The sequence below is a fragment of the Eulemur rufifrons genome, chromosome 7 (assembly GCF_041146395.1).
Source record: "Eulemur rufifrons isolate Redbay chromosome 7, OSU_ERuf_1, whole genome shotgun sequence".
Lineage (NCBI taxonomy): Eukaryota > Metazoa > Chordata > Mammalia > Primates > Lemuridae > Eulemur > Eulemur rufifrons.
In genome coordinates this window covers 247,056,213-247,200,391 of record NC_090989.1, presented here as the reverse complement: position 1 = coordinate 247,200,391, position 144,179 = coordinate 247,056,213, and positions in this window count along the sequence as shown.

Genomic DNA, 144,179 nt, shown 5'->3' with positions numbered 1-144,179 from the left:
ATGTTAACCTTCAAGGTGATGGTATTAGGAGGTGGGGCCTTTTGGGAGATGATTAGGTCATGAGAGTAGATCTCTCATGAATGGTATTAGTGACCTTATAAAACTGGCCCAGGAGAGCTGCCTTGTCACTTGCACTATGTGAGGACACAGAAAGTGTTGTCTATAAGGAAGCAGGCTCTCACCATACACTGCATGTGCCTGTGCCTTGATCTTGAATTTCCCAGCTTCCAAAACTGAGAAATAAATTTCTGTTGTTTAAATTTACCCAGTGGGTGGTATTTTGTTATAGAAGCCAGAATAGAATGAGACACAAGAGTTCTCATCTACAAGGGTCTAAAACAGATAAATGGCAAATCTTAATTATCTCCCCTCCTGTGAAAGTACAATGCCCTTGTGGAGAAATAGATAGGGGAAAAAATTTCTTCATAGCTCCAGATCTACCTCTAGGTAATATTTAAATATTTGATTGAAAGGTCCAAATTTCAAGACTACCTATGACACACAGTCTATCCCTACAATATTCCATGGTCACAAGACCATTGTATATAAATATATAAACTCTATATAGATGTTTCTGATGGCTTGCACTATCCACTGTAGGTATTCTCATCCCTTCTTATAAAAGAGAATTCTAGAAATTGTTATTTCATTATTTTTTAATTTAGGTATTTTATTATTTCTTTCAGCAGCATTTTGTAATTTTTAAGCATGTAGAGTCTGTACATATTTTGTTATATTTCTACCTAATTATTTTATTCTCTCCAGAGCAATTGTAAATAGTACTATGTTTTAAATTTGTATTCATATGTTTATTGTGTTTTTTTACCTTAGTTTATTTCACTTTATTTATTATTTTTTATTTCAGAATGGTACAGGGGTACAAACATTTTGGTTACATGAATTGCTTTTGTACACTTTGAGTCAAAGTTATAAGTGTGTCTGTCACCCAGACAGTGTGCATTGTACCTGTTAGGTGTGAATTTACCCATCCCATCCTCCCCTCTCCAACCTGCTTGAGTTCCGGTGAGATTTACTTCCATTTGTTTATCCATTCTTACAATACTTCACTTAGAAGAATGGTCTCCAGTTCCATCCAGGTTGTTTTAAAAAGTATTACTTCAATATTTATTTCTATGGCTGAGTAGTACTCCATGGTATACATATACCACATTTTATTAATCCATTCATATATTGATGGGCACTTGGGGTTGATTCCACATCTTTGGAATTATGGATTGCAGATGTGCTGCAAAAAACATTCAAGTGCAAATGCCTTTTTTGATAAAATGACTTTTTTTCCTTTGGGGTAAATACCCAATAGGGGGATTGCTAGATCAAATGGTAGGTCTACTTTTAGTTCTTTGAGTTATCTATATACTACTTTCCACAGAGATTGTACTATTTTGCAATCCCACCAACAGTGTATAAGTTTCTTTATCTCTGCAACCATGCCAACATACGTTATTTGGGGACTTTTTTGATAAAAGCCATTCGCACAGGAGTTAGGTGATATCTCATTGTGGTTTTGATGTGCATTTCCCTGATTATTAGAGATGTTGAGCATTTTTTCATATTTTTATTGTTCATTAGTCTATCTTTTTTTGAAAAGCTTCTTTTCATATCTTTGCCCACCTTTTAATGGGGTTGTTTGGTGTTTTCTTGCAGATTTTCTTGAGTTCTATGTAGATTCTGGTTATTAGCCCTTTATGGGATACATAGCATGTAAATATTTTTTCCCATTCTGTACATTGTCTATTCTCTCTATTGATTGTTTTGTTGGCTGTGCAGAAGCCTTTTAATTTAAGTCTCATTTATTTATTTTTGTTGTTGCTGTGATTGCCTTTGGGGTTTTCTTCATAAATTCTTCACCTAGGCTGATTCCTATAAGAGTTTTTACAATATTTTCTTTTAGAATTCTTATGGTTTAATGCCTTAGGTTTAAGTATGTTACCCATAATGAATTAATTTTTGTAAGTGGTGAGAGGTGTGGATCCTTTTTCAGTCTTCTACATGTGGCTATCCAATTTTCTCAGAACCATTGATTAAATAGGGATTCTTTTCCCCAGTGTATATTTTTGCCTGCTTTGTCAAAGATCAGATGACAATATAGGATGGTTTTATGTCTGAGTTATCTGTTCTGATCCATTAGTCTATGGCTCTCATCTTGTACCAGTACCATGCTGTTGTGTTTACTATAGCCTTGTAGTACAGCTTGAAGTCCAGTAAAGTGATATCTCCAGATTTGTTATTTTTGCTTAAGATTGTTTTGGCTATTCAGGGTCATTTCTGGTTCCAGACAAAGCATAGAATTATTTTCTCTAGATCTGTGAAATATGACGTTGCTATTTTGATGGGGATTGCATTGAATCTGTAAATCACTTTGGGTAGTATAGACATTTTAACAATGTTGGCTCTGCCGATACATGAGCATTATGTGTTTTTCCATCTGTTTACATCTTCTGCAATTTCCTTCCTCAGTGTTTCATAGTTCTCCCTGTAGAGGTCTTTCATTTCCTTAGTTAAATATAATCCTAGGTATTTTATCTTCTTTGTTGCTATTGTGAAAAGTATTGAGAGTTTGATTTGATTCTCAGCTTGACTGTCGTTGACATATAGGAATGCTACTCATTTGTGTACATCGATTTTGTAACCTGAGACTTTTCTGAATTTATTTATCAATTTCAGGAATCTCTTGACAGAATCTTTGTGGTTTTCTAGATATGAGATCATATCATCAGCAAAGAATGATAGTTTCACCTCTTCTATACCCATTTGTATACTGTTGATTTCCTTCTCTTGCCTGATTGCTCTGGCTAGAACATCCAGCACTATGTTGAATAGAAGTGGTGACACTGGGCAACCTTGTTTGGTTCCAATTCTAAGCATGAATGTTTTCAATTTTTCCCCATTTGGTATGATGTTGGCTATGGTTTTGTCACATATGGCTTTTACAATTTTGAGGTATTTTCCATCTATGCCTATTTTGTTGATTTCTTATCATAAAAGGGTGCTAAATTTTGTAAAATTATTTTTCTGCATCTATTGATAGGATCATATAGTCTTTGTTTTTGCTTCTATTTATATGGTGAATCACATTTATAGATTTTCATATGTTGAACCATCTTTGCATCGCTGGGATGAAGCCTACTTGGCCATGGTGGATTATTTTTTTTGATGTGCAGCAGAATTAGGTTTGCTAGGATTTTACTGAGAATTCATATTCATATGCATAAAGGATATTGATCTATAATTTCTTTTTTTGTTGTGTCCTTTCCTGGCTTTGTTATCAAGATGATATTGGCTTCATAGAATGAGTTGGGAAAGAGTCCTTCCTTCTTGACATTATAACATAATTTCTGCATTATAGGTACCAGTTCTCTTTGTAGGTCTGGTAAAGTTCGGCTGTGAAACCATATGGTTGGTCTAGGACTTTTTTGTGTTGGAAGTTTTTTATTGTCGCTTCAATTTTATTACTTGTATTGATCTGTTCAGGAGTTCTATTTATTCCTGAATGAGCCTAGGAAGGTTATGTGTTTCCAAGAATTTGGGCACTTTTTCCATGTTTTCAAGTTTATCTCATAGACATTTTTGTAGTATTTAGAGATGATATTAGTTATTTCTGTGGTATCAGTTATATCTCCTTTTTCATTTATGATTGAGCTTAATAGGGGGTCTTTTCTGTTTCTTGTTAATATAGTGACAGGCCAGTCAATTTTGTTTATCTTTTCAAAGAAATAGCTTTTTGTTTCATTACTCTTCTGTATAATTCTTTTGTTATTGATATCATTTAGCTATACTCTATCCTTAGTTGTTTTTTTTCTTCTCCTGAGTTTGGGATTGGTTTGCTCTTCCTTTTCTAATGTCTTGAGATGATCCGTTATATTCTTGATTTGTGATCTTTCTGTCTTTTGGATATAGGCATTTAAGGGTATGAATTTTCCTCTTTTGCTGAATCCTACAGATTTTAATAACTTGTGAGCCCTTTGTCATTTAGTTCAAACAATTTTTTTGATTTTCATCTTAATTTCCTCCTTAACTCACTAATCATTCAGCAGTAGGTTGTTTAATTTCCATGACTTTGTGTAGAGTTGAGTGTTTCTGTTGGAATTGATTTCTAATTTTATTCCAGTGTAGTCTGAGAAGATATATGGTATAATTTCTATTTTTGTAAATTTGTTGAGACATATTTTGTGGCCTAGGATGTGATCAATCTTAGAGAGCGTTCCATGAGCTGATGAGAAGAGTGTAAAGTCAGTTGTTTTGGGGTAGAATGTTCTATAAATGTCTGTTAGGCCCATTTGTTCTCAAGTTCTATTTAAGTCAATCATTTCTTTGTTTATTTTCTGCTTGGAGGATATGTCCTGTCTGTCAGTGGGGTATTGACATCCCTGGCTATTACAAATGCTGCTGTTTATCATTTTGTTTAGATCAACTAGGGTTTGCTTTATGAATCTAAGTGCACCAGTGTTAGGTGCATGAATATTTAAGATTGTTATGTCTTCCTGTTAAACTATTCCCTTCACCATTATATAATGACTATCTTTGTCTTTCTTTATTTTTATTGAGTTGAAGTCTATGTTATCTGATATTAGAATGCCTATACCAGCTTACTTTTCATTTCCATTTGCACAGAATATTGTTTTCCATTCCTTCATATTGAGTCTGAATGAGTCCTTGTGGGTTAGATGTGTATGATGTAGACAGCAGCTATTTGGCTTGTATTTTGTTTTTATCCATTCAGCTAGCCTATGTCTCTTCAGTAGGGAGTTCAAGCCATTCACATTTATTGAAAGAATTGGTAAGTGGGGTGGATTTCTGTTCATCCTGTTGAATAGAACTTTATTGCTTTGTTTTACCTCTTGAGCCATTGTGGTATCTGGGCTCTGACCTTTAGCTTTTGGGTGATTTACACTGGTGGGTGTCTATTGTGCTTATATGTGTATAATGCATTTCTGAGTACTTCCTGCAGGGCATGTCTGACCTTGAAAAATTCCCTCGGTGTATGTTTGTCTGAGAATGTCATCATTTCTCCCTAGTATAAGAAACTTAATTTTGCAGGATAAAAAATTCTAGGTTGGCCATTATTCTATTTGAGAAAACTGAGAAAGAGGCCCCAATCCCTTCTGACTTGTAAAGTCTCAGTTCAGTTAGTCTGATATGTTTTCCTTTGTAAGTTACTTGATATTTTCACCTTTTGTCTTGTAGGAGTGCCTCTTTCATGTTTACTTTGACCAGTCTGATGACTATGTGTTGTGGTGATTGCCTCTTTACAATGAATCTCCCAGGAGTTCATTGAGCTTCTTATACCTAGATATCTAGATTTCTAGCAAGGCCAGGGAAATTTTCCTCAATTATTCCCTCAGATATATTTTCTAACCCTTGTGTATTTTCTTCTTTGCTCCCAGGGATGCCTATGATTCCTATGTTAGGCCTCGTTACCTAATCCCATATTTCTTGTTGGCTTTGTTCACTCCTATTATTTCTCTGTTCTTTCTCTTTGACTGACTTGTTTAACTAAAAGGTGTTGTCTTCAAGCTCTGAGATTCTTTCTTCTGCCTGTTCTGGCCTATTCTTAAGGCTTTGCACTGTGTTTTATATTTCCTTGAAAGAATTGTTCATTTCTAGAAGTTCTGTTTGATTTTTCTTTAATAATTTCATTTCTTTAGTTAATTTTTTTTCATTCCTTTCCTGTATTGTTTTTCTGTTTTCCTTGTGTTGGATTTCTGTTTACTATTGTATTTCACTGAGCTTCCTTACAATCCATATTCGAAATTCATCTGTCATTTCAATCTTTTCATTTTTGGTTGGTATCTATTGATAAGGAGTTACTGTTTTCTTTTGGAGGTGTCCTTTTCCTCTGATTTTTGTTTTAAGAGTTCTTTTGCTGATTTTTTTCTCGTCTGGCCTCTCAGGTGAGAGCTGGTAGTGCCTGGGCTGGTTTATGGCTCTGTCTCCAGGTCCCCAAGGGTTATTCCCTTGACCATGCCAGGGAGAGGAATGCTGGTCCTGAGTTGCCTATGCTGTATTCTAGGAAGTTTGATGAACCTCTTGGGTTACCTCTGACCTGTTGTCTTCACCTCTTCCCAGCAGCGTATAGTGAGTTAGGTCCCCCAAGTTATTCTTCAAGATGGTGGAGAGGTTCTTGTAAGTATGCATCAGTTGCTCCCTGTTTGCTTGAGTTGGAAGCCATTATGCTTAGCTATGGAGTTGTTCTCCCTATAATTGATTGATGTTTGAGTGAAAGAGCCAGCTGCCAAGATAGTCTTTTGTGCCTGTGTTAATCTTTGGTCCCTCAGGTGGGACATGTCAATGCCCCAAGCTTTAGGAGGGACCCTGTAGCTCCCAGGGGGGTTGCTTGATCTCAACTCCCCGTGAGGAGGGGAGAAGAGCAAGAGAGATTGTGGCTAGATTATGAGAGCCTTAAAGGCTTTGAAAAGCTTCTGTGGGGCTCAGAGGTTGCTTATCCAGCCGCTAGGGGGAGCCGCTGGTATGAAGTTCAGGGCAATCTCTCCAAGCCAGGAAGGCTGTTTCCAAGGGCAGTGCCTAATCTCTTGAGTGCTAAGGCCCTGGACTAGGCCTGCCCTTGTGCACTAGGGCAGTTTCTCTGCAGAGTGGGGCGAGTGCCCTCCCCATTCACTCCCTGGAACTCCACGGCATCGGATGAGTCCAGGTGAGTGCCCCCACCGCCCCTGACTGGCTCTCAAACTACCCCTCAGTCCGTGTTTCTGACCCACATGGACTAACGTGCGTCTCCGCGGGATGCTGGTAGATAGGGGGATCCCCAGTTGTGCACAACTCTTTCACCACAAGACCCCAAGGGGAGAAAAGGTAGGCCTCTGTAACCACAAAAGCCTCAGACAGGGGCATGATTCCACCAGGGAGAAGTGGTAGCTCGTGAGTTTCATGCCTCAAGCAGCACTCCCTATTGTAATTAGTGAGGGGAGGGGCCACTGCTCCAGTTCAGCTGGGGCACCCGAGGCATTTGGTTGTCATGGGAACCAGGGGCTAGGCTAATTCACTCTGAGTGCCGCACCCTTGTCCAATATGGCGGTTCTCCAGTGCGGGTGGAGGATGGATGTGCTCGTAGATCCCCATTCTTCAGCACCCCTCTACACTCTCCTGTTGGATATGTCTGTGAGGGCTTCCTTGCCACCTGGTCTGGGACCGAGAGCTCTTCCCTGCGTCTCCCTGCACCGCCTTTGTGTCAGAGGGCACTGGGTCTGGCCCTCCTAAGACGCCAGAGTGCAAGCCTGCAAAACACAGGTGGGCAGGAAGCTTGCAAATTGTGGCGGCCCCACTCTCAGTGGCTGGCTCAGCCGGGTATGCGCACCTGCTGTAAAGAAGCAGCCGTTCATGAGCTTCTCAATTCAGAGTACTCTTGCGGTTGCGATGGTGGGTAGGGGCTGTAGCTACCGGCCGGCCTGAACTCAAATTACTTTCTGTGATTTCGTGATTAGAGGAGGTGCAGCGGAGGAAATGTCTAGGTGTAAGAAAGCTGACATTCCAGTCTCTTGTGGCACTCTCTAATTGGGTGTCCCTTTTGAACACCTAAACTGCTAGGGTTTGCTGGTTCACCCCTCTATTCCTATTACTCGCCATGCCTGGGCTCCTGGAGGGTGGAAGCACCTCCAATATGTTTTGTATCCCGCTGTTTACTGAAGGTACCTAGGTGGGGGAGAGGAAACCCCCCCTTACCCTTTTACTGGGCTCCAAGCCTCTCTAGGTTTGGGCCATACCACTTTCTTCTCCTATCTATCGTCTTTCTCAGCTTAGCAGTTTTTCTCAGTGGGATCCCCAGATGTCTCTGTCATCTATCCCTGTGATCCCCACCTGAGCTGCAGCTGCTCTCTGCTCTCCTCAGTCCAATATTCTACCTCCTGGCCTGGACAATCCTATAAATGATGTCTCTAGTTGGCCATCTTGGCTGACACCCCTTACAAATTTTTACATCTAAAAAATACTTCAACTATCATTAATTTTAACTGTTTTTTTTTCCTTTAAATATGAAATCCAGGCCCACGAAGGTTAAATAAGCAAACTGTCCTAAATCATGGAGTTCACAAGTGACAGAGTAGGGACCACAATCACATTGTTTACCTCCTTACCATAGGGCATCCCAGACTGGTTGGGAAGGAGACTAGGAAGCTGTTTTATTTGGGTTGCAAACTATTTCTGGTATGATTCCATACCAATCTGTTGCCTAAAATTGTTGTTTATCTCTTAAACCTTTCTCACACCCTCTTACTTCCTGGACTATATCATGAACTTAGTGAGAGTAGAGCTCATGGCTGCCATGTCTCTGTATTTTTACCATATTTATAAGGTTCTTATTTAACATTGTTCAGTTTATTTTTATTCTAAACCTTGTCAATAATGCAAACCTCTGCCCTTCTCCAGCTGAATAAATTCCACTGACATTCTTTATAGAAGATCCAGAAAAAAAAAATACTGAAGGTAACCAGAAAACAAACAAAGATGACTGGGCTTTGTTTTTGTTTTTGTATATGTGTATATTTTAGGATGTGTGTGAGGAGGAGGTAGTCAAAAGGAATTGTTTAAAAGATATCATTTAGGCCGGGCGCGGTGGCTCACGCCTGTAATCCTAGCACTCTGGGAGGCCGAGGCGGGTGGATCGCTCGAGGTCAGGAGTTCGAGACCAGCCTGAGCAAGAGCGAGACCCCGTCTCTACTAAAAATAGAAAGAAATTATATGGACAACTAAAATATATATATACAAAAAATTAGCCGGGCATGGTGGTGCATGCCTGTAGTCCCAGCTACTCGGGAGGCTGAGGCAGTAGGATCGCTTAAGCCCAGGAGTTTGAGGTTGCTGTGAGCTAGACTGACGCCACGGCACTCACTCTAGCCCGGGCAACAGAGCGAGACTCTGTCTCAAAAAAAAAAAATAAAAAAATAAAAAAATAAAAGATATCATTTAGCTGGGATTACTTGAGTTTAATGACTTGCAGTCTAAACCATTAGGAGGACTGAAGAGAACAGAGAATTTCTATTGAAAATATTAATGTGTTTGGGCAGATAGCAGAGAGGGTCCAGAGGCTAAACATCAGAATGAATGACCTAGTGTTTTAAATACAGAAGAAGGGTTAGAAATAAGAAAACTAATTTCCTTTTTATTATAGATTTTAGATCTAATTTCCTTTGTCCTTCTTGTGTATTTGAAAAAAGGATGTAGTTCTTATTTCCATGTCAGAGCTGTTGAATATTTTCACACTGGAAGTGTTGAGTTTAGATTTGAGCACCACAAATTTAGAAGACTATAAATAACCCATTTTGCCCTGCAGAACATACAGGATGTACTTCAAAGCACAGATTATACAATAATTATTAATTAAAGTGAAATTCCAATATTCACTTGACTCTTTCAAAGATCATCAAAGGTGATCAAATTTATAACTCACATCAAATCTTTTCACAAATCCCTTTTCTCACCTATCAAATATTTTGCACTGTACAATGTTTTAAATCTTTATCAAAACATTAAGCTTCAGGTCTTGTCATTTTTATTATGTATATCTCTCTCTCGTTTCTTTCAGCATTTTATTATGTAGTTCAACCTAGTCTCTCTGCATAAAATCTTTTTTCTTACCTACCTATTTCTCTGATCTTGACACATTTTCCAGGTTTTCCTCTGAGAGATAAGAACTGATAAGGCAGATTGTAGAAATGCTAATATACACAAATGTCATTAAATCTTGCCTCAGTCATAATATTCTGTAGATAAAAATGAGGGTGATGATGGACTCAAAATTGCAAGCAGAGGCAGCATGCATAATAGGTGGAGCAATGGATTCACTTCTAGTTAAACATGGTGTGAGCTTTTGTCTCCACTCTCTCCCCAAACTCAAATAAAATGAGAATAAAGGATATAGGAGGCATAACCCCTCATGGAAAAAGTAATCAAAACAGGGGATAAAACCAGACTAAAAATGACAAACACAATTTAAAAGATGGAAAATGGATCAACAAAGGTAGTCATTGTAGCAGAGCGTAGGGTTGAAACTGAAGCATGCAGAAAAATAAAAAGAAATAAGGTGTTTAAACTTCTGATCCGAAGAAAAGCCCAGAAATTGGAGATAATTGAGGGTGGATATTAAGGAAATGATTGAAAACATGAACATGGATGTTGAAAGTTTGTAAATGAAGCAGTTGGACTCCCAGATTCTTTTTCCCACACCCGGAAGCCAGATAACTTCCCTATGCCCTATCTTGTCAAAGACTTGAGATATACTTTCAGAATACTGCAATTAAACTGGTGAAGCACTCGTCTTGGAAATACTAGGCTCAGCTGAGGACAGAGGCAAGGCACTCTAGTGCAAACAGAGTATTTAATTAAAGTCTACAAAAATAAATAATTAGACAAAAGTATACTTATTGAAACATGAGATCCTTAATACACCTCCCTAACTTGGCTCTTAGAACTCTGGAAGCCAAATTTAAATACTCGAGGCAGGAAAGCAGAGGATTTCTCTCTAGAGACTCTGAACAACCTCAAAGAAAAGAATTACAGATATAGACACTTTGGTTTCTCCCAGTAAGAAGACAGGTCGGTGCTTTATTATGGGCTATCCTGAATCTCACCAACTGACATGTTCTGCTAATACATCCAGAGATTCCAATCAGCCCTTCAGGTCTTGCTCTTAACTATAAACAGAAGGGAACTGTAGACCATGACAGGACACCAATACAAACAGAAAAGAGAAAACAATGCAGGGAGTAATAGAAAACACCAGTACAACTATAATGCTCCCAAAGTGATGAGATATTATATCCCCAAAAGTAGAACAGGTTGTTCTTAAAAAAAAAAAAAAAAAAAAAAAAGGAGCAATCAGAGAAAATATAAAACCTCTTAGAAACAAAAGATATGATAGCTAAAGAAGAAGAAAATCACTAAAGGTACATATTGGGGAGTTTTTCTTAAGGGAATGTCCAACAAATAGGAAAAAAAAAAATGGTAAAATGATTCAAAATAGGGAAAAGAGTTCAGCAAACCAGAATTAATTCAGAATACCCCCTGTCTGTCTTGTAATAATTTTTGACATAAAGAAGGGGTCGGAGGTACACAATTACTGAATAATAACTGCAAATTAATTTTCAAAATTAGACATAAATTTTCAGCTTTAAAGAACCCGGTGATGTTCTCAAAAGTAAATGGGAGAATAAAATCATCATAAAAGTTCAGAATGAAAGAGATAAGACAGTATCCTACATGCTTCCAGAAAGAAGACAGAAAGAAAGAAAAAAAGAGTCATCCACAAAGGAATAAGAACCAGAATAGATTATGACCTCAATACCAGCCCTGAAAACTAGAATTCAGTGGAGCAATGGCTCTCAAATTTCCACATGCTCCACCAAGAAAGAGGAAAAAATGGCAACCAGAAAATAGGTCACCAATATAGGAAGAAGGGAAAAAATTCCCAGATTTCCTGTAAAAGAAGTTCTGAAATATTAGCTCATGAATCCTCCTCTAGAGAACAACCAGTGCAACAGACCAGCCGTTTTAAAATTGTAGATAGAAGGGCTTCAGGAGGGGCATCTTAAACCAAAATACATTACAACAAGAAAAATCTGAAAGAATTATTGTTGTGTTTGCACATATTAAGAGAATATTTTCAGTTCTGCAGGAGAATTTGGGTATGAATTAGTGATAGATTCACAAAAATCATGCAAGCTATGAAACAGGGCAGTTATTAACTCTAGGAAAGATAAGAACAGAAATAAATTTATAAAACATCACATCATTCAGCTATAAATATTAACAGAGTCATAATGTACACGCTGACTTTTGATTTAACCAAAATTGTATTAATAGTACAACTATATAGAGAAAATAAATGTGTATGTGTTGGAGGGACAGTTTTAGGTAGCTATATCTTCATATTTCATGTGGGAAATCAATGAGGAAGGGAGAAAAAGGAGGAGCAGGTGGAGGAAAAAGAGGAAGAGGAAGAAAAATAGCATTTTACTTATGTCATTTAAAAAGAGGTTATTAGCAAAATGAACAACTACAAGAGGTAAGAATAAGCTTGTTGAGAGGAATGAGGTTATTATTATTACTATATATTTCCTATTAGTGTACTATTACTATACTATTATAGCATTACCTGGCTTTTTCAACTATGAATCTGTATTACTGTGATAAAAATAAAAGCCAAATTTGAACATATTTAATATAAAATTGATAATTTACTCTAGCTTTAAATCTTGGCTTTACCATTTACTTTGGGAAAATCACTTCTTTATTGTTGTTTCTGCTGGTTTGTTTGCTTATCTATTGGGCTTTGTTGTGCTTTTCCTCATAAAGGAGCTAATGCAGGTGCATGATCCTACCTTAATATCTGACAGGAAGCAGGGAGTCCTCAAACATTCATTTTCATTTCCCTCTTGAAGGAGCTAAGAAAGTTGTTAGCTGTATTCAAATATTTGAAGGAGTCTTATGTGAAAGAGAGGTGCAATTTGGCCTGTGGTTCCACGTGATAAAAACAAGAAGCTGAAAGGCTCAAGAAAATATATCTAGCTCAATATAAAAAGGAACGTTATTGTAAAACATGGCTATCCCAGAGCACAGGTAACTGGTGAGTTCTTCATAGTTGAAGATCTATGAAGATCATATAACAGGGGTGAAATAGAGTATAGAGGTAACGTGCACACTGGGTAGGTCAACCAAGTAGTGTTCTACGTCCTTCCTTCCTATAGACTGATGATGTTATACCCTGCTTATACTCCGGAAATGCAAAGACCACCAGGGAAGCAAGCTGTAGTTATCAATATGGTAGCTGCAGAGATTACAAGCAAAAGCAATAGGCTTTAACTGCTTTAAGCACTAAGAAAAATGTACAAAGCAGAATTAGAGCAATCTGAGCCAAAGTCTGCCCCAGATTTAACATTGTGAAAAAATTTCAAAGGTCTAATAGGTAGTAAGGGCAAAGTTCTAACATCTCCTTTGAAAGCAGAGCACTTCTCCTGCAAAAGGACTGACTCAGGGCTTGCTCTTACTGTGAATGCCATCCTTTCCTAGTCACTCAGAGGCAGACCCTGACTTGTATGTATCCTCTGCCCAGTTACACCCTCCCTCCCTTTACCTCTAAGGCCTCCAAGACTAGTCTCAAACTGGATCCATTTTCCATAGGAAGAAAAGGAAGGGAGAAAGAAAAAAAAAAGACTCAAAGGTGGGTATTTTCTTTGTATCTCCTAGCTCTTGTTCTTTTTCTTTACCTGTAAAAAGAAAGGGTAAACCCCAAAACAGGTGGAAAAAACCCTACCACACACCACTCTTCACTCCCTATGGCCCTCTCTTCCTCCTGTCACCTGTTTTGCTTTTTCCCCAGGTCCCTTAAACTTTCTATCTTCTCCTAACTTGCTACCCCTGCAATCCAACCTTCAGCAGGCCTGCCAGAGCCCCTTTCCAGGATAGGAGAGTGGTTCCAAGATCTTATATTAGAGAATGTTGTGGCTTTGCTTTCTGGTGTTCTGCAGTACAGCCTGTTTGAAGGTAGGGATGCCTCTGCAGCCCAAATGCAGCTCTTAGCTCTTAGCTGTATTTCTGTTGGCCACCCAGTATCTAGGCAATTAATTCCAGACTTGAATATGACACACAAATTTTTCACAATGTGACCCAGGTGACATTTCCAACCTCCTGTCCTGATCTTTTCCTATCAAGTTCCCTTTGTTCCAACCACACTAAACTCTTTATATACCCTCTACTGAGAATGCCCTTCCCCCTTATCTCCTCTCTGGCACACACTGATTAAGCCAACTCAAATACCTCCGCCTCCTCTCTCTCCTCCTCCTCTGTGAAACCTTCTTACACTCCCCTATTCAAACTTAGGCAGGAATCCCTTTGTGTTCCCAGGACTTTTTGCTCGTACTACTATCATAGCACTTAACATGTTGTATTCTAATTTATGTCTTTGGGAGTTTATCTTCCCTACTTGATTTCTCAAATGAAAGCATCCTATTCTTTTTGGTATTCACAGTACCTAGCAGAGTGTGTGGTTTATAGCAGGAACCCAATAAATGTTATTTGCAAGAATAGGATAAATAAGTGAATGAATGAAAATATACACTATAATGTGTGCCTTTTTAAACAACTGATCTAAAGGATTAGTCATCAAACAAAGAAAGCTTCAGTAGTCATCTTGCACATCTGGACCATTGTAATGCAAAATATTTACTTAGGAGGCAAAGAGTCTCTTTTCCTGTTGAAATATAAAAGAATTTTTGTTTCAAGCAAAATTACACTGAAAAAATATAACTGTCTACAGTATAAGAGACTAATTTTATATCTTTGAGGACGTTCTCTTGTCTTTTTATATTACAAGAGTGAACAAGATTTAAACCAAGCAGTCAGTGTGATGATGTTTCCAGACAGCTAATAAAGAGGAAGATTAGAGAGCTGTATAAAATGGCAGGTGCCTCGGCAGATTCCACATCTTTGACATTAAACACAGAACAAAGGGATGCTGTTTTCCAAAGACCACCAAAAGTGCTTGATGTCAGTTTCAGCAGCATGGTGCCATTTTGACTGTGGTGTTCATCTTACCTTGTATCAGTTAGAAAACAACATAGAGAAAAAATAAATAGCAGCAGATTGTACTCAGAACAGAGACAACATCTAAAACAAAACCAAACTCTCATAAAAAAAGAAGAAGAAGATTTCTAGTCAATCACTTGCAATACATCCTTTGCACTCATAAAACAGACTATTATGTCTAATCACATAAATTATCTCAAAGAACCATCTGCAGAAGATTCTGCATTCTACAACTCACTTTATATCACAGTCTCTTGGGGAGCTTAGAATTATGACTATTTTAAGATATGAAAGACGTGAACCAGGGTGATATTTCTCCTGGTAACTGATATGACTACCAAGAGTCACAGCCATCTTTATCCAAAGAGCAAATACAGAAAATATTTCACATTTTTGTACCTAATGAACATAATTACAACTAATATTTCCTCTTATGAGCTTTTTTTACCAAAGGCAACTTCAAAAATATCTCCTATTTGGAGACAAGGCAACATTGAGAACATAGTGTGAATGTGGGCTAGAAGAAAAACACAAAGCAAAGAGACAGGCTTAAGTTATATAATATAGAAGGGTCTGTGTTTGGAAAGGGAGAAAGGTGAGAGCACCTATTATACTATGAGCTGAGCACCTACTGTTCCTATGTGCATCATGCTATGTGCATTGAAAATAACATATTGTTGTATATATTTGCTGAATGGGAGTAATACAAAGCTAACAAAAATACAAGTGTGTATCTCATAAAACATTATTGTAGATAAAACCAATCTTTCATCTAAGGAACACAGGTTAAGGCATTAATATCCGTAGAAGAGTTTATAAGTTTGTACTAAAGAAACCCAAACAGCACATCATATATTGTTGGACTGACTTTCAGATCTTATACTTGGGAGATAAAAGATAAATCTAGAAGTCCAAATTCTTTATGGGAGAAGAAACTGAGTTTACCAAAGTATGCAAAAACTCCCTTGTCATCAATATGTATAAAACAATGCTTCATATATTTCAGTTACATATTAATTATCATATAATAAAATATTTAAATGTGCTCATCTGGTTAAATTTACACAAAATAATTGTCAACCTCAAAGACAGCTAATCAACATAGAACAGAAGTCACAAAAATTGATTATGAAGACAATAGTAGGCATTGTTAAATATACAGTTTGTAATGAAGGATTTTTTTTTTCAAGTGAGTATGTGTGTACAATCTTGTCTAACTAGCTAATGCTAGTAACTCCACGGGAATGAATGATTAATGTGTGAACTTCTCAAAGACAGATAATAATAAAGTCCTTCTGTTTCACCCTTTATAACTGATGGTATTGCCTGAATTTCTTCATATGCTCAAAGAAGACTAAACTTCTGTTAGTGTGGCTTTTACCTGCTTACTATCACTGCCCAAAGATAAGTTAAAAATATGTTGTGGATTGGCTCAAATAGAATCACACACTAGGAGAGGGCTTGTCCTCTGCCTCTTCCTGGTAAACGATTGCTTATCTTCAGGTCTGATTTTCTCACGTGCTGCTCTTTTTTTTTCCTCTTTTCTCACCCTTGCTTTAGTTCTCCTTCCCAATAGGAATAATTCATATATGTCACAGTTACTTCACTTATTGTCGATCTAAAAGCCAGCAGAGCATAGGCTGTGGAGATGAGCTACTGGGATTGAATCCTAGTTTTTCCACTTACTGTGTATGTCTTTGGATGAGTTGCTTAAACTCTATAAACTTGAGTCTCCTCATCCATAAAATGGGGGATGCATCCTGAGGGTTTCATGAATATTAAAGAGGATAGTCTTTTTATCATGCTTGGCCTGCAGCAGATATTCAGTTGGTGTTATTATAATAATTATATGATTATGCTGGGATAGTGGAAGAAATGCGAATGTGGTTTCCAAACTCTACACTTTGACCATATGTAGAAGCAGTATGCTTGGGTTCTTACACAGAAAATGAAAATACAACAGATATCTCTTCTTTTGTTCAGTTGCTGGGAGAATTAGAACCAAATTAATCTTGTCAGAATAAAACACTTTTCAAAACAATGTTTTATTTTTGTCTTAACTGCTAGAAGAATATGAGTCAAAATCAAAGTCAAATGACTTTTCATTCGGGCTACGTTCTTCTTTGCTTTTGGTTATCTGTTAATTTTTGCTCTTGATTTACCTATTATTGTATAATTTTCTTTTATATTTTACTCCTTTGGAAACAAAACAATGAAATCCTTACCTCAGTCTCAAGAAGTCCTCTCAGTCAATCTTCCTCTCTTTCTTTCTCTCTCTTTCTCTCTCACACACATAATTTATAGCATCCTAAGGAAATGATAAATCTAGTTTTGTCTGTCCTGGTTCCTTGGGCTCCTTTTTAAAACTGCGTATTTCCATGCCCAGTCCTAGAGATTCTGATTCTGTAAATCAGAGTGCAACCAAGAATCTGTATTTTTAAGCAAATACTATTCACCTAGGAAACTCAGATTCAGACAGTACTCTACCACCCTTAGAGAAGCAACGGTCTGTGTGGTGCAGTAGGGAAGAGATGGAAATGAGTCTGGCTTTTAAAGCACAACCAATTGCTATCTTTGTGACCTTAGGGAATCACTCAACCTGAGATTCAGTCTCCTCATCTTTAAAAGACGGAGAAATCTGTAAATCTGTTCTACCTAACTTATAATGTTGCCATAAAAAGCAAATGAAATAACATGTGTATAACAGGAAGAAAAACTATTAAATAATTACATGGCCATCTAGTTTACACAATCCAGGAAAAAAGCAATATGAATTTTTAGAGGCAGATAGTTTTTTGCTTTAAAAATCAAGACCCTATAGCTGTCAATTCTGTCCAGATAGAATAGGTGTGTTAAATCTCAGGTCATGGCTTATTAGGGGATTGTGAAATCAGTTTGTGGTGGCCATAGAATTTTAAAATAGAGTAGAATAGAATGGAATGAGATAGGGTAGAATAGAATAGGATAAGACAGAACAGGATAGGATAGGATAGAAAATATCAGAGCACATTGCCCATGAGAAGAAGTTTAATAAGATGTCTAATAAAGTAGTGCCCCTTTATCTTTGAGGATATGTTCTAAGACTCCCAGTGAATGCCTGAAATCACAGATAGTACCAAACCCTATGTATACTATGTTTTCTTTTTCCTATGATAAAGTTTAATTTATAAATTAGGCACAATAAGATACTAACAACAATTAATAAAATATAATAATTATAACAACATGCCATCATCACTACTCTTGCACTTTGGGGCCACTATTAAGTAAAATAGGGGTTACTGAAACATAAGCACTGCAATATCTTGACAATTCTTCTATCTGATAATCGAAATGGTTACTATTAGTAAGTTAGTAAGGGGTGGGTGGCACAGACAATGTGGATCAGCTGGACAAAGGGATGATTCACTCAATCTAAAATTTATGAATTGCTTATTTCTGGAATTTTCCATTTAATACTTTTTGGACCACAGTTGAAACAGTGGAAAGTGAAACCATGGATAAAGGAGGACTACTGTATTTAAATCTAGGTGTTTTGTTCTGTCCTGCATTCTCTCCCAGCTTACTCCTATGTATTCTGACTTGAGATGACACGTAGCAGTAAAAAGGAGAGGCACTGTCCAGTGTGGAGGGCAATGCAGGGCAGCAAGCAGACAGCAGCCATGGGTGAGCCTGGGTGAGGGAAGCAGGAATATGGGAAAAGGGATGTGATTAAAAGAATAATAAAAGGAAAGACAATCAAACTTTATTATAGGTATATATAGGTATATATGTACAGGAAAAAACAGTATATATATATATATATGTATATAGTGTTCGGTACTATTTGTGGGTTCAGGCATCTTTCTTAAAACAAGGAGAATATATGCATGTTTAGTGCCTTCAAAGATCTTATGCAGGACACGAGACTTCTCAGATCATATAGAAAGGAGTTTTGGAGCAACTTCTTTGGAAATTTTAGAAAAGAAAGCTGAAAAAGATGGGGCACTCAGTTTGTAGGTGCAAGCACGGTAAGCTATAAGGCACACTGCAAAGGGAAAATAGTACTTTGCAGGTATAAAGTTAAATGTTATTCATTCCTTGGTTTATCAGCTGTTCTTCTATTCTCCAACTACCTCTGCTGAAACCAAAGTCTAGAGCTAAAGGATAGAGAGCCCTTTCTGTGGCTTCCAAATTAAGGGAATAGTGTTCTAACATCTGCAAATGAACTTTGAAATTCATTTTTCCCATTTTAATGAAAACATTGCCTTCTTAGTAAAATAATACATTGTGTGTGTTTAGTGATTACATTAACAACTACGATTTTGTGAGCTAATATCATGTGCTAAGTAGTTTACAATCATAATCTCTTATCTCCTAGAACCCTAAGGGAAAAGTTTTAGTACACATGCTTTATAGATGATCTTACTGAAGCTCAAAGGGATTAAGTAATTAACCTCAATTCACATAAGTAGTAAGGGATAGAAGCAGAACTCAAACCCATGTCTCTCTAGTCATAATAAAAGGGAAGACAATCAAACTTTATTATAGGTATGTATGTACAGGAAAAAACAGTATATATAGTGTTCAGTACTATCTCAGCTCCTAGGGTGAACCAGTACTTGTGGACTAATTTTGGAAGGTCATTACCGTATGTAATATTATTTCTAAGAGGGAAGCATGCCTGCAAAGTCAGGCAATTAGGCCGAACAAAAGTGTTGTGCATTACCCAATCAGCCTCTGTCGAAGATGCTGTGTCTCAACTATATATATTGTGTATGCATTGTGCCTTTTTCCTCTGTGGATTCTAAAAGGATTTGGTAGAAAAAGCAGCTGCTTATTCTTTTCCCTTTTAAATGTTAATTTTGTGGCATGCTCCATAAATCTATTTGCATTCTGTCACCCAAATGATACTGATTGAGATGAAAAGAACATCATGCTAAAATGTATTTCTGATTGTACAGGGAATATAGTTAGAAAATTAATTCTTTCTTTCTTTCTTTCTTTCTTTCTTTTTTTTTTTTTGTAATTTCAGGGCCAGAATTGGGGCAGGTGTGTGCATGTGGAGAAGAGTGTTACTTGGGGACCAATGTTTTCTTTTTGTTTGTTTTGCATTTGGCAATTACGTAGGTTGGTGTTAATTAGACTCAAAAATTATGCTATGTAGAAGGAGAGAGTATAGTAAGTATCCTCTGCATATCTATTCCCGGAATCTATTTGCTGTCTGCATCCTGTAAGGGCTGAGATGAAAGAACAAGGCAGCTGTGACTAGTTCTCAAAGTGACAGGAACCCAAAGGATTCTTTCTCAGTTCTCTCCCTCATTGTATGGCAGAGAGCATTTTGTTTGCCCCTATCCAAAACTGTGAGAGATGCAGGACATGTTCTCTTTGCAGTTGGTTCTTTGGTAAGTAGAAGAAGTTTGGGTTAGGTAAAGGAAACAGGCAACAAAACTGCTGATTTTCAAGGGCATCTAGCACATGAAAATTTGCATTCTGTGATTCTCCTCACTCTCCCTCCTGTCTCAAAACAATCTAGAATTAGCAGCCTTGACAACAGCTAATGAGAATGAACAGACTCACACAGATTCCCCTTTGGCTGCGATTGGATTCAACCTTTACTACACAGGCAAATCAGCCCAAATAACCTCTTTTTTGAATGAATAAAAAGATTTCCTATCCTCCAGTAGTTGTATACTAAGAAGGGAGTCAGGTAAAGAAGCTGAGCTGTAATCATGACAGTAAGACTTATAGCGTGTTTACTGTGTGATATGGGTACCACTGCCACCACCACCTTTGTTATAATCATCCCCATTTTATAAATGAGGAAACTGAAGCACAGAGAAGTTACATTTTCCGCCTGTGGCCTGTGTGCCTGGTCTAGAGGTCATGGGCCCATCTCTCTTCTTCATCAGAGTAAAAACTACGCGACGTGCATCTTTCCAATTCTGAGCTGCATTGCTAAAGTGCTGTTATGCTGAGACCCGCGGAAGAGGGCTTGGTTACATACAGTTCATCACATTTGGAACACAGTATCTGGTAAAGTATTCTTCTATTCTTTCCATTTGTGACTGATCAGTTAAAAAATAATGATTTAGGGCCTGCTGTGAACTGAGCACTATAATATATGACAGGAGATATTGCTTAGTGAATTAGGCTGACTGCAGCCAGCCTGCCTGAATTAGAACCCACCTACTAGCTATGTGACCCTGGAGAAGTAACAACTTCATGTGCTTTAATTTTCTCATCTAAAATTGGGAATAATAATAATAGCGTCTTCAAAGAGTTACTATGGCGATTAAATGAGTTAGTTAATGCAGATCAATTAAAATAGTACCTGATGCATAGTTAGAGCTTGGTAAGTTTTATTGTTATAGTTATTACTAATCTGTTTTTCAAGCTAAAAATTGTAAAATGGTTTTGATGTAGTTATAGTAGTCTGTATAGAGAGAAAGATGAATTATTTGGGACTATCTTTTTTATGAAATTAGTTCAGATTCTAAAAGATTAATAAACTACCTATAACTTTTTAAAACCTTAATTAACTTATCTGTTTATATCTCAAGAGAACATACACACTTAAAATTCCTTGATTTATTTAGTTGATTTAATCAATTTATTTAACGGAGATAGCTCATATGTATTGATGCCCTACTAGGTGCTGGGAACAGTGAATAAAAAACTCATGAATAAAATTTATAGAATCCATGCTTCATGAGAAGTTCCCTATTCATTTCTACTTTATGTCTTTTAAAAAACATTGACATAAAATTTAAATTAGCACTGCACCTGTCTGTAAGTGATGCTGTAGAATAAAAGAAAAATGATGTCATTATTGGTTGAAATATTATTTACTACATTTCTGTAGTTCATTTTCTCAGAGTAAAAAATTTAATTATTGAAGTGAAAATGTTGATGTATGATTATCTGTACTCAAATTCTTGCTTATATTATACGGTTATAATTGTTGATACTCAAAAAGATGCCTCACACAACAAATTTAGGATTCTATTTTGGGGTGAATATTTGTCATATAGAAAAACCAACATGTCTATTATAAGTGTTACAGTGATTCTAATGCTGAATATTTGCTATACTCTAAATTAATCACAACATATACTATATAATAAAACTATGTCCCTGAAAAGGCCAAGAAGTATCAGTCCCTCAAGTAAAATATTGATTTTTGTTGGCTTTACTTCTGTATCTGAAATACTTGTAGAGGTTTAACTAATATTAATAAAAAGGTAAATTTTCCAACTCTTCCCATTTTACAGATGGTTAATTTAAAATCTGTAGGATAAGTATACTTAACTTACTTTGTAAGCTTGAAGGAGCCATAAATTAGAAAGATTGATACACTTTTTTTCTGTAATTTCAGAATATTACAGGGGTGCAAATGTTTAGGTTACATACATTGTCTTTGTCCTAGTGAGAGCTACAAGCGTGCCCAATCCCAAGACAGTGCACACCACACCCATTAGATGTGAAGAGGTCAAACTATTGCTTTTTGCTGACAATATGATCTTATCTCTAGAAAACCCCAAAGCTTCTGCCATGAGACTACTGGAATTGATAAACAAATTCAGCAAAGTCTCAGGTTACAAAATCAATGTACACAAATCAGTAGCATTCATATATGCCAACAACAAACTGATAACCAAACCAAAGACTCAATACCCATCATGATAGCAACAAAAAAATAAAATACCTAGGAATATATTTAACTAGGGAGGTGAAAGACCTCTACAGGGAGAACTATGAAACACTGAGGAAGGATATGCTTTTGTTTTAACTACTACCTTTCCCAGCTGCTCACCAAGGTCTCCGCTTGTGGGATAGATTACAGCAAATGATATATGCTGTTTTGGAATGCATTAGTGCCACATTCATGTAGGGAAATTGATTACATGGGACCTGAGATATGTATATTTAAATAATTAATATGCATTTTTAACTTTAAGTTAGTGTATACCACTTTTAAATTTTTTGGAGCAGCTTTTACTCTTGCTCCCATATTTTGTTCTAAAAAATTATGTCATCACTCAGTGGAAGAAGAAGTAAACTTGTCTAGTATTTCTCCAGGGGTTAGAAATAAGATCCAGTAGTAAGAGCTACTAGGAGGAAGATTTCTGCTCAACAGAAGGATTAGCTTTCTGATAATTAAAACTGTCTAAGAGTGGAGAAGTGACCACCTGTCATGGAGATTATTCAGACTGGGTAATTATTATTTAGGAATATGGTAGAGGGGATAACTCCAGTGGTAGGAAATTTGACTAAATGATTTGTGTATTTCCTTACAACTCTAGGATTTTGCTTTTGATTGTGGAACTTCTTGTCTAGCCTAAAATTGTTTTCTATGAAGAAACAGCTGCATAGTGTAGTGGCTAAAAGCACCAATTTTATGATAAAACAGATAGACTTGGGGTATGGACCTTGATACCACTGACCAGCTGAGTGACCAAAAGGCACTCATTCAAATTTTTCCTAGACAGGTTCTATAGCTGCAAGAAAGAACAATATCTAATAAGGGAATGGTGAGGATTGAGTTAATACATGTCAAAGTATCTCATTTGTACTAGATGTTTATAATGTGGACTTGGTCTGGATCTACAGAACTATTAGGTCATGTCTTTCAAAGGATATAGGGAGAAATGATTGAGAAGTGTACTCTGTTTGGAACTAGGAAAACAACCCTACTGAATGATATTCAATAGTTTCTTTAAACCTTTAAATCTAATGCCACTGGACCACTTTGTTTCATGCTTAGTCTATAATATCCAGAAGCAAATCTTTGTGACAGATATATGACAATTAAGACACTTTAGCAACTGGAAGGATGAAGGGTTCACAATTGATTTCTTTCTTTCGGAGATAATTCCATAATCTATTGCTAGATCAATTGCTAGAAGTGATTAAACACCTAACTAAACGCTACAAACATCATTGTAATATCCTGGGAATCTGGAAATCACATAATCTCTCAGTTCAGGTTTATTACTCTTTGCCAGACCAAATTTGCCTGACCAGTTTTAAGATTTTCTTACACATTTGTGTAGTTATGATGGTACTAGTGTTTGCAGCAATAAAGTGATAGATGTTTCTTCTTCATACACACATACGCATACCTTAATGCAAATCATGTTTCCCAAAGAGTACAGTGTGAGTATTACGTGCAGAAACTACACAAAAACAATCTCTCTTAGCCTAGGGTTTCAGTCCTTCACTGTGAACCCTCCTGGAGCCCGCTGATCAGCATGCAGAACCAAGTTACAGAGAAGTACACAGAAATCTCTAGGGCTCTCTGTCCATCTGTGGGGGGCGGACAAAGGAACCAGATATAATTTTGCAGACCCATCCTCACTTGTTTTCCTCAAGAAACCTTTTGTTTTTACCTCAGAAGTGGAAATAGATGTGTTTTAGCTGGCGTGTAACACATTTAGGCAGAGAATACAAAATGTTCAGCAATTTACTTTAGGGGTCAAATGTTATTTTGGGGAAGAAGACTTTTCCAAAAAGGCACACACACACACACACACACAGCCCTCCATGCAGGGGGCGGGGGGAGAGACACAGACAGAAACAGACAGAAAGAGAGAAAGAGACATTTGGGATCTGAGATTTGTAATAAATACTGGAGCAATGAGGGAGAAAAACAGATGGTTAAACAGATAAGTAGAATTATAGATGTCTATCCATCAGACTGATGTGTTTAAAAGATGAATGTCCTCTATACTAAAATTAGAGTGAATTTCTCTTTCTATTAGAGGTAGCTTCAGAATTTGGGGAGTAGGTTTGTTAGTGCCATTAATAAATCAGCACATTTCTTTTAAAATGTGTTAATGCATGGTAAGAGCTGCTGCATTCACAAGGCTCCAGTTTTCAGTACAAATTCTGCAGTGCAAAACAAGAAGCTGTTCAAATCTCAGCATTTCATTTTTACATGATATCAGATTTTATTTGGCTGCTTTTAGCTGCTGACAAAAACACCTCCTATCGGATTTATTGCTAATTAGGAGATGATAGGTGTGAAGTTATATTAAAAGAGTTTTTGATGTAAATTTGTATATAGTGGGACAAATTTTTAAAAAACAACTTTAAAAAACTTTTCGAAATGCATAACTTTTTTTTCTATTGGTCAAACAAGGGGATAAAATTTGTATGTGATTATTTTGTTGCGCTTGGGGGTTGGGAATATTTAAAGTGACCAAAAATGGCTTTCAAAATATTGTTTTAAAAACTTACTTCACCCTATTTGTCTTGAGCATGAATTTTGAAATTTCACCTTAAATGTTACTGTTCGAAGATTTCTACATTTGTGATTTGAAAGAATTAAGAAGTGAAATTACATTTAGAGTTATGAAGTTTTAGAACATCTAAAGCCATTACATGCTATCATTTTGGTATGTAATTTTAGAGCCATAGGTGGTATTTTGTGAAATGTTTATGAGCCTATGTCATATTTGCTTTATATCTCTGAAGCAATATGTTAAAGTGATTTGCATATTTATCATAAAATAAAGCAAAATTAATAATAATGAATATCAACAGGGACATCCTTGTCTTTCCCAAATCTATTGGTATGAGCACCATATCTCCTAAAAGAAAAAGCCTAAATTTTTGAAAAACCCAGTATGTCTTAATGATTTTAGTCAAATTCATATTATGGGAATGACATTGACATTTTCCTTTTCATGAAAAGATTTCTTTTTCAGATTACAAATTCTGCTTATATTCATTATATCTTGAATCTTGTGACTTGTTTACCTAGAAACCTTGTGGAATACTTGTAGAGAATAACTTATTCCAATATGTTGAGGATAAGTGCCATGCTTTATATCCAAATCCTTTAAATGGATATTTTCATAAATGGTAATATTTAACTACCTCAAGAGAGGCAGTAACAATAGGGTGGAAACAGCCTTGAGCTGGGCAGGATACTTGACATTTCTCAGGAACACTCGGCAGTCAGGGCTACCGCCATAATATATCATGGCAGCAATCACAATTAAAGTATCATAATTTATTTGACAAGGAAAAAGATTCATAAAAAATAACTTATTTAAACAAATGAAATTATCAGTAAATACTTTGGATAACTAAAGGCATCTTCTACAGACTTCTGATTTATCAGAAACTAAAAGTGTTACTTTTTTGTAGATGTAAACTATAATCTCAATATTTTTTCCCAAGGGCAAATGGATCTTTAAGGATATACTATGTGAATTCATAGTTATATTTAAAAGAATAAAAAATGAAAATCCCCACAGATATATATTATAAAATATATAAAATTTCAATTTAATTCAGGAAAAAATATTAAACTTAATACAGACTTTATTAGATATTTATTAGGCAAAAATTCATAGTTCCTTACAATTTAGGAGACAATGAATAGATAGGCACATAACTATAAGGTCTCAGAAAGTCATTTGAGTAGAAGGAAGAGCTTGATCCTGTCACTATGGGTCTGAAAATTAAGACCCAGAAAGGTAGGAGAACTGGTCCAGACCATCCATCCAACCATCCATTTATCCATTCATCCATCCATACATCCAATATTTAATTAAGCTATTCATTGAAGACAAGGTCTCTCCTATCATTGAATTTATAGTCAAATGCACAGTTTTCCTGGTTACGTGTTAGAATAAGCTAAATTATTAGGTTTTGAAAATCTTGATCTTCAGACTTCACCTTGGAATTAATTAATTAAGAATCTCTAGGGTGCCACCCAGGCATCAGTATTATTTTGTTAAAGGTGCACAGTAATTCCAATGGGCATCCGAGGTTGAGAAACACTCAAGTGGGAAGACAAACACTGAGCAGTAATTACAAATGCCTTGACTGCTGAGTGTTCCTGCTGAGTGTTATGACTTTATGTCATAAACTATAAGTAAAATGTAAGTTTAAGTTGTCATTATCTCACTATACTTCTTCATTACATGGCCCATCACTCTGACTACCTTGAATGGTATTCTGGACACCAATACTTATCCGTTTGACCTGGTGCTTTCCTACTTCCTAAATCCTCAGTGTGAAACACTGATGAAAAGTGATTGTCATATGGTTTATAAAATTACCATATGGGAAATCTGTGTTCTGATTACAGCAGATCCTTAAATCCATTTTGCAATCCCTTAGAAATCACCACCCACACAGCAGCAGGTTTTTGCTGCCATTGAAATGTCTCATGCTGAAGTCACTCACTTGAAACAAATGGAAGGATTTGATACCAGGGGCAGCAAGACCAGTTGTAGTTGGTTTTGTTATTGTTGTTTTGTTTTGTTTAATGAGAAGAAAATGCTCACTCACTGAGGGTTTTCTTTCTGATTGCTCCTTTTTCTAAAGGAGAAAAAAGAATATGTTTTAACCACATGGACTCATTTTCAAGCAATATTAAATTATATTTAAACTACATTTGTAAATCCTTTACTCACACAACCTCCTCTACGGTATGTTTTAATTAGTTAATGGTTCCCCACCCACTCCCACCCCCATACCTTACAGTACTTAACTGAGGTTGTTTTGTGATAGAAAAACCTCTTAGATAACATAGAATTGATAAGAGTAAGACAAGCAGAGAGAGGAAGAGATTTCACCAAAGCCCTAAAGCTAAAAAGCAGCCAAAGGAGACCTGACAACAGGTTTTAGATCCCCAGTACCCACAATGACGGGGGGTGGGGGGGGGGTGGTGTCTCTGCAGGGTTGTACATCTCTGGTTGGAGGTGGTCATAGGAGATGGGTACAACACACAGGGATGTGGTTTGCATGTTTGCTGGACTATTTACTACCTCTTTATAGCACAGACAGATGAGCTATGTAGAGAGCCAGAGTTTTGTGGTAGATTTTGCTTTGCACTTCTTTGAAATTGAAAGAAGGAAGACTAGTCGTTTCTATAGTCAGCATTTTTCAGAGAGGAGGGAGTTAACATGTAGTCCCTCAAAAGAACCAGAGCTTTTCTTGGCTATTAGTTTTAAGAAATATTTTTTCTTCCTTTTTTTGGTATTTGGAATTATGTTGTAGAAAAGGCTTGAAACTTCGTCCTAACTCTTGAGGATTCATCCTAACTCTACCCTGTAGGGAGAAGACAAGGTGGTAAATGTGTGATTGGTCAGAGAGAATCTGAAACTGGTTAAAAACTTAAGCATTCCAATGTGGGTACACGTTGTGGGTTTTATCATTTCCCATAAAGGGATGCTAAAGTTGACCTGTTTCTGGGAACTTTATGATAGAGTGGAAACAGGTAAAGATCTGGAGTCAGGGGGCCAGTCTGGGATACTCATCTACTGTGTGAGAATTAGGTGAAGCAACACACACTGTATGGTTCTCATGATGATTAAATATGGTTAAATTGAAAAGGGTTTTGTAAAGTGCAAAGTTCTAAACACCTAATAGTAATAATTATTATCCTTTTAGTTGTTGAATATTCTTTTGAGAAAATGGCAGGTACTATATAACTCATGTCTTTTCTGATTATATTTAATGCCATCTTTTTTTTTTTTTTTTTGCTTTATTTTTCTCCACTTGTTTCATTAGCTGCTTCCATGGAGAACTGAGTCCTCATCACTATAAAGTGTGTCTTTTCTTGGCTAACGTTCTGTCTGCACTGTTTTAGAAGTCATCATCACAAAGTTGTATTTCATGAAACAATATTATTGCAACGATAAAAATTTGATTTAAATAAGTCTGAATAGTGACATATAGCAGTAACACACTACTGAAATGAATGGTAATATGGTAGGTAGAAATAAATCTCTTTCTGTTGTTGTTTATTAGATTGCCAAAGTACCTTTCCTAGTTTTTAAATATTCTCTGTTGTGAGCATATTTTAAAAAAATTGATAAATTGTTATGATTTTTAGATTTTTGGTAGATATGATATTGATTATAAAATGGCCCAGCCATATCTGTTGAATTGGTTGAAGATTTATTTCAGCTGAAAATTTGTTTTCCACTTATGTGAACTTTCTTTGTTCATTGCACAATGTAGATAACAGTACAAAAAGAAAAATTAGTCCTTGCTCTCCTTAGTTTGTTTCATGATATATTTTTCTTTAGGGACTCATTAGGTTGTTTCATTGCTATGCAAGATATTTGCCCTTTAAAGAGCATGGGGAAAAGCTGCATTGTGCTCTTGAACTTATTGCTAGATTTTCTTTAAAAAATGATAATGACATGAAGGAATGATTCTGTTACTAAAAGACCCTGTGATTCCTTCATCCATTACTGTGCTAAGTGACCTAATAACAAAATTTCATATTAAACTGTTCACTAATTTACATATTTTCTGTAACAAGCATTCAAAACCCAAGACACTTCTTCAAACTCTGAAGATAAGTTGCTATTCCATGGAGTATGTTTTTTTTTCCCCTTGAAAAAGTGAATTTCTTTGCACTACTAAGAAATTAGCCAAATTATTTTCAGTTACATTCACTATTTGAATTTTGAATAAACCAACAAAGCAGAAACTTTCACTAGGTCACTCTAATTCAGAAAGTTTATCAAGAATATGATAAAAAGATGTCCCTTGTTGATATATTCCTCTTCCTTCTCAATAGAATTCAAAAATAACCATTGTTCTATTTCTTTTAGTGTGATGTATGTTGGAATATTACCCCATTCAGAAAGTATGTGATGTGTCCTCATATATTATGCATTTCATGCAACATACATATGTTCTGCTGAGCTATTTTCCATTTTAAGAGTATAAAACCAGCTACCACTATTGAGAACTTATTATATGCCAGACATTGTACTTGCAAGCCTTACACATCTTATATCATTTAATCCTCATACTCTTAGAAATTTTCTATCTTATATATACAACCGAGACTCAGATAAATTATATAGTTTCCCTGTGGTCACAGAATGAGTGTCAGAATACAATCTTAGGTCTCCCTGAGAACAGAATTTGTCCTCTTTGCTACCGTTCTATTCTGCCTGATGGCAAATCAATAGTGTGTCTATAGTATTTTCCTATTTTACTGAGGTGCAGAGTTGCATACCAGGTCTTTCTTGAAGCAGAATACAACTAGGAAGGAGGCTGACCGAGGGCAGGGGGGCAGGCTTTGGAAGGCCATTAGAGGCAAGGTAAAGCCTGTAGGCACCTATGGCTAAACATGCTGCAGACTCAGAGGAGAGAACTTAAGTATAGTGGGTCCAATCAACAGAGTTGTCCAGTATCTTTCACTACCATGAATAGAGCTTCGTAACTTTGACTCCTTTGGGGATGAGGTTTGTATAACCATTGCCTAGAAACAATAAATAATATTTACTACCATTTTTCAGGTGTTTGCAGATTTTATTATAATTATAATACATAATATTATAATTAAAATATAAATTTATTTGAAAGCATTATTGAATTCAGAGTTTGTATTTAAATATTTTCTTAATTGATAGCTCCTAACATTGCTATTTAATGGGCCTAATTGAAACTACCTTCAGAAAATATGTTGACATTAAAAAATGTCCTCATTCAAAAATGTTCAGAGCCACCATACTACGGGGTTTATGTAGCCCTGAACACTGACTGAGAGCTTACCATTTTGACAATGATTCAAATAAACTCTTTAAATGTACAATGTTATTTAACCTCACAACAATCTATGTGGTATGTTCTATTATTATTCCATTTTTTATATGTAGAAACTAAACCTCAATTTCTAATTTCTAAATACTACCTACCATAAATAGTTTTGTTGAAATTAAAATGGATAACTAATTTAAAATAGCAATCTTAGTCTAAGGCAGTAAATGTTGTTAGTAATAGTAGTAGTTGTTAATATTAGTTCCATTGAAGACACACCCATTAATTTTATTCACAGAATTATCAATAGCATAATTTATCTATTCCAAAAAGGGGTTAAGAAAGTTAGCAAAAGGTCAAATAGGGATATTTTGTTATGTCTGAAAAGTAAACAGAATCTGATTTTAAGGTAAAATAAGAGACTTTAAGGGAGTTTCACGCTTAAAGAGCATGCTCCAGGCCATGCTGCAAGAGGATGATATTTGAGAGACACCTGCTTACTCCCATCTGGCATCATTATTTTTTGTTTTGTTTTGTTAGTTTGTTTATGTGTTAGTGGATGGAGGGTTTGTGTCAAAATTAAAGTCATGGGAAGTAATGGTATGTAATTAAAATGTAGTACATGGAAAAATGTTTCTGCATTAGATTAGTCATCAATTAAAACATAATGAATCACTATTAATTCAATTAATGTGTTTTTACTCTTTCATGGAAGGTAGATGTTATAGTCACTAGTTAATAAGGACGTTCAAGCATTTAAGAGTTATTATGAATAAAGGCTGAACAGAAAATAACATGGTTGTTGAACTTCAGTATTTTTTAAATGATCCTTTAATAACTACATTCAGCCACTAATAGCTACATACAAAACTGTAGTCTCTACTTGGTCTTTCAATGCTTTTCTTCCAATGTAGTTTAAATACTTGTGTTCCATCCACAAAAAGTTTAAAAGAAAAAATAATTCATTCTGAATGTAGAGTAAATGTACCTTTTATTTTGTAACCTCTCAGGCCTTTGCATTATTTGTCCCACAGAACCCAAGAAAAGGCTTTTATTGTTGGTGAAGGTTGATGTTCAATAAGCCTTTGAAGGAGATAGCGAGAAAGGATGAATCAAACCTCTGCCATACTAATTCAGTAGAGTTACAAAATGATTTGTTTTATTGTATTTTGTTTTTAACTTCAAATTTTTTTATTTTAATTTGGAGGACCATTTTTCCCACTAAATCCTAGCATTTACTTTTAAATATTTATTTCTTCCCATTTTATGAAAATAATACATGATCATTGTAGAAAATTTATAAAATACAGAAAAGCACAAAGAGAGAAATAATACTTTTCTCATAATTCTATTATGACTCTGTAAAATACAACCATGCTTTCAAGAATTTCTCTATATCCATATTCTACATATAGCACTTATACTTTTTATATCCTATTTGTATAACATGAAATTGCATTATATTAGTTTATGTAATAATTTATCATTCAAATATTTAAAAACTGTGCCAAATTTGAAATAAACTGAATCAAATTTTAGTACATCAAAACTGTTGGCTATATAAAGAATTACTGATAGAATCATTCTGTGATATGCATGGTCAGCTCAAAATTGACTTTATGATTTTTTTTTAAATATTCAATGTAATTGATTATTTCTAGTAATAATGAAAATATTTTAAATTTGCTATTGCTATGCAAAATGAGATTTTCTAGACACAATTTGCACTGATAATGATTGTTTAAACAATTTATCACCACCATGCTTCTGAACCCAGATGCACAAAATACACCCAAAGATATTGAGATGCTGGAGCTCTTATATATTGCTGATAGGAATGTAAAATGATACAGCCACTCTGGGAATTAGTCTGGCTATTTAAAAAAAATTTAAACATACAATGTCCCATCCTGCAATTGTACTCCTGGGCAATTTATTTCACAGAAAAGAAAACTACGTTAACACCAAAACCTGTACATGAATGTTTGTGGCAGTTTTATTTGTAATAGCCCAAAACTGAAAAGAACCCAAATGTCCTTTAAGGGATGAATAGTTAAATAAACTGTTATACATCTATGCCAATATTACTCAACCAATAAAAAAGAACAGACTATTGATACATGCAACAATTTGGATGGATTTTAAAGGCATTATGCTGAGTAAAAAATGCCAATATCAAAAAGTTGCATACTGTATGATTCTTGAAATGACACAGTTGTAGAGATGGCAATCAAGTAAGTGGTTGCTAAGGTAAGGGGAAAGGGAGGAAAGGTGTGTCTAGTAAGGGGCAACGTGAGGAAGTTCCATATGGTGCTGGAACGGCTCTGTGTATTGATTGTGGTGGTTATAAGAATGTACTTGTGAAAAAAATTCTCACAGAATTAAACCCAAAGACTTTTTAAAAAATGGGTGCTTGAAAAAATATCAAAAGCAATTTTTTCCCTGGATCATGGCAGAGTTTATTGTTTTGTTATGTTTTTGCTACTTTTTAATATTTTTTTTGCTTGTTGACTGTTAGCATGTATTGTTTCTATAATCTAAAAATAAAATAAAAAAAAAAAAATCCTCAGGGAGCAAGATGGCAGAGTAGAAACCTCCAGCGATCATCCCTCCATACCAACACCTAATTCAACAGCTGTCTGCACAAGCAATCACCTTCAGAAGAACCAAAAATCAGGTGAGCAATCATACTACATGGTTTTAACATACCACATGGTTTTCCTCAACGAAAAACACACTGAAGAGGGCAGAAAAGACAGTCTTGCATGGCCTACGCCACCCCTCCCCCATCCACTGGCAGTGCTGCGCCAGCTCAGTGAGTGGAGAGAGAATCTGTGAGCCCGGGAGAGGGAGAGTGAAGTGATTGTGGGACTTTGCATTGAAACTCAGGACCACTCTGGTGTGGGGGAACACAGTACAGGGTAGAATTCTGCTGATGTCCATGGAGGGAGCATTTTGACCAGCATGGTCAGAGTAAAATCCTCTGCCCAGAAGCCCAAGTCCCGTCTGGCCCACTGCTGGCTGACAAAGAGCAGCCTGGGGTTTGGACTAAATTCACAAGGCAGTCAGTCAGGCCTTGTACAAAGCCTGCAGTCCTTAGGCAATTCCTGTGGCAGTGCTGGCTCAGAGCCAGTGGACTTGGGGTGCACATGACCTAGTGAAATACCAGCAGCTGTGGCCAAGCCAGTGCCTGTGTCATCCTTCCCTCAACCACAGGCAATGTGGCTCAGGGAGAGTTTTCTTCCACTTGAGGAAAGGAAAGGGAAGAGTTCAGAGGACTTTGTTTTGCAACTTGGGTACCAGCTCAGCTACCGTAAAATAAAGTACCAAGCAGACTCCTGAGTCTATCAGAGAAATTCAAAAAGAGATTGAAATAATAATAATAAAAAAAAAATCATACAGAAACTCTGGAGCTTAAGAATCCAATTGACAAATTGAGAAATGCACGAGTCTCTCAACGACAGAATTGACCAAGCAGAAGAAAGAATTAGTGAGCTTGAAGACAGGCTATGCGAAAATACACAGAATAGAAAAAAGAATAAGTAAGAATGAAGCATGCCTACAAGATCTAGAAAATAGCCTCAAAATGCAAATCTAAGAGTTAATGGCCTTAAAGAGAAGGTAGAGAGAGAGAGATTGGGGTAGAAAATTTATTCAAAGAAATAATAACAGGGAACTTTCCAAATCTAGAGAAAGGTATCAATATTCAGGTACAAGAAAGTCATAGAACACCAAGCAGATTTAACCCAAGCAAGACTACCTCAAAGCATTTAATAATCAAGCTCCCACAGGTCACAGATAAAGAAAATGTCCTAAGGGAAGCAAGAAAAAAGAAAAAAAAGATTACATGTAAAGGAGCTCCAACATGTCTGGCAGCAGACTTCTCAGTGGAAACCTTACAGGCCAGGAGACAGTGGCATGGCATATTCAAAGTGCTGAAAGAAAAAATCCTTAAAAAAAAACCCTTAACCCTAATATATAATATTATATCCTGCAAAAATATCCTTCAAACAGGAAGGAGAAATAAAGAAAAGCTGAGGGATTTCATCAACATCAGACCTGTCCTGTAAGAAATGCTAAAAGGAGTTCTTCAATATGAAAGAAAAGTACATTAATGAACAATAAGCAATCATCTGAAGGTATGTAACTCACTAGAAAAGACACAAATACAGAATACTCTATTGCTGTAATTGTGATGTATAAACCACTTATATCTTGAGTAGGTACCCTAAAAGACAAACCTATCAAAAATAATAACTGTAACAACTGTTTGTTGTTTTCATATAGATATGAACTGTATGAAAAGTGGGGGGATGGAGTTAAAGGGTAGAATTTCTGGTAGGTTTCTCTTTGCTTGTCTATTTGTTTGTTTATAAGCAGATTTGTCATATGTTTAAAATAATTGATTATAAAATGTTTCCTGCAAGCCTCATGGTAACATTAAATCAAAAAACCTACAACGGATACACACACAAAAAAAGTAAGAAATTAAAACACTCTACCACAGAAAGTCACTTTTAACAAAGGAAGACAGGAAGGAAGGAAGGAAGAGAGAACCACAAAACAACCAGAAATGAAATGACAACATGGCTGGAATGTCCTTACCTATCAATCATAACATTGAATGTGAGTGGACAAAAAAAAAAAACCTCAAATATTTCTAAGGAAAAAAATAAGAACATGTTTCTCAAACTGGGGTGAGATTCCTCCTAAGGAAACCTCACAGCCATATATACAAATCCACAGGATAAGCACATCTTCCTAGAACATCAGTTTTACTTGAGCATTTGGGGTGGTAGGTACAGGGAGGAAGAATGGATATTTTGTGTAATAGAATGTGAAATGCATGTATATTTTTTGATACATACATGATGATTACATCTTGCCCGAAGTGAGTGCCCTGGGGCTACAACCTGCAGATTTCGGGGGGGGGGGGGGACTTTGTGTACTCCCCTCTATGTTCATTCTGACAATGTGTATGAAGCACATTAGGGCAGATATGCACAGAACTTAATGCCTTACATGCTAGATGTTGTTGTTTCTACCTGCCATTTGACATGTATTGGGAACGCGACACCAGCTCTGCCTCCTAGGCCTCAGCATTGATCCTCTTCCTCAGAAGAGATGGAGAGTATAAATCAGAATTAACAGCTAGCTAGAGGATGAGAAGAAGGATCAAGGGAATCTTAATTGTAGTGGCTATGAAGCTCATTCCATCAACATGGATAGGCAAGAAATAGCACATCTCTTTCTTATCTCTAAAGTAACTTAACTTCCATTCCTGGCCTCTGTCTCACTGGCTTGGCAGGGAATTCTGACTCAGTCATTCCTGGGCTTCCTTCCACCAACCTTCGATCATTCCTGCTCTGTCTTTGTGCCTAAATTCTGAGGTTTTAAATAGTGCCAAGGCCTCAGAGAGGTCCTGGTTTCATAGCCATCTGGATACAATCACAATATGCCCTGTCCTAATGCCAGAGATCCTTGCAGGTCCGTGGCTGTGTTGCGCCAATGCCTGCTTTGGGCATAGGAAGAGCCAGACCAGCTCCTCCAGGAGTATCACTCACTCCATTCCCTTTAAGGTTTGCTCGCTTTCACACTCCGGTAAGCACAGGACTCCCCAGACAGTTCTCATTCAACCACCACACCCCACACCCTACCAGACGCCCATTCTCTAAGGAAAATGCTTGCTTAAAATGTATTATATATCAAGCATTGTTCTAGGTGCCTTATCACTATTAACTTATTTTTCTTCACAAAAACCCTATGTGGTAGATATCGTTATTACCCTTTTTACTAGATGAGAAAGCAGGCACAGAGTTCAAGTATATAATTTTAGATACATAAACTCATACTATTTTATAGTGCTATACATTGTGGCTATTTTTCCAGTCGCTCTCATTAACTATTCCTCAATTTAAAAATATACATTTTAATTGACTAAATAATGTTTCTTTGATAGTTGTGCCATAATTTAATTCTGTAGTTTTCCATTAGAAGAAATAGAAATATAAGTTATAAAATAGTTTGTTCACTCATATTACCTTTTTGTTTATGTATCTTATTTTCCTAATAAGATTGAAAGCTCTCATGCAATCCTCTTTTCTATACTCCATTCAATTTCTTACAGTATTTTACATACATATATGTCCGCAACACCCATCCACTGGGGCAGCTACGCTGTGTTCAGACAAGCCTTCAGGCCAGAAGCAGCTTTGGCTTTTGCAAGGAAGCAAACCCTGCAGCACAAGAGCAAAGCCTATAATCTTATCTTCAAATCTGAAATATAAATCAGCATTAGATAAATTTTTGATAATGTTGCTAATGTTACTGCACCCCAGTATTACAGTTCCCTTTCTTTTATGGAACAGTGAGCTGACAAAATTATATAATAAGGTCATTTGTAAGCAATATTTTCATTTCTTTTGCTCTTTTCAAACAAATATAATGCTAGGTTTAATGCACTGAGAGGATGTCTGCTCATGTACACTTTTTAAATCATTTGGAGCAATGATGATACCCTGTTAGGATGGCTTACACAGTATTTGTGTGAGTTTTAAAGAATCGTGTATGCATAAATCAAAGGATATGGCAAGGCCCTGACATGATTACATTTTGAAAGTTCATTAACAATATCCTTAGAGTACATCACAGCCTTAATATGCACACTTGAGAATTGACTGGTTTTCAATTTAGTTTAATTTCCTGAATAGTAATATACATTTTCATTTGATGTATTTTGAAAACTCCGAGTGGCTTAGCATTGGACTAGAAGAAGAAAAAAAGCATATCTTCTATCAGCTCCATCAATTTACAATTATGGCTTGATTTTGCTATGCAATTGTTCTAAATAGCTTTGTATTTTACATTTGGATGTACCTTACCTTCCCGCCTAGATTAACCTTACACAAATCTGTCCTTTAAAAGTCTCTGGTATGTCTTTATAGAACTACAAATTGACTAGATTATGCTTAAGCTGAAAGTATCTTTCTTTTAAAGAATCTTTACAGCAGCTGTACTTATTTTCCACTGAAACAAGGGTTCTTCCTGTTTAATCAGTCGCGTTCCAAATTAGAAGTATTTGCCTTCAATTGTTAAAATACAAAGACATGGGCAAGATATTTGCCTAACTTAATCGTTCTTCTTTTTATATGACTCATGACTTGTTAGAAAGCTTATATTGTAATGTTTCCTGTGGATGTGTCTCCACTTCCCACTGACTGATTTTTGAAGAGACCAGCTGGATTCTTACTGCACAAATTAAAGATAAATATCTCTGAATCATAACACTTTCATTTTCCTGTTAAAACAGCTAGCTTTAAACTCTCAGGGGTGAGGACATCACCTGATCCCCATTTTCTCTTTCTTATTACATTTAATCATCAGATCACAGAATTAGAAAACAACTCAAGAGATAATTAAGTCAGCTCCCACCTCCAGGCCAATATGTGCCTTAAGTGTTCACTTTCTGTGGACTTTTCCTGGACCAGAGTTTTACGGGTTTTCCTTAGGAACCTATTTAAGAATTTAAATATTCCTCCAGGCATGAGTCAATTTCTTATGACTAAGCAAGGCTCGTGTTTCAATCAAACTCCATTCATTTACTTTTGTTTTACTTTTGTTTTATTCTCTTTTAATAGGAAAAACCAGATTTTTTACAAGAACCACATCACATCTCTATCTTGAGGATGGCTGTTAATAAACCTTTTCCCATCCCCTTTCCTTGCAGTACTTAATTTTTATCCCATTTCAATAGGTCCAACTTCAAGAATAGATAGTACCACAGTAGTATGATTTCAGAAGTGCCCTCGTAAGAAATTTTCACCAAAGAATATGTGTGCCTTCTATCAAGACATTGTCCTTTTCATATATGAGTGAATTGTTTATTCTTGTTTTCACTTCCAGAGAAATCTAACAAGTGATTTTCAGGCCAAATAAGGTTTGATGAAGAAGCTCAGTGTAGTGCCTTGGAATAAAAATTACAGCCCCAGGCCTGCTACCTGTTTGTCTAGGTAACTTTGTGAATAAGCTATTTAAGGTCTAACTCTCTGATTCCTGATTTATAAAATAAGATGCTCCGATTCATTACTTTCTAAAGGAGATGATTTGTATGGGAAGTGCTTGGAAAATTATAAAGCCCCAATTCAAATGTTAGGGCTTTTTATTGAAGGAGAGGAAGGTGGCTGACCTCTGTAAAGAAGGACTTACCTCTGTCCTAGCACTGTTTTAGGAAAATGTAAAGAAAAACCTCTGTTATCTTTAATTTTAACCATATCCAGGAGGTTTTAACATGTGTACTTCCAAAACAATGTTGTAGTCAAAACATGACTGGAATGCATAGTAAGCTTCCTGTCAAATACTTGACTTCACATTCTCATATTACAAGCTCTAAAAAGGTATGCAATAATACAATCTTAATGGAACCTAACAGCTTCCATATTTTTCCCTCAACCTTTTCTGAAAACCGTAAATACTAACGCTGATAACCTGATAGAAAGCTAAAGAAAGAGAAGATTTTTTGTCAGCATTGTGGCTCCAAATCCTATATTTATTTCAAAGTCAAGTAAGAACTAGATTATTTAGTCAGTTATATTATGGAGGACTAATTTTTATGATTTATTTCATTAGTCTTTATACAGGTGTGTTAAAATTTCAATATTTAAATTGTGTTTATATAATTCTGTGTCTTGAAATTTTTTTGTTTGTTTGTTTTTATTTTGAGACAGAGTCTCACTGTGTTCCCCAGGCTACAGTGCTGTGGCGTTAGCCTAGCTCACAGCAACCTCAAACTCCTGGGCTCAAGCGATCCTCCTGCCTCAGCCTCCCGAGTAGCTGGGACTACAGGCATGCACCACCATGCCTGACTAATTTTTTCTATACGTATTTTTAGCTGTCCATATAATTTCTGTCTATTTTTAGTAGAGACGGGATCTTGTTCTTGGTCTTGCTCAGGCTGGTCTCGAACACCTGAGCTCAAACAATCCACCCGCCTCGGCCTCTCAGAGTGCTAGGATTACAGGCATGAGCCACCGCGCCCAGCCAGAAATTTTAAGAAATTTATTAGCAATAGTAAAACTCACATTATTGATACAACCACTAAGTGTTAGCACTATTTTTTTTATTTTGCTCCTTTCCCAATAAAAGCCCCTCCTGACCACTGTAATACCACTTGGAGTGACTTAATCAATCAACAATAATTATCTAATAGTTGCTTCACTGTTCAGGGTTCTGTGCTTTTATCTTATAATAGAGCTGAGAGTAAAATGTCTCCATAGATTCTTGAAAATTTAACAACATGTAACAGAGAGTCTTCCAGAATTTTTCAGCAATAACTATATGTAGCAGTCTGCAACACTTACCATCACTCTTTATTTCAGAGCCACTATTTATTAATTCATTCATTTTTTTGTTATTCTTTTAATAAAAACAATATTTAGTGAGCACCTGCCATGTATCAAGCACAGCCCTTAGGGACTAGGGATATGGAGGTGAAAAAATATAACTAATATAATGTATCAATATTGGCTCATCAGTGATAGAAAATGCACCACACTAATATATGATGTTAATAACAGGAAAAAATTGTGGAGGGGTGATGGGGTGGGTATGGGGGAACTTCCTGTACTTTCTGCTCAATTTTTCTGTAAACCTAAAACTGCTCTGTCTTAGCTTAGGGTGCCATAATGAAATACCGTAGACCATATGGCTTAAATAACACCAATTTATCTATCCCAATTTTAGAAGCTGAGGAGTCCAAGATCAAGGTGTCAGCAAGATAGATTCCATTCTTAGGTCTCTTCTTTTGAATTATAAGTGGTTACCATCTCAGTGTATGTTCATGTGACCTCGTCTTTGTATGAATGAGGAGAGAGCACTCTCTCTTGCTTATTCTTATAAAGTCACTAATTCTATCAGGAGGGTTCCACCTTCATGACCTTATTACCTTTTAAAACCCCTGTCTCCAAATTCTATTATATTAGGGGTTAGGGCTTCAACATATGAACATTAGGGGCACACAATTTGGTGCATAGCATGCTCAAAAATAATAAAGGCTATTAAAGATAAATACATGAAAATTTAAAAATGTTTAGTAGAAAAGCTAAATACATAAATAGATACTAATAGCAGGATCATGCTTTAATAGTGATATACACAAGGTAGAATAAAACCACAGAGGAGGGATATCTAATTCAGGGCGGGGTCAGAGTGGTCTACCTGAAAAAGGTCATGCCTGTATAAAATTTTGAAGGACAAGCTAGAATTAGCCAGATTAAGAATATAGGGGAGGTAGTGGTTACACTGATATATTGGGGAGGAAAGGGGAGAGTGGGAAGGAAACTATTCCAAGCAGAGAGAATAACAAGTACAATTGTTTAAAGACTTGGTGTGTATCCTGGGATATCCTGGCTTTAACCTAAGCTCTGACTCAAACAGGTCTGAACATCCTTGTTGTACCAGCAGTCAATTAGTATGAGCATTTTGGATTGACTGAGAACCAAAGCTTTTACGTAGGTGCCAGAAATAATGACTTGGCTGAAGAGACAGCTTGGTATGTGCCCCTACCTCAGCCCTGTGCCCTCAACTCTGAGCCCTCTGAAGAGACGACGTTCAGTAACAAGCAGAAAGTACTGCTTTGGAGAGGGTCTTTGTAAGATATAGAGAAAAAAAAAAAAAAAAAAAACCCTCTGCTTTGTGCCTTGGGAGAGAATTGTGACAAGAGAGGGAGAGGACCATCCTCCCTACTTTTGGACAGAGGCAGAAAGACCTGAGCACAATTAAAGCCACAGGGAAATCTGGGCTGCTTGGGCAATGGGAGGCTGAGTTTCAGATTTGGAAGCCTTTTTTCTGATTTAGTAAGTGAGTGAAGTAAAGGAATGTGGGAAAATACTCAAGAGCATGAGCGAGATACCAAAGAAATACTGGGATTGATCTTGTAAGGGATAAGGCCTAGCATTATACAGAGGGGATGAGAGCTTGAGATGTTTGAATCGAGCCTATTCATTTTATTCTACTAGTTTTCATTAACTAATACAAATCAAGCTATTTAGACCAACAAAATAAGGGATTTTTCTTTGTTAATCTGTTTTGTCAAATGGCATTAGTATTAATCCCAGGGGGACATCGCTCACTATTGTTGGTAGTGCAGCAACAAATCTTTCAGAGCTTTGACTGTGACTTACCTACCACTAGGTCACCAGATCCATGCATGATATTGAGATGATATTCTTGGCTTACTAAAATAGTTAATAGACAGAACCCTATAACTTAATTGAGTTCAGATGGATTACATATGATGTTTTTTATGTACATTGCATTACTCCCTTAATGAAGAAAATTAAAGTGAACTGGCATAACATGATTTTCCTAATGTGGTTAATGCCTTAAAGTTCTTAATGATTTGTTTTATGCCATTCCCAAGACTGAAATTAAGGTTAGTATTCTAAATTACTGCCATCACTCTACTTATTTTTTTTTAATTTCCAAAGATGGACCTCTGTTTTCTAATCTTTGTAAAAATGCCTCCTGCCTTCCATATTCTTAAAATAATAGCCCACCCCTGAGAGATAAGAACCACATTTTCCACAAGGATTCTGAAGGCATGATTGGTTGCAAAAGTGCTGCACATATTTCTTCTTCTATTTATTTAATTGTGATCTTTTTGCTTTACAACCAACTCTCATGCTAGTTATCAGAACACACTAGAATTTTCCATAAAGAATGATTGGCATAAAAAATATTACTGATTGCCTTTTACTTTCTTGTTATCTTACTGCTAATAGCCATATTCTACCTGTCAAAAGGCAACTAACAGCTTCCTTCTAACTTTCCTCATTATGCTTCTAGGAGAGTTGTCTTACTTCTGTTGCCTGTGCTATAGTCTTTTCTCAGTGGTTCCCCTGGATCCACTATATGACTTTTGTCTTTCTTTAAGATCCTCCACTGTGATTCTTCTTACTTCACATGTATTGTTGCTCTCCTGTTAGGAGATTTTACATGCCCATGTTCACAGAGTCAGGGTCTGGGACCCTGGCTGCTGAGAGTGTACATTTTTCATTCACATAGCTCTCTTTCTTTACTTGTTTTTAGTGAATCATGATATACTATACATTTAATGATAGTGTCTACTTATTGAATATCAATGTCTTATACCTTTCTATTGACAATGATGTGCATTGATATCATGGTTTTGCAAGAACAGGTGCTAGTATATTTTATCAGATGAAACTTAAATTAACCAATTGTTTTATTGCCCTACAAAGCCTGTGTATGTCTAATATCAGTTAGATATTACCACAAGGATGACAGACAAGTGTGCCTATTTCTGCTATTTTTGAAAAACAGACATAAAATTCTGAGAGAAAATTTCCCAATTTGCCTGTAAAGGGAATATGACCTGTAATAAACTCTGGGGCAAAGAATCCTCCACTTACCTCCTGAGGAATAACTGCTGTTGGACTAAGCTTGGAAGTAGATAAAAATCAGAGAAATTTTCCACCTTAACTAATAAAATGAACTTTAAAAAGCATTCCTCCTTCCTCGGGCCTGGAAGAACTTCATGCCAGTGGGTTCTGGGTTTTTTCTTTTTAAAAATTTCTTGGAGGATTTCTTCCTGCCTACTTCATCCTCATTTAGCTGCAGGTGGGAATGGTGGTAGCAGGCTTCTTTAGTCTATCTCGGCTGCTATAACAAAATACCTTAGACTGGGCAGCTTCTAAACAACAGGAATGTGTTGCTTACAGCTCTGAAGGCTGGGAATTCTAATATTAACAGCCCAGCAGATTCAATGTCTAGTGAAGGCCTTTTTCTCATAGATGGTATATCTTCACGTGGTGGAAGGGGAGAACAAGCTCCCTTGGGCTTCATAAGGTCATAAATCTCATTCATGAGAGGGGAGCCCTCATGACCTAATCACTTCCCAAAGACCCCACCTCTTAATACCAACACGTTAGAGATCAAATTTTAACATATGAATTTTGGAGGGACACACACTTTCAGACCATGACAAGGCTATTGGGTATGAAGAGTTGAATGAGAGCCTTAGCCTTCCCCTAGTGCTTTTCTCAGTGATAGCATCTGTGTGCCCAGAACTGAGCCATGCAATTAGCATACCAGAATTACCAACCATGTTACCTATTACGACAGTTCTCTCATGACTATGATCTCCAAGGTATATTGAACCTTTCTAGTATTTGTGGATCATGGAGGCTGTGATTTAGAACTAGAAAAATACTGTTGATGTATTTTATGCAAGAATAAATTTAAAAAATAGTCATTGAGTATGTTCTATGTGTTAGAGGATTGTGCTGTTTTAAGGGTAAAAACCAAAACCAGTGAATAATTCAGATATGGTCCCCAATCTCACAGAACATACAGTCTCATGGAGGAAGGAGGCAATAAACAAGTGAACAAAAAATAAACTGACTGCTAATTATGGGAAAAACTGCATAAAAACAAGTAGGATGCAATAAAATGAAAAGGCAAGTTTTTAACAGATGGGAATGTCAGAGAAAGTAAAAGGAAGTGAAAAATTGGGGTAGAATAGAAGAACGAGATTAAAGACTCTGAGGAAAGAGAAACATTGATATGCAGTAAAATGGAATGCTTTATCTAGAACATTATAAAAATAGTTCGCATATTTGTATTGTCAAAGAAAAATTGCACTGGACAGATTTAAACAGCAAAGGATGACTTCATTCGAGACTATTACAATAAGGAAGAGAGATTGAACTCAACTCCATTGAAACAAAAGGTGGGATAGTTTTGAAACCCTGGGGTGAGCTGGAGAAATAGTTCTAGAGGAAATTAGGCGGAGCTTGGTCAACGTGGTGAGGACATCTGTGTTTACTAATTGGCACTTAGTGAAGTACAGCTCCATTCCTTCCACAAAGATGAGGATATAGGAGCCCTGTCTTTCTTGTTGATTATATTTCAAAGGGATGGCTCCCAGGTCTTTGGGAAGAACTTTCCTGAGTTGTATAACAGGCAAGAGGCTGAGAGAAGATTTATGTCTTAAAGAGCCAGAGAAAGAATATATAACTGCAAGTTTTCTAATGTAGATGCTCTAAGAAAAAAAGAGGTTAGGGCCCTATAATCCAGGAGACACCTGTCTAAAGTTTAGTCAAACTGAGGAGAATGGTAAGGCTGTCTTAGTCAATGACAGAGAGAGAGAGAGAGAGGGAGAGAGAGAAACATTCATGACATTCAGTTTCCCACTTAATAGTCACACCTGATACTAATGACTATACCTGGCTTCTTCACTATTAAAAAGCCAGAGCTGAAATCAGAGTTAGATGCAGATTTTGCAGGGCTTGAAACATATAAACTTGAGACAGGAGTGTAACTATTGTTAATAATAAAATGAATAATCACTAGTGCAAAACTAGAAATTGGGCCTTGATAGGGGCCCACACAATCAAGGGCCTTTGAATCCTAAATATCCTTGCTTCACGGTTAATCTCCTTCTAACTCTAATTATTTGCCTCCTTGATAGAACATTTTGCTTTTAGACAAATATTTTTCTCAGTATAACACACCAATGCTTTTGTTTAATAAGTCCTGGCAACTTTCTGTATAATCTGCAAAACAAAGGAAGATCCTTAGAAAAGCATTTGTATTGTTGAATTTTCTGGGTTGCTTCATTAACCTACCTGTCTGCTCTCATCGCCTATTAGTATTTTAGGGGTAGCTTTTTAATTTGTTTTTACAATACCATGCATTATTTATATGAGCTTCTTTACAAGTTATGTGTCTGATGACTCCTTCTCACCCTCTTATTCTGATATATGGTGCTGTTAGCCTTCTGCTTTTTAAAGCAGATAATGGTGATTAATTGTGATTGGCTACTGTCTGGTGCCCATTATCCTGTCATTGTTCTCTGAAAGCATATTTGCTTTGATGCTATGATCTTGAGTTATTTACAGCTTATTTCAAGACTACTTTAGATCTTTTTGGCTTGCTTCTCATATTCTTTTATCAGAATGAATATAGTTATATCAAAAGACATGAAATTTGCCTATAGAATATGAAAGCTATAGATAACCCTGGATAACATTAGGCACATAGATTTAAAATTGTGAATTCCTTGAGGATGTTTCAGGAATTCCACAATTTTTTTCCACATATATAGCATGTAAAACTACATTTTAGAAAGTATAAATAGCCCACTCTTGGAAGAGTGGTAGACACCAAGTTTGAACACATTGTAGAATGTCAATATGTGAACACATGCTCCAGGTTAACTCCCTTCCAGGAATAGTTAGAATAAAGCTTTTCCTGCCATACTTGTAATCTTTGAGTATCCTGAGATTTCAAGGAGGTCAATTTTTAAAAGCTCACCATTTACCACTGCGTATATGTAAATAATATATACAACCAAACATATACAACTAAAATAAAATTTTAAAATATGTTTGACAGGACAACTTTGTTTTATTTCATAGTTAGTAAACATCATGTCTTTGAACATATGAAATGAGCAATTTATTGAAGTTGTATGTATATTATTATTTATTGAGGTTCTATATATATATATTTAAAGAGAAAAAAGATTCTGCTGCTTAAAAATTGGAAAAAAATTTTTCTGTCCAGTGATCTGCCCCAAGTCACACAGGTAATGTTAGGGAATCAGTATGTGATAGTGTTTAAGAGCCTGGCCTTGGATTCAGACAGATCTGACTTTGAATTATGCTGTACATAAATTTATGACATGCAAATTTCTTAACTTTTATTAAATTCAGTGTCTTTTATAAAATAAAGATAATAATGCATATTATATAGGGTTAATTTTAAAAGTATCTATCACATATAGTTGCATATATAGTGAGTGCCTAGTATGTCTAGGAACTATCGAGTATGCAAAGAGGCTTACTACTACTAACTACTACTAACATGGAATCTTATGTTTTAGTTGGGAGAAACAGACAATTTTTTTTTTAAGCAGAGTAAAAACAGTATGATATGATAGAAAGTCACTGGTTAATTCTGGCTTGGGTGATCAGGGAAGACCTTTCTGATAGGGGACATTTGAGCCGATGTCTGAATGATAAGATTCATCCATGAAATGTAATGGAGGATAAACATTCCAGGCAAATGAAACAGTTGGTACAGAGGCCCAAGACCAGGATTGCTGGTATGTCTAAAGAAGTGGAAAAAGCACAGTGGTCTCAAGTGTAGTGTGTGAAGAGAAAAATACTGTAAGACAAATTTAGAGAGCAGGCTTAGTAAATTGAGGTGAGTAATTTGGATTATTCTAAGTAGCATGGAATGCTATTGGAACTATGATAATGTTATTTACAAAATAAATCTCATTGGTGTATGTGAGAAAGACCATGCATCGGATTTAAATTCTTGGCTTTTTTTCCATCTAGCATGCATCCTAACAACAACTAGAATTCCTTTTGGGAAATTATGTCTTCATTGGTGGATGTAGTTTGGTGGGTGCTGACCTTTCCCCAACCCAGAACATGACCTAAGATATGCTGAGCATGTGCTTCCATTCTTACTGAATGGACAAGTCCTGTAGTCTCTACTTCCTGCACTTATTCATAGCTCCTCCCTGTTTTGAAATTTGCTTCTCCATTCTTCCCTTTGAGTTGAAAAGCTCCTAATGTATTTTCAGTACATTCTCTCGTGATAATTTCAATTGCTTACAACCAAAGAGCCTTAACTAGTAGAGCACATAAGTTCCTTGGCACATAGTAGACTCACCATAACTTATGGTAGAGGTGAGCTAGAGGTTAGGTTATTTAACTTTCATTCTTCATCAAACTAGTTTTTGTATATCTTTGAGATAGTTTTTGCCTGACTACAGGCAGTTTACCGCACCTATAGTGTGCTAAACTTTCTGGGTTGCATTATCTCTGTAACATATTATGACATGTTGGCCAAATGTTTCACTTCTCAAGCAGGTGTCTGGCTTCTTGATTCTTAAATTTCAGTGGGTAATTTGTTTGGGTATTTTCTCAAGACATTTAAAGACAAACACATGGAGTAGTTTGTGTTCAACTCTTTGTTGAGTGTTTCTTTAATCAAAGTGAGTGTTTTAGTTTGAGTAGGAGAAGAGTGTGAATGAATGCAAATACATGAGTTTGTTAATATTAAAAAATTTTAAAGTAACAAAAATTAAAGCAACTTATACCCATTCATCCTAAGAAATGTGATTAAATGAGCTATTATTTAATGCCATGGGTTGGCAGCTGCAAGACACAGTGCATTCAATTATTAGTGCTGTCAATCAGACCGTACTATAATTTTGTGCTATAAGAATCTGTTCGTTACTTGAAGTTAGCTAAAAGTGCTCCCTGGGTTTCAGTGTCCTGCCATGATGAAACAGGGCTTTTTAACATCAAGAAAGAAACAGAAGGGGAACAGATGTGCGAGGGAGTTGGCAAGTAAACAAATCCCTAGTCTCAGTCTGGATTGAGAGTCCTCTATTATTGCATCTTTGAGAAGAGATCCTTTGAAGGTAATGAAGCTGCCATTCATGGAGAGAGTGATGTGGCTGTCCTCATTAAACTGTGCAATATAGTATGGCCTCTGCCTTTTCCATTTCTGTGTCCGTGCCTAAAGTTACCTTCCCCAACCCATCCCCAGAACACATTGGTAAAGCTATAACCTAAAGGTATCTGGTCGTTTGACTAACTCATAAGTAAGTTTACTGCTGTATAACTTTATTCTTCCAGGGTCTAAGAGCAGTGCACACATCTGGAAAAGTAAATATAACTACTAAAATTGCCACCAATTATGTGTGCTAACTGCAGCACCATTCACAATTTGTGTGGTTGCACAGGTGTCTCATTAATGCTTAAAATATAGGGATTGACAGAAGCAATTATAGTTTCCCGTAGATTTGTAGGCACCCTTCAGTTCAGTGATAGAGAATTGAACTGGGGCTTGGAGACCTGAATTCTACTCCTGGCTCTCATACTAATGAGATATGTGACCCCAAGCAAATTTCTTAATCTTCCTGGCTTCTTCTTCTCCTTTAAAATGATATGGGAATAGGCTATGTGAGAATGAGGACTATATGTGTCCAATGCAAAACTGGAACAACTGACATGTGATGGAATTGTTCTTGGGTGCAAGGAAGTATTTTGCCCACTGAAGTACTGATACTGCTGCAATTCCATAGGAGCAGTGGGACAGGATGTTTGAAATCAGGAAAGTCTCAGAAAATTAGAGATATATGAGAGCTGTCCAGAAAGTATCCAGCCATTGTTAATATAATGAGAACATATTACATGCCTGGATACTTTTCAGACAGCCCTTGTATTCCCATCGTATCAATAAAATCTCCCTCTAGTCCTAAAATTCTAGTATCTTATAATTTGATGTGACTCAGTGAAGCACTAATATTTTTTTCTTTTCTTTTTATTTTAAATCAGGTTTATTGCAATATAATTTATATACAACAAATTCACTATTTTTAGAGTTCAGTTTTATGAATTTGAACAAATGCATACAGTATAATCACCACCACAAGAAAGATAGAAAACATTTCCATCACCCAATAAGTTGCCTCAAGCTACTTTGTAGTCAATCACTGCCTCTCATACTCAGTGCCTGGAGACCACTGATCTGTTTTCTGTCTCTATAGTTTTGTCTTTTCGAAATGTCATACAAAAGGAATCATGTAGTATGTAGCATTTTTATTTAGCATTGTAAATTTGATATTCATTCATGTTGTTTGTGTTAACAGTCTACTTCCTTATACTGCTGAGTAAAGATTGTGGTAGGAGGAATAATAATGCCCCCCATCCTTCAAGGATGTCCACCCCTAATCCCTGGAACCTATGAATATTTTACCTTACATAGCAAAAGCAACCTTGCAGATACAATTAAGATTATAAAACTTGACCTGGAGAGATTATCCTGGGTCATCTGAGTGGGCCCAATCTAACCATATAAATTCTTTTTTTTTTATTTCATCTTATTATTATGGGGGATACAGAATTGCAGGTTACACACGTTGCCCATGTACCGCCTTTCCCCCCAAGTCAGAGCTCCAGGCGTGTCTGTTCCCCAGGTTGTGCGCGTTGCACCCACCATGTAGGTATATATCCCTCCCCTCCCCACCCCCCCTTCCCGAGTCAGCACCTTCCAGCGTGACCATTCCCCAAACGGTGCGCAATGCACTCATTATGTAGGCATACCCCCATCCCCTTCCCCACCCCCCACCTCAGTCTGATATCCGATTGGTATCGTTCCCGGATGTGTATTTAGGTGATGATCAGGGAAACCAATTTTCTGGTGAGTACATGTGATGCTTGTTTTTCCATTCTTGGGATACTTCACTTAATATAATGGGCTCCAACTCTCTCCAGGAGAACCATAGAGATGTCGTATCTTCATTATTTCTTATAGCTGAGTAATATTCCATGGTATACATATACCACAGCTTACTAATCCAATCATGTATTGATGGGCATTTGGGTTGTTTCCACATCTTTACTATTGTGAATTGTGCTGCTATAAACATTCGGGTACATGTGTCTTTGTTACAGAATGACCTTTTTTCCGGGTAGCAAAGAGAAAGGTGAGATTTGAAGCATGAGAGGGACTAGACCTTTTATTGCTGGCTTTGAGAATGGAGGGCCACGAGTCAAGGAATGCAGGTGGCCATCCCTATTTCTTTTGAAATCTATACGTAAACCATAACTTTTCCATTACACATTGTGTTATGTTAAATTTGAGTTCATCTGTGACTCTTGACTCTTGCTTTAAATGTTTCTTCCCCTTCTGTCTGTTAGTTACCTTTCTAATCATTCCTAATAAATGAATTGGGTAAGTTGTCACTGACTATAAGAAGTTTTAAACTATTAGCTAAAGAAACAGGCTTTTGAGTCGGCCCTAGATTCTAAGGCTGCTTCTGCCACTCACTGAACATGTGAATGTAGCCAGTGGCTGAACTGCTTTAAGCTTCAATTTTTAACTTGTAAAAAGTGGGAAACAATAAGAATTATTGTTATGAGGATTAAATGTAATAATGTTTTGTCAAGTATTTGGTTGGTACAGTGCCCGGCGTAGAGAAATCACCCAAGAAATGATGGTTTTATTATCATTACAATTTTTAGTAACAAATATTTCCAATTGTAACTTTTTATGACCTCATATTTTCCAATACAGACATCTCTTTTGTAGGACACACCTACTTATTAAACACCCACATGGCCAATAATGCCAGGCAGAATTCCTGTCAATTGTCAATAGAGCAATTGGTGTCTGTCCTTTGGAGCTTGTTGTTTAAGCAGACAAGTTTGATTATAGTTGTGGAAAAGCATGAGATTTAGCTTCAGTCAAACAGGTATCATTCTGTTGCTGACAGGTACAAGTTCTGTAAATTTGGGCATCTCATTTAACCTCTTTGAACTTAATAAAAATAATTTCCAACTCCCAACGTTATTGTGAGACTTCCATTAAGACACACACATAATACATACTTTACAAATACTAATTTACTTTTCAAATGGAGACTAAAACAATATGATACATGTTCATGTATAAACCAATAATGCAAATTGGAATGTATATATAATTGATGTTCATGATCTGTACCTAATTTTTCAAGTGCTAATTTATAATATAGAGTTCTCTCTCAATTTATTTCTATTTTATAGAAATAATGAAATTAAAAGAATTCTTCCTTTGCATTTCTTAGGTGTTTATGAGGGGAGAAGTGCTTTGAGTCATTGTTGTTCCATTTGTGAAGCAAATTAGTCCCATAGTAGCCTGGTATTAACTCAAAGAGCCATGAAAGGACATAGGAATCCTGGTGGGATGAAGGGCCAGGTACCTGTTTCAACTCAGTTGTTTCTTGTATGGCTGCAGCATATGTGTATTACTTGCTGATGGTCTTTTGATGTGACTCACTGCACAGATGTCTGAGAGAATAACCATTCAAACTACCTCTTCATCTCTTCTTGTTTTGATTTGCTTAGTTCCAACAAAGGCAAGAACTACATTTGACTGGACTACGTTACTGACACTCTAAAAGTTGGCCCATACTCTGTGTGGCAGACAAAAGTGTGACTTAAATTAGCAGACTGGGAACCTTTGAAAGTTAGGAGCCTCTAACACAGCTAGCAGTGTGTACTGTGTATGAATTAAGACAATATTTCATCTCTACCATCACCCACTTTTATATGAACAGCAAAAAGGAGGAGGAGACAAATAGAATTAATGCTTGTTGAAAATATCTTTTAAAAAATTCTGTTTTTTGGAATCGTGAAATGGCAGTTAGAATTTTAATGTCACATTATTTAAGTTTCAATTATGTTCCATAGAACCCTTAGCTATTTTACATATTTTACTTCTAATGATGATCTGAAAGGTTTTACTAATAAAGTTACAAAACAACATGTTTAATCTAAGGTAGAAACATTTTTAGTCACTTTTACAGGATTTTTATTTGTCTTTTTAGGACATTATTGTTTGACACAAATTAGGAATAAATTCTCCTCATCAAAAATTTTTCTTCTAGCTTTCCAAACTGAGGTAAATAATATAAGATGAATTTAGAATTTTGATTCTAACAAGATAATTATGCCTCCCTTTTCTGAAAAATATCTATTGGAACTCATAGTGACAAAATGCAGCGCATAATGAGTGCACCTTTGTAACGCATGCTTCAAGAACAGTTGAACTGAACCTTCAGAGTTCAGAATTTCACTTTGGCTTGTGTAACTTTTTTTTTAATAATTGGAATACATAATTATAGTGAAAAAGAATATATTTCTTGGAACTTAAACTCTAAAACTCTAAAAAAGAGAGTTAACATCTTTAACATAAAATTATCATGAGGGATGTATGCTGTGATGTATGTGAAGTCGCATAATTAGCATAGTGTCTGGCACATAGTATGTGCTCAATTAATGCAAGGGAGTTTTGGCAATGAATGGAAGCAAAAGGGAGAGGGAACCTTCTGTATTCTCTGGATGGCTAGCAGATAAAAGTACTTAAGGGACCCCATGCTAATTCTTACTTGTCATTCAGGTGTCAGGTTAAATGTTTTTCTGGAAGACCTTCTTGGACTTCTCAATATAAAGTATGCACCTTTTCTAAATTCTTATATACTAAGTTTGTGTGTATTTGTTAATGTCTCCTTGACCTCTTCTGTTTGTCTCATTATTGTACTTAGCATAGAGAATAGTGCCTGGCATATAGTAGGCACTCTGTATATACTGGTTTTATAAATGTGATTTGTCCTTTAGTCCAAGTCCAAAGACCACTTACTCTCTTGTGACTTGCTTGCTTGACACCTTAATATACCCCAATTTTACATTATCTATTTCTTTTTTGCTTATCCTGTGCAATTATACTTGTATTATAGAAGTTTTCACGGTTTCTCAAATTAGACATGTATTTCTCTAGATTCCATTTTTTTGCCTCTCTTCTCTGTCTCCTGCAATGTTTTAAACTCTTAAAAGACAAAGCCAGTGTCTTCTTAATTTTAAATTCCCTCAAATTCTAACACATAGCTTATATATATTAAGTCTTCCATTTTTACATAAATCTATATTGCCTTATCTGTTCTGCTTCTCCACATGTATTTCATTGTATACTCTTAAAAAGTGACAAAAGTTTTGGTTATATTTTCAAAATATGTTTGTATATAGATATTTATTAATGTGCATTTAATAATCATTCTTTTATAACTAACTTATTGAGTGTTTATTATATGTCCAGTACTGTACTAAGTGCTTCATATATATTAATATTTGCTCACTTAAAATTTATGCCAATCCTATAAAGTGAGAAATACTATTATAGTATCATCTGTATTAACAGATGAGGAACTTAAGGCAAAGAATGGTTTAAAAATTTGTCCAAACAATCACACAGGTAAGTGATAAGTAGCACTTTGTACTTTAAACTCAGACAATCTGGCCCTGGAGCCTATGCCCTTAACGCATAAACTTCTCTGCATCTTCACAAATCATAGACTTTTATTATATCCTATAAAGAGAATTGTGTACTTTGAAAGTGACAGTAATAGTTTTTACTCTAGTAAATATACATAAAATAGACATTAGGAAATGACAAAATAAAAAAACATAAATAAAGTTCTGGTATTTTCTTGATGAACCACGATGGGTGCTCCTGTGTACCCTGGGGAGTGTCACACTCTACTTGGCTAACATTGATGAGATTATCTAAATCAGTAAGTTTAGAAACCAATGCTTTCTAAATCTCTCTCATTAAATTAAACATCTCATCTTCTTTTTATTAAAACCTAGGCAATATGAATATGATTTTTTAATTGATAAAAATAGTTTATATTGCATTGGGAAAAAAACAGCTTGTCAGTTACAGAGCTCCCATAAATAAAGATGAGGCACAAGGAACAAGTTTAGGATGTAAATGTCCTTTGAAAGTCACTCTACATCAGACAAGAATGTGTCGCTCTATTGATCTATCTCTGATTGTATTGCCACTGATTGCTTTAGAATTATTAGAATATAATAAAGTATTCTCTTAACATTGTCTCATATTTTAATTTTTGCCATTGTTTTCTACTGAATTTCATAAATTCATATTTTTAATATGAAATAACATAATGGAGTCAAAGAGCAATGGACTATAGAACTTAATTTTGTGATAATCGGAAAGAAAAGCCTAGCTCTGACGAAGTACTTTGGGGAAACCATTTTAACTTTTTGGGTGTCAGTTTCTTTATCTGTAAAATAAATTCAGTGCCTTGAACACAGAGGCACTCAATTATTTCTTGAAAAAAGAATGGAAGATGGGTGGTAGGGAGGAGTTAGAGTACATGGTTAAGTTTCTTTTCTGCTCTAAAACTTAATGGCTCTGATTTCTAAAACTTTGTATTGAATTTCAAGTTGAAAGATTTGGGGATTTAGTGACCAACTTTTTGTTTGCCCTAGCCATGGATCCAGCTGTATTTAAGCATAGTATTTCATGCCACAATCGTATTATAGGACTTAACAAGATCAAAAGTCAGTTCTCCCTGGCCACAATGTTTGAAATTCTCTAGGTGTTCAGCACCGAAGTCTGTCTATCAACATTTTAAGGTCCTCTTCAAACAGGAGCCATTCATATGTACATACAAAATACCTTCAAGCTGACCGGTTATGTGGATAGGACTTCTAGTTAATATTCATTGGCACGTCTTACATTCTCCCAGTTCCAATTTGCATTAGGGAAAGAATTTATTACTTGACACTGATTTCATTTAAAAATCTTGAATTTGAGAGGCAACTTTCTTCAAAATAGAATTTGATATAAAATCTGTTTGAGGTTGATTCTGAGAGCATGCAGTCTCTCTGCCAATGATCTAAGAATGGGCTATCTTAAAGACAGTGATGACAATGATTGAAAGATTTCAATTTCCTCTAATCTGTACACGTACAATTTAAGGAATTTGAATCATCCTAGAAGAAAAAATGGGCATACTCAAGTATTCCCAAAATTTAGTGAACCCTGTTGTGTTGAAATTTAGCAAAAGCTTCTCCACAAAATATTATATACTCTCCTTTTGACTGAATTATTCTTCCACAAAGTACCAAAACACTTTTTCTGGACCTTTTAAAACTTTCCCAAATTGTACCTAAGATTTTGAACGTGTAGACAAGAGCTAAGAGTCTCTCTTGTTAAATATTTCCCTGAATGTTTTGTGTGTGGAAAGCATCCTTTTGAAATGATTCAATTTCCTAATTTAGTAGTTATGCTTCCAGATATAATTATATATTAGCCAAGGATATGAATCCTCTCACTTATAATTATGTGGTGTCTTTAAGAAACTGGCTGTGCAATAGGAAATCAGTGATTAAACTTTTATTCAGCATAGTTTCTTCATCAGTCGTTGGAACAGGTGTCAGGATTATTCTCTGCTGGTATTTTGCTTGATACCTGGACTATTAATCAGTTTGTATGAAAGTTGGGATGATATATTGTCTCATCCTCAGATTCTTTGTATTTTGTGAATTTTCATGACATTTAACATAATAAATAACTCTCTTTGGGTCATTAAAAGCAAGAAGGTCAAGTTTTCCTTTTTTCCTGACACAGCAGAGCTCTGATTAAGTGTAAAAACACAGAGTGATTTCTTCTGTGAAATCTCCTATGGGATGAGAGTAATATAAATGATTATTTCAAATGGAAACAGCAACTGCAATAAGCCACTAGTGAGTTTATTCCCTATTGATATATGCTAATAAAACTATGAAAGTTTTCTCAGAATTATAGTAATTGTACTCTGTCTTACGTAAAGGCAGAAATACCTTCTTGATAGAAGGGAAAGGGACTTATCTGAACCCAACCTAATGATTTTTTAAATACTATAAATCCCATAAGCAGAATAAAACATAATACTACACGGTAATACTATATGCATATTCATGTTTATGACTGAAATCCTCTTATTCGGCTGTTCTGCAAGTTACAATTAATTTCAAAATTTAATTCACAATCATCCACTTTATTTTTTAAATGTTTATCATTTTGGGGGGATTTTTTTTTGCTCCTCAAAATTTCAATCGTTCAAGTTTCACTAATCATTTTCCCATTTTCTTAGACCACTTTCCCTCCATCACTCTTCTCCTTCTCTCCCTTTCATTTTATTTAAATTTTCACAATCTAAAAACCAAAACTTTAGGTAAATTTGTTATGTACTTATGTCAAAGTTTTATTTCAAAGTTCGTAAGAAAAAGGGCTAAACTGACCAGTTGAAATATTTTTTCTTGGAAAAGACAATTTCAAAGTAAAAAGATTGCCAGATAATCATTGCCATTTGGATACCAAAAAAAAAAAAGAAAAGAAAGAAATATCTATCTAAAGAACATAGACACCTGATTAATAACCAATGAGTGGCTAGCTAATTTCAGAAGAAGGCTTAGTATTGTTGAAGTTTATTAGAAATTGCTTGAGAATTTTATCAGCATTGTATATTTCTTCCTAGAAGAAGGATATTGATTTTCTATAATCAAGAAAGTTTTATCCCTGACCAGATTTGGGACAACTTTTCTTTATCAATTACTACAGATAGAAGAGGTTTATCTTCAAAGAGATTGTCAGATGAAACTTCATACTTACATCTCATCTAATTTTTTAAATCAGCTGTGTTGGGCTATAATTGACATACACTAAACTGTACACATTTAAAGTGTATTTTTTATGTTTTGATACATGCATACACACATGAAACCATCATTGCAATCAAAATAATGAACATATCTATAATCCTCAAAAGTTTTCTTTTGTGTGTTTTAAATTTTGCCTTCCTGCTTCATCTCCTCATCCTCAGGCAAACACTAAACTGCTTTCTGTAACCATAATTTTATTTTGAATTTTTATTTTCTAGCATTTTCTGACTTCTTTAATGCAACACAATTATTTGGTGATTCATTGATGTGTCATGTGTGACAATAATTCATTCATTTTTATTGAATGGTATTAAGTCCATTTCATGGATATAATACTGTTTGTTTATCCAGTCACATGATAATGGATATTTGAATAGTTTCCAGCTTTTGGAAAACACAAAAAGGGTTGCTAGGAACAGCTGTGTGCAACTTTTTATATGTACCTATGTTCCATTTCTTGTGAGTAAATATCTAGAAGTTAAAATGGCTGGATCATATAATTGGTGTTTGTTTAACTTTTTAAGAAACATCAAACTACTTTCCAAAATGGTTGTGCCATGTTGCATTTCTGCTAGCATTGTATAAGAGTTTAGTTTACTCCATACCCTTGCCAACACTTGATATGGTCAGCCTTTTAAATCTTACCTACTTTGGGCCGGGCGCGGTGGCTCACGCCTGTAATCCTAGCACTCTGGGAGGCCGAGGTGGGCGGATCGTTTGAGCTCAGGAGTTCGAGACCAGCCTGAGCAAGAGCGAGACCCCATCTCTACTAAAAATAGAAAGAAATTATATGGACAGCTAAAAATATATATAGAAAAAATTAGCCGGGCATGGTGGCGCATGCCTGTAGTCCCAGCTACTCGGGAGGCTGAGACAGGAGGATCGCTTGAGCTCAGGAGTTTGAGGTTGCTGTGAGCTAGGCTAACGCCACGGCACTCACTCTAGCCTGGGCAACAGAGTGAGACTCTGTCTCAAAAAAAAAAATAAATAAATAAATCTTACCTACTTTAATAGTTGTGTGGTGGTATGTCATGGTGGTATTTTTTTTTTTTTGCCTTGATTATATTTTATTCAGTAAGTATACAAAATATATGTCTTATTTAACAAATCTATGATTGACATAAAGCTTAGAAAGAACAAGTATGTTGAATGACAAAATTCATTTAAAATTATGTCAAAATAAAGCAACACTCTTGTTAAAATCTACCAGATATAATGCCAGAGAGAAATGAAAAGCCATATATTTATGATACAAATCAATTATGACACCCAAGAAAGTGACAGATGACCCACAGAATGGAAGAAAATATTTGCAACTCATATATTTGATAAAAGACTTGTATCTATATATAAAGAGGTCTTACAAAGAGTTCTCTTATAAGCAGATAAATAATCAATATTAAAAATGGGCAAAGTCTCTGAATAGACATTCCTCCAAAGAAAATATACAAATGGCCAAGAAGTATGTGAAGAAATACCATTACACAACTATTAGATTAGGTAAGATTTAAAAGGCTGATCATATCAAGCATTAGCAAGGGTATGGGAAAACATTTCTCTTTCTCTCACACCCATTTCTCTCCCTCTCCTCATCCCCCAATAGCTCTAACTCTTTGTCTCATTCAGAAATTATTGTGTACCTAGGTAGTACCAATCTCAGCGCCCACTTTAAAGATGAACGCTGCACAGAATCCTTCATATCAGAGGCCTATAGTCTACTGTGGGGCAGAGGGATTAGACCCCTTTATAAATAATTCAGTCAACATGGTAATTTAGTAGGATGAGGTACTACAGGAATCCTTACCTTTAACCAAAGATGTGACTCTAGAACTAAGACTGGTTTGCCAGATAAATGAGAGAAGGCAAGTCTTCTGCAAGACTTATTGCAGTCTCTGGAAAGAGAGCATATCAAGGGCAGATAAGCAAGAGACCGCATGTTATGTTTGGAACTGACTGGGGACTGGCAGATGGGAAGCCCATGAAAGTATACACATTTCCTAAGATAAAGGGCACTGTGTCATGGTCAAGGAATTCTTATTTTATCCTGTTGGCGCTGATGGTCATATTTATATTTCAGAAAGATTTCTCTGACTGAAGTGTGAAGTATTAGTTAATGGGGGCTGCACTGTAGGCTGGAAAATCATTTTGGAAGTTGTTTTATTAACAGTCCAAAAGACAAAGGAATAAATTCTCCAGACTTTTAAGAGTTAGAATGAACATGACCTGGTGCTGATTGGATATGAGGATGAGGAAGAATATAAGATAACTTCCATTGGTGTGTATTTTTTTATTTTCTTTCATTTTTGTCTTAACCTATTTTGTTGGTTTCTGTGTCTGTGTGGATGGTGATACTATTCACTGACCTAATAAAATGTAGAAAGAAGGAGAGAGGTTTTTTACGGGGAGTTATTTAGTTTAATTGTGATTTGCCTGAGGCTGAGTTGCCTGCCTGACAGCCAGGTAACACGAAGCATAGTTGGTCAGAGGTAAAGGTTTGAGGCCCAGAAGACATGGACAGTCTGGGTTACAGATTGGTTAGTTACAATCATTATATCTGAGTTTGAAAAGTCCTTACAGTGCATGAGATCCTACCACAAATAAAGTTGCTTCACACAGCACTGGAGATCTGAATTTATACCTAAGTAAAAGCTATACTTGACAAAGAGGTGCTTTGTCAATTTTGAAAAGTTCAGAAATGAAATGATTAATCTCTCCCTGTGAGATGAATGTTAAATACTACTGTATGGTAGCAGTCATCAACAGCTGATAACATGTGGATACAGATCTTTTGTGTAGGATGACAAATGCAGATAAGACTTAGAATTTCATAGAGAAGATAACCCTTTTTAATAATCAGTTATATAGAAATTACATTTTCCCTTTTATGTAGGAGCCATAATTAAGTAGATAGGTGCCCCCCAAATATATTTAAAAAGTCATAATGTATGTCATTTGTTTGAACTCAAAATGTAAAAGTGGTTTGTCATAGAGGAGGTTATTTTTTAAACAAAATATTTCAAACAAACATAAAAATGTAGAAAGTAGTAAAGCATATCCCATGTAGCCACCACCATTTAGGTTTGACCAATGTTGGCATTTTGTCATACTTGCTTCAGATCTTTTGTTTTTATTTTTGTTGTTAAAAACAAACCTTTACAGATAATGCTGAATCTTTCCTTGCAATCCTTTCTGATTTCCTTCAACTGCTTCCTGCCCCTCATGTGACCAATGAACTGAATTTCAAGTGTGTCTGTATTTTTACATTTTTATTAGACATGATTTGTTAACGTTATTGAGCATATAAGTGTGGATTCATTTCTGGATTTTCTAGTGTTTTAAATTGATGTATTTGTCTATCATTATGTCAGTGCCCTACTCTCATAATTACTTAGCTTTATAGGAATTTTTGAAGTCAACACTTCTAATTTTATCCTTCTTAGTTTATTTTTGTTCGTTTATTCTACATCCTTTGCATTTCCATTAAGTTGTAGAATCAGCTTCACAATTTAAATTTAAAAGAAAAGTAAATCTGCTGGGATTATGATTGTATTGAATTGAATTTACAAATCAACTTTAAAAGTCTTAATATCTTAAAAAATTGATCTTCCAATCCATAGACATGGTATGTCTCTCCATTTATTTAGGTTCTCTTTAATTTTTCTCAGCACTATTTTGTTGTTTTCAGTATAGATACGTTTTAATTGTATTAATTTTCTATTCATATTTAACAAATTGCTACAAATTTACTGGCTTAAAATAATAGTCACTTATTATTTTACCAGTTTCTTTAATTCAGAAGTCCAAGCAAAGTAGAGCTAAGTTCTCTGCTTGGTGTCTCATGAGGCTGAATTCAAGACATGTTTGAAATCTCTTCTGAATCTCAGAGTCCTTTTTCAAGTTTACATGGCTGTTGGCAGAATTTATTTTTTTACACTGTGGAAATCATGGAGACTGCCTTCAAAGTCAGCAAGAGATCGCCTCTCTTAAGTTTTACCTTCTTTTAAAGGCTCACCTGATTAGGTCAGGCTCACTCAGGATAATCTTCCTTTTACTTAACTCAATGTTAACTGATTAGTAATCATGAATGTGATATCCCCTCATATTCATAGGCCTCTTGCACACTGAAAAGGAGGGCACCATGTAGGGCATGTACATGAAGAGGAATATATCTTGGGATCTATGCTAGAATTTTGCCAACTACACACATCTTTTGATGAATTTTTAAAAAGTATTTTATGGTTTTATGGTGCTATAATAAATGTATTTTTAAAATTTTATTTTCTAATTCTTTGTTGCTAGTAAATGGAAACAAAATTCATTTTTTTGTATGTTGACATTGAATCCTATGACCTTGCTAGGTTTACTTATTATGTTCAGTAAAGTCCATAAGATTCTTTATTTTCTACATCTGAGATCATGCCATCTGAGAATAGTGTAGTTTTACTTCTTCCTTTCTGATCTGTATGTCTTTGATTTTTTTTTTTACTTGCATTACTGAATTGACTAGGACCTCCAATACGATATTGAATAGAAGCAGTAAGAGGCAACATACTTGACTTACCCTAATCTTAGAGGAAAATGCTCAACACTGTGCCCTTAAATATGATGTTAACTTTAAATGGATGCCCTTTATCTGATTGAGGAAGGCCTATTCTGTTCCTAGTTTGCTGAGAGTTTTTATCATAAAACAGTGTTAAATTCTGATAATGATTTTTCTGCATTGAGAAGACCTCATGGTGAATTATTTTCAAATATTAAACCAAAGTTTCTTTTCAGGGATAAACCCCATTTAACCATGCTGTATCTCTCTCTCTCTCTCTCTCTCCATGTACATATATATATATATATATATATGGTGAGATTTGATTTACTGATATTATGTCATTGATTTTACATCTACATTCATGAGAGATGTTGGTGTATATTTTTTTCTTAAAATATATTTGTTAGGTTTTGATACTAAGGCAGATTTATTTTGAACTCGTAAAATGTGTTGAGAAATGTTTCTTCCTCTTTGAGTTTTTAAAATAATTTGAGAAGGAATAGAGTTATATCTTCTTTAAATGATAACATTCACTATTGAAACTATCTGAGTTTGGAGTTTTCTTTGTAGGAAGGTTTCTTAATTATGAATTCAATTCCTTTATTAAACATAACCAATTTGCTTAGTGGTGGTATGGTTTTTTAAGGAATTTAAAAATGTGTTTTATAAGGAATCTGTCCAGTTCATATCAATTTATTGCCATAAAGTTATTCACAATATCCCCTTATTATCCTTTTAATGTCTTTAAGGTCTGTAGTTATATCCTTTCTTTTATTACAGATATTTGTAATTTTCATTTTCTGTTTTTATTATATGTTTTATTATACATTTATCAATTTTATTTTTATTTTTCAAAGAAACAACTTTTGGCTTTGTTAATTTTCTCTATTGTTTGTTCTCTCATTAATTCTTTCTCATATCTTTATTATTTTCTTACTTTTTATTTGGGCTTAATTTGCTCATCTTTTTTTAGTTTCTTAGGGTAGAAACCTTGATCTTTTATTTGAGAACTTCTAATACAAATTTTTAGAATTATAAATGTAATTTTAAACATTGACTTAACTGTATCCTATGAAATTTGATGTTTCATATTTTACTTATTATTCAAATAAAAATATTGCCCTATTTCTCAAGGAGTTATGGCTAATCCCCTTTAAAACTTCAGGGGTCCCTCCTCTGTGCCATCCTCTTCAGGCACCTTGCCTGGTACATTTCAGTTGCTTCAGGGTCCTGGTGCTCCTATATCTACCTCCTTGCATCAATGTGTCACTATCCTCCTTGGGTGCCACCTGCCTCCTCTGTATTAGATAAGTGCCACCAAGGCAAAAAGACAGGCAATTGTGGGATAATCCAGGGTTTACCTTATATGTTTCCTTTCTCTCAAATATCACTGGCCTGTATTACCCATTGAGTGCCTTGAAACTATTGCTTCATTTATTTTTTTTAGTTTCATGGTTATTTTTGGCACAGAGTAAGGCAAATACAAGTTAACTAATTTTTGACCATTTAGTCTACTTCTAATTTTTTATTGTCATAAATAATACCTAAATGTCCATCTTGCACATGAACACTCATCAGTCAGAACTTCCCTCAAAACCCAATTTATTGGAGTACCTCTCCAGTCCTGCATGTTGCATTACCATATTTTTTTATTTGCAATAGGACATATTACTTTCTGTAATTATCTTATATTTTTTACCATTTGCCTTCCTCTACTGGAAAGTAAACTCCGTGAAAGTATTATAAGACTCTTGTTTGTCTTGTTCTCTGTTGTAATAGAACAGAACCCCAGACTTAAGTAGTGTGTATAAACATTTGTGGAATGTGGTAAGAAATGAATAAATTTAAAGCGCTTTTTTAAATTTTAGAACCCAATAAAAGTTACTTAACAGATGTTTAAGCTCTATAAGGCCTAGAATAGTGTGTATGTATTGTTTACCATTTTATCCCAGAACCTGGCACAGTGCCTGGAATATAGTAATAACACAGTAAATATATTTTTAAATAAATAAATAAATGATTAACATGACAGCTTCCATTTTCATTTTTTAAAAAATCAGCTTTTTCAAAGTTCACACAATTTTCTGTCTATTGAATAAATCCTAGTGAGGTAAAAAATAAAAGAACGTATTAAAAGAAATTCTAGTAGTTGTTCTCAAAATGGCCAGGAAAAGTAGGATAGGAAAGCAGCGATCACGTTAACACACCAGCTTGAATACCATTTTGGTCTTTATGCCAATGACCACTTGTTTCAGAACTAGAAAAGTGTCAGCCAAATTCATATCATTTGAACTAGATTTCAAGTATTAGGGTGCTCCCACTTTAAAGGATTTATGTGTGTATCTATGTAGAAAGCAAATCTGTTTCAAGTTAACATCTCCCTATTGTAAAGTTGTTCTAGCTATCCATCATATCTGGAAGTCATCCCCAACATTCTTCCTAGAATGATGATACGTAATACAATGAAGACATTTGCTAAAATAACTGATAAAGACTTTCCATTTTATTGGTAACTTTAGCTACGTAAGTAAAGCATCGTAACTTCAGCTATGGTTTCCCTATTCAAATTTTGTTATTCATGTTTTTCTTTCCTTTTTCTTGTCCTCTTTGGCATATTCCATGTTACTTTGAATCAATCACCTAGATTGATCCTAGTATATTTTCTATTTGAATTGTTTTTCACTTTCTAATATAGCTAAACATAGATCTAAACTAAAACCCAGCAAGTTTACTTGTAGATATTTATCCAAGAGAAATGAAAAGATACATCCACAAAAAGACATAAAAAAATGTTCATAGTAACTCTATAATAGCCTCACAGTGGAAATAGGACAATTGCCCATCAATAAGAGAATGGATAAACAAAATATGGCATATTCCTACGATGGAAGACTAAGAATCAATTAAAAAATGAACTGTGGATAAATGCATCAACATGCATGCCTCTCAAAAGTAGTACATTGTGTGGGACAGAAAAGAACAAAAAGAGTACATACTATATAATTGCATTTATATAAGGTCAAAGAACAGGCAAAACTTATCTGTTAAAAGCAGAGTAGTACCCATGAGAGGTGGATATTGACAGGAAAGGGTATGAGGGAGCTTTCTGGGGTGGTAGAAATATTCTATATCCTAATGGGAGTGTTGGTTTCAGGGGTTTAGAGATTTCTTAAAACTCATCCAATTGTATACTTAAAGTCATGTGTTTCACTCTATGTAAATTGTACCACAATTAACTACACACACAAATATATGTATATAGTTATATACTTCTATGACAGAAAAAGTATATAACTATATATAATCATACATATAATAAAAAAGTTTGAATTATTTAAGAAAAACTTACTCAGGATTTTTGGTTGTAAGTATTAGAAAATGATGCAGGCTCTCTTAAGCAGAAAAAGAATTTAGCAGAAGGATATTTGCACCTTACAAAATAGGCATATGTACAGGAATGAGGAAGCTTGTGAAGCTAGGTCATATTGCAGGAAAATCTGTTGTAATCTAGAGAACTGTCATCTTCAGAATCCCCAATTTCATTTCAGAATTGGTGATTCATTAATTCTGGGCCATGGCTTAAGAACCCACATCATCATTATTATTATTATTTTTGAGACAGAGTCCACTCTGTTACCCCAGCTAGGGTACAGTGGCATCAGCCTAGCTCACTGCAACCTCCAACTCCTGGGCTCAAACAATCCTACTGCCTCAGCCTTCCGAGTAGCTGGGACTATATACATGCACCACTATGCCCGGCTAACTTTTTCTATATATTTTTAGTTGTCCGGTTAATTTCTTTCTAATTTTTAGTAGAGATGGCATCTCGCTCTTGCTCAGGCTGGTCTCGAACTCCTGAGCTCAAACAATCATCCCACCTTGGCCTCCCAGAGTGCTAGGATTGTAGGCGTGAGTCACTGTGCCTGGCCCAAGAATCCACATTATTAATGACACTGGTGATTTTGATAAACTAATCGAGAGAGTACCCTCCACCCCCTGCACTAGAAAGAATTCTTAGGGAGAAATATTTATTTACCATGGATTTTACCAAAAGGCAGGGGAATAGGACCAATACTGTATCTAGACAGCAGGAGGGGGTGACTCCTCAATAATCATAAAGCAAGATCTAAAACTGGTGACCAAGGACCAAAACCAGTCCACAAATGTATTCTGTCTGGCAAAATGGTGTTTCAAATATTATTTGTAATGTCCTTAGGCTAAGCTTGCTTTCTCCACTTCACCATTGGCTGATGGTTTGAATCTTTATTATGGTCAGACAAGCTGAATTCACATTTAAGTGATACACCTGACCCTGAGACATTTCAGTTTGTAATCTTTAAGAATTTAAAAGATCTCCCTCTAAATCACAGAAAACTCAGAGTATGTGAGGTATTTGGAAACTGCCTGGTGATGATTAAATTTTGTTTGTAAGTTGACCAGTCCAAGCCAAGGTAATCAAGATCAAATTATGAGCTATTTTTCTACTCAAAGCTGACATATTCTGAAAGAATCCATGCAGGTTGTATCCCTACTCTTCTTCCATGATATATCAGTTTACTTCTCTGTTCACACTACTAGGCAATGAGCAGCAGCACCTGGGCAGGAACTGAGTCTTTGTACTTGTCTTGTTCTCAGAGCCCAGCATTTTGTAAGGAATTTAATAGATGTTTAAATGTTTGTTGAAATGAAAAAGCTGAAAAAGGAGAGGAAAGAAGGGAGGATGGAAGGAAGAAAAAAAGACAATGGAGGAAAAAAAGGAGGAAAGAGGAAGTGAGGGAGGGTAGAAGGGAGAGAGCACTCGGGAAGAAAAGGAAAAAGGATGGAGGCAAATTTCGGTTGTGGAAAATTTGGGAATGTGACTAATTGAGGCCTCATTTTAACAAAATGCAAACAAGAATATGGCCTATTTTAATTGGCAAAGTTTCTAGATCATAATAAAATTCAGAATTAGACATCTTTGAGTAAAAATGGAAACATGGAGAATTGTTTGTGTTTGAGTATTAGGCACTGGATTCTCAGCGATTGATAGAATTACCCTAGATCTTGTTTTATGTCCCTCAAAGGGCTTCCTGCTGGGTTCTGAAATGAAAATAATAGCAAATGAATATTTTGGAAGATTATTTCAAGCCTGTGATTACTAATAATGTAGCTAAACATACAAAATAGGACTCAGCAAAACACCAGTGTGCTATTTATATTTTTATCACTTGTCAGTCATCAACTCAGTCTTCTTGTGTCTATGTGTTTTTTCATTGAAAAGAATGGCTTGAGAGAGAGATCATCTGTTACTTTCAAAAAAAAATAAACTCATTTAAAATTGTGTACTCAGAAATCCTGTTGTTTTGTTTGTTGGCTTTAGTTCTTCTTTCTAAAATAAAAACTACCAAACATGGTTCTTTAAAATCAAGTGAATTGGAAGTCTATAAAGTTGTTTGGACATCATGCTGAGTAAGCTGGGTTGGAGAGTGGTGTGTTGGAGAGACGGCAGCAGCATGGGTCTACATACTCATCCAGACCTTACTGAGAACGTCTTCTGATATGTCACTTTACTTCCCTGAGATGAAGCTTTTCATCTGTAAATTAAGAAAATCTTTTAAAATCGATCTCTAGGGATTTATTAATTGACAGTACAGCACTATCCATTGGAATCTCAGCTCTATTTTTCAAAAGCTCTATGTCCTTGAGCCAGTAACTTAAACTTTCTGATCCTTATTTATATAACCACAGAGTGGGCATTATTGTAATACTTCACATAGTTTTTGAGAAAATTAAATGAGAAATCCATAAAAAACAGATAACAACTGACACTTAGAAGTGTTGGTGGTGGTTGTTGCTGATCTCTGTTGGCTGAGAAAGAATCTGTGAACTTTTTATCCAAGTAAATGAAGAAAAAAATAATTTAGAAGCAAAAATTTTGTGAATAAAAAATAATGGTGCCCTCCTTTTCCAAAAATCACTGATTAAAAGGGACAAATTTGAAATTTCTAAGGCAAAAAGCCTCAACACTGATCATTGATAATTTAGCTACATTCTTAATGATCATATTTTTGATGTTTGAGGGGGAAAATGAATGACTTAGATAAAAAGCTGGCAAAATGCACCAAGACTAAGGAGTCATTTAACAACTGCATGGAGCTCACATAATGCTGAGTGCTCTTCTATCGGCTACCCAGAGGGCCCTGCAACATCCCTCCATGGGGAAGACGAAGCACATTTCTGAGATAACGTTCAAAGAGCAACATGTCAACAAGTACAAATCAATAGCCTATAAACTGAGTCCTTAAGTGCTGAGGGGATCCTTTGGAAAGCTTTCTTCAAAGCAATAAGATAAACTAAAAGGGTAGTAGTAGTGTGCATAAAGAAAGGCAAAGAATACCAAAATTCAATCACAGAGCACTTAATGCCTGAACAAAAAACAAGAATACAGGGTTTGTGCATGTTTGAATTTCTTGCACTTTTTTCAAATTTTATTTGGCTATCATTTTGTTTTAAATTTATGTATAACAGTATTTTTTCAATAGCTTCCGTGTACCATGTCCCTAACTGACACTTCTTTGAACATTGCCAAAAATTCATTTTAAAGCATCTAAATCAACTTTATTGATGTATAATTTACATACAATAACATATGTTCACTCAGAATTCATTTTTAAATAATAAAAGTTTCTCTAAAATAAGAATAGCATTTTAAAACATAGCTTGTGTTCATACTACTCATCCCATTAATAGCAGAGGCTCAAAAAATATCATAAAATGAGAAAATAGAAGATTAAAATCTTTGGAAACCATATTGATATTAGTAAAAGTCATTAATTTCTAAGAATATTTCTAATAATAATTAAAATATCAAAATATTCTTACCTTTGTTTTCATTCATAATTTATTTGAAGAGAAGTGAAAAAATCATTTTAAGCATTTTTTTTTCATAATGAAAGTTGGTGTTCAGGTATAGTTTCAAACCAATGTCATGGAATTGGTACTTTTATATGTCCTCTGAGAGAAAACAAATGGAATAATAATACAAAAATCATGTAAAACAACTTGTACAAGACAATAGCTCCTCTCCCCCAAACGTGGAAAAAAAGAAAAAAAACTCTGTTAACTTGGGTGTGATGTGGATCACACAGGAGTGTATTGTGATTCTTTATACACAGCAGTTGGATGGCAGTGACTCTGTGTTGAATGCCAGAAATGTTACTATCAAAATTTAGTTGTTGGGTTTTCTGATTCATTTTAACTCAACTAAATGAGCTTATGGAACAAGACTTAAGGGTGACACAAAACCATCATATACTGTAAAAACCTCACATGCATCAGCTGTGTAAACTGATTATTTGTATTGTAGATTTTCCCTTGACTTTTAGTGCTATACTCACTGACTTCATAAAATTCTCTGCTCTGGTCACATAGCAGATTGTTTATAAATCTAAATTATTTTGATTTGATGTAGTATTGCTACCTTTCTTGGTTACAAGTAAATGTTAACAAATCAGAATAGAATGGTTGGTAATCTTTTCATAGGGAGAATATGTGTCTTTTCATTTTGTAGCTGTAGCACCTAATCCCATGTCTGGCATGATGGAGAATTTGCGGAATGGATAATTGGATTAATGAATAAATAATCAATGGTCATTGGAAAACCATCACTACTGAAAAAGAAAACACACAAAAACTACCCCTTCTGAGAAGGGATTAATAGCATCATTTCTGTAAAATGAAATAAAGCCATTTTATAAAGCAAGTAGCTATTCTGACATTTTCACTTTTTTATTGTAAGTGGCAGAACCAAAGTATGAGAAGTGGCACTAGGTCACAGATGGGTGCTGCCACAGCAAGTAGCTTTCAAAAATTCCTCACTTCAAAGCCAGTTTTGGACCTTGGGAATTATGTCTATAAACACTTCCCTGTCATCTGGTCCACTAGTATATGGCTTTTCCCAATATCTTGCATGGCTGCCAAAAGACTGAAAAAGCATTACCACTCATGAAAACAGGTTTGTTTTATAAGATAATTGATTTGATAATTTTCAGAGTATCTTCAAAGAAGATAAGGTGTAGGAAAGTGTTTGACTCCAGTGAAAACAGTTTGCATCTAAAAGTTGACTAGAGTTTTAGGTTAATAAATACCAGATCTTGGATCATCAGATGAGAAAATTTTAGTCATGTGTACATGTCTGAGTGTGTGGGCATTTATGGGTACCTGATAGCATCAACATAACACTCCTGTTAAATTGCAGCATGGTCATTTAGGGTCCAGATGATACACATCTCTTTTTTTTTAAGGCTTATTTTGAAGTGCTACATTCTAGTCCAAGGTATATGTTCAACTTCAACCCTTTTCCATCTTACCATTCTTGCTGAAATGGCACAATAGGATATATCACTGCTGTGCCTTTTAACAAAGTCTTCACACCAACTTCTGGGAATACTTGAAGCTCTAATCACAGGTGCATGAGGATTTATCATTTTGTAGCTTGTTAAAAATCAGTTTTTGCACCTGTGTCCATGAAGCTACAGAACACAATCACTCACATGAGTCCCTCTGTGGACTTAGAATAACATCTCAGCCCTTTCTGTGCACTATTTAGAAAGTAATAATAATAAATTTCATTTTGTATATGCATTACTAAATATGGTTGTTGTAGCTGAGAAAAGAAACTAATAATAGTTATTAAAAGCTAACCTGGGAAGACCAATAAGCAATTCTGTTCATTAGTATCTTCCTAAATTTCTATTGAACAGAGTTATTTATGTGGCAGGCATCAGTGCGGTAAGAGTTGTTGATTATACATAGAGTTTTTCTGTGAGAATGGAAGTCAAATACACTAAATTTAAACACCATATTAACTCATGAACATAAGGAATTGAATCAGTAAATATGTGGTAGATTGCCCCAAATTACTTATCTAATTACTTTCTTGGGCTCTGGTCATCCCTTTGTGTATAGACCCTGGCTACTATGTATTCATGTTGGTTTCTGTCTTGTAGTCTGTATGTTGATATGAATAATGGTGGCTGCTGAATTTGCAACACCCCATTTATTTCCCTCAGAGGTGTTTCTCACACGTTATCCTACAGAGATGACCAAATATTTACACCAGGAATGTTGACGTTGACTTAAATGTCAGAACTAACAAAGGAAACTGTCCTTGATCCATACTGTCATGTAGATTTTGTTCTAGCAGCTAATGGGTTTTGCCTTGTTTTATCTAATTGCCAGTTACCCTGAGAATATTATGGGCAGAGTCAGAAAAGTACTCTGAGTACCCCTACCCCGAGTGGTTACCTACGTGAAGGCAGAGAAATAGTACACACTTTAATATGTGTGAATTTTAATATCAGTAATTATTTTTAATACTGCCAGGTTAAGTGAATCAATAATAACATGAAGAAGAGCATGCATTCTGCAAAAACACCTTCTGTAGCACACAAACTTCAGTCTTCCAGTTTTTATGTTTATGAGCATCTTGAGAGGCATTTATAGCCCCTCACACACTCCTTTCTGATTCCCTTATTGATTAAGTTGTGATGCCTCCTGGACCTAGGACATGGTTCACTATTTTTCAATTAAAATGAAGAAACATCTTGTTTGTTTCAGGTTCGTTTCAAGCATTTGGCTTGTGGGACTCTGAGAGATGCTGTTGCCCATGACATGTTGGAATTATCATGATCAACTACTCAGTTTGGATTTCACCCAGTGGCCAAGAGCTTTGTGTGGTGGACGGCAAGGGTTGGATTTTTAAAAAGAGTAAACCAGGTAAGGTTCAAGGGAGATACCTGATCATTTATCATTTTCTGTAAGGGCTTTAGTGTGCTGCCAAAATGTGTTGAATAATATATAGCTTTTCTATTTGTTTTCTAAGTCTGCTGAGCAGATTGTTGAAGAATGGGGCTCCCTTGGATTCAAGAGAATGTATATAGTAATAATTAAGTCCCTTTTCTTTCAAGAGGAAGGTGGAGCTATTTTAAGATACACATAAAGCAGACACAAGGATACTATAGATGCTTGTTTAATCCAATAGTCAAAAATTGCAAGCTACAGAGATTTTCTCTTTAAGTAACTACTCTGAACTCTAATGGCATAAACAGTTGTACTTTTGAAGGTGCAGTAGAGAAAATGTTGCCTTTAAGGATTTATATTTTATACAATATGGAAATGTGAATATCAGTTCATGGCACGTGATCTTATAAATATGCTTCAAAGTTACTCCAATTCAGAAGATTATACCATTATCCTGCCTTTTATTTCTTTGAAAGTATTTATCATTCTCAGTTCTATTCAGGTATTATTTAAGATGATGATACAATGACATTATCATTAGTGTGGCTCTGAGAATTTGAACTATTACACTCTTATTCAAGTACTCTTTTTATATACTTTTCCTATTGCATTCTGGAAACTCTTCTCAACTATTATCCGTATTTTGGTCAGATCTTCTTATCTTTCTTTTTAACTCTCTTCCTCCCCTAGAATATAATTTAAATTTATCAACAATTACCTGGGGAAAACACAAGTTATTCTTCTCCTATGACTTTAAGACCATCAAAATTTGGACAGCTTCTTTGAATTGTATGCATCACAAAGCAAGATTTTCTTTAAGTTCAAGTATAGAAACAGAGAAAATACAAGAAAAATTCATTAATTTAGAAAATAATAGGGGGAGATTGTTCTATATCACTAATGTTTGAACTTCTTAAGCTTTTTACTATCACAGCTTTCTTACTTTCTGAAAATAAAGTAAATGGAACTCAGTCAATAAAGTACAGCCTAACAATTGTTTGGATGTAAATGAGGACTTACTAAAGTGTTTGAAAACAATCAATTCTTTAAAGTTTAAAAAACATCCCTTTTAAATTCCCTAATGGCATATTTGTATATAAGATGATATCAAGAGAGTATGCACTCAAATAGTCTATTCTGAAGGAAAATAATTATGTAATAAGGCAATTAGTAACTGTCTTGTCACAGAGAGCTTTCCTCTATTTGTGAGATGTGTGTTTTCATTCTTTAGAATATTTTATCTTTCTGAACTGTGTAAGTAATCAACATGAGGAAAGTGTATAACAAGTAATTTTGGTCTAGGTATTATAAAGAAACATAACTTCTCTTCACACAGACCTTTGAAGTGAATCTTGTTAATTAGGATGTACAGAGATAGTTCATTCCATTGTTCCACATAAAAATGTATGATTTAGAAGTGTCCTCTGGAACATAAAAATTTGATAGTGAATTCATATGTTTTCACAGTTAACTCTTCTAAAGTGAACGGAAAATTAATACCTTGCAGTTTTAGGTTTATATTATTTTTAAATTCATTTTTATCCTTTGTTATATGGATGGCAGTTGCATGTTTGTTTTTTTTATGGTGATGTATGCCAGCTTCTCTGTAAAGTAAAAAGAGTGTCAAGGCTTCCCAATTCTGTTTCTCAGAAGTTTATAACAAAGCCATAAATCCTGCACTGTTCCTAAGCTTGGAAGCAATATTTCTTTCTTAAAGCATTTTTAAAGTAAAGGTTTGCCTGGCTCAGGGTTACAGTACTATATGGTCATACATAGAAGCAATGGTAAGTTATAAAGACAGGATATAAAATGTGAGATTTTCCTAAGCATTTCTGATAATAGTATGCCCATGTAACGAGATATAGTCTCCAAGGTAGTTCATGAAAAACATATAAATAGCACCTGTGTTCGTAATACATCCTTTGCTCTCTACAGAGAGCAATGGACATTCTAACCTGTGCAACTCTTAATAATATGAGGACCTCTGAAATAAAATCTTGAGAATTTAATGAAGCAGCTGATTTTATCATGAAAAGTCTCATGTGAATCTTAAATATTTTCTGGCTGCAAATTTATTTTCCCTCTAAACATTTAAATGCTTAACACATGTAAAACAGTGTGTGGCCAGAAACAAAATAGAAACCTCCCCTGCATGTCCTCAAGTAGTTCCCACCCACAAGAAAAGAAAAAACAAAATTAAAAAACAAACCCCCCCAGACATGTGGACATCTTATTCCAGGAAAAATGAATTAAAACTTTAATGATATGTTTCAAGCAAAATTCTTCAGAAATTAAGATGGACTATTGAAAGTATTAAAAAGTATTAGAAGGTTTAAGGGGCATTTCAACAGCACAGCAATAAATTGGGGAGAATTTTATTTGATGGGAAATCAGTATGAAGGCATTAGAGGCTCAGGGTACAGTCTGACAAAATCACCATGGTATAAAAGTAAATGTTATGTTTGAAGAATGGAAAGCTTGACACTGGGTTATAGGGAGAGATGCAAGGAGAGGCTGGACTGGAGTGCTTTGCGTGCACAGCTATGGTGATTATAAATACAAAAGTGATGTAATACATCTATATTTTTTTAAAAAAAATGATTCTGGCAAAGGGTGGCATGGGAGCAGGGAAGGTATGTGCAGAAAGAAAGATAAATTAAAAACATTCAGTTCCATGAATGCAGAAATGTTTTGTGGTTTCTAGGCTACTGCATAACCAGCACCTAGAACAGTTCCTGTCCGTCATGGATTCTGCTATTCTCTGTTAAATGCTGACTAAATTAATGCCTTCCAGTGATAATCAGTACACTTCTACATATGCAACTTTTTCCTTTTTAAAAAAATAGTTTAGAAACCCTTCATAAAAAGGATGAAAAAAATTTAACTTAAGTGTTTTTCATCACATCCGTGCGTGCACACAAACATACACACAATAAAGTCTCTCTCAATATGTGCTTAAAATTAAAGCTCAAATCCTGTTCCTAAAATTTATGCTTCAATTAAGATGAGGGCAGCTGCTACCCTACTTTATTTCTCTTCTGAGACTTTTTTTCTCTCAGGCTTTATCCTTCCCTTCATCGTTTTATCATCACATCAATCACTATGTTTCCTCCTCGGGAACACAGCATGCATTGCAGGCACATTTTTATGGCTAGAAAGCAAACCTAGCCTACTTGGCACGTACTGCTTACTTAAACCTAATTAAGTAATTCTGCTGAAAGTATCACATCTCTTCCATTACAATGCACATGTGGTCAAAATAATAGGGAACACTTTAAGGCTATGGAAAATAACTAGGGAAGGGAGCCTAAAGAAGACACAAAACACAAGAATGTGAACTTTAGCTCAGCTTGCTTCGATACAATCCTCTTATGAGCCAGGGCACATTAACACCTCTCGCAGAGGAATCTCCTTACTCACAGCATCATTTTCACTCCAGTTATTTTATTGAAAATTGCCATTGTTGTAAGGCTCCCAGTAGACTTGAGAGTCAGTATATTTTATATGACTGAATCATCTATTTTCAGAGAAGTTCTCTTACAGTCTGGGAAAAATCCAAAAACTTCTTTCTAAATATGCAGACTAGGGAAATGTAGATATTATTCACTAAAAGGTAACTCTTGAGACCATGATCTTTGTTTTTCTTCTTTAAGGCCTAACTCCAGAGCCTAATACATACTCAATAAATATGTATGATGATTGACTGAGTATCAAAACCTGTGCTTAAGATCAAACTTCTATGTTTTTAACAGTAGGAAGCAAATCTCTCTCTTTTTAGTAGGACCAGTTAGTATTAGGCTCACCCTATCCATTTTTTTGATAAAGACTGTCTTACGGTGGATTGAAGATGGCGGAATGGTGGTGACCTCCTGGATTCGTGCTCCCGGAGTGGAAGGCATGGGTCTCGGACTGCCACAACGCTAGAGGTTCACTCCCCCACAAGAACGGCGGTGTGAACCCACGGAGAATCAGCGTGGGACAGAGAGAGAGCGAGAAAGGTCTGAGAGAGAGAGACGGAAACCACCTCGGGAGAGGAAGAGGAGCAGCCCCCCCAGCGGAGGTAGCAAAACCCTGAACAACACGCGAAGGGCTCCCCCTAGCGACAGAGGAGGCAGCTTACCTGGCGCTCACGGCCTGCCCCTTTCCAGACTAAAGCTGAAAGAAGGAATCTTAAGGATTCATCCAGATGGGAAGGGCTCAGCGAAAGAACTCTGGAAGTATAAAGAATCAAGCTGAAACTTCACCCTCAAAGAGGATTACTAGTTCACCACCAATTAACACAAACCAGATTCCAAATAGCAACATGTCACAGGAAGAATTTCAAACATGGATCATAAACACGCTGACCAGCATGCAAGTAAAAATGGATAATCAACATAAAGAAACCACAAAAAAGATCCAGGACTTGGAAGAAAAATTCACCAAAGAAATTGAAATTCTGAAGAAAAATCAAACTGAACTCCTGGAAATGAAGAATTTATTCAAGGAGCTACAAAACACAGTGGAAAGTCTCAAGAGCAGGGTAGATCAAACAGAAGAAAGAATCTCAGAGATCGAAGACAACACGTTCCAATTAAACAAGTCAGTTACAGAGCTGAAGCAAACAAACATGAGAATTAACCACAGTCTACAAGAAATGTGGGATTATGTGAAGAAGCCTAACGTCAGAGTAATCGGCATTCCTGAGGGTGAAGAAGACAATAAGCAAGGGTTGAATAAACTATTTGAAGATATAATTGAGGAAAATTTCCCAGGCCTAGCCAAATCTCTAGATATACAGGTTCAAGAAGCTCAAAGAACCCCTGGGAGATTCATACCAAATAGGAAGACACCACGTCATGTAGTCATTAGACTGACCAAAATATCCACTAAAGAGGCCCTTCTTCGAGCTGTAAGAAGAAAGAATCAAGTAACATACAAAGGAAAGACCATCCGAATCACGCCAGATTTCTCAACTGAAACCTTACAAGCAAGAAGAGATTGGGGCCCCATTCTCACTCTTCTGAAACAGAATAATGCCCAGCCTAGAATCCTGTATCCAGCTAAGCTCAGTTTTATATATGAAGGTGAAATTAAGACATTCTCAGATAAACAAAAACTTAGGGAATTCACCAAGACAAGACCAGCTCTCCAAGAAGTACTCAAAACAGAGTTACACATGGTCCAGCACAAGAAGGACCCTCGAATGTAACACTAATCAAGAGATAAATATAAAAACCCAATTATCATAATGGCTCAAGAGAGAAAACAGATCAATGAAATTCAACCCAACTTGAGGAAAAGCAATCTGTCTCACCTATCAGTTCTCTCATTAAATGTGAATGGATTGAATTCCCCACTCAAGAGACATAGACTGGCCCAATGGATAAAAAAATATAAGCCAAGTATCTGCTGTCTTCAGGAAACTCATCTAACCTGCAAGGATGCATTTAGGCTGAAGATAAAAGGATGGAAATCAATATTCCAAGCAAATGGAACCCAAAAGAAAGCTGGCGTGGCGGTTCTAATCTCCGATAACATAGTTTTTAAATCAACAAAAGTAAAGAAAGACAAAGATGGTTACTATATACTGGTGAAGGGTACAATTCAACAAGAAGACATAACTATACTTAATATATATGCACCCAACCTAGGTGCACCCAGATTCATAAAGCAAACCCTACTTGATCTCAACCAAATGATAGATAACAACACGTTAGTAGCCGGAGATTTTAACACGCCACTGACAGTTCAAGACAGATCTTCCAAACAAAAAATAAACAAAGAAATAGTGGACTTAAATACAACTCTCGATCAAATGGGCCTGACTGATATCTACAGGACATTCTACCCAAAAACCACTGAATATACTTTCTTCTCATCAGCTCATGGGACATTCTCCAAGATTGACCATATCTTAGGTCATAAAGCATGCCTTAAAAAATTTAAAAATATAGAAATTATACCATGCATCTTCTCAGATCACAGTGGAATAAAAGTAACAATGAACCCTAACAGAAATCCTCACTTCTACTCAAAGTCATGGAAGCTAAATAACCTTCTCCTGAACAATCATTTTATAAATGAAGAAATTAAGTCGGAAATCAAAAGATTTTTTGAATTAAATGACAAAGGAGATACAACCTATCAAAATCTGTGGGACACAGCTAAAGCAGTCCTGAGAGGAAAATTTATTTCCATAAATGCTTATACCAAAAAGACAGAAAACTTACAATTAGACAATCTAATGAATAGACTCAAAGTGCTGGAGAAGGAAGAACAGACCGATCCCAAACCCAGCAGAAGGAGAGAAATTATTAAGATTAAATCAGAACTAAATGAAAAGGACAACAATCAAACCATAAGGGAGATTAATAAAACCAAAAGTTGGTTCTTTGAAAAAATAAACAAAATTGACACACCTCTGGCTAGACTAACCAAGAACAGAAAAGAAAAATCTCTTATAACCTCCATCAGGAACACAAAAGGAGTAATCACGACTGATGCCACAGAGATACAGGATACCATATATGAATTCTACAAAAATCTTTATGCACACAAATTAGAAAATCTGGAGGAAATGGACAAATTCCTAGAAACACACAGCCTTCCCAGGCTCAACCAGGAAGAAGTAGAATTCCTAAATAGACCGATATCTAGATCTGAAATCGAAACAGCAATAAAAAACCTTCCCAAAAAGAAAAGCCCTGGACCAGATGGGTTCACACCTGAATTCTACCATACCTACAAAGAAGAACTGGTGCCCATCCTACATAAACTATTCTCCAATATAGAGAAGGATGGGATTCTCCCCAACACTTTTTACCAAGCCAACATAACCCTAATACCAAAACCAGGAAAAGATGCAACTAAAACAGAGAACTATAGACCAATTTCTCTTATGAATATAGATGCAAAAATTCTCAATAAAATTCTAGCAAATCGAATCCAAGTGCTTATCAAAAAAATAATCCATCACGACCAAGTGGGCTTCATCCCAGAGATGCAGGGATGGTTTAACATACGCAAATCTATAAATGTAATTCATCACATAAATAGAAGCAAAAATAAAGACCATATGATACTATCAATAGATGCAGAAAAAGCATTCGACAAAATTCAACACCCTTTTATGATAAGAACACTCAAAAAAATAGGCATAGACGGGGCCTATCTAAAAATGATACAAGCCATATATGACAAACCCACAGCCAACATCATACTGAATGGGGAAAAACTGAAAGCATTCCCACTTCGAACTGGAACCAGACAAGGCTGCCCACTGTCCCCATTACTTTTCAACATAGTATTGGAAGTCCTTGCAAGAGCTATCAGGCAAGAAAGCAGAATCAAGGGAGTCCAAATAGGGACAGAAGAGATCAAACTCTCACTCTTTGCTGATGATATGATGTTATATCTAGAAAACCCCAAGATTTCAACCAAGAGACTCCTGGAATTGATTAATGAATTCAGCAAAGTCTCAGGATACAAAATCAATACACACAAATCAGAGGCATTCATATACGCCAATAACAGTCAAACGGAGAACCAAATTAAGGACTCAATACCCTTCAAAATAGCAACAAAGAAAATAAAATATCTAGGAATATATCTAACTAAGGAAGTAAAGGACCTCTATAGGGAGAACTATGAAACTCTGAGGAAGGAAATCGCAGAACATGTAAATAGGTGGAAAACCATACCATGCTCATGGATCGGTAGAATCAACATTGTTAAAATGTCTATACTGCCCAAAGTTATCTACAGATTCAATGCAATCCCTATTAAACTACCAACATCTTTTTTCACAGACATAGAAAAAATAATTTTACGCTTTGTATGGAATCAGAGAAGACCCCGTTTAGCAAAAGCAATATTAAACAACAAAAACAAAATGGGAGGTATTAATTTGCCAGACTTCAAACTTTACTACAAGGCTGTGGTTCTAAAAACAGCCTGGTACTGGCACAAGTGCCGAGACACAGACCAGTGGAACAGAACAGAAAATCCAAATATAAAACCATCCTCATATAGCCATCTAATCTTTGACAAAGCAGAAAAAAACATACTCTGGGGAAAAGATTCCTTATTTAATAAATGGTGCTGGGAAAACTGGATATCCATATGTAGAAGACTAAAACAGGACACACAGCTCTCACCCCTCACAAAAATCAAATCACGGTGGTTAACAGACTTAAACCTTAGGTCAGAAACTATTAGAATTCTAGAAGAAAATGTAGGTAAGACTCTTACAGACATTGGCCTAGGCAAAGAATTTATGAGGAAGACCCCTAAGGCAATCACAGCAGCAACAAAAATAAATAAATGGGACCTGATCAAATTAAAAAGCTTCTGCACAGCCAAAGAAACAGTCACAAGAGTAAATAGACAACCTACAGAATGGGAAAAAATTTTCGCATACTACACATCAGATAAAGGACTGATAACAAGAATCTATTTAGAACTCAGGAAAATTAGTAAGAAAAAATCGAACAACCCTATCAAAAAGTGGGCAAAGGACATGAATAGAAATTTTTCAAAAGAAGATATAAAAATGGCTAACAAACATATGAAAAAGTGTTCAACATCTCTAATCATCAGGGAAATGCAAATCAAAACCACAATGAGATATCACTTAACTCCAGTGAGAACGGCCTTTATCAAAAAGTCCCAAAACTATACATGTTGGCGTGGGTGTGGAGAGACAGGTACTCTCATACACTGCTGGTGGGACTGTAAACTAGTGCAGCCCCTGTGGAAAGCAATGTGGAGATACCTTAAACAGATTCAAGTAGACCTACCATTCGATCCAGCAATCCCATTACTGGGCATCTACCCAGAAGAACAAAAGTCATTCTATAAAAAAGACACCTGCACCCGAATGTTTATAGCAGCACAATTCACAATCGCAAAAATGTGGAAACAACCCAAATGCCCATCGATTCATGAATGGATTAGCAAAATGTGGTATATGTATACCATGGAATATTACTCAGCTATTAGAAATGATGGCGATATGGCATCTCTTTGGTTCTCCTGGAGTGAGCTGGAACCCATTCTGTTAAGTGAAGTATCCCAAGAATGGAAAAACAAGCACCACATGTACTCACCAGCAAACTGGTTTCCCTGAGAGCACATTTGGGATTCACACCAATAGGGTATTGGACAGAGGTCAGGGCTGGGTGGAAGGGATGGGTGTATACCTACTTGATGAGTGCGATGCGCACTGCCTGGGGAATGGACACGTTTGAAGTTCTCTCGGGGGGGGGGGGGGGGATGGGGTGGGGGGAGGGGAGGAGTGCACACCTACATGATGAGAGTGATGTGCACTGTCTAGGAAATGGACACAACTAAAGCTCAGACTCGGGGGGATGAGGAGGCATGGGCAATGTATATAGCCTGATCTTTTGTACCCCCTTGATGAGCTGAAAAACAAACAAAATAAAAAGAAAAAAAAAAAAAAAAAAAAAAGAAACTCATTGAAAATGATATTTCCAAAAAAAAAAAAAAAAAAAAAAAAAAAAAAGACTGTCTTACCCTCTCATGGTTATCAATACTGCCATTATTTAGTAACAGAGTATCATATAATAGTACCCATACAATATATGATAGTATGGAGGATTTAATTTTAAAAAAAGTAGAAAAAAAAAGGAAAAACATTTATTACATGTCCTTTTGGCTTTAATGAATATAGTTCTCTTCCACAAACTTTTCATTTTTACTTTTTATACATCTCAAATGCTTGGGAGAAAGATTTGTCATTTTCTAACTGTTGGGTGTATACATTCTTCTGGATAGAATTTACTAGAATGTTACCATCACAGTAAGATATCCTGCTCTTTTTTGAGGAGGCAGTTTATAGCAAATTGTGACTGGCCTATGAACTATCAAGTTTATAGGTATTGGCTTTAATAAGGCCTGAGTTTGAATCCTAGCTCTGATCACAAATTTTGTGATCATCAATTTCCAATCAGTAATATGGAGATATTAGAAGTAGCCTCAGGGTGCAATAGTGAGGATTAAATGAGATCATTGATATAAAACACTCAGCAGAGTATCTGATACATTATAAATAAGTTATTACTATTAGTAGTAGTATTATGTAAAATCTACATTTGTAGCAGGTCTACCTAGAAGTTAATTTGTTTAAAGCCAAATCTTACCCTTGGTCTAAGAAGTAAATGAGATAATTTAAGCAAAGTGCTTAGCAGAATGCCTGATGCCTCATAAGCACTCAATAAGTAGTAGTTGCTGTGGTAGTAATTATTATTATTCACTTTAATAAGCATTTTTCTTCTTCAGCCTCTTTGAGAAAATCTTGGTCTAATTTATTTCTTTATGTTTTCAAATTATGGGTGCAGAATTGTTGTGTATCTTTATAGGGTACATGTGATGCTTTGATATAGGCATACAATGTGAATTAATCAAACCAGGGAAATTAAGCTATCTGTCTCCTCAGGCATTTATTATTTCTTTGTGTTAGGAATATTCCAGTTCCACTTATTTAATTATTTTAAAGTGTACCCTAACTTACTGATTATAGCCATTTTGTTGTATGAAATATTTTCATCCTATCTAACTATACTTTTGCACCCATTGACCATCCCAAATTTATCTCCCTCCCCTCTTGCTATCCTCCCCAGCTTCTGGTAACCATCCTTTTACTTTGTTTCCATGAGAGAAATTGTTTTTAATATTTAGCTCCTACATATGAGTTAGAACATGAGAAAGATGTATTTCTGAGCTTGGCTTATTTCACTTAACATATGTTCTCTAGTTCCATCCATGTTATTTCAAATGGCAGGATTTCATTCTTTTCTATGGCTATGTAATAGTTCATTGTATATATGTACCATAATTTCTTTATCCATTAATCCAGCCATGGACACTTAGGTTGATTCCAAATTTTAGCTATTGTGAATGGTGCTGCAATGAACATGGGAGTGCAGATATCTTTTCAGTATGCTGATTTCCCCTCCTTTGGATATATACCCAGCAGTGGGATTTCTGTGTCATATGGTAGTTCTGTTTTCAGTTTTGGGGGGAACTTCCATACTTATCTCCATAGTGATAATTTATATTCCCACCAACAGTATACAAGGGTTTCCCTTTCTCCACATCCTCTCCAGCATGCACTACTGCCTGTGTTTTTTATAAAAGTCATTTTAACTGGGGGGAGTAGATATTTTTCATTGTAGTTTTGATTTGTATTTCTCTGATGACTAATGGTGTTGAGCATTTTTTCATATACCTGTTGGCTATTTATGTGTCTTCTTTTGAGATATGTCTATTCAGATGTTTTTAACATTTTTTAATTGAATTATTTGATTTTTTTTTCCTATTGAATTGTTGGCACTTCTTATATATTCTATTTATTAGTCTGCAAATGTTTTCTCCCATTCTGTAAGTTATCTCTTCCATTATTGATTATTTCCTTTGCTGTGCAGAAGTTTTTTAGCTTGATGTGATCCTATTTCTCCAATTTTGCTTTGGTTGCCTGTGCTTTGGGGGCATTACTCAAAAAATCCTTACCTGGACCAATGGCCTGAAGCATTTCTCCAAAGTTTTCTTTTAGTGGTTTAATAGTTTCAGGTCTTAAATGTAAGTCTTTAATCCATTTTATTTTATTTTTGTATATGGAAAGAGATAAGGGGCTAGTTTTATTCTTCTACATGTGGATATCCAGTTTTCCAAGCACCATTTATTGAAGAGACTGTCCTTTACCCACTGTATGTTCTTGGCACCTTTGTCAAAGATAAGTTCACGATAGATATGTGGATTCATTTCTGGATTCTCTATCCAAGTCTAATCTATTTCTATCAACAACTTCCTTCTTAGAACAATGACAGTTATGTGAGTTATGGTTAGGATTGTGACTTTGAGATAATGTTCTTTTTAGTAATACATTGCAGTTCCTATTATAGTCATATTGCTGGCTGCCTTGATATTGAGATGAACAGCATTTTCTTAACAACCAAAGATTACCAGAATGGTTTTCCTTACCAAAATTATAGTCTTTGGAATCAATACGATACATTGAAAGCCACTAAATGAAATATTAACATATATCTTAGAGCAGAAAATCAATCATCCTGATCTATTGTCATAAATCTCTAATTTGGAAATACTACTCTAATGTACACTCACAGAGACTGTCTTTGGGAGTCCTTGACATTAATCAAGGAGTATCTATAATTATGCCTTTAACCTTTTCTTATAATCTATATTTTATAAAAGAGACTATCATTGATTTTAAAAAGTTAGAATTAAAACTGCACTTAGCATGGTCAAATAATACTTAAAAAATAACTGTCATGATTAATCCACCACATGCCATCTAAAACCATATTAGGAGAAGAATGGGAATAAACCAAAGACAATTCCAAGAGTTTCTCACCAGTGCTTTGTAGACTGTTGGTTTTGGGTGGGTCCAGTCTTCTCAGTGAAGGCAGAATCTAGATCATCAGCTGAGGCGTAAAGGAAGAGAATGTAGACTAGAAAACTGTAATGAGAGGTAGAAGGTAAATTAACCAGCATTGAATGAAAGCTTTCAAAGATTTGGCAAAGGGACTCAGGGATGTACTGTGCTTGGGAAAGTAGCACTGAAGTGAAAGACTACGGAGTTGAATGGAAAGGCAAGCAAAATCATGCCAGGGGCTGACAGTTTGATAAAATGTGTACAAGAGGTTTTGAACTGAATGATTAGAAAACCCCTGAGTGAGCAGTGGAACATTTCATTAGAAAGGATTTATTCATTCTGGGTAAAAGATTTAGTATGAAATTAAGATACTGCTAGAGATAATCTATACAGAGTCTCTTCCACAGAAATAGGTAAAGAAGGATAACCATACCTCTAAATATATCATGTCTCTGTCTATTAAATCCAACATGACAGTAACCATAAAATAATAATAATAACTACCCTAAATTAAATATCAGGCTCAACATAGGTCTTTTGTGCAAGAGTGTGTATACTCTGCACTGTAGACAGAGTTATATGCATATTCAAGATGAAGACACTGAGACATAGAGAATTGAGTAATTTACCCAGGTTCACTCAGCTAATGTTTGCCAGGTGAGTTTTTCTCCAAATATCTCTTCTTTATAAAACCTGAGTTTTTCATTATATTAAGTTCTTTTTCATTTCCTAAAACTAACAATTCAATCTCTATGCTATTGTATATGTGAGATTTGATCTACTATATAATAATTTCGTATTATATTGTATAATTTACTTCTTGTTGCATGTGTATATTTTGCTTTTCCATGAATTTGAAAGTAGCTAAGAGTTAGAACCCATAGTGTTTCTTTTTATGAAGGGCCTATTGCTACTAGTGCTATGATAGGCCCTGATTCTTTTTTTTTTTTTTTAATTTTTTTTATTTCAGCTTATTACAGGTGTACAAATGTTTAGGTTACATATATTGCCTTTGCCCCACCTAAGTCAGGGCTTCAAGCATGTCCATCCCCCAGATGGTGCTCACCACACCCATTAGGTGTATATATACCAATCCCCTCATCCCCTCTCCCATCTGCCTGACACCCAATGAATGCTGTTACTATATGTGCACTTCAGTGTTGATCAGTTAATACCAATTTGATGGTGAGGATATTTGGTGCTTGTTTTTCCATTCTTGTGATACTTCGCTTAGTAGAATGGGCTCCATCTCTATCCAGGGTAACACAAGAGGTGCTAGATCACCATTGTTTTTTGTGGCTGAGTAGAACTCCATGGTATACGTATACCACATTTTATTAATCCACTCATATATTGATGGGCACTTGGGTTGTTTCCACATCTTTGCAATTGTGAATTTTTAGGCCTTGAACAATTGTGAATTTTTAGGCCTCTGAACAAATGTTTGCTGATGATAATGTTGACAACCATCTGGTTTCCCCTTTCATCGAAGAGCAGAATACTTATGGACAAACTTCACATATAATTCCTGACATAATTTTGTATGTAAATTTATATACCTATGATTTATTGAATATTTGCATAAAGGGCCAAGTTAAAAATCATTTAAATAGTACTTTGTTATTCATCTAAATAGGATTTCCTTTTCTTTAAAGAAAGTACTAGAGCAATTTAATGGATCATTTTCTGACATATATTTTATCAAACACTAGTTTGGAGGTAAATGTTCCATCTACAAAGAGTTTTGTAGCCAAATAAATTTTGCTGGTATATTAATTTATGATAAAGACTGTTGCTGAGCAGGGACTCAAAGAGAGTTTAGGTTTGCATGCCACATGGACCCACTCCTTTCTCGAATAATTAGAGGATTGTTGGTAATCAGAGGAAAGTGAATGGTTTTGAGCTACCTTTTACAACAGATTACAACTTTGGTGTTAAGAACATAAGCCTTGACCAAATGTTAATACATTCTCATTCTCTTTTTTCCTTCTCCCTCTCTCCTCTCCCTTCCTCTCTCCCTCCTCCTCCACGTCCTCCACCCATCCTCCTTCTCTTCCCCCATCCACCTCTTATGCCAAAGTCCTTTTCTTTCCTCTCTCTCCTCCCCAGCCTATGAACATGCTAACATCTTCTGTGAGCTTCCCTGTATTTAAATCTAAACAAATCATAACCACCAGTAGCATATCCATCTTTGGATATGTTAGTATCATAGATTAGGTTATAATATTCTTTTTTATTCAAGCAAATTCTAGATACTTTTCTCTGACCAGAGAAACATTGTAATTTTAAGGCAACATCTACATATTGAGTGCCTTTTACTGGAGAATTACCTTTCAGAGGGTAACCTCACTTTCACACTCTTAGCAGTAGAATTCTATATGCAGGCTACATTTTACACATTCAAAATGCAGCCTAATTATTAAACCAAAGCCAGTTAGTGCCAAACTGCATCACTGCCACCATCATCAGGAGGCTTTAGCTGAGAATCTTTTTTGCATGGCCACAGGGCCATATGAAACATTTTCAATTTCTGTCTGCTTAAGTGTCTGCTTTACCGTCAAGGAGGGTTATGCCAATGACAAGCAGAGCAGATGTGTAATATTGTAAAAAGGAAAAGAGGCGACACTATGCATGATAGTAGGAAGCTTGGGTAGATGATAAATACTTCAGAGATGCAGAGAAAGAAGAGGTCTTGGTGGGCTGGAGGCTTCATGGAAACTTCACGAAGGAGGTGGAGCTAGAGCCAGGTTGCAAAGAAAGACTAAGAATCTGGAAGAGTAGTGAAAATGAAGTGGGACATTTTGGCCAAAGAATATGCTGAGGGCAGAGGTTCAGGAGAAAAACATATGACTTGTTCAGGCGGAAGTAAATGGATCCTTTGCACAGAAGCATTTGCAAGAACAAGTACAGAAAGAGATGTTTCAGAAAGTAACTGGGAACAAGATTGTGGAAGGCCTTTAAATTTCAGGGTAAAGATGCTGAATCTAAATTCTGAATCTATTCAATGGAAAGTCACTGAAATGTTTGGTTATGAGGAAAAAGGTGTAGAACAATGCATTTAAGGAACCTAAACCAGGTAAATCCAGCTTTTGCAAGTTTATTCATTTTAATAATTTATTCAATAAATATATCACAGGGAAAAAGAATTGTACAAAATATGACAGATTTGAGATGAGTGTGTGAATAGAGGTGGGAAAACCAGTAAGGAATGAAGAACCATCCAGACAGGAAGTTCTAAGAGCCAAACTTGGGAGATCCATAGCAAGAAGTGGGTGAGAAGCTGTGAGTTTCAAGGTTGCATCTGTTTATTAATAAGGAATGTATGTAGATGACATGAACCATGGAGTCCTACTGGGGAAAAAAAAAAAAAACTTTAGGCATATAATTCATTTCAGTCTGCTTGACTTTCCCAGGTGAGCTAAAGACAAGAACTCTTAGCAATTATACCACAGACACCATAGCAACTCATGAATGGTGACTATATTGCAAATGTTACTGCGAAATTATGTCTTCAGACAGCATTAATAACAGAACTGAAGAAGCCCTCAAAAAAGCCCCTCCTTGCTGCTATTACTGCTACAGCTCTGACACCAACACCTGAGGAGTTCACGTGGGGTTAAATTATCCAATACTAGTAGCATTTATATACTGCATTATTTACTTGCAACTGAAAATGTGCTGAGTTTCATTGTTGATATTTACAATGATGTCTCATAAATACCTCAAAATTAACTTGGACAAAAGTGAAATATCATTTAGCCTCACAAACTTGCCCTATCATTATTTAAATTCCCTGCACCTGGCAATCTTCTCTATCACTCCTGCCATATCTCACCATCACTACATCTTTTCTATTTTTAAAGTGTTTTTTTCAATCCATTTGCTTCTCTCCAGCTCCAATGTCACGCCTGTAATTTGGGCCCAATACTTTCTCACCTAGACTCCTGTATAATAGTTTCTTTCTTTTTGAAAATGTTTTCCTGCAGTAGTCTTTTTTGTCAAGCAATCCTCCCACCTCAGCCTCCCGAGTAGCTTGGATTACAGGCATGTGCTACCGTGCCCAGCTTTCTGCAGTGGTCTTTTATTAAATCTCCCTGACTTCAGTTTTGTCTTCCACCCATTCAAAACCTACATCAAAAGCAATTCTCAATATGTCATCCCCAACCTCTTAGGGATAAACCACGAAGTCTTAACGTATCCTGGGAAGGTCACAATCCAACTTCTTTTTCTCTCTCGAGATTCACACCTCCTATGCACATACTTCCCCATTTGCTTCATTGCTATTCCACGGTGTTTGTCCTCCCCTGCTGTGTTTATCTGGCTCATATTTGCCCTTTTTGGCCCCTGAACATACTTCTACATCTGTTTCTCTCACTAGAATGTGAGTCCTCTGAGGTGGGGACCAGTTCTTATTCATCTTTGTGTTTGCAGAACATTTGTATTAATATTACTCAGAGCTGGCATGTATGCATGAACATATGCCTTTTCTTCTTAATTATATCAAGACTAAGTCACATAATTCTTTGTCAATTTTGATGACTGGTAATCAAACCCTACTCCCCTCTTTGCCTTTATTTAACTGAAATGCCAATATGGGATAGGAGAAAAGAACAACGAGTCCTAGAAAATCTAGTAAAAATGTTGTGGGCTGGCAAATATGATGGAAGTTATCAGGATTGAAAACAAAAATTCTGTCTCCCGTGCTAGAAATATTGCAGATGGTATTCAAATGTGACTCAAAAATGTGATTTCATAAAATAATAGTGTTTATATGAGCAATTCTAAGTAGATTGAAAACTAATTCTGATAGAAAAGTTTTAAGAGTTTAAACACCTTTTCATGATTTTGTGTTACGGGAATTTAACTATACTGTAAAAATCAGTAAATTTCTTCTACTATATCCTATTTGTGTTGAACATAATCAATCATTATCACATATATACCTTCTCTGTCTAGACCACTAATCTAAAAAATTCCTGAAGAAAATTTAAAACTAGCCCCACAAAATATTAAATATATCTGTGAAAGAGTTTGTTCCCATTATTTTATGACTTAAGTAAAGTGTACCTCACGTCTTGCAGGTCAACATTCTTCTTCCCTGCCACATATTTTTCCTACTTCTGAGACTCATATAGGAAAGTATAGTAAATGGGATTACAACTATTATAAAAAACAATCCATGTGTAATAATTAAGGTGCGAGTGAGTACATATTGTCAGTTCCTGGGAGTTAGATTATAAATATTGAAAATGATGTATATTGTTATGGGTATGCAAAAAGTAAAAGTAAACTCATTGCATATAGCTTTTTAGAGCTGGTTACTAGCAAATACGAAGCACTGAAAGAGGTATCAAATAATTTCCTAGCCAAGGATCCAAATTTCTCGTATTTCTCAAACCCATACCTAACTGAAAGTCTCCTATTCTATTCTTGAACATCTCTAGGATATAGTTGATGCAAATTCGATTATTAAATCTGATCTAAGCCAAAAGAGCATAGTTATTATAGTATAGTACAGGGTCTAAGATAACTTATAATGCTTTTTATTTGAAATACAATTTTTTTTCTGGTATGAACTGACAGCAGAATGAAAATATGCTTCACTAGTAGAAGGAGTAGTGTTTTCACCATCTGATCTTTCATCAAATAGAATTCTTAATCAAGCCAGAACCTTCTGAAATACCTGATTTGGAGACCTTCCAAAAAAACTGCCCTAAAAGAAATGGTAAACTACAGTTTGATCTCATTTGTCCTAAATTCTGCACATCATTCATCTGTGATTTACAGTTGTCTCACCCTTGTGAGACACGTCCCATAACTCATGCTAGTTAAGATGATGCATTTAATACTGAAAGATTTGTATCTAGAAAATAACTTGACTGTTTCAAACTGTGGCCTCTAATTAATCAGAAGGTAATTGCATTAAGTATCTTTCTACTTACCAAATCTAATCAAATTCCACCCAGGTGAGTCTGCATCTGGCCTCTGCGTCTGGCATGCTTTGTGAGGTTTAATCAGGGGCATGATTTAAATGGAACTCCATGACCGGACACTGAAATTTCCCCAAATGTTTGTGTTATGAAGATCCCCAGCAAATTCAGCTTACCTTTACCACATAGAATCTTATTCTGCGTTTGGAAACAGTTACAGGTTCAATTTCTACCTGCAGAAATCCAGTAACTAGAGTGTGAATATATCAAGAAGGCATGTACAATTTTATTTTAGTCTGGAACAAGTTTGTCACAAATCAGAGTAACGTAATACCAGATTCTATAGAAGTGTATGTAAATATCTGTAATATTAGCCTTAGGACAGTGTGATTCAATCGGTAACAGGGTGTATTTGTGATATCACTGCCCCCTGTATTAATTGCTGTCCATGTCTCTATTTCACTTCCCCCAGACTATAAACATTTAAAGGTCATGCACTATTTTGTTTGTTTGTTTGTTTGTTTTTTCCTGTTGGAGTACTCCTCAATCCTAAAACAGTGATTGGCAAATGGTAGATATTGATAATTGAGTGAATAAAAAAAAAGCCTGGTACCTAAAAGTCCCTTCATATGTATTTATTAATAAGTAAATCAATAAAATAATGAATATGCATATGAATTTATTACAGTGGAAATGTTTTAATAATCAATTGAGGCATTTAATAGTTAAAAAAGGATATGCATCCACATTATTACTTTAGAAACCAATTGCACTAAAAATCCAAATTTGAATATTACATTAAGACATTGGAAATAGCTTCCTTGCCAGTATTCCCAAGTTACGTGTTTTATTAAGTTTTTAAAATAAAGCTATCTTTCTGCTAGTAGAGAGTGACATTTACAGTGTGTATTAGATGTCTGCAAATTTCACCTTGTCTGCATATATAATACATCCTCATTCACCTTACCTTCTTTTTCAGTAAGTCTCCTCATGTTTAAAAAGGAATTAAAGCAGCTACTTTTTAGAGTTTACAGCTCAGATAAAATGTTCTTATATTTGAATGAAATTCTTCAAAAGGAGTGTTCCAAATAATTATAATAAATATATTATTTCTGTTACTGTTCATAATGAGAAAAAGAAACTATTAGGGTTGTTGTTACTTAAGAAAATAATCACTGGGTTTTAATATTCTAATCCGAGTCAATTCAAGGTCTGACTAACCCAGAGAAGAATCAGGCACTGGCCAAATGGCTTTTAGGAGAATTTATATATTTTGCAGTTGTCTGATAGAAAAGGCACTGAAGAAAATGAGGCACTGGCCTGGCGCATTGCATTTATCCAGCTTGCCTCATTGCAGGAAGAACAACTCAGACCTCTCATTATTTAGTCTACAGAACATCACTGAAACAGGTAAGAGCATCATACATATTTGCTACTGGATACACAGGACCTGTCCCACATGCATTGCCAGCCATTCAGATCATGCTAATATCTAAAGAACTTCCAGATATTTTATCTCCACCCCAAACCCTGTATACTGAAAAAGAGCAAAGAGACATTGTCTTAATTAGAACAAACTTGAAAGTAGCTATATATAAAGGGAAATCACACAAAGATGACTTTTAGGTGATCAAATAACTTCATTAGTAGTTCCCAGTGTTTATTTGTAAGAACTTACATTTTAACCTTCTAATATTCTTGGGTTTCTTTTCATGGTTGAGTTGCTGTATTGCCCTAAGTTTATATTTGTTATAGTACTTAAGGCAATAAATTGTACTTTTGAACATATTTAACACTATTATTACACTGAGAGCTCCTTTATAGGCATTGGTATATATCTATCTTATTTACAGTGTAGTCCAGGGCCTAATGAAGTGTTGACCATTTAGTAGCTCCCCCAAAAATGTTTGCTGAATTAATAAATAAAAGTTTTCCACACTCTACTTTTACATCATCTTCAAATGTCCATGTTTTGCCTTTCATCCACATCTTTAAATAACTATGAAATTCTGTTTATTACTCCATTTAACAGACTTTCAAAAAGTCAATCAGAAAATATTTATAAATATCCACCATGCATACCATTGCGTTTTGCTTCTCAGAGCTTATTATACTCCCTTGATTGTCATGAAATAACTCACTACCTAGATGCAGAGATAATAAAAAAATACATAAAAGACTAAATTATAAAAATGAAGAAATAAATAATTAGAAGGAACACCATAAATGATATAAATATAGTGTCTTCTAAGATCTATGAAAAGTAATATGGAGATATCTCAAAGAGCTACAAATAGAACTACCATTTGATCCAGCAATTCCATTACTAGGCATCTACCCAAAGGAAAAAAAAAATATTCTATAAAAAAAAAATCTGCACTCAAATGTTTATAGCAGCACAATTCACAATTGCAAAGATGTAGAAACAACCCAAGTCCCCATCAATACGTGAATGGAATAATAAAATGTGATATATGTATACCATGGAGTACTTCTCAGCCACAAAAAACAATGGTGATCTAGCACCTTTTGTATTATCCTGGATAGAGCTGGAGCCCATTCTACTGAGTGAAGTATCCCAAGAATGGAAAAACAAGCACCACATGTACTCACCATCAAATTGGCATTAATTGATCAACACTTATGTGCACATATAGTAGTAACATTCATCAGGTGTCAGGCAGGTGGGAGGGGAGGGGATGGGCATTTTCACACCTAATGGTGTGGTGCACACTGTCTGGGACATGGGCAAGCTTGAAGCTCTGACTTGGGTGGGGCAAAGGCAATATATGTAACCTAAACATTTGTACCCCCGTAATATGCTGAAATTAAAAAAAAGATGTGTGAAGGTTGTACTGAAAGATAAAAATGAGTAGAGACAAAGAAGAAATACTTGTGGTCCATATGGGACACCATGAGCATAGCACTGGTACTGACTGTCATGTGGTGTACATGAAGATAGGATGGTGAACAACTGGGTGAGAAATAGAAATCAGGGCCAAAATTAAAGATGCCTATAGTTTCATCACCTCAAAAATCCATGAATACAAGTCTCCAGCTATGAATATTTCAGAATTTCTCAGATAGTAAAATCCTCTTGTCTCATAGCCATGCAGTAGGTACTTCATACATTTAATGTTTAATTTTCAAAAGCTTTATGTTAATTTTGTATAAATCAAAATTGAGGCTCAGAGAGTTTAAGTAACTTACCCAGAGTGACACTTTGAGGGTTGATCCAGCATTCCAGTCCAAATGTGTGTGGTTTCACAGATACTACAACATGCTTCCACCTTTTTCTCCTTTTGCTTTGCTCAAATCTCTGATCACGGTAGTATCAGGTGACAGGCTTGAATTTTCCCTACCTTGTTTTATTTGCTTGGGCAAAATAATGGCAATTCCATATTACATGATGATAGAAAAAACATCCATGGTGGGTTTCTCTCTACTTGAAATTAGTTCCTTAAATAATATTTACCTTAACTTATATTTCTTGAAGGCATTGGCCTTGAATTTTCAACTTTTTTGTTAAGTAACTTATGATAAATATTTTAACATTGCATGTTCTTAGGTAGTTTACCTTGGTATGTTATTGCTATAGGAGATAATTTGCCTGGTACTTCAATACAAGACATTTTCTTGTGCCCTTGGTGACTTGGGCGGGAGGTGGGGGTGGAATTTAAGAGTTAAAGGAGATAAGAAAGGAGAAAGGAAATAGGTTTTATAAAGGAGGATGAGGCCAGCAAAAGAAGTGTTTGAGATGAGGCCAGCAAAAGAAGTGTTTGAGTTGAAGACATATGAGACTGGGATTAAAGGCTACCATGAGGGTGGACTGATTAGGTTTGACTTGGTATACTTAGAAAATAGACTTCACAGTGGACAAGACCAGCATTCTAGACTGGAAATAGACATGACTTAGGTACTGGAGATGAAGATACACTGACAGGAAATCAATAAAGTCTTACTCTACTTCTGAATGAGGAAGAACCTTCTATCTACTCTAAAGATCTGTAAGCACCTAACTTAATTAGTCGCAGAGGCTATGTTAAAGCTGCTTTGAATATACTTGAGTATATCCAAGGGCATGAGCTACTTTCGTGATGATCCATGCTGAGGAAATGTACTGGTAGTAACTGAGATATCTTGTTCCTGAAGTTGGTTGGAAGAAAGAAGTACACTATCAAGTTGGATGTTGGTAAAAGCAGTCACCTAGGAGGCAGAAAGCTATTCTGTTGCCACTTCTTACTGCTTTATGTAGAACTTATCTAACCATACTTCATCTCATGAGTCAGTTTGACTTAGCAAGAATAGCCTACAATGAAATCACATTCTACTAAAAATATGTGTGAATTTTTCTTGGAGGATTGGAATAATTGGTAGATAATCCAATTTTAAAAGGTAAATGAAAGAAAATCTTCACTTTGCACAGCTCATATAGCATTATATATGATGTGATTTTCTCCTAATTTAAAATGGGGGAAAATTTCCAAGTTACTTATGAATGCAATGAAAAATAATTAGAATGTGCTCTCAAATATATTTAGTGTTAGTTTAACCCAAACATCAGTCATGCATTTTAAATTTCTAGAAGAAAAACATATATACTCGTAAGTAGACCTTGGCTACTTTTTAAATTTTACTCTTAGAAATTGGCCTTGGAATCATACAGTTGAGGTCTGTATAAGGTACAGTGGTAGAACAGAGGAGGGAATGGTTAAAGATAATTTTGTCACCAGGAAACATTATTTTGATACCTATGGTTGGAACTAATTTTGTGTGCTTAGTTTATTGAGGCATTAAAATAACAGGTATTCAAAAAATATGTTCATATATGTCATCCTCTGCACTAAATATTAATTGTAACTCCATTTTAGCTCTCAAATATATCCAATTCTCCCATCCTCTCTGCTCCTGGATTGATATAATGGCCTCTTAACTATTCCCCCTGGCTCTAGTCTGGCCCCGCTCAGTCTCTTTGCCATTAGATGAGGCTTTGTACCTGGAGGAAAGTGGAGCTCCTGTTTTGTCCTTTGCTCTCTAGGTAGCGGGTAATAGCTATGCCTGGCACATTTGCTACAGAAATTAGCTCTAGCCCTGATATCTGGCTTTTGATAGACTGATGTTGCCCAAAGTCATAATAACAGTCTTATCTTCTCTGATAGAGAAGGAGATAATTAGATGAAATAGTAAGCCACAAAGCAAAATGGGTACAATACACATGGCAGAACTCAAGCTAGGATCCTCCTTCCTCTGACTGGTAGCTTAGAATTTTCTTGTGGAGTTCTTCAGTGACCTGCAACATAGCTTTCCTGAGCCCTGGAGTATTTGATGGTTTTTAGAATAGTGCTCACTACCAGGGGCATGGCTATCAAAATACTGAGGGACCATTTTTCCTGAGTGAACGCTTCCAGAGAGTTTTTGTGTCTTTCTTTTTGAAGTGTCTGTAAATTTTAGCCCTGCTTTATTTTTCTGTACATAAGAGCTACTGTGCTTTTGCCATTGGCAGGATTAGATGGTTATTAAGGCCATAAACCAATGCAAATAGGACAATAAAGAACTTCATTGACTGGGGCTGCATTTGAGAACATGATAACTCATGAGTATGAAATAAACAGTCTCTTCCAAGTAGCAAAGTCAAGGAACAGGAGGACATATGGTCAGTCCACATGATAGGTACAAACCAATCATGCTGGATATTAGGAACAACCTGGTAACTTTTTAAAAAAGAAATCAGCCCACAAATATTTATTGAGCACCTACCATGGGAGAGGCATTATTGTAAGTTCTGGTGATGGTGGTCAACAAGAAAGATTGTTTCTAACAATAAGGACAATAAAAAACTTACATTCTAATGGAGAGAGGCAGATAATAAATGATGTCAAAAGGTATTATAATAATGTAAGTGATTCCAAAAGCAATTAAGCTTTATTTTGCTGATGTACATTTGGGAGAACCTGAAGACTGGGTAATTCTCCAAGTTGACACAGAGGTAAAATTTTATAGGGTGAGGAGATAAGAGGGGTACCTGTCCTTGTGGAATGGCTCACAATTAGTAATTTTCATCCTTGGCTGCCATAATACTTGCTATTGGAATGGTTGAAAATTATTTTTCTTGCTAAGGATCATTGGTACAATACCATTCCAATAACTGTCAGAATAGTTCTTTTAAAAGTTGTTTTTATAAGCTTTGTAGTTTGTTGGTTAGTCAAGGTTCAGTGGCGGAAGAAGTAGGGAAAAAAAGTGAGAAAGAGAACAAAAAAGGAAGGGAGGCAATTGTCGAAGACAATTTTAGTTTTTTTTTTTACAGAAAATATATAAATAAATAAAATATCTTTGTGTAATTTTTAAATTGAATAAAGGAAGTAAATTCAGGGAAATGTGGAAGAGAGTCATTAGGAAGGCTCTCTAAGGAGGTGACACTCAAGTTAAAACCTGACTGTTGAAGAAGGAGAAAGCCATGAGATGATATTGGAGATTAAGCAAATATAAATGCTCTGAAGAAAGAATAAAGTCAGCATGTTCCAGGACAAGAAAGAAAACAAAGAGATATGTGAGACAGAGATACAGCTAGAGTGCTCTTAAGTCATGCTTTGATATTTGATTTTATGCTAAGTGCAAAGAGAGGCCCCTGAAGTATTTTTAGCATAAGAGGGACATGATCTGTTCTGCCCATTGGCAAGATACCTCTGGTTGCTATGTGGAGTATGGACAGCTTGGGGTCAACAGGAGAGGGGGAGAGAACAATTAAAAGGTTGCTAAAATAGCCCATACATAAGATGAGGGCAGCTTGTACTAAGTAAGGCTGCAGCAGTGAAAATGGCGAGCAGATGATGGCATGGGGAGAGAAGGCGAAGTAAGGATGCAGGAAAGGTCATTCTTGATTGCATTTGTTTTGATCTAGCATCAGCCCTTGCTGGGCTTGGCAAGTGTTTATAGCAAACTCTGATGGGGTGTTTTGGAGTGGTGGTTCTCAAACCTCAATGTAGTAATACTTAGAAATCATTTGGGCATTGAGTTACAATGTAGATTCTAATTCAGAAGAGCTAAGATAGGGACTGTTATTCTACTTTCTAACAAATTTCCAGTCACACTGGATGATGCTAACCAAAAAGCACACTCTGAGTAGGGAGGCTTTGGGGGCTTTTTTGGAGACTTCTCCATCCTCTCCAACTCCCCTAAATATCTACGCCATCAAAATTGGTACAGCCATGTTTCATTTTCTTCTTCCCCATTCAAAATACCACATGATGTTAATGGGTACAAAAATATAGTTAGATAGATAGAATTAACAATGTTTGATAGCACAAAAAAGTGACTATAATCAACCATAAGTTAGGTATACCTTAAAATAACTAAAAGAGTGGAATTGGAATGTTCCTACCACAAATATTAAACACCTTAGGTGATGGATACCCCAATTACCCTGATTTGATTAATTCACATTGTATGCCTATATCAAAACATCATATGTACCCTATAAAGATATACAACTATTGTGTATTCATAATAATAAAAAACACAAAATTAGAAAAAACATAAAAAAAAAAAATACCACATGAATGTTTTTCCTTGGTCTGTTATTTAGCCTACCAAAAACCAGTGTTGGTCTCCTCAGATGGCTGGTTCATGGTAGATTTCCAATTCAAATTTTAAAAAATGGTGAAAGCTACTAAAATAACCTTCTCTCCAGGTGTCTTTAGTCTAATATTTTGAGGTTATATGCTATTTACAAATTCTATGTTGTTTCTGAGAAAGAATAATTGTTAAATGAAAAATACCTAATTTCTCACATCTTATTTATTTACAGAGCTATGTTTACCTTCACTGGACATCCTTTAGATGGATAGTACAGACACTGAAAGTATTTGTCACTCTATAAATTTGGGAAAGTCTTTCTAAACTGTGTTAAATAATTTAAAACTAATGCTTTAGCAGGAAGAAATGCATTCATAACTGCATGTACATAAAGATAATAATTTGATTAAACATTGCCTAAACAAACTAGGAACAACAGGAAAAATTATTTTCCTCTGTGATTAACTAATGCAGAAGTCCTAAATATATTTTACTCTTTCCTATAAATACAGAGCAAGGGAGAAATGATTCTGGGTCAAAAGGACTATGTTCTTGAATTATAAGAACGGCATCATAGGAATTTATGGGCTGCTTAATAACTGATAAGAGGAAAGAATGCTCATGCTTCTGATGAGCATTAATTTTTCTTTTACTTTTAGGAAAGTATTTTGTCTAAGAGCAACAGGCTTAAGATACTAATAGAAATAGACTCTGCTCAAGTACATACTACAATTGTGAACTTTGGCAAATTATTTAGCCTTTCTTAGTCTCAAAGTCCTCATTTGTAGAGTCTAGATTATAGAAGCAACTCCTGAGGTTTGTAACAATTAAGCAGAATATGCCTATAAATTTTAAGCATGGTTTTTGGTACACAGTAATCTCTCAATAGATATTAGACATTAATATTAGTAGTATGATTACTAATGATTATTTTTCCAACAAGAACAAATCCGATTCAGGAAGAACTGATTGGCAGAGCCTTCAAAACATATTCGTTCGTGATCTGAAGCTCATATACCAGCTGCTAATTTGCTTGTTTATTTCATTTGATATTCTTTAGTTGCACATAAGGGAGGTGGGTGGCAGGAGCTTAATTTATTTGTCCCTTTTTTTGAAAATGTAGGTTTTGGCTCTCACACTATTTTGAGGCATGGCCTGGTGGTGGCTTTGGGGATATGCAAACTTTAAGGAGGTAGGAGGATTGTGTAGCTCTCCTGGTGGCTTTAGCGTCTTTCTTTCCCCAAGTGATCATCATAGGTGCTAGATTGTTAGTGCTGCCAGCCAAAGGCCTCTCCTCCCACAGATCTGGAAACACATGAAAAGAGCCATGACTCATGGGCTACAACTTTTCAGCTGCTTGATACAAGCACTGATAGGTTCAGCGCCCATGTTTTCATCACCCCACAGGCTGGCTGAAGGGGAAAGGGCTCTGTGATTTTCAAATAAAGTGCTTCCTGACAATAATTGAGAATGACTGAGAGACACCGTGGAGAGGGTAGGACATCGTTCCTGTCCCCTTGCTGAAGTCAGTGAAAAGGATGATCTGAGGTGATACCAGAGTATCTTCAGATCCTTAGAGGTATGGCATTTGAAGTATTTTAAAATCTTTCTGTACAAATTATCACAGAATCCCTGCTTTCATGCCTTGATTTCATCCACTGCACCTTGTACATTTCTCTAGTAGCACTTAACTCATTGTGTGATCTTTTGTCGTGGTTGCTGTTATTGGCCTGCCTGTCCTCTGTGGACCATGTGCTCAGTGAGGACAAGTCCTCTGACTTTTTCATGTTTGGATCTCCAATCCTGAGCTCAGTTCCTGGTAAACAAATTCTTAAAATAAAATTGTTGGCTACATGAATGCATGGATTGGTGAATGATTCGATGAATGAATGAATGAATGAATGGCTATGCTGATGAAACTGTGAAAAGGAAATAATCCAGCATGGTGGATTGTGGTAGGTGTGGGAAAACTTTTTGATTAGCAGATAAACATTGAATGGGAAGAATTATAGATTAAAAAGCCAATTCTGAAGTTTAGAAGATTTACCTTGGTGTCTAACTTAAGGTCATTATATCAAGCTTGAGAGATGCTACTTTGTCTGTAAAACCCCCAAATAATTTTGGGGAGACTTTAGAATGAAAGAAGAAAGTGTCCCCAAAAGTAGAAATGGATATCTGTAATAGACATGATATTTAAATAAAAATTGAAACAGATTTAGTTTATATAAAAGTAAGATATACTGAATCTGTAGGAGATCTATATGGACAGAAAGCTTAATGTTCCATTGAGGGAAAAAAATGATAGCGGTTCACCTAGGCACTCACTAAATTAGTAGTTATTGAAGACCTACTTTTTACTGAATACAATGGACTGAGAGGTAAATCAATCCACATCTCAGTCCTCTGAGCCTCACTGTTAAATCAAGAAGCAGATGTGTAAATAGGTAATTGTAGTAGCAGGAAAATAGAGGTATAATCATGGCACTATGGAGAGAAGAAATGGACCTGTTTAACCCTGCTCAGAAAAATCTATAAAAAGAGAAAAGGTGACATCAGACCAGGAACTTGAAGGATGTGTAAGAGTTTGCCATGACAGGAGAGAAAAAGAAGTTGTACATGTGCACAGAGGGAGCCCAGGAAGAACAGGGTGCATTCTGGGAAGTATGACCACTACCAAAGAAAGTAGATATGATTAAAAAAGCAAGCAGAGAAAAATCACTCATGACTTGTATACCAAACTATGGATTCTAAATTTATGGCTCCAGGTAGATGATGCATAATTGAAGAATGAAGTAGTCTACTAATTGTTTTACTAAATATTGCAGTATAATGTCTAATACAGATATTGTATAGTCCACAGTATATTGTAGTTCCACTTTAACAAGTGAAAAAATGCATGTTTTGTGGTAATATAGCACTGACCTCATGTACTTTTAATTCTTTTGGTACAGGCAATTGATTAAAACTACAATAATGTGATTTAATTTTATACCCTTGGGTCAATTTGATATACGTGACTTTACAAATCAGAGAAACATCCTGGAAAAATATCACCACGGTTTTAGGAAATTTGAAGAATCATCTTATACTCAAATAGACCCATTGGCAAGGCCAGGAATAAAATGTAGGACCCCTGGTTTTCTACACATTGACTTTCTTATGAGACCACCCAGATCAATAAATGCAATTACTACAAACCTGGAAGGTGGCGTTTTATTTTATTTTATTTTATTTGCTATTATTTATTTTATTTTATTTATTTTATTTGCTATGTCATGCAAACTCTATTCTAGGATTATATGTCACCAGGTTCTCCTGCATGATCTTCAGTACCTGCCTTGTAAGAGTTTCTATTCTTTACGTCAGATAACATCACAGATTGTGATCCTTTTATAGTCTAGTTCAAAATTTTATGTATCTTTAGGCAAAACAATGATTAATCAGATATCCTCTCAAGGATCAATTTACCCATATTTATCAGTGTATTAGAGGAATTGCTGTAGAAAATCAAGAGCACATATTCAAAGCTACCTGGATTTATTGGATATTTGTTTCATCTATATTTTTAGAGTGCCTATATGCAAAGGACTATGTGTTTGTGTCAGTGAGTGTGTGTGCATAAATAACACTAATATTGACAAACACATGGTGGATACTATGTTTAAGGCATTAGTCTAAGTGATTTATTAGTCTAACTCATTTAATCTTCATCTATAAGATGGGTACCTTTTAAAAATCCCCATTTTATAGATGAGAAAACTGAGGCTCAGAGAGATTAAGTAGTAAGTTGTTCAGGTCATTAGCCAGGAAATGGAGGAGCCAGGAATTGAACCTGTGTAATTTGGCTCCAGAGCTCATACTCTTAGACACTTTGCTAGCCTCTGTGCCATGAAATGAAACTGGGATCTCAAGAGCACACAGTGGGAGGACAAGTCATGTAGCCACATGGGAACTACCGTAGGAATACAGAGTAGGAAGTGAGTCTCTGTTTGAGGTGATCAGGAAGGTTTCATAAAAGAGGAAACATTGAATTGAAGCTGGGCCTAAAGGATTGGTGGGATTTTGTCAGGTGGAGATCAAGGTGACATTGCAGGCTAGGCATTGCCATCAGGAAAGGCACCGTGTAGAAGACCACAGGGTGTGACTTGGAGGACAACACATGGCAGGAATGGGGTGAAGTCTATATAAAAGTGCAGGAGGAAAGTTATTAGAAGAGTAGTTGCAGCAAATTCTAGAGAACCTTACAGTCCAGATAAAAGAATCTGAAATTCATTCTGGATGTGAAAGTTTGTGAATAGAAGTTTTATTTTATTTTGTTTGGTTTTGTTCTAAGCATAGGAGTAAGATGAGGAAAGACGAATTTGGCAGCTATGTGTACGACTGATTAAATGGAGAAATTTGGAGAAATTTGAAAGGTGAATGAGAGAAAAATGTTGGTATTCTAACAGACCTACACTCTCCAACAAGAACAACAAAAACAATATTAAAAAGAACAGAAACTCTTGAAAGTATCTTAATTTGGGGGATGGGCACACTTGAAGCTCAGACTCAGGTGGGGCAAAGGCAATATATGTAACCTAAGTATTTGTACCCCTGTAATATGCTGAAATAAAAAAATAGAATAAAATAAAATAAAATAAAATTGACTTTTCCTCAGTCAACAACATCCTAAAGAAAAAAAAAAAAAAGAAACTGAGGCAATCTTGTAACTACATTGCTATAGCAGAAAAGGTACAATTGCTAAGGTAGTCTCGTCTTGCTCACTGCACACAAAGAGGACTTTTTACACCATCTGGAAATCTGGAAGAAGAATCCATTCTTTTGCTTCTCCCTGCACTCTGGAGCTATGAGTAACAAAATTCTTTAACTTTTCCTCTGTGTTTTGGTGACAGGTTTGCCCAAGATAGATGTGCACAGGGGTACAGTTAGTACATTATTTTCAGATGTCCATGGCTGTCCTGTGGTGTGGAATGATGATATACGTGCTACCTTGAGATGAGCATTAATAATAGTCACAGCTTACTCAGGAAACAAGGGCCCAGGAATGCCTGAGCCGGGAGAAGATTTGCCAGCAGGAGCAGACATTCTTACCTAAGTCCCTGTAGTTTATGAAGAGGCACGAAGCAAAAATATAATTTGAGTTTTGATATTCAGGTTGAACTGCCTTTGCATCATGATGTCCAAATATCAAGGAGGACATCCAGGTATTAAGAAAAGCTAAGAGAGAATCCATGAGAATACAAAGAGAAGAACTCTGAGGTAGAAAAGGGAAAGGGCAAATCCCTGTCAATTTCATGTCCATTAGACTTGAAATTGTAGTGTGTCTAGCCGAATTTATGTTTTCTAGAAAGTTGAATTTAGAGAGATGTGGGAGATTCCAGGTCAGCCCTGAAAACAGAGAGCAGGATCTGAGTGACCTTTTTCTATTAGAAGGTCTCAATTAGTTGTATCAGAAAAAATGACAGAAAGGCTTATTTGGAAATTGTAACCTTTTTGTAGTAATAGTCTGAGTGAAGTTCATTCTTTGTGAAACATTTCATTGTTCAAGCAATGTGCTGCATTTAGAGGACAACCTCCTTACAATGTCCCAAAGGAAATGGCTCTATGCGGGGGTGGTTTCATCAAACGGGGCTTTTAGGGTTATCTTGGTGTCTCATTTCACTAAAGAGGAGGCTTTGACAAGTTAAAACTTAGGAAACATCTTGAAATGATACATAAATGTTGAGTATATTAAAGAAAAAGCAGACTTAGTTCAAGTGTTCTTAAACGGCATCCATTTTAAAAACTAATATTAAATCATTCAAATGTGAGGATAAGCCTTCTGTCACATACAGATACGGAAGAACCCATAAGCCAGTGATGGAAGAATTATTGGGTTCTTCTTTATCGTCACACTCCATTCTGATATCTCAGTTTCTGGTCCCCACTTTGAATGTGACCGTTGCTTCAGTGTGTAAGGAACAGGCATGTCTGTGATCTTCTGAACCCAACCAAGGTGTAGAGCAAGTTAGTTCAGGTGCTTTGAGACTGGTGCTATTAAGACCAAGGCTTTGCTTCAGGCCCATTTATGCCATTTTAGTTTTTCTTTTGCCTTTTTTTCACTTTGTATTTTGAAATGGTTTTAAACATACAGAAAAGTTGCAAGAATAGTGCAAAGAACTCCTGCATCCCCTTTACCCAGAATCAATAGTTGTTAATATTTTGTCATATTTGCTTTATATTTCTCAATTTATTATACATTTTTTCAGAACCATTTGAGAGTAGGTTGCATATGTCATGCCCTCTTACTCTTCAATACCCTGGTGTTTATTTCCTAAAAGCAAGAATATTCTCTTACATAAATACAGTGCCTGTATTAGATTCTATGTAATCTGCTTTTATCCAATCTGCAGTCCATATAGAATTTTGTCAATTGTCCCAATTATATTAATATTGTTTATAGTACAAATCTAGTCTAGGACCGTGTATTTCATTTACTATATTAGAACTTTGGCTAACATGAGGGCCTACAGGGAGATAATTTTCAGATAACATTCGGACAGGGGCCATGGAAGGAATCAGATTTATTGAATGTCTTTTTATCCTCAGAAGAGTTATTCTTGTGAGTTAGTGTATCCATCTGGGTTCTCCAGAGAAATAAAACCAATGAGACATATGTGTATATATATTTATATATATATATATACACACACATATATATATATATCTCATATATACGTTGTGTGTGTGTGAGTGTATGTGTAAAGAGATTTGTTTTAAGGAATTGGCTCTTGCAATTGTAGAAGCTGGCAATTCAAAGCCTGTAGGGCAGACTGGCGGGCTGGAAACTTTGCCAGGAGTTGATACTGGAGTCTGGAGTCTGAAATCCGTAGGGCAGGCCATAAGCCTAGAAACTCAGCAAGAGTGGATGCTGCAGTCTTGAGGCAAAATTTCTTTTCCAAGAAACCTGCTTTTGCTCTTAAGTCCTTCCAGCTGATTGGATAAGACACACCCACATTATCAAGAGTAATCTTCTTAAAGCCAACTGATTGTAGACGTTAACCACATGTATAAAATACCTTAATAGTGACATTTAGACTAGTGTTTAATTAGATATCTGGCCTAGCCAAGTTGACACATGCAACTGTCACAGGTAGAGATCACTGCTCACATTTTACAGGTGAGAAGTCTAAGAATTAGCACCACTGTTTCTACTGAGGGCATTCACTATGTGTGGCTGAGATAAAGTACAAATCCACTGTGTCCCACTCCAAAACCCCATGCATCTTCCATGCCACCCCCTATTGCCCAACTTCAGCACAGGATGATTTGGCAAATGGTTAGTTTCAGTCACTGAAGCTATTAAAATGTAAACATAGGCTGAAGGACCAGCTAACAAGAATATTCTAGAAATGATTCAAGCCTTGAATGAAAGCTTGTGACAGATGGCTTTTAAAATTCCATTTGCCTTTATGAATTTATATTAAGTTTAAAAATAATGTGTTTTGGAGCCATTGTTTATCTTTTATTAAAAATATAATATGTGGCTGGGTGCACTGGTACACACCTGTAATCCCAGCACTTTGGAAGGCCAAGGAAGGAAGATTAAGGGAGGGCAGGAGTTCAAGACCAGCCTGGGCAATACTGAGACCTCCATCTCTATTAAAAAAGAAAAAGAAAGAAAGAAGGAAAGAAAGGAAAGAAGGAAGGAAGATAGGAAGGAAATTGAAAGAAAAGAAAGGAAAGGAAAAAAAGAAAAATTAGCTGGGCGTGGTGGCGCACATCTGCAGTCCCAGCTGCTCAGGAGGCTGAGGCAGAGGGGTCACTTGAGCACAGGAGAGGAGGTTATAGTGAGCTATGATGATGCCACTGTACTATAGCCTGAGTGACAGAGGAAGACTCTGTCTCAAAAAAAAAAAAAATATATATATATAAAAAAAATATGTTTATGCACAGATACCTTTGCATTCAATTAGTACCCCAATTAAAATAGATAGGTAAATTGTACTCATTTTTTTCTGGAACCTACATAGTTATAGTTTTAAAATAGGATTTAAACTATGGTCACTATTTGGCAGTTCTGGAATTAAGAGGCCATATAGAAAAAGATGGGACATTATGGAAAAGCCATGCTATTCAAAATCAATAATAAATTATTTTTATGGAAATATAAAGTTTACATATCCAAATGGCACATTTGTATTTTTATATTTTATTTCAAGGATGATTTTATGGCTAAATGGTTTTTTTAATCTTTTCTTTTTTTACTCCACAGAAGAACTGTTATCACAGTACATTGTATATTTTGAGAATTGTCCTCAACATTAGAAAAAGGTTTCATTCATTGTAGGGCATTTTAAGTAATAAATAATAATCATAGAAATAATATTCTGTAAGCACTATTAGGTGTCAAGTATTAAGTGATTTATGAGCATTATCTTAGTTATTCCTCCTAACAACTCAAAGAGGTAAGTACTATTACTGCATCCGTTTTAAGAAAAAAAAAAAAAAAGCAGGCACAGGAAGATTATATAACCCTAAAAGAAAGATCTTACCTACATTATATGTTTTCTTATTTTTTGCTTGATATCTTAACATAAATAGATTATTTAATATATAATTCCAATAGCCCTTTGAAAATCTGTGTTCATATTTCAACATATGATGGAGCAAAGTAATTAGGTGCCTTGTCCCTAGTCACCAGCAAGATAGTTACCAAATTAGGAAATTAATTTATGACCTGTTAACACCAAGTCCAAAGTTTGTCCATTAAACTACAACATCTTATAATAAAATCCACTGTTATGACAGCTTAACATAGGAAATTCTCCACTGCTTAGCAAATATTAATTTTCCATATTGCAGTCTATAATTAACATCACTGGGCAATTGTATGGTTCTTTGCTTGAATAATATGTTATGGTCTCATTTTAAGGCTGATTTTTTTTTTCTCACAGAATTGTAGGAATGTACACTTCTGTCTCTATGGGTATTTGTCACCTAATAAGGAATAAAAGACAACTCTTCGATTTGATTTGAAAATTTGAAATCTATAGGTGTCTTATTAAAAACATGGAAAGGACTATGAGTCAGGTTTTTGTTTGTTTGTTTTGTTTTGTTTTAAGATTTGACTATAGTGAGATTTTGTGAATGCAAACTTCCTATATATCAGAGAAATATTAATGCTGTTGGATTCCAATCCAAGGATAGATGGGAACAGTTCAAATATTATGAATACAATGGAAATGCTGTGAGCTTTCTTAGAAACTTGTGATGTTAAGATTCCTGGCTGGATTTAAGCATGGCTGGAAAAAGAGTAAGATGGAATTTATCTTTGCCTAAAGATTTTAAAATCCCTTCCAATTCAGATATTTTTTATTCTGTAGTTCTGTATTTATGTTTGTTGGTTTAATTTTTTTTATTTTTTTAAACTTCTGTATTTTTATATAAGATAAAGGACTTTCCTTATGATGCTTGTCATGATTAAGTACAATTCCCATTTTTAAAATTAATATGTTAATGGGGATTTAAGGGTATGAAATTGTTTTTTTTTTTTTTATTTCATATTATTATGGGGGATACAGAATTGCAGGTTACATACGTTGCCCATGTACCGCCTTTCCCCCCAAGTCAAAGCTCCAGGAGTGTCTGTTCCCCAGACAGTGCGCGTTGCACCCATCATGTAAGTATATATCCCTCCCTTCACCACCCCCACCCTCCCCGAGTCAGCACCTTCAAGCGTGACCATTCCCCAAACCGTGCGTAATGCACTCATTATGTAGGCATACACCCATCCCCTCCCCCCGCCCCCCACCTCAGTCTGATATCCGATTGGTGTCGTTCCCAGATGTGTATTTAGGTGATGTTCAGGGAAACCAATTTTCTGGTGAGTACATGTGACGCTTGTTTTTCCATTCTTGGGATACTTCACTTAATATAATGGGTTCCAACTCTCTCCAGGAGAACCATAGAGATGTTGTATCTTCATTATTTCTTATAGCTGAGTAATATTCCATGGTATACATATACCACAGCTTACTAATCCAATCATGTATTGATGGGCATTTGGGTTGTTTCCACATCTTTGCTATTGTGAATTGTGCTGCTATAAACATTCGGGTACATGTGTCTTTGTTAAAGAATGACCTTTTTTCCTTTGGGTATATGCCCAATAATGGGATTGCTGGATCGAATGGCAGGTCTACTTGAATCTGTTTAAGATACCTCCATAATGCTTTCCACAGGGGTTGCACTAGTTTGCAGTCCCACCAGCAGTGTTATGAGTGTTCCTGTCTCTCCACATCCACGCCAACATGTGTTGTTTTGGGATTTTTTGATAAAGGCCATTCTCACTGGGGGTTAAGTGATATCTCATTGTGGTTTTGATTTGCATTTCTCTGATGATTAGGGATGTTGAGCATTTTTTCATATGTTTGTTAGCCATTCTTATATCTTCTTTTGAGAAATTTCTATTCATGTCATTTGCCCACTTCTTGATAGGGTTGTTTGATTTTTTCTTGCTGATTTTCCTGAGTTCTAAATAGATTCTTGTTATCAGTCCTTTATCTGATGTGTAGTATGCAAAAATTTTTTCCCATTCTGTAGGTGGTCTGTTTATTCTCGTGACTGTTTCTTTGGCTGTGCAGAAGCTTTTTAATTTAATCATGTCCCATTCATTTATTTTTGTTGCTGCTGTGATTGCCTTAGGGGTCTTCCTCATAAATTCTTTGCCTAGGCCAATGTCTGTAAGAGTCTTTCCTACATTTTCTTCTAGAATTCTAATTGTATCACGCCTAAGGTTTAAGTCTGTTATCCACCGTGATTTGATTTTTGTGAGAGGTGAAAGCTGTGGGTCCTGTTTCAGTCTTCTACATGTGGCTAACCAATTCTCCCAGCACCATTTATTGAATAGGGATTCTTGTCCCCAGAGTATATTCTTTGCTGCTTTGTCAAAAATTAGGTGTCTATATGAGGATGGTTCTATATTTGTATTTTCTGTTGTGTTCCACTGGTCTGTGTCCCTGTACTTGTGCCAGTACCAGGCTGTTTTAAGAACCACAGCCTTGTAGTATAGTTTGAGGTCTGGCAAATTAATACCTCCCATTTTGTTTTTGTTGCTTAAAATTGCTTTTGCTATACGGGGTCTTCTCTGATTCCATACAAAGTGTATAATTATTTTCTCTACATCTGTGAAGAATGATGTTGGTAATTTAATAGGGATTGCATTGAATCTGTAGATCACTTTGGGTAGTATAGACATTTTAACAATGTTGATTCTTCTGATCCACGAGCATGGTATATTTTTCCATCTATTTGTAAGTTCTGCTATTTCTTTTCTCAGTGTTTCATAGTTTTCCTTATAGAGGTCCTTTACCTCTTTAGTTAGGTATATACCTAGATATTTTATTGAAATTGTTATTTTTTACAGAATAATATAATCTCATATGGTTCTAGGACTGTACAGTAATGAAGCATTAAAAATAGTGTCCAATTATAATTAGCCAGTCCTAGGGTATCTAGTTACATGATTTACATGTATCCTTCTATTACCGGTACATTAAATCCTTAAACAGCCAAACCAAGATTTTTGATGTTTACATGAGAATTTTGATGGAGCCACAAGGGGGTTACTAAATTCTGCTCATACATCATTCAATGTGGAAGTTGTTCTCAAACTATTGAACATCCATTTGTTTTAGAAAACCCCATCCATTGACCACATTCAGAGAAAGCAGCATGTGAGATTAGGGGAGAAGCTACCATAAGGTAAGCCATTAGTTAATTTCAGAGGTGAGAAACTCAAAAAAGCAAATTCATTTGTTCCAGAGCTTATAGGTATAGAGCTGGCTAGATATGTAGGACTCTCTGGTGCAAATTTGTTTGACTGTGTGTTTCTACCAATAAGATCTAAACATGTCAGGCCCACACTTTGATGAGTGGGAACATAATTAGTAATGTCAGCAAAGCATTTCAGCCTTCAAAGAGTCTATCTCACAAGACTGAAGGTCCATGTTCACCTGTGACTAAGGCATTGTCCTTAAAGTAGATTTAAGTATCTCAGACAGAGGCTAAGAAGTTAGAATTAAAAGCTCTAAGTCACCTCTGACACAGATAGGGATTGGAACAACATGGCACATACTATAAAAAAGCATTAGTAGGTGGCTCAGAGAAGTTTTCAAGAATGAAACGTTAGTGTTCTTCACAGTTCAGCCTAAAATTTTCCAAGTTGAAAAAAACGCATTGTAAGTTATCATTTAATCTACTCTGAGTAGTATGTGTAACTTTGTATACATAGTTACACATACATTCCCTCTTTTGGGACAATTGACGTATTCATTATTTGTTGGAGTTATCACCATATACTCTCTGAGTATATGAAGCCTGAAGTTCTTCCAGGTCAGGTCCATCCCACCTCTAGTACATATGTGGAAGCCCGTGGCTCATTCTTGCTATGACAGGTGTCCAGGGTTTCTTAAAAACGGGGCATCTGCCGGGGACAATATTGGCCACATCCTGCTAAAATTTGTGGAAAAGATGGTCATCATTTTTGCTGGGTGGTCAATATATGAGATGTTAGTTGCTGGTGCAGATGGGAGGCTCAGTTGGTCAAGGCTTTGGAATTAGGAAAGAAAGGCTCTTGCTTTAGTCAGAGATGGTGCTTGGTACATAAAACTCAGCTACCATTTGGCTTCCGGACCTTCAGATAATCTCTTTTCTGTGTTCCTTTTTGAGTTTCTCTCACTAGTCTTTCCCTTCTTGAATGATTTCCTTAGGACTTTCATGACTTATTTATATCCTCTCCCACTCATATACCTCTACTGGTCTCCTTTTAATCTGAGGATAAGCCTTTCTCTTTGTTTCCTTCAGCAAATCAGTTCTCTCTCTCTCCCTCCCTGACTCCCTCCTTCTCTCTTCCTCCCTCTATTTATTTCTCTTTCCTCAAAAACCTTCTGCTTCCTTGGTATACCTTGTATGGCACACCAATTCAGACACAAAAGTATTAGCAAGCAAAATCAACATTCCTTCTCTTGTAGGGCTGGGAGAGGTTAATCTCCAAATCTTTCCAAGAGATAAAGGAAACTATTTCCATGCCCTTCCTCCAGTACCTCATAGAAAAAGAAGAAAAACAAAATAATTAGGCTTTCAATTAAAACACTCTGGAAGTATATAACCTGCCACAAATCATATATTTCGATTTCCAGACAAAAGATAAATTATATATATTCTAACTGGAAGACTGAGTCAGGACTCTAGTACCAAGACTGGGGAGATCAGGTAAACAGCACTCCTTACGTAATGGTACCTGAACAAAAGCCTTTTCTCATCAGGATCTGCTATGCATTGCACATGCATACAGACTAATTCTGGAGAGGGTAAAATTTTTAAATTAGAGAATAAAAACAAAACTCATATACAATTACTCAAAATACAAATAAAGTTGATATGGGACCAATCCTCCTGTGATTTTCTTGCCTTAAAACTTAAGTTTCTTAACTTAAGAAATATTCACAACTTTGTTTAAAAAGTCAAAATCATGCATGCCTAGGCTTCCAGGCTTCAGAAGAAAAACAATTCCTCTTGGATATGACTTATACACATCGTATAAACTTTGGTATGGTTGGCAAGCCAGTGAACATACAGATAAGAAGGGAAAAACTAATACCCCAATGTCTATAAAAGATGTTCCCTGTTATAGTTCACAGCTTTCACGGAGCTGTGGAATTCAGATTTATTTCTAACCTCTCTGGAAAGGCTCTCTGGTGAGATATCTGTTAATCTGAACAGACTGGGAAAAAATTGCTAAAAGGTATTTTTAATGAAGCATACAAAAGAAGCCTAAATTGAACAGAATATTAAAGGAAGGACAGCATAATTCTAATAATCTTGGGGCCTGTGTGTGTGTGTGTGTGTGTGTGTGTGTTTTCAATGATATTTAGGACAGTAAGGTTTTCTGTAGTGGTCTTTTAATATCTTTATTTTGACAATTAAGTGTATAATTTATTTAGATGCCTTATATTTATTTTATTTCAGTAGCTCTATATTTGTTCCTCAGCCCTCATCCTTGAAAAAAAAATAAGGGAAGGATCATAGCCATAGTTCCTCTCTTAGTATGGGAGAGATATCTTTTTCTCTTCTCTTATGACCCTAAGAAATATATTTTTCAGGAAGCCTTTTTACTCCAGTGAACACAAAAGTCCTATTCAACATTTTATAGCCTTTGTATTTGTGAAGTGCATTAAAATGAGCTTGATTAGATACTTGATTCATCATCTAAGAAAATCGATACAGAGCATCATTCTCACTTGAGAGATAACATAGATGCATCATCATATCAGTGTATTTATTAGCAAAGAGGTTAAGTTGCCTGCTCAGGTTGGTCTTCTAAGTCAATGGAAGACAAGAGAATAACACTTGTCATTCTGTAGCTTTTAGTGTTGCTTTGGTTGCCTACTTATGTGACTTCTTTTTATACGTGAATCAATACCATACTTTTTAGAAATGACAATTGCACATCAACAACTAATTCTCTATTATAACTACATAAAAGTATTAATGTTGCATAGACTCTAAAATATAAAGAAGGAAAGATCACTAAATGATGTATTGGAACAACCATGATAACAGAACAACAAATTAAACCCAACAGGAAGGATCAGCATTTGTTGGATAAACCTAATGAAATCTTGTACCTTATTGATATTCCTCCTCTACTGGGCAGAAATAGCTCTAGGATAAGATTGAAAGACAATAAATAAGCATGGGGATCAAAGAGAATTGCTAAAACACAAGTGGAGATCAAGGTAGCTCCAAGTGAAACTGTAAGCACAAATTTTGAAAGATCTATCATTGTCAAAATGTTATCTTACTTTTAGAATCCTTTTCTGTTACTGAATTGTAAAGAAACCAAGTATTTTTCTTTCTTAACTATGAATCAGTGACTTCTAGTAATCATAATTTTATTGAGTCTCTGGGAAGCCATTTTCACTAGACATCTTTTAAATCACAAAGATTTCTTTCTTTTTTAATGACTAATCTCCTATAGGTTAGAATGGTCTTCTGTCTTGATTAATTCTTTTAAAAGACCAGTAGACATATAAATATACAAACACATGACTTATACAGACAAAATGATAGATTTAAAGATTTTGTTTTATACTAAATGTATATTGAACAGAGTAAATCTAAGACAGGGTTTATACTAACTGGACATTTAAGATCAAAATGAAGCCTATTGCCAGTCATCCAATTCAAGAAACTATTCAAAGACTATAGCAAGGATATTTCCGTAAAAATATTGATTGCAGCATTTATGTCAGAGCAAAAAAAAAAATTAAAAGTAACTTAAAAGTCCAACATGGGGATTGATTACCTAAAAAATACTTTTGTTTCACAGAATAATATGCATCTATTAGCATTTATGTTTGTTAATAAGTTTAATGACCCAGAAAGATGCTTTTCAAAATAGAGTAAGTAAAAATAAAAAGCAGAACAAAAATTGTACACAGCACCATCTTATGTACCTTTCCATTTTCTATATATGTATCTAAAAATTCTGGAAGGAACTATACCAAAATACCAAAATTGATAAAAGGTTTTATGTGAATTTTTTATTTTATTTTTATACTTCTCTGTATTTTTCAAATTTTTTACAATAAGAATATAATTTTGCCTTCATTAGCCTAAAACAATTAAGATTTTTACTTTGTTGCTATTTTAACGAATTATTTCAGTGTCTTAAGCATGTGATACTTGTTCTTTGGTGCTTGTTCCCTCTGCCTGGAATGTTCTTTTCCCACAGTAATGGCTGGATGCTTTATGTCATTTTACATATTTGCTCAAACATCACTTTCTCAGTGAAACTTTCCAAACACACCCTATTAAATGTGTCCCACCCCATCATTCTTATTATCTTGCTTCATTTTTTTATGGCACTGTCAGAAAATATTAATATTAATACATTATTAACCCATTATTTAATCTAATTATCTATTTGATGTCTATCTATTGCATTTAGAAAGCAAATCTATGAGAATAGCAGAAATCTTGTCTATCTTATTTACTTCTCTAAGCCCCCAGGACCTAGAATTCTGTCTGGCATAAAGGAAGCACTAGATTCATATTTATTCAGTAAAAAGAGGTGTTCTTAAAAAAGAGAATCAATACTTGGTAGGGTGTCTGTGTTTATAAGGCATATTGAAAGGAAAGGAACTAACATTAGCAAAACACCTACTATGTTTTGGCATTGGTAGGGTGAATTGCATTTTACTTTTGAAGGGGAATATGAGCATTAAGAAACTAAAAATGGAAAAATGAAGCAAGGGGTGAGAACAGCTTATAAAGTAATGCCAAGAAGTCCTATTCAGCTGCTGGAGTTGGGGTCACAAATATGTCTCTGAATCAGTGGTCCATCATTTTGTCTTAGGTATGAATCCCTTTGAAGTTCTCATAAAAATTCTGAAACATTCTCTCAGAAAAATACTCATGATTTCTGGGCATATACATGAAATCTTGTTTACAGTTTCTGCAGATTCACAAACCACCTTAAGGGTGCATAAATTCCACAATAAAAGCTATTTCTCTGCCCTGTGTAATGTATATAATAAGTTATAAATTTCAACATTCATTAACTTAAAAATATTCCTCAAGAAGATGAAATTGTGTTGATGAAAAGAGCACAGGTTTTACTTTAGACTCTCATAGAGAGAGCATGTTGTATATATAATCACATTTAGTTATTATTACCCCAAGACAAGGAAATAGAGTTGCAAAGTTAAGAAACTTGCCAAAACCAGCATAGAATTTCATGTTGAATCAAAAATAAACGTTTGTTCCATTATAGCAGTTAGGAAAAGTTTCATGAGAAGCACAGTGTCTGAGCTCTATCTTGAAGAATAGTCATAATAATAAAATAATAGCTAGTGTTTACTGAGCATATTACAAGTGCAAGGTACTCTACTAAGTGCTTTACACATATCATATTTTTAAAATTCTTACAATATCCCTACTTCATAGAAAAAGTAACTGCGAATTAAAGAAGTTCAGTAACTTGCATCAGGATATTCATCTAATAAGGGGTAGAGGAGGGTTTTCACCCTAGCAGGTCTGGCTCAGTATTTCTTTGCCATTTTACAGTGTTGCTTTCCAGGAGGTTAAGATTTGAATCACTAGAGAAGAGGTCAGAGGTTGAAAAACATTCCCAGTGGGGGCTGCTGTATCACCTGTACAGATGTTACTATGTGTCTAGAAATAGCTAAATAATTTTAAGTGTTAGAAACAAGTAACACCAAAAAAAAAAAAGTTAATTATTTTCACAAATATTTTGAAATAAAATTGAGAAGAGGTAATATCATTTTCTGAGATAAAGGAGGGACTCCAGTAAATGAGGAACTCTAATAAATTTAGATTTTGTGTGGATTTATGTATTAGATTTGGTATTCTTATTGGTTGTTTATAAAATGGTTGTTTGAGTGACAGCCTTCAGGGGAACTTTATCTTCTAGCCAAAAGTAAAATAAAAAAAATTGTCTTTCAGTAAAAGGACACCTTTTCATGGCACCTTTATACATAAGTGAAAAGATGGATATGATGGAAGTGAACTTTCTTATGGGATTTAAAGTGCCTCTAAAAGCTATCAATTGCTATGAACTATAAGATTTGTTTCTTCATTGAGTGTCATGATGATATATTCTTTGCAACAGACATGAAATAAATATATATGTGTCTATCTTTCATCTAGGCAGATAAATCAAGTGCCCTAAAAGTAGTTTCTTTTTCTGAAAAATTATATATAGTATATTAAGAAATAGCTGAGAGAGATTGGTTAGGGGCAACCTTTGTACACAACATAGTTACCATTTTAATGCCATTTCATTGGTATATTTCAACAACACAGTGGAAATAACTCCTAAATATGAATATTTTTCATATATTCTGACAAATTTTAGAAACAATGATAGTATTATTAATATTAATGTTAACAATTGCTAAATATTACTTAGCAACTATTATGTACTAGGAAGTATCTCAAGCACTTAAATATTGTAATTGAATTCTCACAATTATGTTAACAGGTCAGCCTTTTATGATCTCCATCTAACAAATGAAACTGAGATCTGAGACCAGGAGGGGATGTTAGATCCCTGGGCAACAGGTTAAAGTGGTAGAAATGACATTTAGCCCCAGGTGATCCTACTTCCGGATCCTTTGATTTTTAACTTCTACCATTTTAACATTGTCATGTGAATTTAAGAAAAGACTTTTTTCATTTAACATGAATTTAATTTCTAGGAGGAAACTATTAAGACATGGTTACAAAAATACAATGCAAGAGGAATCGTTTAGCTTACTACTGAGAATACCTAAGAATATATTTACTTCTTGATTGAGTGAAGGAAGTAAGAATGCTTTCTCACTCATCTAAAATGACAGATAATCATAAATTCTAAAATAATTGGTATGCAGCATCCTTCGTTTTTAATTTCCAGAAAGCCAAGGTCATGTCTTCAATTTCTTTTGTGACATCTCATTCTGTTTAGTACACCCTGCCTTGCAGAATTGAGTGGTCAATAAATGCTTGTTGATGGACTTTCCCATTGAGCACCTGTCATTATCCTACAGTGTACTTTTAAGATTTAATGAAATTGTACTCATAAAAGAAATGTGCGTCTGTTCTAATACCACATGAAAATCAATATATGTACTATAATGCCTTGAAAACCTCCTTTAATTTTTCTCTGCCTTATTTTTCCTACCTGTTTATTGAAGAAAATAATAATCATTTTTTTAACAAGTTGTAACATGAGGTGGGGCTGTTGGGGTGCTTTGTTACAGCCTCTCCCAGGTGGAAACCTAGACTGCCCATTTAGCTTTCTCTGGCATGAGTAGGTATGGGGCCTCAGGTTTTTCTGAGATATTTGACTAGAGTAGAGTACTTATTGTCTAAAAGTTTTCTGCCTTACAAAGCTACCCCTGCCATGGTCCTTATGCTAGAAAAAGAAGATTTTTGTTAGGGGTCTTTTATCTGTACCTTTTGGCATTCCTGGATTACCTGCTTCTTCAGGTCCAAATCTGGGATATATGAGGCAAAAAGAAAACCCAGGGAACTCACCACTGTGTTAAGTTCCCTAGCCAGTCAGCCTGGTCTCTATCTTTTAGCGTCTTGTTTGTTTTCTATACACTATAGGATTTTTAATTGCACTTGGGAGATATAGGGAATACGACATCTACTTCATACTCCTGGAAGAAGTCTCTCTGTATGTTTTGAAAACAAAAGTGACATGGAGGTCACTTATGTTGTGAGAACTCAAAAGAATATTACTAACATACAGAAATCCCAAAACCATTACTTTCCTAACCTCTCAATTGTAAGGTCCACGAGGACAGGGGCTGGGAGTTTTATTCACTTTTAGGCAATTTTAAGTCCTTTGGTGTTCGTGAGAAAACAAAACATTATCTTGTCCTTATAGTCCAGTTTATCATGTCCAAGAATGAATGTGGAACAGAGGATAATAACTGTGGCACCCAAAGTTTGTTCCCGCCGTCAGAATATTTGCAGCACTTTGGTTGAAAACTCAAGATAATCATTTGATCAAAGGAAAAGTGCCCCCTTTTGTTTGATTAAAATTGCCTATACCTTCTGTCACTTCAAGGAAGAATTTTAATGCATTTCTTTTTTAAAATACAAAATGTCAAGTTAATGGTAATGGTAGGGGAAGAATTTTTACTTCTGACTAAAAGAATAACTCATTTTTTCTCTAATGAGAACAGTAAGTAAAAATAATTATTCATGCATGCTTGCCATCTCATTAAGCATTGATATAAAATTTTCTGCAATAAAACTCAAGTAGGTTTTTTTCTTTTTTTGCAAGGTTGGGCTTTAGGAGGTTTATTATTTCCATTAGACTGTGGAATTTGATTACTCAATCAACCCACTTCAGTCCAGAAAAATTTCTTAAGGCCCATTAATTTAAGGAAACTTCTTTGTAAAGTGCAAGATTGTAAAAAGAAAAGACAAAAAAAGAAAAAAAATTAAAGGCTGTCCTTATGGCTTTCCTTTCTTCTACTACTATTTTTTAAATAATTCTTGTTGCAATTCACTTTGCATAAACACATTACATACATTTCCAACCACGATTATTCTAGAAACTTGAATAATAAAGATTAATATGCTGATCCAAACTCAATTACCAGTCTGAGCATATCAAATATATTAAAATTCCTTTTCAGCATAAAAAGTATATTTTCATCAGAAGGAATGTACATTTCTAGTTTTAATTACTCTAGAAAGTTTTGAGTAAAACTCTTAAGATTTTCTCATGGTTAAAATAGCCACATGGAACAAAATGAGTTTAGGAATATATACATTTTGAATGTTGTATGCCGAAAAAAAAAATTCCCAAAGTAAAATAACACTTTACTTCTTATTTTTCTTAAAAAATATTTTTCCCATAAATAATGTAAGGAAATATATGACGATACATTTCTGTGTGTGATTTGAAGGGGGTAGGAGACTATTGTTCTAAATGAGAGCATAGTCTATAGTAGCTCTAGAAAGCTCATTGTTCCTTTCATTGATGACTTAGATTAATAACATAGATGACTTAGATTAATAAAAACTCTCTCCAAGTTTGGGATTACAAAAGTTGATTGAGGCCTGATTTCTAATTCCATTTTGTTTATAGACATTACTATTTCTCAACACTAGCAAGGTTAAATGAGAAATCTAGCTTTAGAGACTACTTGTTGAGTCAATATAGGAAATTTTAATCAGGACAAATGGAATTGACTACAGATCAAGCTCACAGTTATTCTACTGTTCTATGATGATAAATACCATTTTATTTTTCCTTATTAATCAAGTCAGACTTTTGCATGTGTGCAAACTAAATGACTGCCCATAGGATTTTATGTTTGGGAATGCCATTCCTCTTTACCCAAATATCTCTCTAATGGCAATGATATCATGCCAGACGCATTTAAGATTCTGACAATTTAAGACTGTAATGGCCTTTGTAATGTTACAAATTTTTCAAATAGGAAGAGAATAATATGTTTAGCTGCTCTAACTCATTGTAGCTCAAGCTCATTCAGTTAATTAATCTATATTTATTAGAGGGAATGGAACAGATGACAATGATTTTAGGATAATATACATGTCTATATCAATGGAGATATGACACATGTGTGTATATATATATATTATAATTTCATATTGTCTCTCTTATGAGAAGTATAATCCCTTAATATATTCTCTTAATGATGAAATCATAGAAAATTAAAAATACTTTCCCAAGCTTGGATGATCCTAGGATATTATTTCCTACAGGCATCGGTGACTAGTTAATAATCACAACAATGGAGTTGACATGGCCTTCTTTTCAGATGCATGATCTCACTTATATATGGAATCTAAAAAAGTCAAACTCATAGAGCAAAGAGCAGAATGGTGGTTGGCAGGGGCTGGGATGAGAGGGAATGGGGAGATGTTGGTCAAAAGGTACAAAGTTTCAGTTAAACAGGATGAATAAGTTCTAGAGACCTACTGTACAGAATAGTGACTATAATTATTGTATACTTGAAAACTGTTAAGAGAGTCAATCCTATATGTTCTCAACACACACAAAAAATAATTATGTAAGGTAATAAGGCAATGGCTATGTTCATTATCTTGATTTAATCATTCCACAGTCAAAACATCATGTCATACACTGTAAATATATGTATTTTTATTTATCAATTATACCTTAATAAATCTCAGTATAAAATAAGTTTCCCTTTCAGCTTTTTAAATATCAGGAGTTCAATGGAAAAGATGTCACATAGAAGAGAAATAATTTTATAGAGTCATCTGTTAGTATGGGGTTTGAACTTGAGAAAGAATGATGTACTAAATTGTTTATTTTTACTTCTCTTTAACTATAAACATGAAACATTAACTTTAAAAATATTAGAAATACAAGTAAATATAAAAGATAGGACTATGCATGTAAGTAAAGTATGGGAAGTATCCTCTTAAGATGCCTAGCAATCAGAACAATTTTGGTCTTTCCATCATAAACATTCTTAGTGTCATCTACTAATCATTGAAACTGAGTGTCATGATGGTGTCATCTGTAAAATGGAGATAATGGCCCCTTTAGCATACTTATCTAACAGGGCTTTGGTGAAGCATAATAAAAGTTTTCGAAGATCCTCTGAAAAACCATTCATTATATAAATGCAGAGTTTTAGTCTATGTGGGAATATATCCTTTGAAACCCATTAGAGAAGAGAGTGTTAGATGTCTGAAAACTCAATACAATATCTCGTGCTGGTTTCCAAATGTATGAGATTGCCAGAGACATGTTTTTTTTCTTTAATTTTAGAAGTTCATGTAATTATTAAATTTCATATTTCTATGCTTCTTTTTAATAAGCATATCTAATATTTATTTAGTATTTAAGAATCCTTTAGTATTTACAATTTTTAAATACCAAAAGAAAAACTGATTTTCCAAAATCACTTTTAAAAGTTAGATTTTACTTGGAAATGGTTTGTCAGTCAATGACACCTATACATACAAGAATCCTCTCTCCTATTTCTATTCCTTTAGGGGTATATTGTGAACTTCAATTTGCAGCCCTCCTTCACCCTCCAGTTTAATGATATCCCTGCATATCTTTACCATTTTTCTTTGGTCCTAGAGGTGGTATCTTTCTTTCTTTTTTTTTTTTTTTCTTTTTTTTGAGATCAAGGTTAATCCCTTAATCTCATTGATCTCTATGCTCAAAATTTCCACTCTTCAACCCTGGTCTGTTTTTCCAACTACATATTGAAATCTCTATGTTGTGTGCTTTCACTGTCTTATATTATAGGAACTTAAGAAACATGTGCTGAATGGTCATGGGTGAAATCAAGATTACTTGTCAGTAGTTAGGTTGCTTTGTCATCTTTTTAATTTGATAGTCTAACTCTACATACCATTAAAAAGAAGTAAGAAAATATGTTGGGAAAATTTTTGATATCAAAATATATAAAATATATTTAACGATAGTAAGAAATATGTATAATATTATGGAAAAAAAATAAAGCACTATGCATAGACATGCAAGAAGATGGGAAAAAATAGATATGTACATCCATTTCCTGTATGGGAAGATTAAATTTTACAAATGTAAAATATTTACAAATTAATTTATAGATTTATTGCAATTCAATTAAAATCTCCATAAATATTGTGGTTTTTAACAATGTAAAATTAAAACATATTAATAAAAACTACATAGTGATAGTCAGTATATTTTAAATCCTAACAAATATCAAACCATGTTATAAAGCTACAATTATTGAAGCATAAGATATTAGGCCAAGAAAGATATTACACTAAGAAATAGAACTGATATTATAATTTTATATATGAAAAAGATGACATCTATTCTCTTCCCCATTCTAATTTTGGAAATCTGTCTACACTTTTACTTTTTGAGAAGCTTACCTAGTGGAGTTTACTTGTGTTTTTATTTTTTCACAGAACAAATTTTTGATCCATTTATCAATTTCAACTGTTTTTCACATTTTAATTAACTGCATACACACAACAAGCACACACATACTATTTTTTTCATCCTTTCATCACATTTGTTTTTTTTTTTTTTTTTTTTTTTTTTTTTTGAGACAGAGTCTCACTCTGTTGCCCAGGCTAGAGTGAGTGCCGTGGCGTCAGCCTAGCTCACAGCAACCTCAAACTCCTGAGCTCAAGCGATCCTCCTGTCTCAGCCTCCCGAGTAGCTGGGACTACAGGCATGTGCCACCATGCCCGGCTAATTTTTTCTATATATATTTTTAGCTGTCCATATAATTTCTTTCTATTATTAGTAGAGATGGGGTCTCGCTCTTGCTCAGGCTGGTCTCGAACTCCCAAGCTCAAAGGATCCGCCCACCTCGGCCTCCCAGAGTGCTAGGATTACAGGCGTGAGCCACCGCGCCCGGCCTCATCACATTTGTTAATACAAGTTGTCTAAATTCTCTACTATAAAGCTTGGTTTCCTTTATAGCTTTTATTATGCTGTCTAATAAAGAAAGCTTTTAAAGCTTTAAATGGGACATTGAGATGATATTTGGCTATACCACATAAATTTTTCTAGAGTGTTTTAATTGTTCTCACATATAGCACAGCCAGCAATTGTAATTTTGGTTTTCTTTTTAAACTGAAAGAGAATTCAGAAAGAACTTTTGCTTGTTTGTTAGAATTTTTGTTCTTAATTTTTCCTTTATTGCCTTTAGGTCAAATAATCTGGTTCATACAAGGTGGTGTTTTATGGAAAAAAATTATTTATTTTTATTTTGCAGTAGGCTGTGTCGTTAGCTTTTGATAAGGGGCTATGGACACATAAATACAGGTGAAATATTTATTAAGATGGTACATGGTTCAATGTTTATTTCATCAATCTTATTAAAATTCCTATGACCTCATTTTTCTCATTCTACTTGGTCTATTTAAAAAAACCCTAAGAGCTAATGTGTTGAATTTTATTACTAATTACGTATTTCTCTTTGATTATCATTGTGTTTTTTACAGTTTTGTTGCACACATTTTGCTGTTAAATTATTCAGATCACAGGATATGCAATCCTGTCATTGTATATTATACCTTTTATTCATACATACTTTCTTTTTTGTGTTTGCTATTTGCCTTATTTTCTTTTTTTTTTTTTTTTTTTTTTTTTTTTTGTTGAGACAGAGTCTCACTTTGTTGCCCAGGCTAGAGTGAGTGCCGTGGCGTCAGCTTAGCTCACAGCAACCTCAGACTCCTCGGCTTAAGCGATCCTACTGCCTCAGCCTCCCGAGTAGCTGGGACTACAGGCATGCGCCACTATGCCCGGCTAATTTTTTCTATATAGATTTTTAGTTGTCCATATAATGTCTTTCCATTTTTAGTAGAGACGGGGTCTCGCTCAGGCTGGTCTCGAACTCCTGACCTTGAGCAATCCACCCGCCTCGGCCTCCCAGAGTGCTAGGATTACAGGCGTGAGCCACCGCGCCCGGCCTATTTGCCTTATTTTCTATGTTTAAAATTAATGCTTCCATTCCTGGTGGTGGTGGTGGTATTTTCTTCTGTCTTCTTCCTCCTCCTCCTCTTTTTCTTCCTCCTCTTTTTCCTTCTCTTCCTCCTTCTCCTTCTCCTCTTTTTTTTCTTCTTTGCTTCTCTGATACTTATTCCTATTTTTATTTTATTTTAGGTAATTTTCTTGTAAACTTTCTATGTTAGAATTTTCTTTCCTTTTTTTCTTCTAAAGTCATTTATACATTTTTTAGTTGAGAAATTTAACATAAACTATTGCCACAACCCAAGATTATTTACTTTATTTTCAATATTTTAGAAGGGATATATACTGTTTTGACTTCTCTTTTTAACATTTACTTTTAAAAAATTACCTTTTTAATGAAATAAGAACAAAATATCATTTAACTGTGCCATGTGCAAGAGGAAGAATTTTGTATACTTTTAGTTTCCCCATACTTTTCTTTGTAAATATGTATGTTATGTTTAGAATTCCAAAATATTATTAAATTAAAATATTATTGTTTTAAGACTAATTTTGACACATTTAGTTTTGTAAACACATTTTTGGCTATTTTTAGATTTAACCTTATAAGTAAGTGGTTTTTATATTTATCATAAGTCATTTTATAATATACCACTCCATTCTTTATTTTAGATTGAATTCTCAGGGTACTTGAATATTCAAATAGTATTTTCAAGAATGGTAGATAGATGCTATATTTCCTGAACTTTTGCTTTATCTATGAGTATCATCATATTGCTTGTTAAGAGAAATAATACCTTCCTGGGTATAAAGTTTCAAATGCCAACATTTTACCTTGAAGAATTACAGACACTTAAACCAAAGGAAGAAAGATATATATGGAGTAAATTAGTGATACTGTTGTGTGCAAAAAGGATCAGACATAGTCTGTATAATTCCACAGGGAAAAACTAAGATGAAAGGGCAGAAACTATATAAAAAGTTGGCTGAATAAAAAGTTGATCTCTCTAACACTTAGAGCCATCTGAAGATGGAGGCAGGGCTGCCTTTCAAAATCATAAAATACAAGTATTACTGTAATGATGTGTTGCCTACCTCTCAAGATACTGTGTGGAAATAGTTTACACTAGATAAATTTAAAAGTTAGGAATTCCCCTTTAGGTGGGTATCTGATGCCAAAAAATAAAGTCAATAGGTATCTAATGCCAAAAATAAAAGCAAAAGGCAACTTACTTTTGCTCAGCAAGTTGGCATTAGATGGTATAATTGAGACTATATATAGAGAGAGAGAGCCTCTATCTATCTATGATTATTTATTTACGTGTGAGAAAAATAAAGCCCTACTTACTTTGGATAAATAATAAATAGCCTATTGTCCATCAGAGTGTTGCAGGCTTTTTCTAAATCATGGAAAGGGAAAGCTTGCATTTCAGGTATTCTGTGGGTATTATGGCTTCTTTGCTGCCATCTTTCCTGAACCCTCCCTTGCATACCAGCCAGAAGGTAGGCTAGACATCATGTTGCTCGCACTGGGATCCCCAGAAGGATTGTAACTAAAGCAAAAGCCCTCTGGTGAAAGATCTGTTTGCAACTCCATCACATAGTATGTGAGTGTTAACTAGAGGGATTCTAAACAGTCTTTTAGGAGCCATTTTATACTTTTTTTTAATTGCTGAGTTTTGAATGTTACTTGTGTGTGTAGTTTAAATATTTAATGTTTAACAGATAAAAACAGAACATTGCTTTTACTGTTAACACATAGCAACCACATACAAGGACAGAACAATATATTTTCCATTTCCATTTTAGAGAACTAAATATACAGTGCACCATTCTCATTTTTAAGTGAGACATAAATTATAAGTGGGCCAGGTGGAATAAAAACAAAACCTAGAGGAAAATACCAAGGAGAAGTTGAACCTTTCTTTTTCTTTACTTGAGCATTACTCTCATCTCCCGTAAACAGCAGAGGGCCATGGTCCATGGTATTAGTAAAGGAGAACCAAAAGCGTGCTAATGTTTAAGAATAGCTCAACAACCTCTGAGGTTTTCTGGATTTTAGTTCTTGTTCTGCCAACTCCTGTAGGATTTGCAAATTCCTCACCTGTAAATTGGAGCTCACATACAATATAATAATAAGGGCTTTTGTTATGTTGAGTGCTCAGTATGTGCCAAGCAATGTGCTAGCTCTTTATATCCAATATTTCATTGAGACTTCACAATAACCCAAGGGGTTAGAGATTTTTCACAAACTGATACTGACATTAGATCTACAGCCTGCCTACAAGGTGACCAATATATCTAAGAACTATACAAATCTTAAAAACCCTGATTAGTTCTAAAACTTGATGAAAAACTGGCTTAGTACTTACTAATGTCAATTGTAATTTAAATTGATTGTTTCTGATGAAAATCACTGATGAGCTAACTTCACTGTTCCTGGGTAACTTTGCATTCTTTCAGCAGGTGAAGGGCCTTTGATCAAATCTCTTCAACCACTCTCCTTCCTATAGGTGACTATTACTTCTTCAGGTCTCAGATTAGACATTACCTCCTCCAGGAGGCCTTTTCTGATATCCTGAAACTTGGTTAGGTGTCCTCCGAAGTGCTCTTATGTGCCACAGCTTCTGTAGTTTCTTTCATCATAGCATGTATTGTCTGGTTACTTAGCTGTCTCCCCCACTAAAGTGGAATCTTCTTGTGAGATGGGACAATATGTAATTCACAATTATACCCCCAGAGTTTAGCTTCATTTAACATTACTGAACACCACGTAAGCATTCAGTAAGTGTTGAATTATTATACCTTGTGGGGGCTGGGCCTAGAAGAAAGGATGGATGAATAGAAAGAACGTGACCAGTGTGAATGAAGGAACAGGTGAAAACACCTGCCCGAAACTGCTTGTTTGCCGTGTGCAAAGGTCACAGCTGACCTGTGTGGATGTTGTTAAAGAAATTAGCAAACGGCCCTGACCGTTTGCACGTGTCCTTGGAAATAAATACGGAAGGGAAGTTAGCTGGGGACGCCATTTTTTTCCTTCAGACTTTGGTCTCGCTCCGTCTTTCTAAGCAGTATGTGTTTCGAGTAACTCCTTCGTTACTGATCACCAGAGCAAAAAGCTGCCTCTGTGATACCTTATTTTTATCTCTCCTTCTAAGCAGTTTGTGTTTCGAGTAACTCCTTCGTTACCGAGCACCAGAGCAAAAAGCTGCCTCTATGATACCTTATTTTTATCTCTCCATCTTTCTAAGCAGTTTGTGTTTCGAGTAACTCCTTCGTTACCGAGCACCAGAGCAAAAAGCTGCCGTTATAATACCTTATTTTTATATCTATCAGTTTCTTTTTTCTACTTTTTTCCTATAGTTTCCCTCATCTCGGGAATCGGGGCTTGGGTAACCTTTCCCTTTCCTGAGTGTTCATATTACTGTACTTGAGTGTCTTCTTAAAGAATAGCTATAATTGTTCCTAACTCAGGCAAGCAGAGACTTCATGCAACACTTTGATTCCCCAGCTTTCTGAAGGGTGTCTTTATCGGTACAAATAAGAAACGATACTACCTAAAACTTGTTCTATAGCTACGTGCCATGAAGTCAAGGAGATACCTGGCAATTTTTTGATCCATGAAGATAGTTAAGCTGGATAAGCGAAGTCGCAGTGTGAATGATTTGGCATAAAGCACGAAGTGTAGTCAGATTTCTCTCTCCCTGTCTCTCTTATGTACACTTTCTCCATTCCACCCTTTCTCCAGGACATCTATTTTGCTTTCTTTCTTAGGCCCTTGAGTCAGAGAAAAAAAAAAATTCCTGTGTTTGAGGCTGTCATCTTGCATGGTAGGAAAAACAAGCATGCCAAGTTATAATGATTATAGGGGGAATATGTTATGTATAATGCACGAACATTGTAATGGAAGCAAAAACAAGAGAATGGGAAGACACTTCTATGGGAGAGAGAAATGCAGGGGAAAGCTTCACAGAGGTAGTAGTTGGGTCTTGAAGAGTAAGTTGGTTTTCTTCAGGTAGACTAGAGGTGTAGCTAAGCTTTTTAGGCCTGAAACCACTCCCATGCTATTTACATTCTGGATTTCACCTTGCAGGTTGATTAAATTGTTTGGGATCTATTTTTTTAATCTTCAATTAGATATATTCAGAATGTACTCCAATGAACCAACTCTTTGTGGCTGTGGCTGAATTGTGACAATAAGCCATTTGAAATTTAATAGATTTATGCTTTTGGGTTTTGGAGGCACTTCTGGCCTTACGTAGACACAGGATGAAGTTATTCCTGTAAATTCACTTAGTATCAGTTTCCAGAATAACAAAATTCTCGTACTGGAGAAACGACTTATTTTGGTGACCATCCACTGTAAATACTTAAACATTTTCAAATTCAAAATGGCCACTTGTTTCAGCCTTACGGAACTAACTTTCATTTTTAACACCTTTTCTATTTAACAAGTTTTAAAAGGCATCTCATTATTTCTACCTTTGTTTTTTTCACTACTAGTGAAATTGAATATATTTCTCTGGTTATGGTCAGCTTTATAACTTGAAGTTTTCAAGTGGCTTGTTTTTGTATTTTGCTCAAGTTTCTATTAAGGTACAATTTTCTTGATCTGTAAGTAAAGCTTTGTTCAAAGAGTATATCTTTTTCATCATAAACATCAAAAATATTTTCTCACTGTCACTCTAATTTTTCTTTGTGCTTTTTCCTCATTAAGAAACTTTAATTTTCACTTCATCTAAAACTAATGGGTGCAAATACATAGTTAGAAGAAATAAGGCACAGAGTTTGATAATTTTGTAGGGTGACTATGGCTAACCATGATGTATATTTCAAAATAGCTAGGAGAGAAGAATTTGAATGTTCTTAGCATAAAGATAAATACTTGAGGTGATATCCCAATTACCCAGATTTGATCATCACATATCAGATGAATTTGTAAAAATCACATGTACCCCCAAAACATTTACATCTATTATGTATCAATGAAAAAACCTATGTCTTCTGGTTTCCTTATAATCTGCCTCATTGTATTGCCGCATCTATCCCAGTGATTATAGCTATCACCTGAATGTAGATGACTTCCACATGTGCACATGGACCCAGCCTGTGATTACGTGGGCCTTCTCTATCAGACATCATTGGCACTCCAAACGCAAAATAGCTGGGGCCAAACTCATCTTATTACTAGGGATAATTCATACTCTTGACTTACATATTTTGGTTAATGATATTACAACACTCATCGAAATTCAAAAATTGGAACTAGCTTTTTCTTTACATACACAATCTACAGCGATGTTTTACAGCTTTAAACTTTATGAAGTTGGCAGTATCCGTCCCCTTGTCTCCACCTTCCGTAACCACTACCATAGTTCACGTTCTCCTCACCTCTTTTCTGGATTATTTCGTTGGCCTTTATACCAGTCTTCTTGTTTCCATCTTCTGTCCTTACATCCCAATCGGCCTGATAAGCATATTTTTGTATTAATCTTTCTGCAACTGAACATTAAGTGCTATGATTGCATGTGTCCCCTCCAAAACTCAACTATTGGAACTTAGCCGCCCATGTGATGGCAATAAGATGTGGGTCCTTTAAGAGGTAATTACGTCCTGAGGGCTCCTCCCCTTGTGACTGGTATTCAGGCCCTTGTTAGAGGCTTCATGCAGGGTTTGGCTGTCTTGTTCTTCTTGCTTCTCTATGTGAGGCCACAGTGTTCGTCCCTCAGAGGATGCAATAAAGTGCCATCTTTGAAGCTGAAGGATGCCTTCACAGGACAATTGCACCTGCTGGAGCCTTGATCTTGGACTTTTCTGCCTCTAGAACTGTGAGAAAATAAACTTCTGTTCTTTATAAATCACGCAATTGCAAATACTTTGTTATAGCAGCACAAATGGACTAAGTCCCTTCGTCTCTCCTCTACTCACAACCCTTCAATAATCCATAGTGGTTGCTTGCCTGACTGAGCACAGTTCCTCAATATAGTAGGCAAAACCCTCTCCAATTTCCTTTCCATTATCTTTCAGGTGATTCTCCTTTTCGAGTCATTACACTACCCTGCAATGATACTATTCCTGTTTCTAGGAATACCTGATAATTTCATTCCTCTGCCCAATTTGTTCAGACTCCAGCTGTTCTCTAGAGTACCACCTTGCTCACCTGTGCCTAGTGAATCCTACCACTTTTAAAGCTATATGCTACATTTACCTCACCATATCTTAATATCATGGTATGACTTGAAAATATAGCTGTTTTGTATACTTATCTCCATTTCTAGACTTTTTCAGCTCCTTAACTCTGAAATTGATCTTATTTATCTCATTCAGTGTTCACATTTTGGAGTTATCTAAATATTAAAACACAGTAAATAGGCTCAACTATCCTAAGAATTGCCTGAGGTTCAGACTAAGAAACAAATGCCTAATTTTGATTGGATTCAAAAAACGACTTGGTTACAATAAGACCCAAGGTAATGTTGATTTCTTCATTTTGCCCTTACCTAACTCGAGTTTTAATTTAAGGTGAGCAGCTGGGAACCTCTGATTATAATATCCTGCATGCCAATGGGCTTCTCATCGTTAAAATGAGTTATTTGTTAGAAATGCATTAGTGCACCTAGGTGTTTGATTCAAAAGCTGTGATTTATGACTTAGACTGGAATTTTCATAGGAACAATGTCTTATAATACCTGAAAACGCCACTTATTTTCATGCACTATTTAAATTACACTTATACCAAGTTACAGCAATATTTAAAGTAATATTCAGTGCTTCCTCACATTTGCCACATTTTTATCACAGTAGAAACGAATTCAAAATTACTGAATGGGAAACTTCTTCCACAAAAATGTTACAGTTGAATAATTAATCAAATGAGAAAAATGTTCATGTATATATTTGTCTTTTCTATAAATTTCATTTTCATTTAAAACGAATGTTCATATCCCTGGATTTTCCCTTTTGAGTAGGATTCATAACATCTCAAAGCTAAACCCACAGCACATTTCACAAAAGGTAACAGATACAATTTTCTGACGAATGTTGTGAGGGCTATTTTTTCAGAATGGATTTAGACTGGAATAATCAAAGGTAGAAACACTGTAGTTATGATATTGACCTACTCTGAAGGAAATAAAACCTTAGTATAATCTGTAGGAAAGAAACAAGCATACATCTTAAAATAGTGGATAACTGGGTATATTGGTGAATGTAAAATGAAACTAATGAAAGCACCTCCTAACTCAATACAAATGATCAGGGATTGCAGCCATTTCTTCATCTTTTGTACAATATAAGAGTAAGGCTTAATCCACTAAAGCATTGAATATCTTAGTTTCATCCTTTTGTCTAGAAATAGCTGCAACTCACATTGTATTTTTAAATTCAGATTAATTGGCAATTTTAACATATCCCTTTATTACCAGTAATTTTTTTAGCTTGCCTGACTATTTTTCACATGATTACAAACCACAGAATCATGTGCTCTTTTCTGAAGGGCATATTTGACTTCCACACCTCCCCCCACTCCCAAGTAGGATTAGCAAATGTTTACTATGTTTTTATCATGTACAACATGTTTTGGAGTATACATTGCATTGTGGAATGATTAAATCTAGCTAATTAACAAATACATTACCTAAGTCATCAGCTTTCTGGTGAGAACACTTAACCTCCACTATCCTAGTGTTTTTTAAAAACACAATATATTGCTAACTGTAGTCACCTCGTTGTACAATAGATCTCTTGAATTTATTCCTATCTAACTGTACTTATGTATCCTTTGACCAACATCCCATTCAATTCTAATGTTTGCTTGTTTGGGGTTTTTACCTCCCTTGGTGATAGAGGTGTTATGTTTTGCTTGCTTGTTTCACAACAGAGGTGCAGGTTTGGTATGGAGTCAGTGGTATCCACTCCTTAATTTCCCTGGTGGCCAGCTGTAGGCATTTATGAGGCATCTGGAGATTTTATAGGTCAGAGCTCTGGGACTTGGGTTTCTTGTAGAATTGAACAATGTAAACTTACCTACATGAGAAAGGAACTTATAACCAACAAACCAAATGGCTAAATTAACAATGAAGGGATCATTTTTCAGTTGATCTGAAAAATCTGAGTTCAACTCTTTTAAGCCATATTCAGAGCCTTAGTCAAAATCCTCTGAATAAATCCAAACAACACTACTTCCAAAAAATATCCATGGAAGCATTTTATTCATTTGGACCTATTTATATGCCTACTCTTTGCTACTGGTATGCAGTTTTTTTAGATGGAACTTCTGTGTGATAGCAGACAAACAAGATCTCAAATGGTAATTCTGTTCTGATAAACCAGTATTACACTTTTTAACAGATTTATGTCTCTAAAGGAAATGAGTTTGGAAAATAGTTAAAAAATGTTCAACCTGTTTCTTCCCTAAGAAACTATATCTCTTAGTATCTACAGGGTGATTAGTTCCAGGACCCCTTGCAGATACTAAAATCCCAAATACTCTGGTCCCTATGTAAAGTGTCATGATCCTATGTACATCCTCCTGTATATTTTAAATAATCTCTGGATTAGTTATATAATAGCCAACAAAATGTAAATTCTATGTAAATAGTTATAACGTATTGTTTAGGGAATAATGACAAAGTCTGTGTTCAGTATACACACAGCCATGGTAGGTTTAACTATATAGTACACGTCAGGAACAAAGTAACATTTTCTGGATTTTTTTCTGAATATTGTTGATCTTCAGCTGGTTGAATTAGTGGATACATAATCCTCAGGTTTGGAATCCACAGATGATGTGGAAGACCAACTGTACTTAGAATCTTTAATATTTATAATCATCATGAATCTCCAAGAGAAAAATGTATGTAGCATTTTATAATCTGATTAGCCTATGAAAATCTCTTTGCACAGACTATATAGCAGCCCCAGTGTCTATAGAACACACTTCATAGAAAATGGGTCTACAACATAATTAACTATGAGAATTGACAACAAGAAAAGCCACATACCCAGACTGTTTCATGATCACTTTATGAAGAAAATTCAACTGACTTGCCAAAACAGAACCTTAATATAATCTTGATAAAAGATCTATGTGACAGACATTCTGTAGGAAAAACATAATTTAAGGAATATGTATTTGCATTGCCTCCAATGAGAGAAATATATTGACAATTTGACAGCAATGATATGAAATTTTACTTGGCATTATTCTTGCTATTTATGAGATCTTAAAAAAACCTTAAGGAATAAAAAAAGCATATCTATCATCTTGAAATATAAGGAAGTGTAACTTAACAAGGAGTCCCAAGTTAAATGCTGGTTTTTACACAGACTAAAGAAAAAACAAGTATGGAGAAAGCAGCTGGTGCTTCTGAATGTAATTCTTCTTGAAAACAAAGGTTATTTCTTGTTCCTTCTATTTGCTCGAGAGATACAAGGGTGCCTGGCACATAAAGACACCCATAAATAATTCTTAACTACTTCTATGGAATTTGGAGAATTGTCGGAAAAGTTGATCAAATGGGGCTGCTAAGGAATCAGTAGCCCTTGGGGTCAAGTCCTCTAGATTCTGAGGAAGATAGTCCAGCTCCAGATGCTACCTGAGAAAACTGGGTATCAGCCTGCACGATTTGATATCCAAAGGATATCACCAAAGGACCAAGTTACCAAATTACCAAAGGAATAAGTGACTAGAATTTCTGGTAAATGGTCACCAGTGAAGAAAAGTTTCAGGTTGTCCAAGCTAATGTGCAAAGTATAGCCTCGGGAAACTTGAAATACGTAACACAAGTATAGATGCCTTATTCTTGTGTCTGTAATGACAAATGGCTTATCTGTTATGGGATGGAGACTCAGGAAGAACCTCATTATCCAGGAGGAGAATAGTGAAACATGAGCGTATCAGGAACACATGTTTTTCACCTAATATCCAGGGCAGAAATCTAGCTACAGGAGGTAGGTTATGGCAAGTGATATTGGGCAGTAAGATGACACGGAAGTCTGAGAGGCTATGACTTGATCATCTTTGTTCTTCATGGGTGGAGAACAGATGATTCGTTCACATCAGAACAGGCTTGGTTTTAGTGAGCTGGGTAGAGCTGATTTTCTGGGAAGCAGAATGGCCCTGATAGCCTGAATGTTACAGTCACTGGAAGGATATGGTCCACTTTGGAAGTACGTTCTTAACTAGCTTAGGGACTTCATTTTTCTTTGATGGACTTCATCAATATTTATGTAACCTAAGATACAGAATTGGAAATTCAAGATTAAATTCTTTATGTAGGAACTATGTATCACATGTCAGAGCTAGAATCCAGATGCCACCCTTCAGATCTAGATCTGTATATCCATAACTACCTCCATCTGTCACTTTTAAATTAGTTTATGTATAGTCTACATTTTATTTCATCTCTTTAATTTTTATTTCAGAGCATAGCAGGGGTATAAATGCTTTGGTTACATAAGTTGTCCTTACACCACCTGATGAGCATGCCCATCCCCCAGAAAGCATGCACTGCATCCATTAGATGTGGATTTACCCAACTCCTCTCCCCTCCCACCTGCCTGACACCTTATGAATGTTACTTCCCATATGTGTGCACATTAGTGTGGATCAGTTAGTACCAATGTAATGGTGAGTACATGTGCTGCTTGTTTTTTCTATTCTTGTGATACTTCACTTAGAAGAATAAGCTCCACCTCCATCCGGGATAATGCAATAGGTAGTTCCTCATTTTTTATGGCTGAGTAGTACTCCATGATATACATATAACACATCTTATTAATCCATACACATATTGATGGACAGTTAGGTTGTTTCCACATCTTTGCAATTGTGAATTGTGCTTCCATAAACGTTGCAGATGTCTCTTCTCTAGAATGTCTTTTCTGCCTTGGGGTAAATACCAATAGTGGGATTGCTAGATCAAATGGCATTTCTACTTTAGGTCTTTAAGTTATCTCCATATTACTTACCATACTATTAATAGTTTGCAGTCCTACCAGCAGTGTATGTTTCTATCTCTCTTCATCCATACCAACATTGGTTGTTTTGGAACTTCTTGATAAAAGCCATTCTTACTGGAGTTAAGAGATAGCTCATTGTGGTTTTGATTTGTGTCTCCCTGACAATTAGAGATGTTGAGCATTTTTTCATGTTTCTTGGTCATTAGTCTAGCTTTTGAGAAGCAAACCTAAGGCATGAAACCATAAGAATTCTAGAATAAAATGTTGGAAAAACTTAGATGTTGGCCTAAGCAAAGAATTTATGAAAAGACCCCCCAGAGCGATCACAGCAGCAACAACAAATGGGGACCTGGTCAAATTAAAAAGCTTCTGCACAGCCTAAGAAGCTATCATTAGGGTGAACGGACAACCTGCAGAATGGGAGAAAATATTTGCATGCTATACATCTCTGGTAAAGGGCTGATAACTAGAATCTACGTAGAACTCAGGAAAATCAACCCCATTAAAAAGTGGGTAAAAGGACATGTAGTCCATATTTTAGACCATCTTCAGAATATCTCCTTTTATCAGATTTCCTTAGGATATGTCATTTACTTACCACCTTAATTCTTGTAATAAAAAATTATCCTGTATTTATCACCTTGGGTACCTTATTTCTACAAACAATATCTCAAAATAACATACCCCACATTTGTGAACATACTTTTTGTTAATCCCACACTTCAAAAGCAGTTCCTATTTTATATAGGCGTGGATTTTTTCCTCAACATCTGAGAGCTAAAATTTTAGAAGGCATACTTTGGACTCAGACCCAATATAAATCACCACATATCATTTTATAGGACTCAGAATGTGAAGGATATATTGGACTTCAGGACAACAAAGGAGACAACATAAACTACAGTTTGGGAAAATAAGGACATTAGAAAAAGATTCTGAAAATGTTTGAGGAAAAACTTCCAAGACTGTTTTAAAATAGTGACTTTTGTATGGTGATGTTGCTCATATAGAGAAACATGAAAACTAATCTGTGCATTAGGATATGGATATGAACAGGACTTCTATATTTGGAAAACCTGTACAAACTTACCAAAGCTTTTTTTTTTTTTTAAACCCTGTTTTAGTTGTCTGTCTTTTCTCAACTTGAAAACTTCTTTTAAAATTCCTTAATAGTATATTACCTCAGAGAAGCACAGGAGCTATTTAATTCATATTTGCTGTCTGTTAACTTAAAGGAGAAATCACCTAATCGATTTTACTGGGATTTCTTATTTCAGAAGTTCACTCTAAGTAGGGTATTGCGGGGGGGAGGACAAAAAAACAAAACAAACAAAAAAAACCCTTCCATCAAATTTTAGACAGTATAGAATATTATATAAGACATATACTTAGTACAACATATAGTGTGTATTATAATAAATCTAGTGACATCACTTATGATTTGTGTAACTATATTAATGTCTATTCCTTGCCCTTATCATTGATCTAAAAGGAAGTGTTGCAGTTTTTTACACAATTTTCTGCTTAGATAATGTGAAGGATGTTGAATAAAAATTGAAATTCTATTTGCACAAGGGAATAAAGTTTAACTGAATAACACAATCTTTTTTCCTATGGGAAAATTTTAATTTATTGATTCATTTGAGTGAATAATGTGTTATTTTAAAGGTGAACAAACCATAAAATGTGGTGACTTCAATAATGAACAGAAATGAGCCCTGACACATTACTGCCAATGGAAGTCCTTGCCATATTTCAATAAAAAATAAAAATCCCAATAGATACTGCATTATATTTCATAAATTCTTAAATTATGTATAATTTTTAGTTTGTATTCTGAACTCGGTTATGCTTCCTCCGTGATTCTTAGTCAGTAGAAGTTCATCTGGAGCAGTGTTTGTTATCAACACAATTAGGTTAAAGATATTTTACAATTGCAATCACCATTGCAATTGCTGTTTTTGTAGTGATGGATATTGATATCTGAGTTATGCCATGTATTTTTTCCACCCTTTTGTCATTTAGCTATTTGACAGCACTTTACTAACCAATCCTTCTTCCGTAATCATTGAAACAATATGCTGAGAACTTGAGAAATCTCCAGCAAAATTCCAAATTTTGTTTGTTAAAGGTCTGAAATGTCATCCTAATAGAAAATGTCATCTGCGAAATCCTGAATTAGAAAATCTATCTGTGGTTTATGGACTATTGGGCCATATTTATTTTGACTGTTATGGATGTAATAAATCATTCTAAAATAATGTTGGCATTTATATATTCTGCTAACATGGCAGTTTCACAGCCTGCCCTGTATACTGCTGCTTGAGTTAAGGATTTGCTATCACATTTTCCAGCTTGGTTCTCCCAATCTTAACACAGCAGACAGTGGTAATGTCAACTGCAGAAGTGCCAAAACAGAAAAGATGAATAATGTATTCATTTTTATGGGTGATTTTAAACTCCATGCCATTGAGCACATTTATCTGAATGGCTCTCATAGCTCACGGTGTTTGCTTCTCTTCTCTTTCTTTGGGTTACATGAAGCCTTTTTGCTGCGTGTATGGCTTCAGTTTGATTTAATCCTGCTTTTTCTGCCTTCTGACAGGTGTACAGAATGCATTAGTAAGAAAGATATCATAATTGAAATCGATACCATGACTATGAAGAGTGTTTCTGTGATGAGTTCTGGTCCTGTGTATTTTATATGCTGCCATAACCATGTTGATGTAATGGCTTAGACACTTCCATCAATTCAGTTCACACACGTGCAGACACACGCAAGCACAACACTTGACTAACATTTCTTTTATACTGAATTTATTGTGTAGCGCATTGGCCTACCAGTTTGATCAAACTGAACACTTCAACACATAAAAAGAAGATATTCACTTGTTCTTCCAGGTCAAATATGTGAGTCAAGCACCACGATGAATGGTTTTTGCTTCAGTTACAAAGGTTCTAACTTTCATGTGCAAATTAGCATACATTTCAGATTAAAACTGCTATTTGCATGACATTTTTACCTCTTTTAATCATTCTTGAAATTTTCATGGTCATCATCACCTGTCATATTTTCCTACACTAATTCATAAGATGAGCTTTCCCCCGTACTTTGCCCTTCTATGTCCCAATCCCTCCAGCACAAACTTTGAGGTCTTGAAGATGTGGGGTGAAGGGAGAAGATGACCTCTCTGTTTTATTGTCCTGTATGAAGTGTGAAATTTTAAAGGAGAGCTTTATTGTTGGATACCAGAGCAATATAACCCACCTCTGAAATTGTCTTCTGGCCTTTGGTAATATCTTCATCTTCTAGTACCGTGTGCCTGATAAGAGAAGTAGCAATTTCGGCCATAGTCAGGATATTCTTGTCTTGCTTGCAGCCAAGAAACCATGAAGAGAATTATAACATTTCCTATAGAAGCAAGAGGAGCTCTTCACTTTTAAAATTCCCCATATCATTAAAACACAGAAGGGATGTGCAGAACATACCATTCAATCCCTCTTGGTGCTCACATTTAAACGGCAGTTTTTAGAGTCTCAGAGTATACCCTTACTGTATGATTGTAATTAAATTTTACAGAAAGGTTGGGAGAATAAGCTAACTTGTTTCCATTTGGCAATTAGCATATTTTTTACTGGAGCACCGGATTACCAAAACAGGGTGGAGCATATGCACACCATTGGCCCTATGCAAAGAGAATGATTTTTTCACTTATATTTAAACAATTATAACCTACAGCTTTTTTGTTTACATATAAAAGATACATTAGCATCTGACATCATTTTGTTAGTATTCCCCAAAGATCCTATTCTAGAGCTGCCCCTCTGTGGGCTCCTAGTACATTCTATGGTCTGATGGGAAAGAAAATGAAGAAATGGGCCGGATGGCCAGATAGACCTATAGTACCACCTTCTTACTGTCATTCAGATGGAGTTGGAAAAGCACCCAGGGGACTTTGCTGAGACATTTTCTAAGGTTTTTCTAGGAGAAAATGGAATTTAATAGTTGGGATGAACCAAATTTTCTTCGGGTAGGTGAAAGAATCTCTTAGGATGTTCTCAAGTGTATGCATGAATTTTTACAAATTGATGCAAGATCCTTAGAAATAGATGTTTACAAATGATTGGAAATGACTGCCTTGAATATCTGCACGATGTCAACCGTGGTCAGTTGTCAGAGTAGATATTCAGACAAAGAGAATGTCATGATCCACTAGCAATTTTTATTCCATTACTTTTATGCATGAAAATATAATGGTTTCTTACTCAAAGATTTATTCTATTTACTGTCAAAGAAATAGTCCATACTGCCACAAAGATATGGAAAATGAAAAGCCAACATACTTGGCAAAAAAATCCTTTCATTAGCTTTTACTCTCTATAACCTGATATCAGGATTGTATCTTCCTATCTACTATCTCAAAGTTCTTTTGAAAGTAGGAAAAAATTTTATTTTGTTCAATTTCTTATCAAAGATACAATGTCAAGTAGTTCTTCTAATTTTCATAAACACATTTTAAATGTGTGCCTAAAAATAAAGCTTTATCCATTCTTTTTAAATATGGACACTGAGGGTTGCATTAGGGAATATTGTAGAGTTAGAATGTAACTGATAGTTGCAAATAATGCAAGCTAGAGGATAGCTGGTTTTGTGGTTTGGTGGGTGGTTTGGTTTTTGTTTTGTTGTTTTGTGTTGGTGGTTTGGTTTTGTTTTTTTTTTTTTTTTTGTCACCCTGTCTTTTATAGTAAATTTCTAAAAGCCATCTTCTTAGAGGTAAATGAATCTTATACTAACATACAATGTTTCAAATAAACATAACTGTAGAGGGTTTTTATAATGTCTGGTGACTCCTAGAGATATTTTAAGTATTTCATAAATGGCTATTCATAAATTGAGTTAGGTAATTTTATCTTTATTGACTAACAGAAAAGAGAAAGATAAGTGTTTTGTTAAAGAAATGGCCTCTGCGGCCTTTAGAGACCAACAACAAAGCAGGACCCAGGAAGAAGGAATGTCTGTTTCTTAAATCACTGTTCTATCACTAGTTGCCATATAGGTACTCAGAAAGGCATGCTGATTCATTTCATTTTTTTGTGCTTATCTGTTTATTTTCCTGAAAATTGTTTGATCACTCTGGCTTTTCATTTTCCATATCTTTGTGGCTGCATGGACTATTCCTGAAGATTGGCTCAATATGTCAGAATGCCATCTCTCCTGCCTTGTTAATTTTTTTCTAGAAAAACACAAGGGGTCCTAAACAACTATACTTCCTTCCTCCTTTATTGAAGATTCTCCAACAAATTGAACTCTCTAGGAACTTTCAAATAGTGAGGATGACTAACATTTATGAAGCTTTGAAGACCTGTGTGTATTTTGAAGTGTTCAAGATTAGAATCTGCTGAAGTGGGTAATAACGTAAGAATGTGTGGGCTATGCTTTGCTTAAGAATGTTGTTGCAGAGGACAGACCTTTGCATACAGTTCAAATTCAGTGCAACCATAAAGGAAAAATATATTACAGAATGAACCTTAATTCTCTGTATATTTGCCTTGCATAATTGTGAGTGTGTGTGTACGTGTTAGGACCTAATATGAGAATTTTTCAAACTTGCTCTTCTGTGACAAAGGATTTATTATAGACAAATTCCTTGATAAACATTTATTCACATTCCCACTGAAATTCATCTAGTTCAATACTGCCAATAAACATTTCTACAATGATGGAACTGTTCTGTATCTGTGCTGTTCAATATGGTAGTCACTAGCCAGTGTGGCTTGTTTTTGAGTATTTGAAACATGACTAGTGTGACTATTCGAATTTTTAATTTTATTTAAATGGCCACTCAACTGGAGACTACGTTGTACAATAGATCTAGTTGATACATGGATGCAGCTTGACATGATTAAAACTAATATTCAGTGTAGGCATGTATGTGTGTAGCCGAGTATCTTCAGAGACCCAGAACTAAAAGACAATACACAATTCTTTCCCTAGGTCTAGTTCAGGTGTACATTATATGTGAACTTATTGAGAGAAATCGGCTATATCAATAAAGGGAACATGTAGGACAGCAATCCCCAACTTCTTTGGCACCAGGGACCGGTTGCATAGAAGACAATTTTTCCACGGACCGGGGAGTAGGGGTGGGGGGATGGTTTTAGGATGATTCAAGCATGTTTATTGTGCAGTTAGACCTCTCTGCTAATGATGACCTGTATTTGCAGCCACTCCGCATCACTGTCTCGGCTCCACCTCAGATCATCAGGCATTAGGTTTTCATAAGGAGCACGCAACCTAGATCCCTCCCATGTGCAGTTTATAGTAGGGTTCACACTTCTGTGAGAATCTAATGCTGCCGCTGATCTGACGGGGGGCTGAACTCAGTGACGTTGAGCTGTGGAAAGCGGCTATAAATACAGGTGAAGCTTCACTCACTCACCAGCTGCTCACCACCTGCTGTGTGGCCCGATTCCTAATGGGCCATGGACCAGTACCTTGAGGGGCACCACAGATGTAGGAGGCCGTGTTAGATAGTAGTTCAGAGTATATAGGCCTTAGAAGATGACAGACTTGAGTTCAACTCCTGACTTTACCCCTTATTTGCTATGCCAGCTCAGATAAAATATTAATTTTTTAGTCTCATTCTTCTAAGTTGTAAATGGAACTAATAATAACAAAATTGTGTAAATAATGTGCTTATTACTCAACACAGAAAATGCCAGTGATGAGAGTTCATGATGGTGTTGTCATCATACATACTGACTTCTTTAACACTCACATAACTCATATTAAAAATGATACTTCCATTTCCCAGAAGGAAAAATTAATCTCAAAGTTATTTTAAATTTCACCCAGGTAATCCAAAATTTGACTTAAACCTAATTCTAAAGACATACTCTTTTCATTATGCTACATTGTCTCGTTTGGTACTAGCCAACTAGACCTCCAGTTAAAGTCTAAGCTAGTCATTCTGAACTACAGGTACATTACTCTGAAGATGACATCTAAGTTACATTTAAACATGAGAATACAAAGCAGGATTTTAATCTAGACCTTTAAAATAGAGGAAGTAAGAAAGCAAGCAAGGAGATGGGGAGGGATGTAGGGAGGGGAATGGAGAAAATAGAAGAAAGAGTAAGCAAGCAAGAAAAGGGAAGAACCCTTCCTGAATTAATACTTGAGGAATATACATTTGCTCAATTTGCTCATTTCTGAGAGGATAGGGGAGAGTGGGTGGGGGGAGAGAGAGTATGAATCACATGAATACGAATGGCCTATCCTTGAAAGGTCAACCCTCTCTGACTTCTTTAAAGCAAGAAATACAGGAAAAAGGTAGAACACGGGTTCTCTAACATTTTAGAAAACATAACTCTGCCCACGTTGATTCATTGTCAATCATTATTTCAAGCTTAGACTAATCAAATTAACAACTCCTTCCTGGTGTTGTGACCAGGCTTTTCTCTACTTGCCTCATCACTAGAGGGACAAACAAGTTTCCTCTCCCATGTTTGAGAATCCCAGAAAGACCTTGGAAATACACCTTTAAAATTAGCATACGTATCTTACTCCCTGAGTGATAAATCCTGGGACAGGTGCTCTCTAGAGGGGAGAGTGATTTACTTTTAAAACTCAACAGCAGGAAAAAAAATTGCCTTCAAATGCAAAAAACAGATGGAATTGACATTTTTTTCCTGTTAAATCCAAGTAATCTAGGTCATGATTACTAACCAGTGAATAACTGACCCCTGATAGGCAATAGTAATTAATTGCAAGAGCTTGAGCAATGTATGTTTGTATAGTCCATGATTGGTAGTCTGAATAAATATTTATCCTGCACATATTTGCTGTAGTTTTTTTTAAAAGCTTACAGGTGGAATTTGATTAGGGAGATAGAGATTTATTTAAAGAAGGAAATTCAGAGTGCTCATGAAATTATGCATTTTCTCAGTCACTTTATGTGAGAAGTACAAGCAAATGCATCCTGGGAGAATCTTTATCATTGAGAGTTTGGGTATAATCTCTGAGGCTGGATCTCAGTTCTTGGCTCTATTATAATCTTCCTGACAGGGCTTCTAGGCATGATGCTCCTTTTACAGTTATATGATCTTTAGCCTTAAATGTGGACTTACTGTCTAACTAGATAGAAGTCTCATGAAGAATTAATATGAAAATATTCAAATATCACAAAATACTCATGAAAATAATCAGTATCAAGAACATAGATCTAAGTTCAACATTCATAAATCTCTACTAATTTTATACCTATTGGCTTTCTTCTCTACACAAATTTTACATAAGTGGAAAATTCTAATTCATTCAAATTAAGTACACATATACAGCTCCTCCTATGAAGTAATACTCTAATTTTTTTAGAACTACAAAACTTGATATATATTACAATAGCACAATAACAGTATTTATTGCTATCTCTCTCCCAGATCATTAGTTCATAAGAATAGCATCTATTATAAAGAAAGCCAAGTCATTCCTTATTTTTCTAAATGCTGTAGTTTCCATATATTTACATTTATCACATTAAACTGATGGAGTTCAATGACAGAAAATAGTACAATTCCCAATTTTTCTATTAGGTTCTACTTTACAAATTTGCAATCTAGGGACTACTAAAGCATGGAGCAATTGTTCAGTGTTTTTGCCTTAAGCTTTATATATTTATTTAAAATCTACTGACTCAATGCCCTAAGTGATTGTAACACACGGTTGGAGCTGTAGTCACCTCAAGGAACCCAAAGCCATTAGAAATTAGGGAAACATGGAACAAACTGGACCTTGAGTTTAAAACAACCAAGTCAATATGAATTACTCATGGTGGAGAAAACACATGAATTTTTTTCTGTCTTTGAAAAGTAAAGGAAATTAACTCAAGGTTTCTCTTTGTTCGCATTAAGATGGCTTTAGAGTATGCTAACTGGAGATTCTTTTGAATTATTTATGCTTGTAACCCTAAAGCTAAGGAGATAAGTTGGTGGAATTTATTTTCGTGTGAGTGGTTTCACAGCTTGTCTTCCATGATTATAAGCCTGGGAGGATGAATCTATTTTCTTATCTGTTGAAATAAAATATAAATACACTTGAGATAGTTGTTCATTTACTGAAATATTTCCAGTTACCTGGTTAACCATACCTTACCACTACCTGATTCCATCATACTCCTGGGATCTTCAAGAACAGTTCTGATTTCCATTTTATCATGTACTCCAATGTACTCCTTAAACATATGAAATTTATTAACAATATACTTGCAGGGGCCAAGGCCTTTGGCCTCCTGGAGGTTTGCTAAAAATCACTGACATGAGGCAGATTGATAGGAGAAAATGCATATTAAGTTATTTAACATGTATACACAGGAACCTTCAGAATAAGGACCCACCGATAGGGGGAAATTGTCCATTTTTATGCTTAGGTTCAAAAAACTATGGATAGCCATGTAGAAACGATTGGACAAAAAGGCTATGATCTGACACTAATAGACTGGGGAAACCCGGCAACACCTACCTGTCCAGAAGAGCCTCTAGCTGCTGTTAGGCCTCTCTCAGCATGTATGTGTTCCTCCCTTCTGAGTCTGGAGCAGGAAAGCCTGGATAGGGGTCTTATGACCTATAGTCAAACAGGGAGATCAGATCATTTCTTTATGACCAGTTTTTTTTTACACAGAGCATTTATGAGTTTTATGGCTGGCTTTGGGGAAAAGGGGTTCTGGTTTCTATGACCTGCCTCGAGGAAGGAGGATTCTAGTTTCTATGGCTAGTGTTAGGGGAGAATGAATGGAACTGAGAAACAGGAGGACTGGAGAAGGTCAGAAAAGCTTTTGCTTCTGCAGCTGCTTCTGAGGCCTTTATTTTGGGGTATTGTTTTCTGAGCCCAAACATACATATATTTGAATTTCCTCAGACAGATAGCTTTATCTTCTCAAGCTAGCTTAAATGTTGACCCAGAGTTTTCAAAATGTTTTTATTAAATTTAACTATTACTAAAGGTGATTTTATTTTTATACTTTCACTAAAATACACAAGTCAGAAAACAAATTCTTAAGACCATTGAATAATAGATCCTTATTTTTATTTCAGAAAATATAACTAGAGAGTAACACCAGGGTCCTGAGACCAACTGCAGTATAAACAAATTCCCAAAGTAAACTAAAGCTAGGAGCTAGTGGGATGTGTCAAGATCTATGTATGTGGGACAGATGAATCCAACAGAGGCAGAAATAATGATAGATACAAGTCTAACAGAATATTTCTAGCGCCTAACTTAGGCATCACACATCAGTTATTCAATATGTTTGATGTATGGAAATCTCTAATGTACTTAAAGCCAATATCATTACAAAATGTTTAGAGCATAAGTTTGGGAAAGGATGCTTTAAGGAAAAATCAGGATAGAGCATAGGAGATTGGCAGCACAATTTCATAACTGCTTTCAAGATTATATGAGCTAATTATAGGTGTTTTTCTGCCTATGATAAATAGAATAGGAAGAAACATGGCATATGGAACACACGCATTTATCTCTACTCTCTCCTGAAACTTCATTAAATTGGCTGTACAGGAACAAACCCAGAAAGGACAAAGAGTTAATGAGAGCAGAGAAGTGATGTCAATAAAACTATGGGCAATAGACAGCAGATGGCCAAGGGGTAAGGACTTAGCAGAGCAGAGGAATAGGAAGTCTTAAATGCCTGCAGGAGGTGAAACAAGTGTGAGGTGAGCTAATTAAAACTATAGATCCCCAAATGCTCAGAAATTAGAGACATCATGTGCCTATGAGGATACAGGAGAATGAAACTGAAAACTGGAGTATTGCTTGAAAATCTGATAAGCAGTTAGAGGCCTGATTCTCTTAACCCAACCAAAATTGTTACAAAAAGCTTATTCTCTATGGGAATTAAGAGGGAAGGCTCTATACTCCTAGAAACCAGATACAATAAAAGGTAGGTATCATCTTAAACACAGGGAATGAAAATGCATTTTAAGTCTTACCCCACCCCCGACAACTTTTCCCCTAATTAACAGAACCCCCCAAATTGTGCAATAGGCTTATAATTCCAGTCTTGTTAAACACGAGATTAGATAATTATTCCCTGAGGAAACAGACACAATGAAGATCTACCACAAGATTTATCATGAAATATTTTAAATGAATTTAACAAAATATTTTTATCAATATATTGAGTTACATATTCTTTCACCCCATGGAGAAGAGTTGGAAACTTTTTCTCCTAAGGCTCATGGAGATTTTTAAAATCAAACTTGAAAATTCTAAACACGAGAAAGTCTTTTAATTGCATTTGAAATATAAACTGGAAATTGTATACTCATAAAATCTAAGTGTTCCTGGGAACAATTGTATGCATTCTGGCATTAGTTTTTAGAAAAGTTAAACCAGCAGCAAAATAATGGACACATAAAAGCGGCTAAATTCTGAGTTGGGGTTGGAAAATTAGGTTCAGTTGGTAACGTTCATATAAGCCAAAAAGCAAATCTCAAATTTCTAATCTACTTATTCATACGTGCATAGAAATATTACTACCTGGGCCCTGTGAGGACAATAGAGAACAGCCAAGTTTCATTAAAAAAAAAGAAAACCCTAAGTTTTCCCTTCAGTTCTTAAAATATTGGCAGATACTGAAAGTCTATTTTTGGAATTAAGCACAGCTAATTATTTTTAGGCATGGCACCAAAAGCTTAGGTCTTCAGATTCAGCAGTTTCCAAAACTGGTTTCTAGACTTTTCTCCTGGGTTCCTGTAGGTCATATTCCAGTGCTGAAAAACATACATAAACTTCAGATGTGAGCACCTCTTTTAGCTTTTAATGAATCAG